The following is a 125,837-nucleotide window of genomic DNA, read 5'->3' as shown; positions in this document are numbered from 1 at the left end:
TTTGCTGCAAGTAAACGCTACTAAACGTAGCGTTTAGTAGCATCAAAAGTAGCAGGATTTCAATTTCAGAGCGAAGCAATGAATGCGAAGGCAAGTGATAACCGATAAATGCGTCACACTTTAAAAATTATTATACATATAACATATTATAACATAGAAGCCCGTATAACAAGCTTTTAAACTTAAAAAATGATCAGGGGCGTAGCCAAGGGGAGGGTAGGGGTTTTCAACCCGCCCCCGAAATTTTTCAATTTTGCTTGCGCATATATACACGCACGCATACAAACACACCCACGAACATACATAAAGTATGGTTGAACCCCCCGCCCCCCCCCCCCCGGAAAAAGATTTCTGGCTACGCCCCTGAAAATGATTAACCTATGTCGGAGTAATATGTTAATGTAACCTTGAAGTGGGGCTTCGCGACATTGCGCAATTTTGTTGGTTAAGTGCTTTCACGGCATAGCACTTGCAGGCTGCAGTGAAACCACCTTCACAGGTGGGTTACATCATAACTTACATGTCGTCCAATATACGCCTATTCGTTCATTATGAATACTTTGAAATTTCGGAACCTTAAATTCGTGTCGAAGCGAATTCGAATACTGTAATATTCCTTCGAACATTCCTAGTGCTCGAATATTCGCACATGCCTACTTCGCGGCAAACAGACGCAGACACTCTGCCAGTATGTCAGGACGGCAGCAAAATATTGTCTACCCTCGTTGCTCGCGAGGGTAACATGCACAAAACAACAAATTTAACCACTCTCGGTTGACCTGAAAAAAAGGTTAAAGATTTAAACCGCTCACATAGAGAACAGTGGTACTTGCACGCCCCCCAGGCCTTCTGTAAACGCATCGTGTCTGAAGAAAAAAGATCACAGTTTCACCGCAAGCGCGAAGCAATGAATGCAAAGGCAACAAATTGTAATGTTATACGAAGGAGGGCTGGCAGCTAACTCTTTTGGGTCCGATCTCGCGTAACTACACAAAACGTTGGTGTAAGAGAATACGGCCCCTCCAGGGAGAGGAGCGCTTTTCGCAGTCTCTTGGCGTTGAGAGCGCGCGTAAAAGAGTATACGAGCCGTTTGCTGATGCCTGCCAGATAGCGAGCACGCAAGCGATCGTGAACGCGCGTTTAGGATCAAAGTTCGCAGTTGCTGCTCAAGCAAACCCCCCCCCCCCTCGCATCCCTCCATGCTCATTCAAGACGGGCGGGGCGTTTCGTTTCTGCTTGAGCACATTGCTTGAGCAGCATTCGACGGCAGGTCTAACACGCGGGGGGGATGTTATCGCATGCGCCCTCCGAGTGACGCAGATAGGCCAGCTCGTTTGATCTCTGCATCAGCCGCGATCGTCGCCGCTGCTCGCGAGCTTTTACTCGCGGGTAGAACCTACGATGCGCGGCGGGATGTTACCAATTTGGACTTTATACCGAACATGACGGCGACGACAAAAACCCGTCGAGAGTGCCGATATAATTGCTATCGCAAGAAAAGTAGCCACGTGACGGTCTTTGGTTGGAAATAACTTAACCGCGCAGTCAACTTTAAGACTTTTCGACTTTAGGACTTTTAGGACTTTCTTTTTCTTTAGGACTCTAGAACTCTCTCCCTAAATAAAAATAAAGCAATATGTCCGTTGGCAGTTACGAACATGTACTCCCTATTTCCATATAATGAGAGCCATCTGTAAGTTCTACGTAGATCTTGTTCGGGATCTCAAGGACAGTTTTTGCAGTACGTGTAGTGCGCCTGCTCGTACCACTCGGCTGTCTATATATCTAGGGCAACTTTTCTGGATAAATCTTAGTGGCGAGTAGCGGTTGTGCTGTGCATGTGTGCTCATTGTCCTATTCGAAGTCGCGCTATCCAGTATAGAAGAATATATATACTACGTACTAGCTAACTGCGTCTAGTGTTGGTAGCACCGATGTTGCTTTTGACATCTTTAAGCAACTGTAAATAACTGGTTATACAACACAAGTTCGACCATTCATATTATATGTATGCCTATATAATTTGCACATTTCTCTAGCGTCTCTCCGTAACATTTCGCTCAATGTGAAAAATTGCGACACAGTCACCTTCCTGCGCATGCTTCGCATAACATCGATTCCTACGGTACGTGCGATCTGCCCATGTACCCACTGGTAATCATTTGCGACATGGTCACCTCGACATAGTTATTGTATGAAGCACTGACCCCGGTTTTTGCGTAATCCACGTGGTCGACGTTGCGGACGACGTGGACGAATGGATGGTAGCCCAGCGTCTTCCAGGGGTGCTCTGTCTTAAGTTCCCTAAGTTTCCTTTCCTCCGCGGCTGTGGTGTAGTGGTTACGGTGCAAGACTGCTGACCCGAAGGTCGCGAGCTCGAACCCGGTCGCGGCCGTCGCATTTCGATGGAGGAGAATTGTTGGAGGCCCGTGTACAGTGCCATGACAGTGCACGTTAAAGAATACCAGATTGTGAAAGTTTCTGGAGCCCTTAACTACGGCGTCTCTAATAATCACATCGTGCTTTTGGGATGTAGAACCCCTATATTTATTATCTTTGTATGATTTGTGTGCTACGTACGGGCTGCCTGAATAGTCGTAAGAGCATAAGTAGGTCAGGTCTCACGGGCTTCGGCTTCTGCTTCTTTGCTGTTGTAAACAAGAGAAATAATTTAATATATTGGTTTACTATTTTATGTCTTCAAAACACAGGGAACGCAGACGTGAGGACAAGCGATAGCAAAAGCAAACTCACGGAAATTTCCTGCTGCGTCAAATCGTACGCACAAGCGGAAATATGTTGGAATGAACTTCCGAATTTTGTTGGAATGAACTTCCGAAAAATAAAGCCACTATTCCGGAATGATGCCCGTTGAAGTGACGTTGAACTTTAAGCAAACGTCCCTAGGGGAAACTTGGAGCATGTACAGTGTTTGGGCATGTACAACCGCGCCAATTCAGCGCTAAGTACATTATGTAATATCGCTCTCGCCGTATTCAGTTAGTGTCCCATGAGCTAAATATTGGCTCGTAGACTTGCATTGCTGGTACATTACCTTCAGTGGCTAGACTCGTGAAGATACGATGGGACTATCTCGAGCTATTGCGTATTCCAATTTCTATAGTTGCGATATCGCGTTTGAATTCGTGAGCGCTCTAGAAGTTTAGATTTCTGGAATATTATTTTCATTCTGGAGAAAAGAATCGTGCAAATTAAAGTACTCGACCGCTTCGTCAGAAACTATAGTAAGCAGTCAACCCTTAACTGTTGCCCACATGATAGCAAAGCTCTCGCAGTTCACGCGGGAGGCGGGGGGAGGAGGTGTGGCCGACCATACGTACCCGTATTAGTCACGATCAGTCATGACCTGCATCAGTCATGATGCACAGCCGGAGCGAAAGTGCGAAGCATGGCCATGCTAAAAAATCCAAAGGTGGTTTTGCAGTCTTATTTGAATAGCCTTTGTGCATTTTTTCTCTAGAGTTTTTTAACATTATATATTTTGATTTACATCACACATGCAAATTTATTTTGTCTTGGAATTTTTCACACTCCAGCATCGTCGTTTTAGTTTTGGGGCTAAGAACGTAAGCTTTTTGGAGAATTATATGGAGAATTATAGTGCCAAATCTGCATAAAGGCTGCTGGCTTGCAGAACAAAACCAAAGTAGTACACAATCAGTGACAAAACCTAGAAGAGATGCGCGGTGCTAGGAAGTTAAAGGGTCATGAACAACCCCTCGGGTTTCATGAAAGAAGACCCTGTAGAAATCATACTCGGCTATGAACAGCTCAGCCCAATTTTATAGTCATGCGCGGCGACGAGTGTTTATAAGCGGCGCGGGAATTTCGCGTATTATCAGGCAAGGCATCTTTCCAGACAAGGCATCGGCTCACTCTCGTCAGAGTTGCCGCCGCCTGCCGTTTGTAGACATGAATCAATAGTGCGTGTTAGTGAGATGCGCTTCTTGCAACAAGGTGACGCCATGGGCCGGCGTCGCGCTACATAGGTTGCTAACACTACACAGCTGCACCTGCGCGTAGAAATCGCAAATCGAATTAGTGATAGCATGTCGTCGGGGGCCCTCAAGATTATGGAGGGCGCTGACGCAAATTTCTTTATTTGGCGGCGCTACACTAAATTCGACACATTAACTGAATGTTCACAGGGCAGTGGCAAAGGCTAGTGGCTCTAATAGCAATATTTCCAAGGAAATCACAAAAAATCACACCATTTTCCGGCTAAAGGGGACCATGAGGCGATGCGAAGCCGGAGCACTTGCACGATCGCGTTCCGTTGGGGTTCGTTGGCATGCTACCGATCTCGCGTCGTGGAACGCGAAGAGGAACGCTACGCGCGTCCTGTCTTCCCTCTAGCCTGGCCGTTAATTTCACAGGGCGAGCGGGGAACGCGGTCAACAGGCGTGCGAGAGGGGGGGCAGCGTAGAGGAGAGAGAGGGGAGGGGACGCGCTGGTGCTCATCGTGGCGTTGCGCAGAGATTTCGGCATGTCTATCCCGCGTTTCAGAGGAAGAGTGAAAGGGGGAGGGGAAAGAGGAGAGATGAAGTGGACAGGAGGGAGGGGAGAGGGAAAGTGGAGAGGGTATGCCATGCGCAGTAAGGGTGGTCACGCCGCACAGAACCACCACCACCACCGGAATGAACTCCGGCATAAGATACTTCGCATCTAAAAACTTGGATCATCTCCCTGAAGGAACCCTGATGGGATGCGAAGCAGCAGCGGTGCGCACGGCGTTGACCCGGTTGAAACGGGCGTCGACGCGACTGCTGCATGAACGGTTTGAAGCGAAACTCGGTGTAGCGTTTACTCGAGTAACGTTTGTTTGAAAGGCAAGGATACGGGAGGTGGGTTGGGTTCCGTGTAAGTTTCATTAAAGCGTTTGGCAAGACTTCGTAGTCGTTGTTTCTTCAGAGTCGAGACACGGGGCTGGACCGGAGAAGGCGCGCGTTTCGCCTTGACTACCACGGGTGAAGCCAGAGGGAAGTGACACGTTCAGAGGTGTTGCGAGTGGGCGGAGCAGCCGGCAGCTGCGGGCGCTACGGCGAGCATGCTGCGGGTGACGTTAGCGCGCACCTGACGGTGCGCGTTCCCTCGCAGGTGCGCGCACCGTCACAGAGTGACGTCAGCACGCACCTGCGAGGGAAGCGTGCGAGGAGAGCGTGACGTGAACGCAAAGCTGTGGTGTGACCTACTTGGCAACGCTCCAACACCTACGGCGAGTGGAACGCGTTGCGGCGCATTCGTACGGATGCACGTAACGTACGGCGTTACACACCGAGTCAAAGAGCTGCTTCGCATCTAAAAAACCTGACCCTGTTTTGCTTCATCTGTACCATACTGCAGTGTGGCTGATAACTGGTCCTATGGAAGACTTCTCATTGGAAGGTAACTTTCCAAAAACGGAATGGTGAGACGGAGCTTGCAGAATCTGAATATCTGTTTTTTCAATAACGCTCGGTGATTGATAAGGAAAACGCGTTAATATCGGAACTTTCACCCTTTTGAACACAAGCTGCTTCACACACTAACGACGGGTTGCACCGAAAGGGATGGTAGTTATCGAATGTGAAATCACATGTCCAAATAAAACTGCAAATAGGAATGGCGTAGTTGGCTACAAACCTTCTGGCTCCTTTTTGAATTCGGGCAAATTTAGGCTACGATTTCTCGGGCCTTTCGCTGCAGTGCGTCGTCCTACCTGGCAACACAGCATGAGCATCTTTTAGATGGACACATCGAGAACAGCTCCCCGAAAGTTGCATCTTTTTCTCATCCCGAATCCTCCGAGTAGTGCCTGACCTCAACGCTGCAGCATGTTCCAGCCCTAAAGCACGAGGACCCAACTCACTGAATAGCATATTCGTGGAGTCTAGGGCCCAGTACATTTTGCATAGGTAAATAAAGAGATATGTAATATATAGAAGTAAATAGAAGTAAAGACAAGGAAAAACGTATAATAACAGAGAGCTGAGCTAGTTAGTAGGTATTCATGTTAAAAAGACACGACGTGCAAACAGAGACAAGAGAAAAATCAAGATAGTGAAGAGTTATCCCTACGCAGACCATCAAGCGCACCTGACTGATAGGTATCGCCTCTTGCCTTAGAATGCGCAGATAAGTATTTTGTCTACCTTATTATGGGCGCTGTAAGATTTTTCAGTTATTAGCGACGCGTGCGGTGTCTTCCACTCCTTGTGTCCGCGTTTGCACGCCCTGCCTTTTCAAAAGGTCCAAAAACAGCCTCTCAAAATACAAAATCGAGCGCCTCATTCTCTCTTGCCGTTTCTCGTCTTTTTGGCGAAATTCGGGACGCCAGAACGGTGATTCTCGTGACATCATTAGAGCGCATACTCTTGATTCTCCATATACGATAAATATCAGTTGGGAATTGTCTCCACCCTGCTTTGCCATGCAGTAGACCACCCGTTCTCACTCGTCTCGTACGACCATCGAGCGTGATCAACTTATTTCGCTCTATTTCGAGCGTTTCCGACCGCGCAAAGGGAGATAACAGCGCGCGGACGACAAGCGCGCAATTTTGATAGGCTCAACGCTTAGTGGTGACATTGTACGCGCGATCTGTGAAGAAATATGCGGTGAGGACATATCGCCTGCAAGAAGGGTAGTGGAGGCGAGAACTAAACCAAAGCAAAAAGCGCCGGATTATTTGATTCTTCCAATGGACGAACTGTTTACTGCGAGAACGATGCAGCACTCCAGTAAAAAGGCGAGCCGCTTTCACGGTTTTTGTTAATTTTATTGCGATAAAATATGATGACTCTCTAGGCAGGTTCTCACCGTTGACGTCATGTTCCGTATCAACACCAAATCGATAACATAGCATCGTATGCAGTAATGGAAGTGCTGCTGCAATTGCTCCAAACTGCTCCAAAAGAGAAATGCTGCTCCATGTTGCTCCAAACCGTAATTATTGTTAGTAACTGCTCCGGACCTGCTCCGAAATGGTGCTGGTAATTGAAAACAATGATCTTTAAGCACATGATCATCCAGCGAGCCTGAACGAAACAGAAAACAAGCTGTCTACTATCATTCTATACTCGCGGACAACTTTTCTTGGCAATGAAGAGGAGGCTGCAGAGCCAAACTACGCGTGTGCTACCACTGAAGAATATAGTCCCACAATTGCGTACATGTTTTCTGCGTGAGAATTAAAAACAACAACATTGCTCTATTTTCTACGGGACACTGTTTGAAAGGAGGTGCAGCGCACACCAAGGAGATATAAAATTTTATTTTGTTTACTTTACGCAGTGTTATTTCATGTTTTTGCACGTGTGAAAACATTGCACCTTTTACCTGCACCTCACAATTAAAATAGGGTCTTTGTCTTCCTGTGACCACTTATCACCCTCTAGCTTTTCCAATGATTCGCCAAAGGAGCTTTTGACAAATTTCACTAAAGAATAACTCTCTGAGCAGACGAAGCAAATGTATGCAATGTTATTATTCAACTATGGCCATTTGAATAATCGAACAGCCGTCACAGGAGATACGGATGGTTCACAAACTGAAACTAAATTCTAAACGCGTGCCAAACCGGACTACTTCGCGGAGCAGCACATGTGCAGTAGTTCCGCTCTCGTAGCCTTTCCTTCATTGCCAAGAAAAGTCTGCGAGTATAGTATGCTAGTATGGAGTTTATGCACTAGCTCCATACTAGCATATCGACAATGCCACAAGTAGTTGCATTGTCACATTATCACTTTGTCAGCTCCGGCCTCATTTTTGCCACAAGAAATGGCACAGCTGTTTTTTCAACCTATCCGCACTTAGTTTTGTGTTTTTTAAAGCTTTAAATGAAGGCTATTTTGGTCAAATATGAAAATAATAGATTGCTTAGCTCTATTACCAATTATAACTGCTGCACGTGATTGTGGTTTCATTATGATTTGGGGCTTAGCTTTATTGGTTTTTAATTTCTGCCACAAGTACCCAAGAATTTAAGCATATAGCTCATATTACTTAGTGTTCAGTGGCCACCCATCTGCTTAATATTTGTTTATTGCAATTTGCAGTGATAACTGTATGTGCAATATGTACAATAATAAGTATTAATCCTTATGAGATGCTTAAATAATGCTTTAAACTCCAGGAGGAGTTTGGAATATTTTGCCATCTGTTCCAAAAGTGCCAATAGCTGCTCCAAAATAGCACTTTTTCTGCTCCAGAATGTGCTCCAAAAGCCAAAATGTTGCTTCCATCATTGCATATGCTGTTGCTGTAAGTAAAAGCTTGCGAGCGCTGGCAAGAAACACGTCTGAAGCAGAAATGAAACAAGCTGGCCATCTGCGTCGCACGAAGGGCGCATACAATATCAGCCCCCGTGCCAGACCTGCCGTCTATTGCTCCTCAACCGTTCCCCGCCCGTATTTCGCTGGGCGAGGGAAGGGACATACAGGGGGCATGCTGCGTGGTGTGAGCAGAAACTGCGAACTTTGACAACTGCACGAAAAACACGTCTCCCGGGAGTGGCCGTATTCGCATACAGCAGCGTTCTGTAGAGGTACGAGAAATCGGATCCAAAAGAGTTAGCTGCTAGCCTTGGTTCGTATACCATTACCCATGTTGCTGTCGCGTGCACGGCTTCGCCCTTTCGATGGAACAAATTTTTGCAAAGTTCAAGAAAAATTTCTCTGCCAACTAGCTCTGTGAAGTCTTTATTGCACTTATAATCAAAGAGATTAGTAAGAGTGCAACCACAATTGACGTTTCCCCGAAATTGCTGCTTTGTAGGGTCCCTTCCGCAGACGTTTCAAGCAATATTGCGGCCCGGTGGAAGGATTCTTGGCTGCCACGTTGAAGGTTGGGTTTGATTCTGCTAGAAGCGTGAATAAGTGCGAGTGAAAACGCTCTCCCTACCGACGAACGTGGCTGAAGCCGATATCAAAAAGGGATGCCATCTAAGTCACACGAAGGGCGAGTGCGATAACGTCGGCCTACTTGTGAGGGTTGTCGAGAAGGGAGAGTGTGAGCTTCGTGTCTCCGAGAGGAATGGCGTGCTCCTACTTAAAGGGCGTGGTCGCTCATGGCCACACGCCGTACACCAATAGAGGCCATAGTACACGCATCGTACCTTTGTAAGTTCTGTACTCTCACCGCTTACTTCTCCATGAAACCGGAGATAGCCAGAAAATAGATTCGCTCGCTGGAGCGGCTGTATTCAGCTACGCCAGCGTTTCCTATAGCTACGCGAAATCGGATCTCAAAGGGGTCAGGTCCAAACCTAACCTCGTATAACGTTCCCGTTTGCTGTTATCGCATTCCTTGCTTTGCCCTTCCGGTGAAACTGCGATTTTAAAAAAAGTATGGTGGTAGCGTATTGAAGTAAAATATGCACTGCTTTCTTTCAGGTGAAACGTGGCACGGACCAGTGTATGGCGGGGGACTGCATTGACGGTTCCTGCATCTTCACTAAAATCGTGAAGTGTGCAACTGCCTAAGACCCAATTAATAAAAATATATTGCGGGAAGGACAGGAAAACTCATTCTACAAAACCTGCCAGATGATGTTTACTCTTGTTTTTCACTCATGTTAACATTACTGACAGATTTCAGCTGTTCGCGTTTGAGAATTTCTGGTTGTGTTGTAAGAGATTACGTCCGCACAATCGCTCAAAACTAATAATCAAAGTTCACTGCCCTAAATTTTGTTTCTACCAAAAAATCTGTAAAAAAAGGTAACTCATTGGTCATTGAACACATAATGTGTCGGCATAAACAGGAAATTTATCGGCAGACTTTCTGTCGGCCGCGCTATGACCTGGCTAAGCGTTACACCATAGTGTCAGCGTGATACGCCTGATGATGTATTGGTGTTTTGTGGCGCAAGGGCTAAATCTGGCGGTTCTTAGCCGCCGGAAGCTTCGACGGCACCGACACCGACTACTACGATGCGGACACCTTGCCGTTTCTCTTCTCAAATGAGGACGCCTTGGAAGAGTGCATGTCGAGTTCGTGTTTATTATGTGCATATTGAAGCCATCTTTGAACGGGATTGCATATGCTGTGTCCAGCTGTATGTTCATTACTACAGCTGCCAGGAACGTTTATCATGTTCATGAGCGTTATTCGCCGGGATTTAGACGCGCCACCAGGCGTCAATGTAGGTGTGTCCGCATCAAGTGGTGCTATAACTGCCAAACACCAATAGACATTCTGCAAGTTCTCCTATATCAATGTATAACAAACATTCAACTACTTCTGCGAGGACACATTTCACCTTTTGTTATACCGTCCTTTATGATGGACGGATGAACCATGCTTTTTGCCAAAAACAGCCAAGTCCACTTTAACTGAAACTGAGAAAAATGCAGTATTTTGCTGCTTACAATTTAGTGAAGCCTGCTTCGACAATTTTTTGGTCAGTGCGCTCATGTCACCAAAATTACTCAAATCTCTACTGTGGCTAAAGTCTGTGTAGCCCACTATAGTCGGCATTCCGGAGTAAAATTTGGATTTGGCTCATATAGATTGGAACATTTCACTTAGACTTGAATTAGCCGCAAAAGCAGCCTAATTCGTTGCGAATGGACGGTGTATGAACATTTTACGATAATTTGAACACTATCTTTGTGCTTCTGTCGGTGCCATCCTTTGTTGCATGGGCGTAATTGTGGTCCTTCCTGGTAAGCGGCGCACCATTCTGGACTGTCGGCAGCATTTTCGTGTGTTGGCATCTATTGAAGGCCTTCCAAAATGTTTCAGCTCTTCTCCTTCTTCTTCTTAGCTCCATTATGGCGCGCCGTCTCGGATATTAAATGCGAAGCATTTCTTAGCAAACTTCTGCGACTTTGAGCGTATCTATCTATCTATCTATCTATCTAGCCGCCTACGACTTTGTGCTCTCCTGGTCGCTTGGTTCATCGAATGTGCACCAAAATTGGTATGGCGTAACATGACTGTATGACGGACATAAATGACAAGTCATAACATGAAAATCATGACACGCATGTCATGTACAGCATGATTTACATGCTGCGCTCATGGTGCGCTGGCGGCCGTTTCGCTAGTTTGATATACACCAAAATTGGTATCTTGCGACGTGACTGTGTGACGAACATAAATAACACGGGTTAACATGAAACTCATGACACGCATGTCATGCACAGCATGACTTACGTGCCACGCTCATGGTGCGCTGGCGGCCGTTTCGCTAGCTTGATCTACCCCGAAGTTGGTATTGCGCGACGTTACTGTGTGACGAACATAAATAACACGAGATAACATGAAAATCATGACACGCATGTCATGTACAGCATGACTTACGTGCCACGCTCATGGAGCGCTGGCGGCAGTTTCGCTAGCTTGATATACACCAAAATTGGTATCTTGTTACGTGACTGTGTAATGAACATAAATAACACGAGTTAACATGAAAATCATGACACGCATGTCATGTACAGCATGACTTACGTGCCACGCTCATGGGGCACTGGCGGCAGTTTCGCTAGCTTGATATACACCAAAATTGGTATCTTGTTACGTGACTGTGTAATGAACATAAATAACACGAGTTAACATGAAAATCATGACACGCATGTCATGTACAGCATGACTTACGTGCCACGCTCATGGAGCGCTGGCGGCAGTTTCGCTAGCTTGATCTACCCTGAAATTGGTACTGCGCGACGTGACTGTGGACGAACATAAAAACTCGAGTTAACATGAAAATCATGACACGCATGTCATGTACAGCATGACTTCCGTGCCACGCTCATGGGGCGCTGGCGGCGGTTTCGCTAGATTTATATACACCAAACTGGTATCTTGTGACGTGACTGTGTAACGAACATAAATAACACGAGTTAAATTGAAAATCATGACACGCATGTCATGTACAGCATGACTTACGTGCCACGCTCATGGGGCACTGGCGGCCGTTTCGCTAGATTTATATACACCAAAATTGGTATCTTGTGACGTGACTGTGTAACGAACATAAATAACACGAGTTAACATGAAAATCATGACACGCATGTCATGTACAGCATGACTTACGCGCCACGCTCATGGGCGCTGGCGGCCGTTTCGCTAGATTTATATACACCAAAATTGGTATCTTGTGACGTGACTGTGTAACGAACGTAAATAACACGGGTTGACATGCGTGTCATGATTTTCATGTTATGTACAGCATGACTTACGTGCCACGCTCATGGGCGCTGGCGGCCGTTTCGCTAGCTTGATCTACCACGAAATTGGTATTGCGCGACGTGACTGTGTGACGAACACAAATAACACGAGTTAACATGAAAATCATGAGACGCATGTCATGTACAGCATGACTTACGTGCCACGCTCATGGGGCGCTGGCGGCGGTTTCGCTAGATTTATATACACCAAAATTGGTATCTTGTGACGTGACTGTGTAACGAACATAAATAACACGAGTTAACATGAAAATCATGACACCCATGTCATGTACAGCATGACTTACGTGCCACGCTCATGGGGCACTGGCGGCGGTTTCGCTAGATTTATATACACCAAAATTGGTATCTTGTGACGTGACTGTGTAACGAACATAAATAACACGAGTTAACATGAAAATCATGACACGCATGTCATGTACAGCATGACTTACGTGCCACGCTCATGGAGCGCTGGCGGCCTTTTCGCTAGCTTCCTCTACCCCGAAATTGGTTTTGTGCGACGTGACTGTGTTACGAACATAAAAACAAGTTAACAAAAAATAATGACAGGCATGATGTACAGCATGACTTACGTGCCACGATCATGGCGCGCTGGCGGCCGTTTCGCTAGCTTGATCTACCCGGGAATTGGTTTTGTGCGACTTGACTGTGTGACGAACATAAAAACACGAGTTAACATGAAAATCATGACACGCATGTCATGTACAGCATGACTTACGTGCCACGCCTCTGGGTGCTGGCGGCCGTTTCGCTAGCTTGATATACACCAAAATTGGTATCTTGCTACGTGACCGTGTGAGGAACATAAATAACACGAGTTAACATGAAAGTCATGACACGTATGTCATGTACAGCATGACTTGCGTGCCACGCTCATGGGGCGCTGGCGGCCGTTTCTCTAGCTTGATCGACCCTGAAGTTGGTATTGCGTGACGTTACTGTGTGACGAAAATAAATAATAGGAGTTAACATGAAAACCATGACACGCATTTTCCTCAATGACATACAAGTCGGTGTATGCAGCTCTATGCTGGCTGCTTCGCATTACATCGATTCCCACAATGCGTGGGATCTGCCGGCTTTTATTTCTTCAAAAGATAGATCGGTGCTCGATGTCTTTATTTCCGTCGTCTTGTATTTCAAATACACCGTCTTTGAGAGAAAGAAGCACATAATATTGTAGTGGAAAGATGGAAAAGAAAACCTAAGAGGCAAAAAAAGGAGGAAAGTCGTGCTCTTACTCTTTACATTTCAGTATTGTCCTACAATATCACTTCTTCCGGTAAGTATCAACTCGCCCCCCACTACCCCCAAAAAATTTGGAACGAAAACACGACAGCAAAGCTACTAGGAGAGAAATGAGACGGATTGCAAGTTGGTTGCTTTGATCACAGTTGTTGACGCAGCGCTGGTTTATTGAATCTGGCTCAATTTGAGTCAAGCAGTTAGAGTATTTGCTCATTTTGTATTCGAAGCTACTCTTTCAGTTTGCGTTTGAATGAGAAATTGTTCCAATTTGATTAGAGTTGTTTTAAAAGTGAAACATATTTAAGTGCACTTCACGCTCCCGTGAAATTTAGCCCAGCTTTGGTTTCTACATTTGGCTTTTTAGAAAGAAACGCCGCATATGAGGTCATAATTACAGAGTTATCAGAGAGATTAGTAACACAGCAACCGCAATTGACGTTGTCCCAAGACTGCTATTGTATGGGGTCCTTTCCGTAGAAGTTTCATGCAGTAGTGTGGCTCGATGGTAAGATTCATGACTGCATTGTAGAATGCCTGGGTTTGGCGACTAAGGATGTGCTTTACAATGTCGTTACTCTCAAAATGAACGTCACAGACCTTGCCTTTCGCAGTAAGCTTTCTATCTTTGCCATGCAAAGCTTGAATGGCGTGGGGTCTTTTGGAGGTCCGAAGAAGTGTCGTGAAGCGGAGTCGTCGTTGCGGTAGCCGTTCTTGCAGCCCGGCGCAAAAGAAGTCGGCATACCGCACCATGAATCTCTTCGTCCTCGTTACGCTCCTTACATCATGCACGTGTCTTCGTACAAGACGCTAAGCCTGGTCAAGAACAGTCGCAAAAATGACGAGCTAACAAAGCGCAGACGACGCTGTAACCCACGTGCGCTCGTACATCGGCGGCGCCGATCACAACAGCGCCAGCCGCGGGAGCTAGACGTGACTGCAGCGCCACTAGTTCTCACGACCGCCACGCAGACCGCCTCTCCGGCGGAGCTTTTAAACTGAGCTTGTTCTAGTAACGTTGGTTTGAACCCCCTCCCCCCCGGTACGTCAGTTCCTGCCTATTACGTGCTGTAAACTACATAGGATAAAATTTGCTTCTCCGCAAAAGAGCAAAACAATATATATGTTCAAGATCTATAGAATATTGTGAATACTTACAAATCGCAGAACATTTCTAATGAGCAATTCGCTTGATTCAATGAGTGATGCGCTTAAAGGAGTAGATTTTATTTTTTCAGTGATAATATTAGCGTAATTACAGTTTGTTTCGCACGGCGTCATTCGGCAGGAAACAGCGTCATCAAATAAACAAAGCACATCTGTCGTGGTAGCATAGCTGGCTAAACACACAGACCAATCCATCATGTGCCAGTCGTCTGAGCAGTTCGGGAGCCTCTGTTATCTGCCAAGCTGCTCTTTTTGTAGCGTACATGTCGATAGGGCATAGGTATAGAACGGATGTCCTTCTAAAGCTGTCTACCAAAACGTCCCCATGACTTTTTTTTTCAGACGCCCGAAAACTCACGCGCGACAGAACATGGGCCTGGAAGAGCTGAAAAATTTCGCGTTCAGTGACGAAACATACCGTAACTTGGTTGCGTCATTCAAAATTTTATCAGTACTTTTATTCGACGATACAATTCTATTAACTACTGCCGCCAAACGAAACGGTGAACACAACGGTGACCAAAACGGGCGAGAGCCAACGAATGATTCATTCGCCCTTCCATACGCCACTAAAAACAAAGTGCGCCTCTCCGGAAACCGGGATTCTTCAACGGAAGTCACGATCGATGTCCACAATAAGCCTTCACGCACGGCTAGAACAGCGGCGTCGGCGTTGGTGCTCCGCTCACAGATCACATGTGGCATGTGCCACGATTCACCGCTTGTACTACGAGCGCACTTGAGCCCACTTTCCAGAGGTGTTCACGGCTTCACGCGGTTGTGTGAAACCACGGATAACAACCGCGTATCTGACATGAGCTCCAGCAGGAAACACGCCAGTTCGAAACGCGCCCAGTTTCTCCTACAGAGGAGGAGACGTGCTCCACCGCAACGCAGGCTGAATGGGATGACGCAAGATAGCGCGTGTACACGTAAAGCCCGTGCCCCATTGGCTAGTCACTCGAGGTATCAGTTTACCGAGTGGATGTGCCCCACACGTCCATTCGGTAAACTAGGTTTACCTAGGTTATCTATCTTCCATCAGGAACTCAGCGCTTCGTAAGGAAGGTCATCCGATGATACTACGCCAAGAAGCTATGCGTTCGCACATTTCCGCCAGCAATGTTCAAGATACAAGATTAAAAAAGAATTATATGCTCTGTAACGTCGCTCGGTTACATGAGTTGAGTTTACGCACATCATTAGTTTTAGATGCGAAGCATCTCTTGCTCGGGGGTATGTCCCGCGGCCTGCTTGTCCGCACTCACACTACGCATGCGCGGCCTGCTTGTCCGCACTCACACTATGGATGCGCAACTCTCTTCCTTCCTCTCTCCAACAGCTGCGCGTTACTCTCTCCATTTCTCTCCCAGCAGCTACTTGCGCTTCTCCTGCGTTCTCGCTTCTGCTCTCGCGGCGCATGCGCTACTCTCCTCCTCTAGTCTCCTCTCCTTCAAGCCGGTAGACTGCTGCGCGCTTTGTCCAGCTCTTGCTTCGGTTGACTCCTCTGAAATGCGGACTCGACATGCCAAAATTCTCTCCTGCGCAGCGCCGCGATGAGCCCAGCGCATGCTCGTCCCCTCACCCTCTCTCTCCTCTCCTACACAGCTTTCCTCTCGCGCGCCTGCGACCGCTTCCCGCTGCCTGTGAGAATTACGGCCAGGACTAGCTTTCTCGCAGACGCGCGTAGTGTTCCTCTTCGCGTTCCACGACGCGAGGTCGGTAGCATGCCCGAGGTCGATAGCATGCCGATCGAACGCCAAGGGAACGCGATCGTGCAGTGCTCCGGCTTCGCATAGCCTCACGGTCCCCTTTAGCGGTAGATGGTGTAATTTTTTAGAGAAAGTCGGGCCAAGCAAGAAGAAAAAATAGGTGCAGAAGCACGGAATACAGAGGTTTGATGTAATAAAGAAGCAAAGCGGGTAATCTGACCAAATACCTTTCATTATTCTGTACAGTGAAACCTCGTTAATGGCTGCCCGCAGAGAACGCACATAGTAGTATGCGCTCTGCAACCGTCCAAGTACAAATTCGCATACCTTGACATACGCTGCGCTAGCAGCAAAGAAATAAAGTGGTACAACAGCAGGCGTTCCCTCAAGCACCCACTTACAAGGCCCCATCAGTATTTCTACCAAAGCATGGGAGGAATTCCGGTTCTCGCACAACGTTGTGGTCGCGCGCGCTGCCGACGCAAAGCTGAATTAGGAACTACGCGGGAGCGCATTTCGAAAGCGGGCAGGCATATCATCGAGATCTTGTTGTAAGGAACTCTAGTTTGAAGCAAAGCACCCACCTTTCAATGACAGACACACAAAAAGCAGGAGCAGGAGGGTGCCGTAGCCGCGCTTTACATGGCAGCCATGCGTAGCCGCGCTTCGACACGAGCGGGAGCCATCTTGTAAATGTAGGGACCCACGAGGACGAACGTAGAAAGGCAGAAAAGTATCTGAATAATAATCAATCGAAATAGCATTGTGCGAGAAACCAGAAAAACATGAAATGTTATTTCATGGACATCTGTAATCTTTGAAGTATTTAAAACTCTGGAGGTTCAATTTTGAGTCGTTTTTTTTTGCTGAAGGTCACGAATAACAGGAAATTTCGGTTCTCTTTTAACAGATTTCCTTCATGGCACATTTACAGAAAGTTTCTCTTGCGCTAGAGAAATTTCATGTATGTAATCTGTAAATTTACAACTATTTTTTAGAGCGCTGCAGCTGTTAAAGGGTTTAAATTGAGAAACCGGCGCTGTTTCTGTCTTGGCTGTGGCCGCACACCACTGATCATTAATTCCTTTAGCGTGCGTATGTTTACGAAGTGCATTGGTTCTGTAAAAGTATGACCCTTAGTTTTATAGCTTTCATACAAACTTAGCGCGACGAGTGTGTCACCTTTCGAAGAAACTGTGACCTTTTTATAAGACGTACCTCCAATTTCCTCAGATATAAGCGTGGCATACCGTACGGTTTCTTCGCTCCGCGGGCTGCATATCCTGCCATTTAGACTTCTCGGGAAAAAAACGATGCTCTGCTTCCTAATATTTTACTTTGCACAAATATTTGTTTTAATGTGTTTCTCGCGTTCAAGCTATTTGACATTCAAGGCACTTCTAGGCATGCCAATAGAGTGAGTAGGTTTTTCTTACGGACTCGCAGGACACGTCAGCTATGCTATAGATAATTCAGCAGGCATTATCGCGAAAAAAGCCGCCTCTGAGCTATGCACAATTCCCATTTTCGCTTAACGTCAGGAAACTTTGCTAGTTCTCTCACAGAGAACGCCAGTACACCGATTATGAATTCCGGCAACGCAGCGAAAGAAAGAAAATTCAAGTAGTATTTTTGAGTTATTATCATTATGCTTAAACATGTCAATTTATTCCCACTTTCCACATACCATTGCCTGTTTGCCGATTTGTAAATTTGCCTTAAGACTTTAGGATGGGTAGTGTCTCGAACCAGCGCGCTATTCGCAGAAATCGCAAGGCGAGATGAAGGCTGTGTGTCATGTCAGTGGTGTAATTCACAGTAGGAGAGGGTAAGCCCCCTTGACTTCTCCATGCGTGACAGATTTTGCCGGTCTGAGCATATGAGGTATTCGCCTTCCTCACGCACGAACCTCTGGCACTTTGGTGTCACGCTCGCTAGTATACTCACTTATTGTGGCCCTCATTAAAGCATATGAGACAGGTTTGCTGTAAAGTTTAACAAGCATCGCCCCCGTATTTCACGAGCCGCTTAAAACAGCGAGATCGCGTAAGATTCCTTTACTTTATGTGTGGCTATCGGTATAGCACAGTACAACATTTCTTCCCTGCTATTTTTAGCAATACTGCTTCAGGAAATGCATTCACTGCACAGCAAACAGAACAGAAATGCACAGAATTACACGAGTCGCGTGTTGTGATGAGCCCAGATGCAATTTTTTCCAAGCCGCACCGAAAACACACCTCCCTTGGACGCAACTGTAAATCATTTAGCATCCATAAGGGTGTTTCGATCAATGAAACAGCCTTCGTACACCGGTTAATTTCTGACAACTTTTTTTTCAAAAGGTGTAAATACGACACAAATTCCCTTTTCACACCTTCATTTAAAATAAGGGTTCATGAAGGGCATATGTTGAAATATAAAACCTAATAAATGGTAGGCGGGGGGTGTTTTCGTGAATGTTACACCTATAAATTTTGTGAATAAGGTTTGGTACCTGGCGCATGTTTTACGCTGTTAAAGGCCAACTCCGGGATTTTTTGGCCCATGTCAAAGTAATGGTGCTTTTATGTTCCTGAGACGCTCCTGTTACGGGCTCGATAGCAGAATTCTCATCGTCATTCATCATTAAGCCTTTTGCCTTCGCTCCATTTCTTTACTGCACAGAAAGAAACGAATAATAAAGAAAGAAAGAAAGAAATACTCCGGCAAATTGGAGAATAATTTTAAATAAGCAAAAAAGCGCAACACCGAAACCGAAACCAACCGAGTGTACTGTAATTCGGGGTCAGGATTATCGGACAAACCCTCCTGGGAGGCTGCCATGCGCAGCATGGAGCTCAACAAACAACTCCTGGCAGTCCAGAGGGCCCGGGACATCGCCGCGAGGCTCCAGCTCGGCACCTTCCTGGTGGAGCCACCTGGCTGAGCTAGCAGGCCCTCCAGTCGCGTTTCAGCTTTCTGCCACTTTTGGACCAAAATAAAGTTCTGACTCACTCACTCTACGTATGACGTAGACGTTGTTACGAACGAACCGGAAGTCGTGCAAAGCATGCCGGTGACGCCGGCGCGGAGTATGAAAAACTGTGAAAGCCGGGACGACCAGCGAAGCCACCGGCCAAACCAACGCTGTCTGTCGCCTTGTACACAGCAGACGCTCGCTGTAGCGGCCGAAGCGCCGAAGTTAGCGGTGCCCTCGGCTGCGTCACTTCCGGCGCCTTACCAATACTGACGTCACAGACTCAATGTTGTCAATAATTGTGGGTAGCCAGGAGGGCGTTTGCAGACAATCTTTAAAATTCATTTGCAAACAATCTGCGCATGTCTCAAGCCTGTAATTTGGCATAAATGACGGAAACGTGCAAAGGAACGTACCCAGCGAATTTCATTGAGATCCATCGACCTCGAAAAATCGCCGGAGTTGACCTTTAGCCTCCGTTACAATTTTACAGCTGCGAGTAGTGACATTCCGTTTTTTTTTCTGTCGATTCTCATCGTTGTGCGCGCACACCTACTGCTACAACATTTTGCGATATAGCATGCAGGCACGAAAGAATCACAGTTGCATCTGGTATTTTCCCGGAGTGAGTGGGGAATGCTGTGGGATTTTGCTTTACAATGCTTCAGAAGGAAGGGCGGAAAGGTGGCGGGGGGACCGCTTATTTATATTGATACCAGACAGCGGAAAGGGACTCGACACTGTGGTCTAGTGGTTATGGTGCTCCACTGCTGATCCGCAGGTCGTGGGATTGAATCCCCGCCGGGGCGGCCGCGTTTTCGACGGAGGCGAAAAACCTCGAGGCTAGTGTACTTCTATTTCGGTGCACGTTCAAAAACCCCAAGTGGTCGAAATTTCCGGAGCCCTCTACTATGGCGTGTCTCATAATGATAGCGTGGTGTTGGGAGGTTAAACCCCAACAATTAATATTATTACGCCGTGTATGTGCCGGCACTAAGAGGACGAAGAAGTGTGTGGTGGTGGAAAAGAAGAAGATCTCTCGGCAGCTTCGTCCTGTGCGGTCTTGCCGTCCAAGCCTTCTGTAAATAAACCCCAAACCCTTACTGTGGACGTAACAGAGTGGTGGAGGTGCGGGGGTAAGATAACCAACGACGGAAACGCTACCCTTCGGACTTCGCCGAAGTCGTCGCCCCGTCGCCACTCCTCGTCACCACATCAGGAAAACTAGACAGCGCGGCCGATGGGGGTGAGGTCGCTGGTGACTTGCTGCAAGAAGAGATACCTCCACCGGTGTTTATGTTTAAGACACAAAGTGCACGTTTTTGTTGAGGTGTAGATACAATGGCCATTGGTGGACACTGGTGCGACCGTGTCGATCATGAGTGCTGCATTCAAAGGTCGGTTGGGACGCAAAGTGATGTTTTTGTGGGAGGAAAGCGACAACATTCTGTGGCGTGGGCTGGCAACTCATTGTGTCCGATTGGTGTTTGTACTGCGGCAGTGTCGCTGAGTGATCAAGTGTTTGCGACAGAATTCACTATTCTTCCACGGAGCACGCACGACATAATTCTGGTCATTGATTTCCTGCGAATGTGTGGAGCCACTGTTGATTGTAGAAACGGCGAGGTGTTCATAAGTGACACTGTTCCTGATGGACTTGTGGAGAATTCGGGCAGGGAACACGGTGCACTCCGAGTCCACGAAGATACCGTTGCCCCGGCATTCTGTGCTGTATGCGTTCCCGTAATTCCTTCGCCTATTTACGACAACGATACCAGCTTCGACGCGATGGTGGAACCTTTCCATTTACGTTGCATTAAGAAGAACGCGTTGGTACCCCATTGCATAGTTTCAGTACGGAAAGGGTGTACGGAACTTTTGGACCATAAATTGTTCAAATGAACCAGTGCTGCTACCAGGAGGACTTAAGCTCGCTTCATTCAAAGAATACTCGCCGACGACAGTAGCTGCCCTCAGTAACGTTCGACGTGATGACCAAGTGAACGCTTGCTCAGGACGATTCGAAATTTCGCCTATGGTCGACAAGTCACTGCCTCCAGACAAGCGCCGTATACTTCTGGCCGTTCTGCTAAAGTACTTGCCGGTTTTCGATTTTTTCACAGAGTGACCATGCGCCTTCGATCCCCGCGTCTCGTACACGCCACAGGATTAAATACAGGAACAGCACAGCCAATCCGGCAAAAACCGTACCGAGTATCGCCGTCCGAGCGCAAGTAATAGACGATCAAGTGCGTGAAATGCTAAGAAGGGCGTCATCCAAGAATCATCGAGTCCTTGGGCAGCTCCAGTGATTCTTGTGAAAAAGAAGGACGGTACCTGGAGATTCTGTGTCGATTATCGCCGTTTGAATACCGTCACCAAGAAAGATGTTTACCCTCTTCCACGAATTGATGACGCCTTGGACTGTCTACATTCAGCGTCCTACTTTTCGTCTATAGATTTACGCTCGGCTACTGGCAGATTCCTATGCATCCAATGGACAAGGAAAAACTGCTTTCATAACCCCGGACGGACTCTATGAATTTAACGTGATGCCGTTTGGGTTATGTAACGCTCCCGCCACATTCGAAAGGTTCATGGATACTATTCTGCGGGGTCTAAAATGGAACATCTGTATGTGTTATCTCGATGACATTGTTATTTTCGGGCGCACATTTCATGAACATAACGAACGAGTGGAGTCGTTCTGGAATGTATTAGAAACGCTGGCCTGGTTCTTAATGCAAAGAAGTGTCGTTTCGGCGAGCGACAAACCTTGGTACTTGGACATCTCGTCAACAAAGATGGATCAGGCCTGACCCAAACAAGACAGCGGCCGTGAAAGCGTTTAAACCAACCTCGCTCAACGAAGGAGCTTCGTAGCTTCTTAGGCCTGTGCTCGTATTTCGCCGATTTATTCCTGCCTTTGCGGACGTTGCCTTCACCCTTGACCAGCCTGCTTCGTCAAGGTGCTAGTTTTGAATGGACACATGACTGCGAGACTTCCTTCAGCCAACTGAAGTTCCTACTCACCGTCGCAGCCTATTTCTCCGACACTTTGATCCGTCTGCGGCGACTGAAGTTCATACTGACGCCAGCGGAATTGGCATAGGTGCAGTTCTAGTACAGCGCTGCAATGAAAAGGAACACGTCATTGCATATGCCAGTAGAACTTTAAGTAAGCCGGAACGCAATTACACAGTGACTGAGCAAGAATGTCTGGCACTCGTCTTCGCTGTACAGCGATTCCGCTCATACCTGTACGGTCGTTCCCTTCCAAGTGGTCACGGATAATCATTCCTTGTGCTGGCTTGTAAGCCTTCGCGATCCATCCGGCCGTCTTGCACGCTGGGCCCTACGCTTGCAAGAGTACGACTTTACGGTATTGTACAAGAGCGGCAGGGAAACACGCTGACGCTGACTGCCTTTCGCGGGATGCCGCTTGATACGACAGTTTGCGATGCCGACAATTTCGATCACCTCATTGCGTCAGTGACACCACTGGTTCCGGACAGGCCCACATTTGAAATTGAGCAGCGGAAGGACGTCAGTTTGGAGCCGTTATTTGCTGACGCACGAGCATCCACTTCGGAAGGCCGCTTTTGCGTTCGTGAAGGACTGCCTTACAAGACGACCTTCTCGGCCACGGGCTCCCGCTTCCTGCTGGTGGTTCCAGCTACGCTACGTTCCTCTATTCTGCACGCCATGCACGACGACGCAACTTCGGGTCATATAGGAATGACCCGAACACTCCATCGTACGCAGGAGCGCTTTTACTGGCCACGCATGCGCCAGTCAAGTTGAGCAGTACGTGGCCGGTTGTACCCAATGCCAGGCGCACAACTCAATCACGACAGCTCCAGCCGGACTCCTACAGCCTGTGACACCTCCCAGTGCTCCATTTGAGCAAGTTGGCATTGACCTCGTGGGCCCTTTTCCTTGCTCAGCGAAAGGCAACAGATGGATTGTAGTGTGCGCCGATTATCTTACCCGCTACTGCGAGACGGCCCGCCCTGCCATCTGCGACTGCTGGGCAAGTCTCCTCCTTCCTTCTGCACTCGATTATACTGCGCCACGGACCTCCTCGCGTCATCATAAGTGACCGCGGACGTCAGTTTACGGCAGACGTTGTCGAGGAACTCCTCCGTATGTGTGGCTCAGAACTTCGACATTCGACGCCTTACCATCCACAGACGAATGGCCTTACCGAACGAACAAACCGGACACTGGTGAATATGTTGTCAATGTACGTGGCGTCCAACCATAAGAACTGGGACGACGTTTTACCGTTCATCACGTATGCCTTCAATACTGCCCAACACGAGATCACCAGCTACAGCCCTTTCTTTCTTCTTTATGTTCGACCCCCTCGTTATACCCTCGATACTATCTTTTCGTTCACTGATAATGACGATCCTTCTTTAGCCGCAACTCTCTGTCTCGCTGAAGAAGCTCGCCGTCTTGCCCGCCTGCGTACCATCTCATCACAAGACCGATCGAAGCTCCGCTACGACAGCAAGCACCGGCTCGTCACTTATGAACCGGGAGACCTCGTGCTCGTATGGAAGCCTTTGCGCAAGCGTGGCTTGTGCCAAAAACTCCTCGCAAACTACGACGGCCCATTCGTTGTCCTTGAGCGCCTCAGTGCAGTGGACTATAGAATAGCCCGACTGACACCTAGTGGGAGACGATCTACAAAGACTGAGGTCACCCATGTGGCTCGCCTCAAACCTTGTAGTCGGCGGGACGATGCCTAAAACGCGCGGTGCGCTTCGTCTGCGAAGGGGGAAATATTACGCCGTGTATGTGCCGGACTAAGAAGACGAAGAAGTGTGTGGTGGTGGAAAAGAAGATCTCTCGGCAGCTTCGTCCTGTGCGGTCTTGCCGTCCAAGCCTTCTGTAAATAAACCCCAAACCCTTACTGTGGACGTAACAATATTATTAAATATTATTGAAAGGGTGTTAGGGTGTATGTTTGCTTAAACACCCCATTCCGCTTTTGCCCTAAGGGTGTAGTTTTCATATTACACCCTTGAAAATTTGCGCATAGAGGGTGTGAGTCCGCGGAGCAGCCCATGAAAGGATGTAATCTTGCTTGTTACGCCCTTTCCGTGGGTGTATGGGTGTGAGTCAGACATCAAAAATTACATGAGCGTAATATGCTTTACACTGAATAATGAAACCGATGATGCATTGTTTCAAGCACTATACGTGAACTATTTATCGCTTTTAAGTGTAGCAAAGCAAATCAAAAGTCGAAACTTTTGACTAAGAAAAAGAAATGACGAAGCTCGCACTGAGTCGCGCAAGGCTTCAAACAGCGAGCTGGACGATTGTGAAGTCTAGCCATGATACTTCTAAGTTCTTGCTAGGCTTTAGCTAGGTGATGCTAGGTTTTTTCTAGGTTACTTCAAGGCTGCTGCTAGGCTTTAGTTAGATGATGCTAGGTTGTTGCTAGGTTTTACCTAGGTGATTGTAAGTTGTTTCTAGGTTGTCTCTACGTTGTTGCCTGCCTTTAGCTAAGTGACGATAGGTTGCTTCTAGGTTGCTTGTACGTTGCTGTTAGAATTTGGCTAGGTCAGGCTAGGTTGTTTCTAAGTTGCTTCTAGGTTGTTTGTAGGCTTTAGCTAGTTGATGCGAGGTTGTATCTTGGGTACTTATAGGTTGTTTCCAGGCTTTAGCTCTGTGATGCTAGGCTGTTTCTACGTAGCTGCTAGGCTTTTAGCTAGGCGAAACTAGGTTGCTTCTAGGTAGCTGCTAGGCTCTTAGCTATGTTGTTTTCCAGGTTGTTCTTCAGGCGTTGCTGGGCTTCAGCTAGTTGTCAGATTGTCTCCAGGTTATGAGTGTTTTGTTAGTCTTCAGAATCGTACAGTTCCCCTGCTTCATTCCTTGAGCTGTTTAGTGCAAGCTTAGCCATTTTTAGGAGCTGGCTCACCAGGTTCTTAAGCTGGAGCAAAGTCCCGCGCCGTAAGCCAACCTTAGTTCCAGAGGAGAACGCTACAGGTGCAGCTCGCGCGAAAGAGAAGTCTTCTTCCTCTTGTTCTTCGGGCGCCTGGATGATGATAGTAACGCAGGCAAAACCACTTATAGCATAGCCAACTGTAGCATGCGCACGCTGGCGCGAAAGAGAAGTCTTCTTCCTCTTGTTCTTCGGGCGCCTGGATGATGATTGTAACACAGGCAAAACCACATATAGCATAACCAACTGTAGCATGCGCACACTCGCGCGAAAGAGAAGCCTTCTTGGAAAAACCAAAAGTTGTTTAATATTTGGAGCAAAAGGAAGAGGGACAATATTGCCTTTATAAGATACCTGCATGTTTTTATTGTAAACCGAACAGAGTCTTGACGTTAGAAGCCATCGAATGGTACCCACGCACAAATTATGCGACAATTTGCGTGCTTTTGGAAGATTTTCTTGCGGATGTATGAAGGCGCTGATAGATTTCGCGGTGGGGCAGGCGACCATACTTATGTTTGCTTCTGATGCGATTTGCATCACGCTTCGTAATCCACGGCCGCAGTGCATACGCGTAGGATGACAAAGTTCAAAGAAAACGCGCACATCATATGGGCAATGGTTGGAAAATATTAACTTGAATGTGCTGCATGCATTTCATTTCTAGAGTTCTGTGGCATTATGTTTTGTTTATTTACATCATGCGCACCTACAATTATGTTCTGTTTGGAAAAAGTATTTCGCAATGCGCAGCAGCGCTATTCCAGCAGCGTTACCTTATTTTTCGTGGTTCTGACGCGTGATGCTCTTTGAAGAATGTTCTTGTTTTATTTTAAGAATACCAGCTTTCTATAAAGGCTGTACCGTCTCATCCACAAAACCGTCAGAGAGAGTATTGCAAGTAAACGATGAGTGACAAAACTGACAAGAGATGTGCGTTTACATTAAATTTACGATAGTGATTTTCATTTAAACCACTCAAAATAACTAACTTTTATGGTATGTGCCAAAAATCTTCCTGAGTGGGCGAGTTCACAGCAGCGCTGGCAGAATGCTGAACCGTTTTCTGCTTTTTACGCAGTGTTTGGCCTGCCTCGCCGATCCTGTCCCCGACTCGTCCGAATTTCTTCGCCCGGAAGGCAATGACAGAATCTACCCTTCTTCGACTGAGTTTCGGCACATGCACAACTCGGGTCTTGGTGGCGTGGACGGCCCTGTCTGCCTCGCTAGAGATAGTTCGGGCCTATTCATTGCCTCGTCAGCTGGTGTTCTACGCGCCGTCATTTACGGTGACGACATCCTCGTTCCTTCAATCGTCGACCAGCCTGGCTCGGTGACATCGTCGGCAAGGCATAAAAGGACATCGTCGACGCCTGCCTTCTTCAGTGGGCGAGTTCACAGCAGCGCTGGCGGAATGCTGAACCGTTTTCTGCTTTTTACGTAGGTATATTACTTTAAGAATGCCAAGTGCATTCGTTCAGATAATCGCTTCCTGCTGCTGTTGTCTCGCCCACATAGATTGACATGTACCTCTGATATTTTGTCATTATGCTCTGACCTTATTGTCCGCGTTAGCAGGCTTCTTTTGTGCGGTGATGTAGAATTGAACCCGGCGCCTCCTAAGTTAAACAAGGCTAACACTCGTTTACGCGGTTCGTCCTTTGCCGATGAGACGGGTGATTTCGATGCTGCGGATGCTGACTTGTCTTCAGTGACTCACATGCTTACCGAATTAATTAAGGGTCAGCAACGTATATCGCAAGATATAGCTGATATGAAGAAGTATCATGAAGTTGTCAATTCTAGGTTTGATGCTTTGGAGACTCGTGTCTCCGCATTAGAATCGCTTCCCGTCACGCCTTCTACAGCAACCGGTAGTAAAGTGAACAATGATATTGTTACGGAGATGAAGTGAAGGAAGACGAAGTGCTGGACAGCCCGACTGGCGCGCGAGTGTGCTGGTCAGCCAGCTTGACTCGTCTACCAATTCTTCTTTGTAAATATACATTGTATATACCAAAACAACCCCGTATCATATTGGTGGAGGTGCTGGGTACTGCAGCAGGCAACGGAGCTCCGCAGCGGACGTCGCATCGCCCTCCCAACCATGGCTAACGCTGAGGCTTCCGCATCAACGTCGCTGTCTCCATCAACGTCGCCGTCCCCACCACTTGTTTTCGTACCACCTAAGGATCCCGGTACGTTCTGTGGGACCGATGGCGTCGACGTTGAAGACTGGTTGGCCATGTTTGAACGCGTGAGTGTACCGAACAGATGGGACCCCACACTTCAGCTGGCCAATGTGTTGTTTTACTTGAGGGGCACCGCAATGGTGTGGTTCGAAAACAACGAAGAAGAACTTACTAGCTGGGACCGATGCAAAGAAAAGTTGCGAGAGGTCTTTGGTAAACCCGCCGGCCGTAAGATCGCCGCCAAAAAGGAATTGGCCTGCCGTGCCCAATCTTCCACGGAATCATACCTCTCCTATATTCAGGACGTGCTGGCTCTCTGCCGAAAGGCCGACAATGACATGACGGAAGGTGAGAAGGTCGGGCATGTGCTGAAGGGGATCGCCGACGACGCATTCAACCTCCTGATGTGCAAGGGCTGCTCTACCGTGGATTCGATCATCAAGGAGTGTCGTCAGTTCGAACAAGCAGAAAGCCGCCGCATTCTCCAACCGTTCGCCAGACTTCCAAACACCGCTGCCACGTCGACGTGTGAAGACCAGTCGACACCGCAACATTCTTCGCCGCCGGAAGACCTTACACGAATTGTTCGTCGTGAACTGGAAGCGATGGCGCCCTCCGCATTCTATTCACGCAGCACCGATGCCCCTGTTACCGTTCCTCTCGTTCAAGCCATCGTTCGTCAGGAGCTGGAAAATATCGGAGTGCATTCCGTGTGTTCTGTTGCCACGCCCAGAGTCAGCGAACGTCCTTCTGCTATGTCCTTCTCAAACCGACGATTCTCTGCACGTTCTCGCAACCCGGCTGAGTGGCGAACTGCAGATGACCGCCCAATATATTTCACCTGCCACCGCGTTGGACATATTGCTCGTTACTGCCGCAACACATGGTCCTCGGTACCTCGTGCAATGACCAATATGACCCGTTTTGACGGTAATGCTCACCATTTTTCTCCCGCTCCCGAGACCAACGCCGCTGACAATGCCGCTAGGAACACTTGGTACAGCCGCTCGCCTTCGCCACGTGGACACCAATCTCGTTCGCTGCATACACGTCGCCCATCGTCCCGTTCGCCACAGCCACGACGTCTATCGTCCCCTGTGGCTTTCGGCCGCACCATGTCGGAAAACTAAGAAGTGCAGCCCCCGGAGGTGGTGCTGCATTGACGACTACGGCAGCAAATCCTCTCTCTGTACCCACTAGACGAAGTGTCATTGACGTTAAAGTTGACGGCGTACCTGTCCAAGCACTTGTCGACACTGGAGCGAACATATCGGTAATGAGTTCAAGCCTACGCAAACGTTTAAAGAAAGTACTCACACCAGCAGCTACGCAGGTGCTCCGTGTGGCCGATGGCGGCACGCCGTTGGTTCTTGGTCTGTGCACTGCCCGCTTAAGTATAGTCGACCAACCTACTTCATTCATCTTCGCCTACGTCTTAACCGCACACTCACGGAGATGCTTTCGATGTACGTCTCTCAAGATCATCGCGACTGGGACGCCACGTTGGCCTATGTGACTTTTGCGTATAATTCCTCTCGACATGACACCACGGGATTTTCCCCTTTTTATCTTTTGTATGGTCGCCACCCCGTATTGCCGTTTGACACCGTCTTGCCTTCCGCGCCATGTACTACAATGTACGCTCACGACGCCATTGACCGGGCTCACATGGCTCGTCAAGTCGCCCGATCTCGTCTCACCACGTCGCAGGATATTCAAAAAGCCCGCTATGACCAACGTCATCGTCATATGAAGTTTGCCCAAGGTGATTGGGTGCTCCTTTGGTCACCATGTCGCCGTGTAGGGCTCTCCGAGAAACTCCTGTCCCGCTACTCAGGACCTTACCAAGTTCTGCGTCAAGTTAGCGACGTGAATTACGAGCTTGCGCCGTTGCACTTCAATTCCTCAAGTCCGCCACCTGTTGACATTGTGCATGTTTCGCGGATGAAGCCCTACTTCTCTCGCACTTCATCACCGGACTTGCGCCGAGACGGCGCTACAACGCCCGGGGGTCCTGTTACGGAGATGAAGTGAAGGAAGACGAAGTGCTGGACAGCCCGACTGGCGCGCGAGTGTGCTGGTCAGCCAGCTTGACTCGTCTACCAATTCTTCTTTGTAAATATACATTGTATATACCAAAACAACCCCGTATCAATATTCAGCAGCTACAAATTAAAATCAATCAACTCGCTATGCGGAATGATGACCTAGAAAACCGATCTCGTCGCAATAACTTGCTGCTGCATGGCCTCGCTGAGACACCGGACGAATCCTCTGACCTTCTTCTGTCTAACCTTTCTGAATGGTTCAAAGGAAATCTGCAAATTGATTGCCCGAATATCGAAAGGTGTCACAGGATTGGACGTAGGCAAGCCGATCGACCGCGTCCCATTATCATAAAGCTGCTCGACTATCCCGAAAAAACAAATGTCCTTAAAAACTGCTACAAACTTAAAGGGTCTAACTTTCGCATTTCCGAAGACTATTCATCGCGCGTACGAACTATCAGAAAGAGGATATGGGAAGCATCAAAACCCTTTCGGGATAATGGCTCCATTGTACGCTTTAGTTTTGATCATGTGTTTATAGATCAAGTTAGGTACAACTGGAACGATGACACTAACGCCCTCATTAAGATTCATTCTCGCCCAGCAAAAGCTTCTTCTAATGTCACCACTAATGCTCCTTGACGCCTCGGGAATGATCCTAACGAGCCACTGCGCATCCTAAATGTTAATGCCAGAAGCCTAGTCAACAAGTTTCCAAACTTTCTTTCACTTATCGCGGCCCATTCACCGCACATAGCTGGCGTAACAGAAACTTGGTTAAGTGAACATATATATGATAGCGAAATAACACCTCCAGGTTTTACAGTCGTCAGAAATGACAGACGTCATGGCAGGGGAGGGGGTGTCGCACTATTTTTAAGGCCTGATCTTAAATTTTCAGTTATCCCCAGTCCACCTGATACCGAATCTGTTTGGTGCAAGGTCTTTTTTGGAAGCATTTCCATAGTCTTTGGCGTAGTCTACCGCTCACTATCATCGAACATAGATCAGCTGCTCGCTTTAACAACTTTCATGCATGAGCGCTTCTTATCTGCTTCCAGTTTGATCTGTTTGGGTGATTTCAACACTCCAGGTATTTTGTGGCCATCTCTATCGCTCACAGGCTATGACGTAGAAATCAGCAAAGTTCTGTTAGATTTTTCGCTCTATTTTTGTCTAAAACAGATTGTTAAAACTAACACACGAGGGGATGCAGTTTTAGATTTTGTTATTGTTCGTCCTCTCCTCTTAGACAATGGTTATGTATGCGAAAACGCTGATGGTATTTCAGACCACAAGGCCGTTCTAGTATCCATTTCTGTTCCTGTGCGTACCAACCATTTTGTCTATTCTACATTCCCCGATTTTTCACGAGCGGATGACGCGTCCGTTCTTGACCTTTTGGCAGATTCTTTTCATCATTTTCGAACGCCTCAGCGAATGTATTGATGTGAATTCCTTGGTGGCTTCTTTTGAAAAGACTGTGGCAACTTGTATTGAGCGCTTCGTCCCGATAAAAACGAAAAAGAAAAACCCCCACCTTCCCTGGATGTCGCGTGACATACCACACCTGTCGCGTCGTGTGGCTAGACTGCGGCGTTTAAAAGAATTGGTAACCCCCTTAAAAACAGGAATTTAACCTCGCCAAAGAAGAACTTCGGATCAAAATTAATTCCTCGAAAGACTTCTATTTGAAAGTTACGTTGCAAGATCTAATGAAAAGCAACCCTAAAAAATTTTGGGCATCTATTTTACCCACCTCAGCAGCCACAAATACAGTTGTTATAAATAATGTCCCATGTAAAGAGCCCTCAACCATTTCCAACGCGTTCAACGAATACTTCCAATCGGTATTCACTACTGACAACTTGCAGACCCCCAGCTTTCAACATGGTTCAAATAAATCAGTCGGTGACATTTCCGTGTCTCTCGACGGTATCATGAACCTAATTTTGCGCTTGGGAAATAAGAAATCTCTTGCTCCTGATGGCATTCCTAATATTTTTCTTCTTAGATATTGTGAGCGGACGAGCCGCTACTTGACCGTAATTTTTCAAAAGTCCTTAAGCACCTCAACTGTTCCTTCAACTTGGAAATTAGCTAAAATTCTTCCTATGCATAAATCTGGCAGCAAGCAGTCTCCATTAAACTATCGCCCGATTTCATTAGCGTCACAATCATGCAAACTTCTAGAACACATAATCTTTAAGCATATCATGGGGTTTCTTGAAAATAATAACATCCTAAGTGATGCCCAGCATGGTTTTCGCCAAGGTTTTAGTACAATAACCCAGCTTGTAGAATTCTCGCACGACATTTCGCACGCTCTAGACTCTGGTTACCTAATTGATGCAATTTTCATCGACTTTTCAAAGGCATTCGACACTGTTACACATTCTAAACTTCTGCATAAACTTCACGCTATTCTTAACAATTATTCCTTAGTTGACTGGATTGCTAGCTTTTTAAACAACCGTTCTCAGTTTGCTTCTTTTAATTCCTCAAAGTCGGCTGTTGTGAATGTATCATCCGGAGTCCCCCAAGGTTCGGTCCTGGGACCACTTTTGTTCTTATTGTACATAAATGATTTGCCCAATTATGAGTCGGCGAAAATCCGCCTTTACGCTGATGACTGTGTACTATATAATGTAATTAATACTAATGATGACCACATTTTACTTAATGATTGTTTTGCACAGTTTCGCAGATGGTGCGCCACATGGCGAATGAACATAAACTTTGTTAAAACAGTCGCTCTTTCCTTCTGTAAACGCAGCTCCGTTTCTTTGTTCAATTACTCTTTCAATGGCTCCTCTCTGTCACATGTGTCCGATTATAAGTACTTAGGCCTCATCTTCACACCCAATATGTCTTGGTCTAAACATATCGAATACACTTGCAATAAAGAAACTGGGCTACCTAAATCGTACATTAAAAGATGCTCCACGCGAAACAAAATTGCTAACGTATAAATCGCTCATTCGTCCCATCCTCGAATAGGCCTGCCCCGTATGGAACCCTCATAAAAAATCGGACATCACCACATTAGAATCCGTTCAGAAGAAAGCCATCCGTTTCATTTTCCGCCGTTACGACTGGAATTTCTCGCACTCCTCACACCTTGCTACGCTAGGCCTACAAACCTTGTCCGAGCGACGCGATCTCGAATGCTTAAAGTTGCTCCATATTCTTGTTAATACCCCACACTACACGTTAACTAACGAATATCTGTCTCCTGATAAACTGAAACCCACAAGGAATAGCCACACACTCAACCTGACACCGTTCCATCCACGTACTAACCTATTTAAATTCAGCTTCTTTCCGCACACTATAGAAAAATGGAATGTATTGCCTGGATCAACTAGATCATTGCCTTTAGAAGATTTCTTGCATGAATGTATTGATTCGTGATTTGTTCATTAAGAGTGTATTCTTGTTTGTTTGTTGTTAGGAGTTGTATTCTTGTGTGTGCTGATGTACAGAAAACCCACTCCTGCGATAGCCCTAATTGGGCTGCAGTATGTAAAAATAAAATCAATAAATAAATAAGCAGTGGCCAAAAAAAAACGCTTCCAGGTGTCATTTCCATCCCTGATAACACGTGTGGCTTGACGTGCTCAAGAAATTATCCTCCACACATGAATAGATCTTTCATGAACCCAACACACCATTTCTTGAACCAGTCGTAAGCTTCAGCTATTTAGCTTGGATTACTACACAACGCAGCTTCTTTTCTCTAAAACACAGAAACTATGACCGGAACGGTGCACTGAGGTACAAGAGTCTTACTTCTATTTCAGGAGATGAAAAATTAACAAGAAATGCTATATCGCTTCCTATTGATAGTTTCAATTTTTCGTACATCAGTAGGACAATCTTGGAAAAGCATCAAAAAAAAGCTGGGGCACCTACGCACTGAGGGTGCACAGAGTTGGTGGAGTTGTCCTCCTTTCTCTCCTCCTCACCTTCACTTTCCTTTCCAACTCCTCGCTATACTGTACTATTCAATTATATGCTATACCATAAGGTCTGCCTTCCTCTTTTCGATCCTCTTCGCCTCACTTCCCTTTCTCACATCTTGTTATACTTTACTATGCTCTATACGGCTGTGGTAAGCACGGCCAAGTATTTTCTAGAATTTTATGAGTCATTCGTCAATTTTTCATTGGCAATCGATTGGTTGTCGCAGCGTATCAGTCCTGCATTTTAAGAAGTGCGGAGCACTTTAGGGACCCGGCCTGTCGTATGCTGTCGTAGCCTGGCGTAACGCAGGCAAAATCGCAAATAGCTTGGCCATATCTGTAGCATATTGAGCGCGCGCTCGCGCCAAGGAGAAGTCTTCTTCCTCTTGTTCTTCGAGTGCCATGATGATGATAAGTGCGGAGCACTTTAGGGCCCTGGGCTGTCATATGCTGTCGTCACTTGGCGTAGCGCAGGCAAAACCACGTATAAAAATAGAAAAAAGGGGAAGCAAGCGAGAAATAGATAGAGAGAGAAAGGGAGAAATAGGAAGAAAAATAGAAAGAGCAAGAAAGAGAAAGAAATAGATAAAGAAAAAGAAAGAAGAAATAAATATAAAGAGAGAAAAAAGACAGAAAAAAAGAAAGAAAAGGCGAAAAAAAGAGAAAACCGAGGGCAAACAAAGAAGGCTGCCCAGCTCCACACTTCCTTCAGGCTTGGCCCCACTAGTGCGAAGATTACTTAATTTTTGTGGGTCAGACTAAGCTCATACAAGCATTTTCTCTAATGTGTTGGTTATTGAGCGATTATGGATTAGGTATCGATTGGCTATTGAATGGTTATTAATAGGTATCGGTCATGCATTTGTGTCAGGCTAAGGTGATCCAAGCATTCTCTAGAATTTATTAGATATTGACAGATTATCGATTAGCTATTGATTGGTTATGAATTAAATATCACTATGCATCGATGGATATGGTAGGAGCCGCTTGGCAAATAACCGCTTTCAGTGGCCCATATCCGCCAAAGCCAGGCCGAGTTTTTCAGAACGCTTCACGGACCAATGACGACCTTAAAAGCCCCGCTGTATAAAGCAGTGTGGGAAGCAGTGACCTTTATTGCGGTAATTATTATTCCAACAAAAAAAATAGCGCACCTCGCAAGAAGACCCGTAAGGCTGGGTCACAGCAGAGCTGGTTCTTGCTTGGCTAGGCTTTTATCCTCTTACCTTCCTGTTACCCAGCCCTTGCTATACTATAGTATACATTGCTATGCTATTCTGTAACCTTTTTCCTCCTCTCTTCTTCGCTATACTATACCATGCATTACTATGCTTTGCTGCGAGCTTTCTTTGCATTCCATTCCTCGGCACATATCAGCTTTCTGTTTCGCATACCAACCCAGTTTGTGCCAATTTTCTTCGCCAAGACTTCCTTTCCGTACCTTTATTTCTCTTTCTTTCTCTCCCTCGTTCTCTCTCTCTCCGTACTAAATTGTCTCGTCCAGTAGAGTTCATCATGCCACGTCGGTAAGATGGGCACACGTGTTCTAGGATGAATCGGAAGACGACAATGAAGAGCACGTGTGCCGGTTCACGATGACGATAATTTTCTATCTGCGACACACGGGCAACCTCGAGCACTACAGCTGTGCTCTAAAAAGTAAAAATTCACTTTGTGCGTTCTCTAATTCGACAGCTCATTTCCCACTCACATGTGTGCTTTAACTGCCCTATACGCCATGCGCACTTGGTCACATTCAGACAAACGAAAATACCACGAAGCTGAAATGCCACCCGCTCCCTCTTGAGATGTCAGTTTTTCAAAACGTGAGAGATGATTTCAATCGAGAAAGGCTAGCCTACAGCAAGGCAAGTAAGGATGCGAAGAAGACCCAGTGAGCAGGCTTTGAAAAATCCAGTCAGCTCCACTTCGCGAACACTGTCAAAACAGCGAGAATCCGTATGCCTGTCAATCATCAGGCTGTATCATACTTCTACGTTTTTGAAGTCTTCTATTCGCTGGCGCTTAGCTTCGGCCTCACTTAAGCGAACATCGCGGTTCGCCCGGCGACGACATGCCCGTTCTCACGTCAGCTCTCGCTGACACGAGAACGGGCATGTCGTCCACCCGACGTGAGCTCTTGATGACGTCGGGTGGCTTCAATATCGGAAGAACGAGAAATGTTCGCCATTCTGAAAGCGCAAGCTCCAGAGCACTGACACGCTATTCTATACTCTACTGCGCTTCACTGTCACCCCATCTTGCATGTTTTGCGAAGGTTCACCCCTCGACACCCTCCGCCCTCGCCTCTCGCAGCACGCTCTCGCCTCTCTCAGCAAACCCACGCCTCTCGCAGCACGGCGCAGCCCTCCCCTTCCTAGCGAGGCTGACTCGACACACTGCAGGGCCACGTGATCACTTGTACGCCAACCCCTGACATGAAAGCCTCGACTAAGAACAGCTTCGCTGTTAAACAGGATGCTTGAGTTCGATACCAAAAGTAACGTAAGACTGCAAAAAAATCACATAACTAACTAAGCCCTGCTTGTACCACAAAAGTATTGTAGGAACGAAAATAAAAGAAGATACTGTTCAAGAGAAAGGTATGTTGCACCGCCTAACAAAACCACAACCAAGGGCTGGACGTAAGTAGGGCGGTAGTTTGATATAGAGGTGTGCGCCGCCGCGCTACCCCGCCGCCGCCGCCGCGCCATAATTGCGGCCCGCCGCCGTTAGCCTTTTCTTTTATTTCGAATGGGGAATCTAGAAATAATATACAGCACGTCGGCGGAAGAGCTCTTTTCGATGTGTCCATGTAAAAACTGTCCATTTCAACGGCCGCTGAATAGCGGGAGCTCGGCGAGAAGCGCGCCCCCTTTTTCCGGTTCCTGTTCTGCAGCGCCATCATGGCATCACGAAGCTTTCAAACACTCTCGACACAAATGATAGGAACGGAATGCGCTTCAATGCAACGACGCAGCCCTCAGAGATCCAATTTTCGGTGCACATGTCTTTTGATCGTGTTGGCCATCGATTTAGGTTTAATGCGGCCGCTCGTCTAACGCAGTTGTAAGGTCGGTACGCATTCTCTACATCGTTCTCAAGCATCTGGGACACATTCATATGCAAATTCAGAGTTTAAAAGTTCCTGTTTCTGTGCATTTCGTCCACTCTGTTCTTACTCTAGGAATGTGCTGACGGGTTCGGTGCGGCGACGTGGTCAAGAGCGAGCTGACATCACTGCTCACCGCTTTTCTGAATCACTGAATGCGCTCTGCCGAAATGGACTGGGGACATTTTTAAATGAACGCATTGAGAATAGCTCCCCAGAAGTTGTAGTATTTTTTTCTTCAGAAATATCACGAGTATTGCCTGACCTTAACACTGCCGCGTCCTCAAGCCTTAAAGGGCGACGACCCAACTAACTGGATAGCATATTCTTGGAGTCTTGGACCTAGTACACTGTGCATAAATAAAAAATATATATATATATATATATATATATATATATATATATATATATATATATATATATATATATATATATATATATATATCGGTGCGTTAGTACACTTTTTCCTTTCATTCTTACTCGAGTGAATCGATAGATAAGTACAGAAGTAAAGAGAATGGCAAACTTGGAATATAGCTGAGATAGTTGGTAGGTATTCCTGTTAAGAAGACATGACGTGGAAACATGGACATAAGAGAAAAGCCGAGAAAGTAAGCAGCTATCTCTCACGCAGACCACTACTCGCACTTGATTGATGGGTATAGCCTCTTACGTGGGAACGCGCAGATAAATATATTTGTCTACCTTCGGTTTCGCCGCTGTGTGATTTTGCAGTTGTTAGCGGCATTTCTGGTGTCTTGACTACTCTGTAGTGTCCGTGTTTGAACGCCCTGTTTTGTAGCGTTAGCTGCACTTGCCTAGCCGAGCCAGTTTCGCGTGGCTCCTCAAGAGCCATGCTGCGCATGCGCGAGGATCAGTGATGTCACACAGCTGGCGCATCGGAGCCGGCACCTCCCGCGCACTCCGCCGTTGCCACGCGCGACTCGCTGCCGCCGGTCTGCGCTTTGCAGAGGAGTGACGTCGTAACCGAAGTAGATGTACTGGCGCCGGTGCGCGCCAGTATATTTTTTTTTAAAAAAAAAAGGGCCCCTGACAGCCTCTGAAAATACAACAAAAACAAAAACAAACGAGCGAGTTATTCTCTCTTAGCGTTTCTTGTCTTTTGGTGCACTTCGTGATGGCAGAACAGTGATTCGCGTGACATCATCAGGGTACATACTCTCGACTGGTCCATATACGAGAAATAACAGTTGTGAATTGTCTCCCATACTGCCTTGCTATGCAGCCGCCCTCCCGCTCTTGCTTCTCTCGCACGACTATCCTGCGCGAATAACTGATTTCGCTCCATTTTGTGCATTTTCGACCGCTCATGCAGAGATAACAGACTGTAGCCGACAAGCGCGAAATCATGATAGGTTCAACGCTTAGTGCTGTCATGGTACGCGTGCTTTATGAAGAAATAAGTGGGAAGAGATGTCCCGTGTAAGACGGCATTGAAGGCGAGCACGAAACCAGTGTAAAAGGCGCTGGATTATATGATCCTTCCAACGGACGCACTCTTTACAGCGAAGACGATGCAGCTTTCCAGGAAAAAGGCGAGCCCGCTTCGACGGTTTTTTGTGCATTTTTTATTGCGCAAAACTCAGGACAGGTTTTCATCATCGCCGCCATGTTCCGTATAAACTCTAAATCGATAACCTCGCTCCGCGCATTGTATGTTCTACCCGCGAGTAAAAGCTCGAAAGCGTTGGCAAGGAACATGGCTAAAGTAGAGGTGAAACAAGCTGGCCATCTCCGTCACACGGAATAACTTAAACCCGCGTGCGAGACCTGCCGTCGATTGCTCCTCGAGCAGAAGAAAACGCCCCGCCCGTCATTTTCTGGGCGAAGGAGCAGGAAGTGATGTCTGGGGAGAGGGACTGCGTAACTCGAGCAGCATCTGTGAACTTTGACTATAAGGGCGCGGTCGAGAGTGCTGGCACGCGCGCTATTTCGGCAGACATCCCCCAGCGAACGGCTCGTATACCTTCTATGCCCTGTGATTTCACTGCTTTGCGCTCGGACCACTGATACGACAAACGGACCGAAAACCGCTTCTCTCCCGGGAGCGGCCGTATTGCCATACACCAGCGTTTTGTAGAGTTAAGTGAGAGTTATCTGCTAGCCCTCCTTCATGTAACATTACGGCGTGTACTTATCGCATTCACTGCTTCGCCCTCCCCCCGCGCCGCGCCACCGCCGGTCCGATGAACCCCGCGGCGTTCACGTGCCGTCGCCGGAGGTGGAAACACCGGCGCGCCGCCGCCGGTGATTTTGGGTCCGGCGCAGATGTCGAGTTTGATATCAAAATATAGTTGCGGGTACCCATTGCCTGGAGCACGGTGTAGGAAGGAGAGGTGACACACCAGGTCGGAGGCGCAGCGAAGCCGCGTCGAAAAGTTGTTCACGTTCGCCTTCTGCCCGCCAGATGGCAATCGGCCCATTGGGGCCGGTAGAACGCTAGTAAAACTGCTGGGCGCCCCTTCACTTCGCTCTGTCCGCGAAGCCACGTTTCATGTCGAAACAACTGCTCGTGCTCCGTGACAGTTTTCTTTCATCCTGTGAACTTTGGTGAGGTGCCTCGGCTCAGGAAGCGATGGGCAAGAAGTGTTTCGCTCCACGTTGCACAACAAGGTACAAGTCGTGTACTGAGAAACTCTCATTGTTTTCCGCACTGAAAGAAGAGCTCATTTGGGTATGAAGGAATGTCGTAACTCTCAAAGCTCGTATGTTGCAGACTATCGACCACCTCTGCGAAAGGCACTTCGAGCCACATCTGGTGACCAAAACCTGGGAGGCTCTCTACATCGATAACGTGTTGGTTCGCACGCCACGGATGCATTCCTTTCTAAAGATGCAGGGCCTACTAAATTTCCAGACAGCCCAAGCTATCGGTCGAAAGAGAGAACAAAAATCACCGCATCTCCACGAAACGAATGGTGATGAGTGGCGCAGCACCTGGGGATCGTTCGGTGTCACCGTAAATCACCCGTGACTCTCGTGTATTTTTCACTGCAGCGTGAATTGTTCTGTCGCATGCTTGATTTATGGGCGCTTAATGTCGGTGTTTTTAGGGTCCATTGCCATTTTATTTTTGTGCTTGTTCACCTTTTGTTACCCTTTTTTCACACCTGTTTTCGGTTTCGATTGTACACGGTGTTGTTGACCTTTTTTCACACATGTATTCGGCTTCGATTGTACATGGTGCTGTCGGTTTCGGTTTCGTGTACCGTGACCGCCGGACGCGGTTAGATGAACAAGCCTCGGCTACAGTGTACTAGAAGGGGGCAGTGGAACGAACGAACCGGCCGCGCCGCATCTCGGGTGATGCTCCGACGGGCGATCGTAGCGGCGGCGCTGTAGTCACTTTGTACTGAAGCTGTGAAGAGCGTCTGCATTTGGCGCGCGCGCGTCGCAGCCTACGAAAGCGTGTAATTGCGCGTTTAGTGCATTACTGAGCTTTAATTGGTGTCTCAACGCCTGCTACGCGCCGTGGTGCACGCATGAATATGCAGGCGTGCCAAAATTGCGCCGAGATATTCCCTGTTTTTGGAGCCTGCCGGCCCCAAAAGAAGGCGACAATCGGATTTCGCACCTAGCTGCTCACTGATTTCTATACGGTTTGCAAGCAACACTTCGAGCCGTGCTACACTATAAGTGACTACGAACACTGACTACGAAGAAATAACACGCCAGCGACGAGAGCCTACCATTCTTATGCCGCCAGTCTCTACGATATCCAGAGCATTGATCCTTATATGAGCTCCAACGCGCTCGACTGTTTCATGAGTATCCTGAGCACAAATAACTCTATCACAACATTTATATTAGTGACGGCTGAGTTCTGCCACTTTTGCTCTGTTTCTTAAATGCCGAAAGGCTATCTTGTTTCAACAGCGTGCTTCCGCGGTTACTATGCATCGGTTATGCGACTTTTCAGTGCTTAAAATGCCAGGAAGCCGAGCCAGGGAGCCGAGCCGAAGGCGCGTGTTCACCTCCGAGGCACAAACTTCGTGCATCAGCGCTTATCTCAAGCATCTTAAAATGCGCAGATGTAAATAAAGCCCGTGGTCGGTTATTCTGCCTAAATTCACTACAACTAGTTCTCCTTTTCAATGGACAGCTTATGCTGCATTTTTGCTGACCTATCGATGCCATTGCAAAAAGTTTTTTTTGACAATGTTTTGTATTAAAATTTCATTGCTTTATCTGTAAAGTGTCAAAAGTGAAGCCATGAGGGGCGGCGCATGGTGCTCTACGTTTTGCGATATTATGTTTTTATATATGTGAGCATATATATTTACACGCACAAATACGGGCAGTAAATAAAGTCTCACCTCCCCACCCGGCGCCAATAACAATATCCATGCAACGCCCCTGAGGACGACCGTTATTTCTACCGGTCGTGTTACCTTTGACTTCCATTACCTTTGAGCCCTCGTAATATCGAAAAAGTCACATTTACACAGCGCATCTGTAAAGATACGCACCGTACACACAGCTCGCCAACGCGCGGTAAATGTTAGGCGTGCTTTCGGCCAGGGGCGTAGCCAAAGGGGGGGGGGAGTTGCGGGGGTTCAACCCTCCCCCCCTCCCGAAATTTTTCAGTTTTGCTTGCTTATATATACACGCACACATACAAACGCACGCACGAACATACATCAAGTATGGTTGAAGCTCCCCGAAAAAAATTTCTGGCTACGCCCCTGCTTTCGGCAGATTATCAGCACAAAGCTTTCTGAGCACAGTTAAATTCCAATAGAGCAGCTCAGTTACTCTGAATAAACTAGACGCCGAATAACCACGAGAGGAAAGCATTAAAACAGAAGAAATCAGAATAAGGCATGCACGCCCTTTCTGTTTCCTCTGTCTTTTTCTTCTGGAGGTCGTTTGGTGTCTAATTAATTGAATCATCATCATCATCATCAGCCTGTCTACGCCCACTGCAGGGCAAAGGCCTCTCCCATGTTCCGCCAATCAACCCGGTCCTGTGCTTTCTGCTGCCACGTTATACCTACAAACTTCTTAATCTCATCTACCCACCTAATTTTCTGTCTCCCCCTCACGCGTTTGCCATCTCTTGGAATCCAGTCAGTTACCCTTAATGATCACCGGTTATCCTGCCGACGTGCTACGTGCCCGGCCCATATCCATTTCTTCTTCTTGATTTCAACTATGATGTCCTTAACCCCGTTTGTTCCCTGATCCACTCTGCTCTCTTCCTGTCTCTTAAGGTTACACCTATCATTTTCCTTTCCATCGCTCGCTGCGTCGTCCTCAATTTAAGTTGAACCCTCTTTGTAAGTCTCCAGGTTTCTGCTCCGTAGGTTGAATTAATTGAATGTAATGTACTAACTAGCCCAGCAACGAGTTCGGCTCAATTACATCGAGACCGTGAATTTTCACGGTTGGTATCAGCCCGTTTTGATCTTTATATTTTGCGTACCTTCCATCAGTCACTTCGGCTACAAGAACTGATTTGCAGTGTCTCTCAAAGGCATGTATGAAGCAAGCATCCATTAAAAGCTTTGAAATTTCGTCCATCAAGGCTTACGACTTACGTCGAGTCCTACGTCGAGTCCTACGCTTAATAATGATAGACATGCAAGGAAAGCCGCATCAGTAATAGTGCCGATTAGCCGGGTGCCGCCGAGTGAGTGAGTCAGAACTTTATTTTGGTCCAAAAGTGGCAGAAGCTGAACGCGACTGGAGGTCCCGCTAGCTCAGCCAGGTGGCTCCACCCAGGAAGGTGCCGGAAGCTGGAGCCTCTCGGCGATGTCTCGGGCCCTCTGGACTGCCAGGAGTTGTTTGTTGAGTTCCATGCTGCGCATGGCAGCCTCCCAGGAGGGTTTGTCCGATAATCCTGACCCCGAATTAAAGGGGCACAGCCAGAGCATGTGTTCGAAATTACAGTGCTCGTGATTACAGTGCTGACAGTGAGGTGAAAAGTCTGGATCGATTCTGTTTAGCATGGCTGGAGTGATGTACGTTTTTGTCTGTAGTTGTCGTAGTGTGACCGCTTGCGCTTTATTCAATTTAGGGTGTGGAGGGGGGAAGAGTCTGCGCCCTAGTTTGTGAGCTGAGGTGATTTCGTGGAACGATATTAATGGATCCTTGAAGTCCATGCATCTCCGTTCCCGTCCCGTCTGAGATGGCCGGTCACCGCCGCGGGTAGCTAGTTCACGCGCTAGCTGGTGAGCCCTCTCGTTAGGGTTGCCGGTTGGGGAGGATGAGATGTCACCCATGTGGGCCGGGAACCATATGATGTGCGTTAGAGGATCTTCCCCTTCGTTAGCCTCAGCAGTCGTCTTATTAACAATGCTTGCGGCTGCGGCGGAGACGAAGCCGGATGAAGATGACCTGATGGGAGTTCGTGAGTCTGAAAAGATGGTGACGTCCCTTCTTCGTTCTTGCAGAGCTACCGCGATAGCCATTTCCTCGGCTTCGTGAGTGAAGCCGGTGACCACCGTGGCCGCGTTAACTAGTGATCCCTTGGCATTGACGACTGTGACGACATACGCGTCCTTCTTCCAGTATTTGGCTGCATCAACAAAGAGGGCGGTAGAGCTGGAATCGATCTTCCTCAGGATGGCCTCGGCTCTTGCTTTTCTTCGCCCTTCATTGTGTACGGGATGGATGTTCCTGGGGACCGGGTCGACGCATATAGCCCCTCTTATCGCCGAGGAGATCTTGTCTTTCTCGGGAGGCATAAACAGGGGTTGCAGCCCTGCCTCCAGGAGGATCCTGGTGCCTGCTTTCGTGAGGGACAATCGGCAAATTTGAGCGGTTCGTTGAGCTTCAAAGAGCTCCGTTGCTGTGTTGTGCAGTCCGAGCTGCAATAGCCGCTCCGTGTTGGTGCTTTTTGGAAGATTAAGAACCCGTTTAACCCCTGTCCTGATAAGGGCATCAATTTTATTGAGCTCCATCTTCTTCAATTTCAAGAAAGGGGCAGTGTAGATAATGTGGCTGATGAGGAACGCATGGAAGGCTTTCATGAGATTGTCCTCTTTAAGCCCTTTCCTCTTGTTGGCAACTCTGGAGATGACCCTGGTGAAGCTGTGAGTACTCTTCTCGATACGTCTGAGTGCCTCAGTGTTGTTATTGCTGTACTTTCCAATTGTCATGCCAAGAACCTTGATTGAGTCGCAGATGGGGATTGTTTTTCCGCTTTTGGACCGCAGGCAAATAGACGCCCCGTCGATCTCCGGCCCCCGTCTCGGGAAACGCTTGTGGAGGAGGAGTTCGGACTTGCTATGTGACAGCTGTAGCCCCGTGCTAGCCAGAAAGTCTTCCGTGACGTCGAGTGCCCGTTGTAGGTTTCCCTCCAGCTTGCCAAGCGGGCCCTCCGCCGACCATATGGTGATGTCGTCCGCGTATATTACGTGGCCGATTCCCGGAACGTCGGCGAGCCGCTTGGATAGGTTGTGCATTGCAATATTAAATAAAAGCGGGGACAACACCGACCCTTGCGGTGTGCCCATGTTACCCAGTGTGTATTCTTTGCTCTTGATTTGGCCAATATGAACTGTAGCCTTTCTATCTGCCAGAAAAGACTTAACAAAGGTGTGAAACTTTTCGCCAAGGCTGAAGTTGGAAATTTCATTCAGAATATGCTCATGCCTGACCGTGTCAAAGGCTTTTGTCAGGTCGAGCGCCAGTATCCCTTTAATGTCCAGAGATGTGCTGTCAATTATGGCACTCTTAATGAGGAGCATGGCGTCTTGTGTGGACAAAGATTTCCGGAAGCCCACCATGTTGTGGCGAAAGAGGCCTTCGTCCTCAATGTGCTCGCTAATTCGGTTATGAATGGCATGTTCAGCTACTTTTCCGAGGCATGACGTGAGCGATATCGGTCGCAAATTCTCTGCTTGAAGGGGCTTTCCCGGTTTGGGTATGAATACGACCTTGGCTGTTCTCCACTCCTCGGGGACTTCGCGCCCAGCAGTTCTTGCGCGCGGCGCCGCGCGCCTTCAGTACCGAGCGACTGCAGCGCCGCTGCTACGATCGACGCGGAAGGAATCAGGCGGCGAGGCGCGTTCACGCCACTCGACAGTTCTATAGTACACACTACCTCGGCTAATAACAGGAAGAAGACTTCTCCTTGGAGCGAGCGGGGCTTAATTATCATCTTCAAGGCGCTCAAAGAAGAAGAGGAAGAAGACTACTCCTTGGTGCGAGCACTGTTGGTTTCGGTTTCGTGTACCGTGACGGTCGGACGCGGATGGACGGACAAACCTCGGCCCTAAGGTGCTTCGCCCCTCAAACAAAATAGGCCAGCGGAGAGGCACGAACACGCCGCGCCTTTCACGAAGCAGTGCAAAAACAGCCTGGAACGAAGTGACGCGGTTTTCGGTGTGGATTCGGCAGGTGTGCTTAGTGGTCGGCGGCCCCCGTTCGCGTAGCTCCACCTACGCGGAAATACGTCAACCCGCACAAAATTTCGCCACGCTCGCTCGCCGCGTTGAGTCACCTCTCCATCCTACACCACGCCCTGCAGTTCGAGCCTGAATGCAATGCTCAAAATCGATTTAGTCGTTTGCTCTGTATCGAGGATCAAACAGCCAATGTAATGATCTGTTTGAACACACAAAATGTTTCCAAGAAACCTCGAACTGTTTGATAGTTAGCCCTTTAGTTTTAATTATCGTATCAGCAGCTCACTTGAACTTTGTATTGTACAGTCTGCTAAAATGCGGACTCTTGAAGAGGCCTCCGGGTCATTGCCTCTTCGTGACAAGTTGAAGTGTGGACAATGAACGTCTCCTTTCTTTTCAATAACTGAATACACTAATAAAAACTAAATTATTAAATAGGAAGGTACCTGGCTACAGCTAGCACGCACGTTGTCGGCAAATTATTATTTCGTTACTAGAAGCCAGGCATCCAAGCGCGCAAAAACGGCGCTGATTACATGATTACTCAACTATATTAGTCCTGCGAGGAAATTCACGTAGCTCTACTGAGGTCGGAAGAACATTGTGTTGTGTCCGCAATTCTCCGTATACACTGAACTTTCACTTTTCAGAATGAAAGCAGTATTTTTAAACTTATGATAATTGTGAAGATACAAGTGTCTGACGCAAGCGGCTTTTCTCAAGAGGTTTGACGTAGCTGATCAACGTCTGATTGCATGTAAGTATGAGGGGCTTTGATTTTGCTTTATTTTATTCCCAAGGGCTGCAAGGCGTGCAGACGCGCCAAAGCGGTGCTAGAGACTTAATCACTAAAATATATTAGCCATAACAATCAATTCCAGGAAAAAATCATTATCTCTTGCAACTAAGCCACTGAGCTTTGCGTGTGCAACGATCTGCAGCAAAGGCCCCTTCAAAGGCTACTTTGTACACAAGAATTTTTAATGCCTCATTTTGTTTTGATCTTTGTAGTTGACCTCCTATCTTTCACATAAAGACTTGCTGCTTTATGAGGTTTCATGTCCCAAAGCTATTCAGGGTATGAGAGCGCCGTAGTTCATGGCTCAGGGTAATTTCGAACACCTGGGGTTCTATAGCGTGGTACATGGACATCTAGCATTTTGCCGCACTCAAAATTCTGACGCCGTGACCGGGATCGAAACCGCGTCGTTCGGGCGAGTAGCCAAGCAGCCTAACTTCAGGGCCGCCGCAGCGGCTTGTCCTAATGATAATCGAGTTTCAGGGAAAAGAGAGCAGGCAAATAAACACAATCGAGGTTAATCCCTGCATGGAGGCTATTTCAAGCAATCAGACGGCAGGCTTGAAAACTCTAAGCATAAACGCTTCTTGAAGTCACGTAAATTATGCGTAGGCACTGCACTCGGTATAAAATGAGATACAAAACCGCGAAGGGATTGTTAAGCGGAGAAGCGCCGTTGCAGCACGGAAATATTCACTGAGGCTACCATGAGACGATGAATTGCGGCGTTCGTCGCCGATGCGACCACATCGGTGGCGTCTAGTATCACCGGCTAGTACTTCCAGCGCAGAGCAACGGTGAGTAAACGCCCCAACAAATAGCGCATCGAGCGAGCCCCAGAACGCGTATCGTACGAGTCGTGTTTGCCGTTACAGTTTTCCGAAATTGAGATTATTTCTGATCTAAAATTGCTCCAAATGGGCTTTTCAATTTGTTCTAGAGAGGGCTTTCAATACACCATCACAATATCTTTCAACAAAGCCTTCATAGAAAGCATTTTCATTTTACATTTGTTTTGTGCCGCCAATGGAACATATTTATACGGTTTAGATTCGTTCAGATTCTGCAAACAGCGATGCTTAGAGGACAGGACACTCTTTTTGACCACGATACCGTAGGCACCCGGGACGTCTGCAATTTCGCTTGCGAATTCTTTTTGTTTAATTCATTTCATTTCTGCTTAGCAATTTATACGGCATCAGAGGATGGTCACCCAGGTCTGCCTCATCGTGTTGGCAAAGAAAATTTTATGTAGGGAAAGATACGCTTACCAGACTACCTAAGTTAGAGTAGAGGCCCACGAAAAATGTGAAGTGCACATAGTAAAAACCGGCCGCCATGCATCGCGTGCGCATTCCAGCGGCAAGCGCAACATTGCCTGCTTCCAGTTGCTCTTCTCTTGCGATCTAACACAGTTCTATCGAACTCGGGTAAAACGAATTATCCTTTAGATCGAACTATTTTCCAACGCGACAATGTTTTAACGTCAATGCTTAGAAAATCGACGGCTACATGTAATAAATATACCCAGAATACTTCGCACATCGAACAACGGGCAGCGCGAAACGCGGCGCGAAATTGGCTTTCGCTCACAATTATTGGCTCTTTCTCGCGAAATAGGGTCTTTCACTGCTGTGTTTCGGAAAGGCCGCGGTGTGACTAGAAGGGTGCCGGCCGGAGCGAGTAGAAACTCCAGCTGTCCGCCATGTGTTTTCTTCCATGACTCGTCGTCGCCCATCGTGCGTGTTCGGGAGCGGTCGCCGTTCGCTTCTCCGCCATTCTACGCTGCCCTTGCTAACGCGATGGCTGGCAAAACGGCAGATTCTACGGTTCACTGAAAAACATCCAATAATGAACTCAATTGCACCTGGAGACAAGGTAGTCGGCACTGCGTACCGCATCTAGAGAGCACGCTGAGTATGATACTCAGGAACAAATAATGCTGACGTCAGGGCGAAGGCGGACAGGAGGCTTCGAGCGCCCGACAAGAGCGCGGCTGTGTATGTAGATGACGGGAAGCTGTTTACCTCAACACCGTTCTTTAGCATATAACCCGTACCTGTATATTACCCCCGTCCCAAATTAATAACCGCAAAAAAATTAAGTTGGAGTGTATTGTATTGCATTGTCGCGAAACAGTGCCGTGAAGCCAACTTGCATACAGAATTCTGAAGGAAAAAATTGTAGCGCAAAGCAACACACGGACAGAGAGAGAGGACGGGACTGGCGCTAACTTCCAACTGTGTTTATTCAAGAAACGTACGTACATATATAAGGAACACAAGAACAGCAAGGGCATGACACTCGCGATAATCAGGCACAAAGCTAAGGGGGGATCATATCTATAAGCATTGTCAGCAGGAAACCACTTTTTTTGGCGAACATAGCATAACAAGAAAGCTCCATGACTTTGGCGGATGCGCGCATGTTCAACAGATTGCAATTCTGAAACCGCTAGATAAAGGAAAAAGGACCAAACCATAAGCAAGAAAACTTGGAGATTGTTCATAAGATTCGTTTTTTACATGGCGATAACAACGGTTCTACATGAACAGCAACTATGAAGCAATGCGTCATACGTAAAAGCGATGCTTCAGTATACATCATAAACGACGAATTGCGGGCGTAACCATTCAGAAAAAAACCAATGAACAAAAAACAAACAAGCAAAACATTTTTTTTCTCTAACGGAAGCGCGTGTGCTTCTGCAAGAAGAATTGTAATGAAAACGACAACAAAACTTAAAGCTCCAATAGGGTGCGTCAAAAAATCAACAAGAAATAACGGCAACAAGACTTAAACGTGCAAAAGGGCGTCAATAAAACAGCAAAAATGAAAGTGAGATAACCCAAATGAGGTGAAAGTTAAACATGCCCTTCCAAGAAGGTCACTTCATTACTCATGTGTGTTATTGAAGGCGTGCTAATGCAGTTGTCACCGGTCTTTAAAATAGAGTAGGCTTCAACTATCTCCCTTTCTGTCCTATCTAGTGCCCTCTTTAGGAAACTTGTGCGCGCAAACTCAGGTGTGCACCCGCATCTTTTGCAATGCTCGGCCAAATGCCCTCCCGATTTGTTCTTAACAGACAGCGCGTGCTCTCTGGCCCTCTCATTGAAACATTGACCTGTTTGTCCTATGTAAACTTTATCGCAGCTGAGGGGGATCTTATATACGACATTGGTATCACATTCGGTGAAAATAGTGTCATGGTTCTTTTCACATTTTTTGCTTTTTCTTTTTGACATCATGGAGCATACCTTCGAGAGCTTGCATGGAGCCGTGAACACGACATTGACACTGTACTTTGAGAGTGCTTTTTCAAGTTGTGCGAGATACGGTGTACGTACGGTATAGCTATCGTGGTTGTCGCTCACGCTCATTAGAGTCATTGTTTCCAGGACCTTTAAGCTTCTTCAGAAGGGAATCGCAAACACTTCAGACTAGCAAAGCAGGGAACTTTGAAGCGTTAAGGCGGACAATTTGCAGTTGAAAACTAGCATACATTTAATGTTGGCAGGATTTTTCTAGAGAAGCCTTCAGGCCAGTCATGGCGATACCTCTCTTAACAAGTTTTGAGTGGGCACTGTCAAAGGGCAACAGACTTTTCTTAGTTCTGGGATTATACATCGAGCAAATGTGCTTGTCCATGAAGGACAGCTTTAAATCAAGGAACTGAATGCTGTTGTCCTCTTCCATTTCCCTAGTGAACCGAAGCCCTTCACCTGCGTTGTCAAATGCCTGCTGTATGTCTGAAACAACTAGATCCCGAACAGCGCTACCTTCGCAATTTAAGATGACCAGGTAGTCATCCACATATCTGTAGGCCTTAGTGACGTTAAATTTTTCTAGTTCTGGAGCCAAGCACGTGTCAACAGCTGATAAGAAGATGTCACATAACACAGGAGCCACGGACGAGCCTATGCAAATGCCCGATTTTTGTACATAGTATCTCTCATTAAAGCTAATGGCCGTTGAGTCTAGGTAGAACTCAAGTAAGGTGATAAAGTTATCACAGCTTACCCCCGTGGCATTCCGGAACATGACTTCGCCATTTTCGTTGATTAAATCCCGCACAGCACGACACAAGCCTCCGTGAGGAATGGAATAAAAAATGCTCTTCGACGTCCATTGAAAACGCATGCGTGCCAGTCACTGTTCCATAAAGTAGGGTCCTTGGCTATTTCTTGAGAGCTTCGCACTAGGAAAGGGTCTGTGATCTTGAGAGAATTTAGGTGCTTCTGTAGATAGCGTCCGATGAGGCCTTGCCAGGATCCTTTCTCTGTACATGGTTCCGAATGGGCAATCAACCTTGTTTTTTTCTCCGGCGAAGAATCTTCTAAGGTGTTGGTAGCTGCTCTTTCGACTTCTTCTTCCGAAGGTATTCCAGGTAAGTCCTTGAGCATTCTGACAACCTTCCTTTTTTGAAGCTTTGGTTTAAAACTGCAAGTTTGAAGTTTTTTTTCCACGGCAGCTAAGGCTTTTTCATTGCACTTTCCATTGTCCATAACGACAAAACCTACCTCTTTGTCGCTTATCCTTCTCTCTCTCTCTTTTACTCCCCTATTCCCCCTCCCCATGTGTAGGGTAGCAAACTGGACGCATTGTCTAGTTAACCTCCCTGCCTTTCCTACATTCCTTCTCTCTCTCTCTCTCTCTCTCTCTTTGTCGGCTTGGAGTATGGCTAGGTTGCGCTGTCTCAGTGTGTCAACCACATACTTGTAGGGAGGTTTCTTCGGTGGCTGAGAGCCTGCTCTTGAGAGAACACAATTTACAGCATCGCTAGTAGCTCGGTCCCGTTTGACAGTGCCCATTCAAAACTTGTTAAGAGAGGTATCGCCATGACTTGCCTGAAGGCTTCTCTAGAAAAATCCTGCCAAGATCAAATGCATGCTAGTTTTCAACTGCAAATTGTGCCGCCTTAACGCTTCAAAGTTCCCTGCTTTGCTAGTCTCAAGTGTTTGCGAGTCCCTTCTGAAGAAGCTTAAAGGTCCTGGAAACAATGACTAATGAGCGTGAGCGACAACCCACGATAGCTATACCTGTACGTACAACCGTATCTCGCACAACTTGAAAAAAGCACTCTCAAAGTACAGTGTCAATGTCGTGTTCACGGCTCCATGCAAGCTCTCGAAGGTATGCTCCATGATGTCAAAAAGAAAAAGCAAGAAATGTGAAACGAACCATGACACTATTTTCACCGAAGTTGGATACCAATGTCGTATATAGGATCCCCCTCAGCTGCAATAAAGTTACATAGGACCAAACAGGTCGATGTTTCAATGAGAGGGCCAGAGAGCACGCGCTGTCTGTTAAGAACAACTCGGGAGGGCATTTGGCCGAGCATTGCAAAGATGCGGGTGCACACCTGAGTTTGCGCGCACAAGTTTCCTAAAGAGGGCACTAGATAGCACAGAAAGGGAGATAGTTGAAGCCTACCATATTTTAAAGACCGGTGACACGCATTAGCACGCCTTCAATAACACTCATGAGTAATGAAGTGACCTTCTTGGAAGGGCATGTTTAACTTTCACCTCATTGGGTTATCTCACTTTCATTTTTGCTGTTTTATTGACGCCCTTTTGCACGTTTAAGTCTTGTTGCCGTTATTTCTTGTTGATTTTTTGACGCACCCTATTGGACCTTTAAGTTTTGTTGTCGTTTTCATTACAATTCTGCTTGCAGAAGCACACGCGCTTCCGTTAGAGAAAAAAAATGTTTTGCTTGTTTGTTTTTTGTTCATTGGTTTTTTTTTCTGAATGGTTACGCCCGCAATTCGTCGTTTGTGATGTATACTGAGCATCGCTTTTACGTATGACGCATTGCTTCATAGTTACTGTTCATGTAGAACCCTTGTTATCGCCATGTAAAAAACGAATCTTATGAACAATCTCCAAGTTTTCTTGCTTATGGTTTGGTCCTTTTTCCTTTATCTATCGGTTTTCAGAATTGCAATCTGTTGAACATGCGCGCATTCCGCCCAAAAGTCATGGAGCTTTCTTGTTATGCTATGTTCGCCAAAAAAGTGGTTTCCTGCTGACAATGCTTATAAATATGATCCCCCCTTAGCTTTGTGCCTGATTATCGCGAGTGTCATGCCCTTGCTGTTCTTGTGTTCCTTATATATGTACGTACGCTTCTTGAATAAACACAGTTGGAAGTTAGCGCCAGTCCCGTCCTCCTCTGTCTGTCCGGTGTGTTGCTTAGGCGCTACAATTTTTTCCTTCAGAAGTCATGAACCAACTAGCCCAACAAAACGTATTGCATACAGAAATTGGCACTGAAAATACAGCAAAATATTTTTAAAATGTAATATCAAGGTGTGCGATATATAGAACTAGTTCTCTTATTTGAGAGTTCAATATATGCGGCTTCGACTGAATAGGGTTCCTGTTTTTCTTAAAGGGACATTAAAGGGAAATATTAAGTCGACGTTGATTGCTGAAATAGCGTTCCAGAAACCTCGTAGTGCTTGTTTCGTTCCAAGGAAATGCTTATTTTGAAAGAAAATAGCGTTTTAGTGGTCCGTACAGCGTTAGCGCACTTCAAATCACCCGCCTAAACGGTCCTTCTGACGTAGCAGTTGTCGTACCCACCGCTGCTCGCTTTACTGCCCGGCCGCCGACGCTACGTCTTGCGCAACAGCAGTCATCAACCTTGCCAAGACGCAGCCACGGGACACTCCAAAACCGTATATAATTCACTGTAAAGGAGCATAGCTTGATCAGCAGTAGAAGTAGAGCATCAAGAGAGCGAAAATAGCGAGAGCCAAGCACACGCAGCAGTTGCGATACAGAAACTACGACCATAGGCGTGCGCAGGGTTCCCCATCCAGGGGGGGGGGGGGGGGGCGAATGTTCATCGCAGCCCCTCCCACTACTAAGTCAATGTACGAGGCAGATTTCGCGCCCCCCTCCTATTAGGTGACTAGGGCCGGTCAATGTATGGATCAGATTTTGCGCCCCCCTTAGGTGATTAGGGGGGGCGGGCCGCCTCCCCTGCCCCCCTTGTGCGCACGTCTATGGCTACGACTGAGGCACGACCGCGTGAGCGAAGCGCAGCGCGGCGAAAACAGAACTTTTGAACCATTCGCGCCGTTTCCCATGGTAACGCCAAGAGGATTTTGGCCATGAATCAAACAGAAACTAACAAGCAGCATTTCATTACGTCTTCTGATGCACGGAAGCTTCTGTTCTAATCGCAACTAGAATGTTTACTAGTGGTTAATTGTACTCGCAACTGTTGACGTCATCGGGATCACTTCCAATATTTCCCACTTGTGGCGCATAGTGTGTCCTTACATTTACCTTAATTTCTCGATTAGTTGAGTATTGAGTTACATAATATTGACGTTTTAGACGTTCTCACACATTGAACTTTCACTCTGACATACATTTTTATTTGCGTTTAGTGTCCCTTTATTAAGCAGATCGCGAATACGTCAAAAGCTGCCAAGATATCTCAAAAATAAATCGTACCCCACTAGCGCCGCCGTCTAACGTATTTCACACATACATTTTTTTTAACACGAAAGTGTTTATATGGCAGGGTCCACCACGGCTCCACTGACGCATTTCCGTCCCGGATATGACGTTGTAAAATATAAAGGCTAACATATGGCGAAGAAAAAACTAGAAGAAAAAATCCCGCAGATCCTACGCACTGTGGGAATCATTGGTGCCATGGCATCTAGTTCACCATATATCGCATGTTTGCCATGCACGCGTGCATGCACAATATGTTTATACTATGCTAATGAAACGTATATTCTGGTATATGCCACTGCATGACCGGTCATTTATGTTCATCACGCACTCCTGTCATGCCATACCAATTTTGGTATATCCGGTTATCTAAACGGATAGAAACCATGGCAGTGTCATAAACCATAGCAGTGTCATGTAAATCATATCGTAAATGACATGCATAATTCCATGTTAGGACCTGTAATTTATTTTCGTCATACAGTCACATCGCACAATACCAATTTTGGTGTACATCAAACCAGCCAAATGGCCGCGAGTCCACCATGAGCGTGGCATGTAAATATTGCCATACATGACAGGCATATCATGGTTTTCATGTTACCAGCTGTCACTTATGTTCGTGATACATTCGTGTCAGGCAATACCAATTTTGGTGTATATCAAGCTAGCGATACTACCGCAATCGGAGAGCGAGCGTGGCATGTAAATCATGCCGTAAATGATATGCATATCATAATTTTCAAGTTACCACCTGTCATATATGTTTGTCATACAGTCACGTTGCGCAATACCAATCTTGGTGTATATCAAGCGAGCGAAACGGCCGCCAGCGCACCATGAGCGTGGCATGTAAATCACGTCGTACATGTCTTGCCTCACGATTTTCATGTTACCACCTCTCATTTACGTTCGTCATACAGGCGCGTCAAGCAATACCAATTTTGGCGTATATCAAGCTAGTGAAACGGCCGCTAATGCATCATAAGCGTGGCATGCAAATCATGACATGCATGTCATGGTTTTCATGTTACCACCTGTTATTCATGTTCTTGATAGTCACATCGCGCAATACCAATTTTGCTGCACATCAATCTAGCGAAACCACCGCGAGCGCACAATGAGCGTGCCATGTAAATCATGTCGTACATGACGCACATGTTATGATTTTCATGTTACCACCTCTAATTTACGTTCTTCATACAGTCGCGTCGCGCAATAATAATTTTGGTGTATATCAAGCCAGCGAAACGGCCGCGAATGCGTGGCATGTAAATCATGACATACATGACATGCATATCATGGTATTCATGTGACCATCTGTTATTCATGTTCTTCATACAGTCACATCGCGCAATACCAATTTTGGTGTATATCAACCTAGCAAAACGGCTGCGAATGCGTTTGAGCATGGCATTTAAATCATGTCGTGCATGACACGCGTGTCATGATTTTCATGTTACCACAAGTCAGTTATGTTCGTTATATCGAAATGTATCGTCATACCAGTTTTGATATATCCATTCATTTAAACGGCCGCGAGCGCCCCGAGATCATTTCAAATAATCGTGCCGCACATGACATGCGTGTCATGATTTGCACGTCAGGACCTGTCCTTACTTTCGCCATGAACTCTTGTCACGTCATACCAGTTTTAGTATATATGAAATTAACTGAATGGCCGCAAGAGCCCCAAGGCCGTGGAATGTAAATCATGCTTTTCATGACATGCATGTCATGATTTTTATGTTATGACCTATCATTTATGTTCGTAATACGGTCATGTTATCCATACCAATTTTGGTATACATCCGATTAACGAAACGGCCAGGAGCGCACAAAGTCGTAGGCGGCTAGATAGATAGAGATGGGTACGCTCAAAGTTCGCTGAGAACTTTGAGCGCAGAAGTTCGCTTATGGCGCGTTCACACTTGGCCTCGATGGGGGCGAAAGCGGCAAAACTCACCGGAAATTCACTCGCTTCGCCGCCTAAGCGGCCGGAAAACCACGCCGCGAGGCGGACGCGAAAAAATCGGTCCGAGACCGATTTTTCCGCCACGCGAAAGCGGATCGCCTTTCCGCTTCACGGGAAGCCGTACTTTGGCTGCGCTAGCTCAAATCACGTGACGTAAACAGACCGCAAATTCAACATGGCGGCCAAGGCGTCGGCGGTGGCTCACATCGGCGCATTTGCAAACTACCCGTCCAGCACGACAAGACTCACAGCCTCGACAAGGACGCGTTCCTCGAGAACCTGGTTTGGATTACGATTGACAAGAACACTGGAAGTAGAAAAAGGTGTAGCAGTAGCGAGTCGGCGTGCCCCAACGTGTCTCGCTTCTTGCAAAGCCGGGTGAATCCGCCGCCGCAGCCACTGCTGCCGTGTCCGCTTATGTAGTTTCTGCTGGTGTATCTCCCGAAACGGCGGTTTGAAAAGGTGAAAGCTATTTATTTTCCGTGTTTTGCATGCTCAATTTGAATTCGGTACGAAATTAAATGCTCAGGAAACGGGGAAAAGAGAATGAATTCTCGAAGTGGCGAAGGCGGCGGCGGCGGCGACAGCATGCTGGAGAGGCAGAACAAATGTGAACATTTCCGACGCGCGCGAAAACGGTTTTCCGGCCGCTCTGGCGCTTTCGCTTTCTCTTCGCTTCTCAAGTGTGAATGCGCCTTAAGAAATGCTTCGCATTTAAATGTTCCGTCACTGGGAGTCGAACTTACGACCCCTCGATCCCCAGCGCGAAACGACTCCGCCACAGACGGCACGTTCATCGTCATGCTAACGGCGTGCTATTTATATACACATTTTGCCTGTGGCGGTACTCAGAGATCGGGGTACATCGACGTGTTTTCGTTATCACTAGCGAGATAGCGCGAAGGGCACGAAAGGCGCGCTTTAAGGGTCGACCCCCCCCCCCCTCGCGTTGAGATGAGCGTGCGCCTCTACAGGGCGTGGTCGCTCGTGCGCGCGCGCTTACCTTGTACGTCTTTAGCTCTCAACGCAAGTTTGTGTTGAAGGTACAGAGAGCACGAAGGTCAGTTCGCTCGCGCAGCGGGCGCTTTTGCGAAAGCAGCGCGCTGCTCACAAACAAATAAGTTACAACTGTGACAGTTCGCGCTCATCCTTTGTATACTGTGCGTTCATTTCGTACGTCCTCCTTTGAATTTGACCAGCGCGTTTTAACTGTCGAGCTGTGACAGTTCTCTGTTCGTGCTCATCCTGTGTATGTTCGTTCCGTGCGTCCTTTCTGCTTGAGCAGCGTGTTGCAAGTTTTGAGCTGTTTGTTGTCTCTGCGCGTGACATTACAACTTGTTGCTATAGCATTCATTCCTTTGCCCTCGAGGCGAAACAATGCACAACAAACGCTCAACAACGTCTGGGAAAGCACGTTTTACTTTCGTGTTATACCGATTCCTATGACAGAGGAATCAGCCATGTTTGTTTCCAACGACCGTTCATATCCGCGGTTTTCATCGGCGAGTCGCGACGCTTGTTCATTACCTTTATTTCTTTGTCACGAGCTAGCTGTGTTGATTTTGCTTATCTCGCTATTTACGCATTCCCCCGTCATCGTGTTCGTATGCACTTTATCTATGGGAAGGCGTCTCTCGATGATTAGAACGGTCCGTACGGGCAAACTGTTTCTTTATTACGAAGCTGGGCTACAAGCGGCTCGTCGACGCCACCTGCGGCGTGCAGGACTTCAGCACACCAGGCCACCGGACCTCCAGCGATGGATATACGGTCCGAACCATAGGTCCCTCCTGGACTTCATGGAGGAAACACGCTGCACCATTTTGTGTAATGTGTATTGATGCCGCAGGGCAAACTAACGCGAATAAAAAAAGCATTTTTTGCGAACCATAGGCACAGTGCTTGTTTCTATCTATCTATCTATCTATCTATCTCTCTATCTATCTATCTATCTATCTATCTATCTATCTATCTATCTATCTATCTATCTATCTATCTATCTATCTATCTATCTATCTATCTATTCTAGATCCGGGCGCTCTTGTCGTCGTCTCCTTGTGTATACGAAAGCAGCGTAGCAAGGTATGCCTGTAGGACGACATGATTAACAGGTCATATGTAAACAACGTGGCATGTCTTTCCCGTACGTCAGGAAACCATTTCGCCCCAGAAAAGCCAACATGGATGTCTGGCGTGCCCGCGACCAGGCCGGCGCGCTGGAGCTGCTGGTCTTGACTTGGGGCTAGCGGGTTGCGCGACGAATTCGTGTCCTCGCCGGGCCTCCAATAAAGTTATTTCGCTCACTGAATCACCCAGTGACGCGGGGCGCCTATTCGCATATCAAGACCTTAAGAACGCGGCTACGCGCTACAAGTGATTCTCAGCGTATAATGATCCCAGGGACGGCAAAATTGGCTACAAGTCCAAAAGAAAAATCCTCTTAGAGCAGTGAATTCCAATTCCTGTTCAAGCCGGAATCGAACCTAGGTCTTCTGCGTGACATTAAAGTATCCTACTACAAAGCCACCCCAGTGTTTCAAACTACTTCGGAAAAAGGCCATATACAGACGTTATTTCAATTGTACTTACAGTGCTGGCTATCCGCTGTTATAAAATGTAATAAACATTGCATGTGTACTGCTATACCGGGCAGCTGTTGTCGAGTGTTGCTTGACCCGGAGGAATTTTTGCAAACCCCGGTACGTATGATTCCTACATCAATCCTACAAAGTGCGAGATTTTGCGCATGTTTTCTGCGTAGCGGCTACTTTGGCACAGAGGCACGCAAAATGCGCGGGAAATTTAATCACTCTAACATGTACAACTCCTATCAACGAATTGTGCGTAATCCTGTTAAGTTTGTAAGAGCGTTAAGCTCTTGTGCCTTCAGCTCTTAACAAAAGGGACGTTCAATTTTGACAGCGAAGGAGGAGCCGTACCCTTCAGAGAAGCGTACAGATACTACATACGGCTGTCGTAAGGGTCCTTTTTTTGTTGAGGGATTTGAGATATCTGGTCAGTATCCGTCTATGTACCGACGCATTTTCACCAACGATACTTCTTTGCAGATTAGTTGGTTCATAGTTGCAAACTCAACTTGCTGCGCAACCAGCAGGAAAGAAGGAGGGAGACAGGAAAGAGTGCCAACTACCAACTGTTTATTGCCAGTTCACGAAGCCAATATATAGACATGACACATTGCACCATCACGATGCGCACAAGACCAAGATTCGTTTACAAACTGTACCGGGGACAGAGCTGTAAAAAAAGCTACTTGATTTGTAGTAAGCGGCATAACTTTTACCACTTAATCTGCTGGTGACGCAGCAAGTACAGTTCACAAGCATTTCTCCTTCTTTCTATATGCGCTTTTATTTGGCAGCATCAAAATGCGCTAAAACAAATAAGTGCCGGTCAACAAAATTGCTTCGAATATACAAAGTGCTCGAAGACACCGCTGTGAGCGATAAAGTAGTTCAGGGGAAAGTTGACGCTTGAAGTTACGTGAGGGCGGTATAACGTAGGATCTCGCTGGAGCCTGAGTTCGAAAATGATCACTTGTCTTCTTCAGAACAAGCGCCTGGCGAAGTTAGTCATCTTGGCGAAACACTGGCTTCAACGACGTGCCCCGTTGAACCCCTTCGCATTAGTGAAACAACGCATTGCTTATAATTGCTGAATCACAGTAGTTTTTCTTGAGGTGACAAAGTGAGGAGCCTGACGTCAGGCAACAAGTGTATAGTTCGTAATAACTAACCGCACATTGTGCTGTTTGCTGAGCTCTACCATTTTAAGATACAGTGAACTCTCAATTGAGTGAACTTCAAGGGACCCAAGGAAATAGTTCACTCAACTGAAAGTTCACTAAACTGAATATTCACTAGAGTATGGAACAGCATTGGCACTGCAGACATTAAAGTCAAAAGTGTGAAATGCAATTTATTTTGAAAAGAAATCTGTAGTTTAATTTGAACTGGTGCCCTTAAAGCGCAAGAAGAGACAAGCTTTCCAGAGAGTACGTTCTGTGCACTGCCTCCGGCACATGAAGATGGCCGCATAATACCGATGATGCCGATCAGACAGACAAAAAAGAAGGGGCGAACTGATGCGCACGTGGTCGTTTTCTTCACCCGGACGGCCGCTTTGCCTCGGCGGCGCTGCATGCACACGCGATGTCGCGCCGCCGCCGATGGATGCTGATTTAGTGACGGCTCGCATCGGCTATGCCAGTGCTGCAGTGCACAAAACTTCGTTGAATTGATTTTAAAAATGAGCCTGGGTCCGCGGATCAAGTTCGTTCAACTGAAAAATTCACTATTCTGAAATTCGTTTAACTGAAAGATTTTTGCATAGAATGCATAAGAAAGCGCCGGGGATTTTCTAAAGTTCGTTATTCTGAAATATTCGTTAAACCGACGTTCGTACAAGTGAGAGTTTATATTGTACTGTCTAGTGAGTTCTTCAATCATCTAATTTATTCTTGATAGGATTCAGAATTTTACTTGCCTTGCAAAAATTGCGAAAATGTGTCATTTTTTTTCCATATATAGCTTTCCTGCCATTTATTGCGTGGCAATATTGCCGAATAATTGAGCTATTCCGCCGAGGCGTGAAACATTGTTTTCCAACAGCTTAATTTTCATTTGTTCATTCTTTTTTAGGTGACCGTACTTAATATTGGTGGGCAAACTCTTCAATAGCTAGGTCAAATCGGTTTGCCAGATAAAGATAACAGCCGATCAGGGGCATCATGGTCTCCTTCTTTATATTACTTCTGCTTCCTGCTATGTGTCATGCGGGTGCCTCAAAAGGTAAGTTTCTGTTTCAAATTAACGGAACTTCTCCTACCTTTGTCGTAGCTGTGGTTGTTTCCAATGAGGTCATGTCGCTGCGTGTACGGGGAGTGCAAGAGTATTCGTTTTACCCCATGATCGAGTATGTAATTCCGTATTTTCGCTTAACACAAATATTGGTGATTCGGGATTTTTAAAACAAAAGGAAAGAAGAAGTACGTGGGTTACCTTAGCGTGTTGCGTTTTTAAAACAGGAAAAGAAAAAAAATGCCTCAAGTGCGTTTGAACTCCTACTTGACGAGCAAACAGGTCAACGCGTTGGATTCGAATGTTTTTTAGGCTGTTATAGGCGCGACATGAACACGCACGGTGATATTTCCTGCAATATGCCTTCCAATATGCACTGGAAGCTATCAGTTACTCCGACAGAGACTATTGTTAAACACGTCGCCAAATCATGTGGGAACTACTTAGGCGAACACTATCTACTGGTAATGGGATAAAACAATTATCGTACACCTAGAGTTTATACTGTTTTGGACTGGATAAAAGTTACTCATGTATGAGGTGATATACATTAATGATATAGCATGCATGAATACATGAATGCATAAATGGCTTGAAACAATTCCGGTGCTTTATCTCACCGTTTAAAGAAAAGATACGATTTGAGCTCGTCTTGAGCGCTTTGAAACGCTTATACTTGTAGTAAAAAGGACGGACTATGGGCACCGCGCATACGTTAGGAGCCGCCACAGTCGCGGCGCTGCCTCCAGCGCCAAAGCGGCCACGGCAGCAGATCTGGCGGGATAAGGGAGCAGACAACGCAGGCCGTGGCAAGCCACTGCGCCGTGTTTTGGTGCTTCGCTTGAGGCGTTTCCTTTCCCGTTTGCTTCCAAAAGACGTCAAATTGTTAGCAGCTGTCCGAGAAACGTAGCGTTAGCGCGGGTGCTTCTTTTCGCCAGACCTCGTGTATCCTCAGGCGAACGCGGCAACATTAACATTGCATGAGCTGGCGGGAAGACAACGGAGGTGACGAGCCCGTTGACGACGAAAGCTGCGCGCTGTATAATCGCGGGGCCGCCTCGCTCACTAAACATTCACAGCTTATCACCCTCGCGCTAACGCGGCAGCGAACTCAGCTTGAAACTGGCGATACCAGCAATTGCACTGTCCAAGGCCACTGCATGAAAAACGCTTTCCATCGAACGGCCATGGCGCTGCATTCACTGCGCCGACTTAACAGTGCAGCCGAGTTTCGTCCGTCGTGGCTCGTGTTTTGTTGCCATGGGCACTGCAAAGAGTGCAAATTATTATACGTTTTGGATTCGAGAGCTACGTGATATAGTTTCCTCCGAGGAGCTAACCTGAAGAAGGGCAGGGGACCTCCTCGAGCGGGGCACGTTCACGGCGTCGTGGAAGAGGTGTTGCTCAGCAGATCAACAATCACGGGCAATGCAATCCCAGAAAAAAAAAACATCTATTTACAAACTCACTTTTGTGCGTCGAACGAGTGCGATCCACCGTTCACCGCCGAGTCCGTTCATATTCTCTAAATGGAAACCGGTAAAAACGCGTGCCCAGAGAATTCCTGTAGGGGTTATTGCACCCAACAACGCAGCAATTATTCCTGATTTCGGCATTCCTACGAACAGCGGAACTGGCACAAAACGAACTGCCCGCGAAAATACCTCGCGCCGTCACAGCGGGAGCGTGGAGCGAGCAGGGGTGCAATCACGGAGCGATGTTGAATGCTATCCCCCGTATTCTTAAACGCACCTTCACTCGAGCCTTCGCCTCGACTTGACCAAGTCAAGGCGAAGCGCCCTCCTCCACCCAAGGAGCCGCTGGGTTTCAAGAACGCTCTTCGGCTCTTTCATTCGCCAAGGGACACTTTGCCAACGATCCCTTGACTCGAGTGACGTCTGATAACGAGAATATTCCTAATGTGGTTAGGAATAGCTGTTTCTGCTCAATATTTATGTGCTTTTCTTAGTTAATCTTCTTTATCAGTCGACGTTACGGCAAAATACACGCCTTTATATCTGTCAGTGTAGCTTCGTAAGCTTGAGCCGATAGAGTAAGCGAGAAACCCCCGCTTGAATCTGGCAACAGTCGCATCCCGGCTGCTGAAAAGAACAGCTGATTCCGATGTGTCTGCTGCTGATCGTTTCACGCGCTTAACTTCTTTTATGCGCCTGCGTCTGTTAATCGCTGTATATGATTACGGCAGTGTCTACTTGTGTATTGTTCGTGACCCAGCGTTCGCCATGGTGACTGACGAAATACTTGAGTGATAGCGAAAAGCAGGGCCCATCGCACGGACGATTGTCGTTTTGTTTAGCTTCCTGCTGCTGAGAGCCTTTGTTCATTGATGCCGCTGCAGAACGGATAATGCGGGTGAGTCATTTTTACTACGATCACATTATACTGATCTGCTTGGTGAATTCGCCACCCCACTGTGTGCAGGAATTACTTATCGTAGGTAAATTTGCTCTCGATGCGGAGTGCTAGCATAGTTCATAATTACAGGAGGCCCTGTGCAATTGCTATTTTCTCATTTCATTTCTTGAGACATTTAACGCGACACTGGTAGTGGTTCCGCTTCGTTTATTTTACAAATGCGGTAGAGACTGCTCGCAGCTGCTACTCATAGTTATCACAGTGTCGCGTTAAGGAGTGCGTATGCTATGCATGTGGTAGAGCGTTCAAATTAGACTGTAACGCAGGTTGAGGAAAGCATTCGCTTGTGTTTTCTCCACTATCGACGGAAGCAGTGTTTTAAAGTCGTTTTTTTTTAATTGGCAGCGTATGTTGTCGGTTAACTTGGACTGATGTGTGTTTGGTTTCTTCTTAACAGCGCTTCTTGACATCAGGTATACTTTATGCAAAGTTTTAATATTCGGATGATGCATAAGTTAGCAGTTCATTACTTCCATAAACGTTTTTCTATTCGCCGTGCATTTGTCGATAAAGTGGTTGCTTGGGCGAGTTGGTACGACATACTTCACATCTGTGTCTGTGTTCTGTCTTCACATCTTCACCGTCTGTGTCCTTCTTTCTCTTGTCCGCCGTTTTTAGCGCTGTTTTTTATGTGAAGCATTGTCGATGTCTAACGGACTAATTCTAATGGCCGCAACGGCCATATTTTAAAATGTTTGTCCTGTCTTTTTATTTGGAAGGCAGGCAGCCTGTAATTAGTGCACGAGTGCCCTGTGTACTGATGTTTGGCAATCATTTGCAGTTTGTGACCCCTGGGAATACTGCTGAGGAGGGCGTCGGCGTCTGTGCTGTATAGGGACGCTTTGGCATTCCAGAGCATATTTTGTATTCTGCACATCACGAGACCTGAAGCCCGTTTCTGCCCTTTACTGCTGTTCTGCCTTAACGACGACCGTGTGGACGCACTGAACCTGGGCGGATGTGTTGCAAAGAAGCAGGAGTAAAACTACTCTACTGATTCAACGAAGACGACAGCACCGAAATGGTGAAGATTCTCAAGGGTCTTGCAGTCATCGCAGCTACTTCTGGTCACAAGAACGTGTAAATATTTGTAAATATACGCTATCAAGTAAAATCAGCTTGCCTACCTTTGGAACCGCGCCACCTCCCTTCCATGGAAGAGAACAGTGCTGCATTCTATAGAACGTGTTGATTGTTTAGAACTGCTTTTTTCTATATAATCAAGCAGATTGAGGTTTTTTGCGATCCTGTCTGACACGAAGCACAGAGAAAACCCTAAATCATTGCAAATGGTAAATATTTTTATTATATGTGCTTGATGAAGAATAACGTAGGTGACAAAATACAAGTGGGTAAAGCTGCAAGGTGTCCATCAATAAAGCATATGCGCCTACATACTGTCATGAATTCGAGCTTGTAGGACATCATAAAGAAGATACAGGTGGTAGCCACACTAGTGTGACTAATCCATGCAGTGCAGCTATTAACGCAGCTTTTCTTCCTTTGTATACAGTCATGCAAGCGCTGCACATACTGCACATTTGTAAAGAGCGGTTGGCGTATCTTCCTAGTCTCAGCAGCCAGGTTCCTGCACAAAAGAAAGGGGTTATAAAATAATGAACCTAGTGGTACATCAAAGCTGCATTTTTCTTTAATTCTCGTTCTCTACACACATTCTTCAGTACTTCTCGCCTTGAAGAACAGGCATGTCTTTTGTTGACCTTAATGAGCTTTCACTATTTTGATACATGTTTGGGCCAGGCACTTGTGCATCTGAACAGACGTATGGCTATCCAACGCCCATTAGCTTCATTATATATGCTCAAACGTCTACAATACACTGCGTGTGGCTATGTTTGTGAAAATTTGCCGTCATTGCTAATTAAAGCGTGTTATTAAGCTTGAAAAATAAACATTCATTCAATTCTCTGCTGTATCTTTTGTGTTTTGATACGTTTCACGCATTTTTGCTAACATGCAGTTTCTACTGCACCACCCCACTGGTTAGTTTCATATAGCTAGGCTGGACGTCCATAGATATTGTGGGCTACATAAGTACGTTAACGAAGCTACGAATTACGTAGTTATAACTTTCAATACTAGCAACTGCACTCTCGTTGTACCCCATTATATGTCTTTTGTTTTCCATAAACCATCCCAAATATGGATCTGATCAAACACAGAGAAAATGTGAAAACAAAATAGAAGAACGCACCTTCACGTTGATACAGAAGATCTCCTTGCAGAGGTATGCTTCTTCGTATTTCGGTTAGGGTAGTGAAGATTTACATGAGCGAAAGCCGCTCAGGTGTGCGGTGAATGCCGGCGCATGAATAGTCAGGTACGCACCCATGAAACTAGCATGAATAATTCACCCATTAATTGGAGAAAAGTTCGCTCTTTCACTTTCCTTTCGCTATCGCGCAGTCTTTCGCACCGGGCTTGAACTGATGCGGCGTAAGGTCTTCAACGAAATACACATGAAAGCACTGGCGACCATAGTATAAGACTTGGAACACTCGCACGATGACTATCCGAAAGCATGCAGGTAATCCATTGGCTCATGCACGGAATGCAACACATCACGGCACAAGAGCGCGGTCCTCTTGACATCATGCCGGCCTCTCTCGGAGCCACAGCAGCCACAGTATACCTGAGCCGTTGCCGAACCACTCGAAGACAGCGCCATAGTAAATGCTCACCTTCACTGTCGAAAGCAAAAAGGCAGCGGCAGGGCGGCAGCTTGATCCATCGGGAAATGCAGAACAAGTGAGCGACGCACCGCATGGATGCCACGCTGACCGTGGCCTCCGAAATGACGAGCGCGCGGCCCGCTAGTCGGAGGCCACGCGCTGACGCCGAAACTTCACTCAAGGAACGATTCAAGGTAGCTCCCGCGCTACCTTGACATTCTCAAGTGAAACACTCGAGATTTCCTCAAGTCGAGGTGCGTTTCGAGTGAAGGGCGATTTGTGAATGGGAAAACGGCCCTCAAGGAGCGTTTCGAGTGAAGGGTCAAGTCGAGGAGCGTTTGTGAATACGGGGGCATATTCTTATCGTCCACCACCTGCGGCTGACTGATCGCGTTGATAACGCGGACGTACCGTCGCTCTCGTCACTAGCCAAGCGCGAGAAGCACGAAAAGTGTAGTCATCGTAAAAGGTATAGTTCCTCGACTTCACCCCATTGCGAGCGCGTCAGAGCATCCCGCCAAATCTGTGCTTCTTGCCGCTAGGGACGCCGAGCGGAGTTTACGTCTGCACGGAGCCTATACGAGACCGCCATGACCCGCACTTTTTATCTTTACTGTAGGCCTGAAGATACTTCGGGCTGCAATGATTTTCAACACTTTTTCTTGATGATACGCACGACTGTTCTTACTGGTATCTGAATCTCAGACGTCGCAAAGGTCTGCGGAAGAGATAACTACAGAGCACTTATTTGTTTTACTGCTGGCGGGTCTCTTTGACAATGGCGTCCCTTCTGGTGTGAGTGGGCACATCGTGTTGTGCTTTCAAATATCGTTACTTTAATAGTTCAACATGGCACCGTTTTTCACTTTGGGCCCTCACTTCGTCCCCGTCCCTTTTTTGCGCCATATTGTTTTTTCTTCACAAGACGATACTCGTGCATTGAACAGAGGAGGAAACACCATTGTTACAGTTGTCAATTTAATGTAGCATACAAATGCTTACACATGTACTTCAATGACTCAACAAGCTATAGTTTAGTTTCGCTCGTCCCTGCAGGAATACGCAAACGAGCACTGCGTACGCTTTCTTTCGATGAAAGGGATGTCTGTGCTGTAACGTGAGTGTCGCCGTTGTGTTAGAGAATGAGTTACCCATTATACGCCAGTGTAGACAACGTGTGAGGTAAGCCTACAATATGTACACTAATAAATTACACTAGGACAATTTTGTTAGAATGCCAGGCATACAGAGAAAGAAAATACTTGCTCCAAAGTAATATATCTTTGACTACCTAAGCACCACTAGATCTAGGAAAAATAATTGTGCTTACGTCTTCTCAGCCATGTCGATTTTAACATTTTATGTTCAGGTTCCTGGAGGACAAAGCTTAGGGATAAAATGTAATGTAACTTACGTTACAACCATTAGGTTGTGACATGCACATACGAAGGTCATAGATTTTCCTTTTTGTTTCTTTTTCTTTTCCTGCCCTCCTCCTTCTAGGCCTGTCTGTCCACTATCTCCTTCCTCTATATAGTAGCATGAAGGCGCCTTTACATACGCCAAGCAGAATTTTTAATTTTTTTCCTAAAGAGCTTTCTCTCTCTCTGTACAGAAGTTCGTCGATCCGCCATGAAAAACTAGGTTCGAATCGCAGCAAATGCGTCTACTCACTGACTGCTTCGCGTGGGATTCATTCCATTATTCGTGGCATCTTGTTACACTCAATGTAGTTGCGCAATCCTGGTATGACATAGCCGCGCCGTATTTCAACTTTCTACGTTCCTGTAATTAAAGCAAAATTAACACTTCTTTCCTTCAAATCAAAAAAGAAGTATTTCATGAGGTGCGTTGTCAAACCTTTGGTCGACTTCGGGCATTGCCACCTTTGTTCCTATTGCATCGCCGCACCCTAGTATACAGCCTACCTTACGCATGCCCATGAAACTTGTCCGGTCTTTAATGTGCATGCTCAGTGCAACGATACATATTTCTAACTGCAGTTTGCATACGTTTCTCAAGCATTCTCAGTGATGTTTCGTGATGCGTTTAAACAACTGTGGTGGCGTGCCGCTACTCTACGGTGTACTATCGAGTCTTCTGATGTTGTAATCAGAATATTGTGTGACGGCGAAACAATGGTGGAAAAAAAATTAGGTAGGATGTTTCATTGTACAATTCAACTTTTCAAGAAAATACAGGCCACTTCTGTCCTCAAACCATGCCTCGTGGAAAATGACATATTTCTGCCATGGGGAGCTGACTCCATAATACGTAGGAACAACACGAAACGATAGAGCCAAGTTTCTTGAATGATGTGATACCATGTTTCTACGGAACGTCCTGCAGCGCACCATCAAATATACTTACCTGAGACGCCCATGCGCATTGGGTAGCTCTCTGTAGGAAGTGGTGATGAGACACCGTCTGTTCTGGTGAACTTGATTGCGCTGCATATCATGTGGACGTGCAGGACAACCATTCAACAACCAGATATGGACAACCGTGTGGCTCGCCAATATTTCAAAAGTAATTTAGATATGAAGATGCGACGGAAGGTGGCTGCGACACGTTTCGCTGAAAAAAAAAAGGTGGTAAAGGACTTCCACATTCGTTAGCTGCTTTGGCGCTTGTTTTACTCACTGAAAATTTTTGCATGTACACATCGGTCCCAATTAGGCTGTTTTTTAATGCGATCAACCGATAATATGGTAAATAGCATTTGACCATTTGTTGCTGACATGTCAAGAAGCAGGTTTATGAAGGCAACTTTATAGCGGTCAAGCAAAACACTGTAGCCTCAGGGGAGCTTCAGCGCTGAGCGATTGCATAGCAGAACTGTTTCAGTCCGCGGACTTGCTTGTAGACGACGCCCATTCGCTGAAGCCACTTGCGCCCAAAACGATGCTGGACCCCTTTGAGGAAGCACGTACAGCGGTAAATTTGTGGCACTGATTGCCGCGCTGAACATGCAGAAAAGAAACACCACATGGCTTCACAGGTTCCCCAGTATAGGTCCTGAGCGTCACGTTAGTCTTGACGGAACTGACTCAGCCATGGTAGATCCGAACCAGCTTATGAACGAGGCCTGTCCCCCGGCGTGCCCATAGAGTTAATATACTGACTCTAGAGGAAAAGCTCCCCATAGGGCCCATGCATTGAAACCTATAACCGCATGGGTTCCGCCATGATGGAACAAAACGATCGTTGCCAGCGTTGCCAGACCCTGAGACGCTCGCTATATTTGACGGTAGTAATCAGTTTTAATCTACCAACCTAAGCCAGCCACGCCATGAGCCACGCGCTGTTCGGAGAACATCAGCTGTGTTTTGATGCGTGAAGCCGTGTGTTAGTGTACGGTTGTCTGTGCAGCTGGTCCCGTTGATAACCGTTAAAATTTCCACCTGTTTGTGCATGGTTTTTACTAGGCACTCCTACCAAAGTTTCTCCATTCGCTGGCAAAGGTCACTCGGCAGATTCGCAGCTCGAAGCAAAGTCCGTAGGCCGTGGTCGCGCGCTGATTCGACTTGCAATGGCGAGACACCTGTATCCACGTTCTTTTTCAGCTCATTGCTGCCGTACTTCAGCGCAGAGAGCCGCAAAGCAGAAAAATGTCGATTGACATGCAGCGGCGAATGTGAGTGAGACATCTCCCGAAAGCTTCAATCGAGACTAAAGTTACACGGCCCACAAAGCTTTATCGCCGTTAAAAAGCATTAAAAAAATCGGTTGCGACTAGTTCGTACATAACCTTCAGGGCTTGTCTCACCTCTTCTTTGCCGTCCGTCCTGGTTTGCACTGATACAGTGAAGTTTCCAGCTCGAAAGGAAAAAGGGCTGTCACATCAAGTCGAGTGGTATGCGGCGACAGCAAACGCACACAGCGGGACACTATGACAACTACAAGATACACGACGCGAACGAAGTTTCGGGGGCTTTAACATGACGCGCAAACCGGCGCAATCGGCCGCAAGCACACACTCGCGTACTCGCGAGTGTTGATATGGTGGTGCCATCTAGTTAACCAGCCTGCAAACGCTCCTTTCCGCGCGCAGTAAATTGCATAAATAGCCGTCGTATCATTTCGTAGAAGTATTCAAAATAAACACAAAACAACATCCGCAAGTTTTTAATTGTGCACATGCTTCTTTAGGATTGATATGTGATGGCAAGAATGACAGCGTTCCAAGATGTCAGCGTTCTTGTGGTTATAGGTCTCGCGGCCCAGCTTTTCGTCTAGAGTCAGTATTAACTCTATGGGCGTGCCGTCGGCGTAACCAGTGCCCCGCGTGCCAAAAAAAAAGAAAAGAACGAAGTGTGGGCACGAGAGGAGAGCTCGCACATGGTGTGCAGAAAGGAAGGTTTGCCTGACATATGGACGTGCGGTGCAGCGCTCGCTCCACTGCGGCGCGCGCCCTAGTTTGAGTGGACACCGCTAGCGGCTCTGTAGTTCAAGACATAAAACCGTTCGGTCTCCTCTCCGCGGCGCGCTCTCTTCTACAGCAGCTGTCATAAAGTGCGCTTCGACGGACGAAGATCGCATCGCGGCGGCGCGGGCTCGCAAAGAGGCCGCAGCGCGGCAGCGACGTCAAGTCGTCCGGAGCGGCGGGCTCGCGAAGCCGAAGCGAAACGGGCGCGTCGTCAAGCCGACCCGGAGTTGAGAGATCGAGAAGCTGCAGCGGCATGGGCGCGTGAACAAGCCGATCTTGGCTTGTCGTACATTGGCATCGCATTCTCAAACTTCAATTTACAACCTTTGCAGCAAGAGCCATTAACTTTATAATTTACGGACCACAGGGCCGTTATACTCAAGGGGAGGACGTTCCTCTGAGCTTAAAGTCATATATGACGAGTAACAACATCAGGGGGACCTCGAATGGAAGGACCATGAACAGTGATCAAAAAAATAAAAGGTTTACAGAATTTTATGTCGAGTCATGTTCCCCTGAGCATAAAGTCATATTTGACAAGCAACAACATCAAGGGAACCTCGAATGGAAGGACCATGAACAGTGATGAAGAAAATAAAAGATTTACAGAACTTTAAGTTGACTCATGGCTGCTTCGCATACTATTCAGGGTTCCCTTTACGGGGAGATGGTGAGATTTTTACCAAGACGGTGGCTCTCGTGTCGAGCTCTATGTGGAAATGAACACCTTCTACCCTTATGCTGAGAATAATGGGCTCACTCTCTCTGCCTCTTTGTCTACGACACTTCACAGGGTAATTCTGGCGGCTGCAACACCCAAACGTGCAGCGCTGTTCGCTTTCCCTTAGGTTGCTGTTTTCCACGCCACCTGCAGGCTTTCTGGGCGTTGAACCTGAAACCGAATACCGGACTTCGAATGAGTAGCTGTAGTGTTAACGAGTGCAGCCTTCAAGGTAGTAGCGCTATCAACAGCTCGTTGTAACGTGAGATGCTTGCGCTCTGATAATGTATTATTCAATGTGGACTCTCACTGAACTGGACACAAACCTGTCTTCTCGCCGAGAAACGCACCAAGCTCGGGTGTTCGCGCCAGCGCCGTAATTCTTCCACGTACTACGGTTGTGTTTCGTGTTCCTTCTGTACTCGTCGAGAAAATTTCCTCATTCGCCTATGAATGACCGTTCACGGGCTAAATGCTTGCCAAACAGCTCGCACAATTCTAAAAAGACAGGGCGTGCAAACAAGGACACAAGAAGGAAGTCAGGACACCACAAACGCCGACTAACAACTCATTTGTGGTGTCCTGACTTCCTTCTTGTGTCTTGTTTGCACGCCCTGTCTTTTTAGAATGAATACTTACCAACTAGCTCAGCTCTCTGTTATTCTAAGCTCGCACAAGCTTTCCAGTGAAACTGAGGACGGCTTTTCTTGGTTTGGTAAGAGACTTGAAATGTGGATAACTCTGTCGGCCCAACATGCTTATGAACGAATCTACCTTCTTTTCATCTGGGACATTGTTGTTTTGAAAGTAAGCCTGCACGCACCCCTCGTATCTAGAGCTACCACTTTCAAGATTCAGTACCGAAGATTAAACTCTGACACATGTTAGCAGCAAGAAATCAATGTAACATGAACAGTAGTTTTTTCTTTTTTGTCCGCTACTCTGGGTTGGAGTCCCGTTCTCCTTCCCCTCCAAAATTTAACTTGGCTCTGCCCTGTTCAATTTTTTTCTCATTGGCATTGCCTGCTATATTATTATGGTGCAGGCCGAGGTTTTATTTTTATTTTATTTTATTTTATTTTTTTATTTTTTTTTCATACCTCACAATAAAGAAAGTCAAATCGCTTGTCGAATTCTCAAATGTTTCTGCATGTCCCAACTGAAGACTCGTGGTCGCCTTCGCCTTGGCCATGTTGTCCCCAAGGGCTGCTTCGCGGCTACGAAATCCGTCAGAGTGTAACGGTTGTTGCTATCAAGCCGGAGCTTGTTATATGCTGGCGGCATCCCATCTCCGTCGCCAGTCTATATCGTGCCTGACGAAATAACAGCTCAACGGGCGAGCGAATGCAGATGGCTTTATTTTTCCATCAACTAAACAGCGACGCGCGACCTGCCCAAGACAATATTACAGCGAAGAACTGGCGCGACAGCTTCAGTGCCAGCGCTTTTTAAGCACGACAAAAAAGAACGTGTGGTAGCAGGAGAGCTATCACGTAGCTGCACTACATGTCAGTTACGCATTAAAAATTTACAGTCTTTACTCCTTTATTTTGCGTTGATTAGCATCTGTAAGCTGCTGGAATAACTTATCTGTCTTTCACTGTGACTTCTGGCTCAAGCGGCTCGATGATAGCTCTCGACGTTTCGAGAACAAATCATGCGAAAGTTACGATGTGGCCTTTTTCTCCTATAACGTTGGATACTACCTGATTCGCCTCGTGGACCGCTTCTCCCTACAACAGCAGTCGCAAAGTGATGACTACTTGATCCTGAAATCCAAAGTTAAGAAGCATATTAAAAGACAGGGCGTGGATTATGCACATATCTTAGCACGAAATAATGAATGCAGTGGATTAAGGAATAGAATTGAGCACCAGGATATAACCCACATAGAATAACAATAAACATACAGCGGGAGAAAACATGAAAAGTAATGATAACAAAACATCGAATATATAGAAAAAAAACTAGAAAAAAGATATTCGTGAAGGCACATAACTCGCTATGGTCGGCGAAGTCCCTGTAATATTAACGAAATCATTTTAGAACGTATTTGAAGACGTCCATGCAACAACCGTTGCTGGTGTTCAGGTAAGCACTCAAATGCTGCGGCAGCGCGATCGTTCAATGCTGCTTCATACTGTTACGATGTATACTGTTATGCAGCCTTTCCACACTAAGAAAATATGCCACATATTCTGCTCTCAAATGTTGCCGACACTTCGCGCGAGAGACGGGTTTGGCGATTTAGGCATTTATTTTACTGTCTTGTGAATCCCGAGGCTATTCATTTTATTCCTAATGCAATCGTAAAATAACACATCTTGTGTTTTACTTACTAAAGCCACGTTATTGTTATGAGGCACGCCTTAGTGAGGGCTCCGCAAATATCGACCATCTGGCTTTCTTTATCCTACACTTACGTCATGGAGTACACGGACCTCTACCATTTCGCCACCACCGAAACGCGACAGCCGCGGCGGCGAACAAACTCACCGCCTCTGCGTCAGCAGCCGAGTACCCTAACCACTGATCCACCGCGGTGGACAATTTCTCTTACCTAATAAACCAATATTGTGACGATAAGGCCACGTTTCATTAGTCTGCCTTAATACCGAATAAGACGAGCTTTCGGAACACCCTGCAATATTTCCTTGGTCTTATACGTTTCCCGTCGTTATGAGAGTGCTCCTTATAGCGCTAAGTAAATATAGGTTGGTGAATACGGCCCTAGAGGGCCGGAGTCCAATTCTTGAGGTGCATGTCTGTAGATGTCTCAAATTAAACGCGTTTGTGTAGTGCAGATGTGTGATGTGCTGTGTGTATGACCTCATTCGCGGATATACGCTTTCAAATCCCACTCGGTCCTGTAGGAGCCGCTGCGAGACCGGTCGGTCGGTCCAAATCACCGAAAGCTGCAGACGAAACGCTTCGTAAATAAAAAAAAGACGAGCCTAACGGTTTGCTTCAGTAGTTCTGTATGATTGCTTCAGATTGCTTCAGTAGTTCTGTATGAAGTTATCTTTTTGCCAACCAAAAGATCTACAGTGCGTCTCGTTAGAAGCTGTGCATTTGACTGGTCAGGCATCGCTCATCGCCTAGCGGCCTCTATCGAACGTTTTGCATTGTCTGATTTTGTACTGCGTCATACAATGGGCAGAATACTGCGAATACCTGCCTTACAGCATCCAACTGGTATCTAGCCATGTGTTTTAAATATGTGTGAGCTCTTTGTAGGCACTGGTAATGCAAGTTTCTGAAATATTTCCATCAGTGGCGGATTTGAATATTACTGATGTTCATCAAAATACTACCCAGGTTGCAAGGATGTGAAAGGTGCGTGGCACCCTGATGGGGCACCTTGTTTGGTACGTCATTATAATTTTGCTTTTTTCACAAGCTAATAATCGGCAATTCCTTTTGTCTGTATCGGGCGCGTGTGTTTTGCGCTATCATTATTACCCGTCTATTGAAAGTTACTAAGATGGTTAACATGGCGAGTTGTGGTCCTCATATTTATTTCAGGAATCACGAAGAAGGATTGATTGTTGGGCGAGTTGGTAATTCATGATGAATGCAAATAGAGCGAAAAAACGTAAGACTAGACGAAGAAGGCTACAGCACAAGCGCATAAATCGAAGGTGAATCACGAAGGTGAATCACAGTGGCGCAAACTGTGAACTGCACTGACCGACTAGGTGAGCGCAAATGAGCCCCGCAGGCTCAGAGGTAATGGCGCTTAGGAGATTTCGCCGGACCCGCCAGTGACCCGTTGACTCATCAAAGCTTGTACGTTGGCGCCAGCGGCCTACTGGTGTTCTCACTTTTCAGAAGTTTTGTTAGCCCGCAGGTTTTTTGTGGCCTCCTTATTAGACATCAAAATGGTGCTCCATTTGTGCGAGAGCTCAATCTGACATTAACGACATTTTCTGAACCTGTCCCTGCACAATACTGCTACACTCGCTTGTTTATTTAGATGTATTCGGGTTTGACCAGCAAGGACGGTTAGCAACGCTCGACACAGATCGCGCCGCAGTGTTTGAGACGCTTCTCGATTGTAGCAGATCATTTCTTAGGATTGCGCGCAGGACGCGAACAGTGCAGATTATTTCATAGCTTGCGGGACCACCAGTGATAAGGCTGGAAAGCTCGATGCGTGATGTATAAACACGGCGCTTCCCGGCGATGATCAATTTTATCGACGGCGGACGCTCTGTTCGCCGCTATCACTGTAGAGTGTATGTTGCTGTAGCTTGACGTTCCGTCTCCCGGCCACAAGTTCGGTCAAATAGAGAGTTTCATCTGGGTCACGTCGACTGCTGCCTTCGTCGACGTCACAACCCCATGACAATGTGATGCCCTCTGCAGGACATAATATGAAGCTCACATGGTGAATTGTACACATCAAGAAGATTGCTCCTTTGGGAAAATTTTATGCAACACATCTGTTGCATCTGTGCAAAATTTTATGCAACACAGCAACCTACAAAAAAACTTTACGCTTACCCATTTCATAGACAACTCGCAAGGAAGATTTTCCGCCAATCAGCCCCTCTGTTCGCCCACCATCACAGAGTGCAATGACAATGAGTTTCTCTTTTAAATGGCGGACACTGGTGAAAACGGTTACGCCCCAAGGGGAGGTGTTGGTCCGCCCCAGTCTATTGTGTGCAAGCAAGGTGGTGGTACCAAGATGGTACAAGAATTACTGTATATGTCACTCTTCGACAACAGAGTTAAGCGTTTGGTGGAACTCCATGCTCAAGAAGCACACTATTCAGATGAAGCCGTTGTTGTGCGGCACGCGAGGGCGGCTGGGATTCAGCAGACAGAAGCGATTAGCGCGTCCTTGAAGAGCAAGCAACAACTAACTTTGTGTCCGTGATCGTACAGCTCTACGGCTCGGTTGCGCACTCTCGCACCACTTCCCTTTCGCGCACACAAGGCGATACGATTTTACCGACACTCAAAGATGGGAAAGGGGGTCTGGCTGCTGCTGTGCGACCGCCACATCACTTCCTCTCCTAGTGAGTTAGCGAACGCTCACACCACGATTTAAATTGTTCACAAGTCCATACGACGGGGCGCCCTGGAGACTTGTCTACTGCGTGTCCTTGCTACATGACGTGCTTGATATGTAGAGCCTTGGAGGGTGGTGTGGCAAATGATGGTGCATGTGAAATGGAGTCTCCATATTCAGTAAGCACTGGCTTCAGCCGATCGAGTGATACCACTTCGTGGCGACCGCACACGTCGATAGTGAACGTCTTCTGTTGCGGCGAGCGCAGATTGAGCTGACGATGGAAACATTCCACCATGCCGTAGCAAAAAACGTTTAATTCTGGAGAAAAGTGATGATTCGAACTGCCTTCTCCGGTCCGTTGTTATTATGGATGGTGCACGGGAACGAGCAACCCAGTAGTGCAAAAAGAGCGGGCAACCATGACAGCAGTGATATCCACTATAGGTAGGGCCTTCGCCCAGCGCACGTGAATCTGGCAATGCATGTCAATGAATACGCATGGTCTTGGCAAAGTGGCAGAGGTACGACAAAGTCGAGGTGTACGTGGTCGAAGCGCGCGTCTTGAGGCGCGAACTTTGCCAACAGGGTCACAGTATGTCAACTAGTTTTAGCACGCTGACCCGGTATGCATCCTCTTGCCCAGAAACGCACGTCTCGCTTCATACTTTTCCAGATGAACCTTGCTGTGAGCAACTTTTGCGTAGCTTTGATTCCAGGATGCAATAGCTTGTGAACAGAAAGAAGAAAAATACACTCCCACTAAAGGGAACAATGTGGGGATGCGAAGCAGCGTATGGGTCGACTTTACACGAACTGAATCTGCCTTTTCTTCCTCTCATAGCAGCTGTGTCGGAGCAGTATGTTCATGTTGGTAACGATACTGTACGCCATTATTAGGCGACCAGCCAACAGTGCCAACAATTGTGGAGTACTACTTCTACTCCAGCGTCCTGGTGCATGAGCAATGAGAGAACTGAGCAGCGCTCCACACTTGACGGGGCGTGGTTTTCTACTAGCTATATTCTGAAAAGGAAGCGCATCCTCTATATATATATGTATATATATATATATATATATATATATATATATAGAGAGAGAGAGAGAGAGAGAGAGAGAACTCTTTAGGGTAAAAAATTACACCTGCGAAATCACTCCCTCTTTCTCTTTTCAGATTGACATATTTAGTAACTGTCTACATTTCTTATTAAGATGTTTCTGAACTGGCGTGACATATCCACCAACTGATTTTTTTTCAGGCAGGGATACTAGAAAATCCAGTTGGCGAATATAAATGTGCCGTTGGGCAATGCTATGATGGTGGCTGTAAAATAGTGAAAATTCATGTGTGCGCAACCAGCTAACCAACTAAGTGTTTATTCAATAAATCTATCTTGCCGAAACACTGAAAAACTGAGCCCATAGCACGCCTCTGCATGTTTATTCTTCTTACTCGCACAATTTTAGCATTTTAAATGCGTACGAACTTCGATGCCGACTCAGCAAAAAAACTGTCTGTCCCTCCATTCCGAAGTTTTTGACGAGAAATCTCTAAAAGTGAATAAATGAGTAACAGAAAAACAATTTTGTTCAGAATATTGGGTATATAACCTACGGCCACACGGCCAAAAGCCTAGTCTCTCACCAAGTAAGCTGTAAACACCTCTTACAACAGAGCTGTTATGCTCGAGGTTTGCCGTGTGTCGTAGATAGAAAGTTATCATCATGAACCGGCGTTATTAAGTTGCTAAGTTGACGCACGCTGTAAATCACGTGTGGCGCATACCCTCTTTCCACGGGCCGTGGTATGCAGGTAGGCACTACACGTAATTTAGGGAAAGTACGCACCTCTATACAGAATTATTCCACCTTGTGACCAGTGTTCCCTCCGTGGTGCTTGAGCCGCCCACGAGTCCACTTAACGGTTCCGGGAGTGCGGAAGAAGTCAGACCTACCGACACATGCTCTGAAACAATTGAGCCTACTCCTTCTGTACAAAAACTACGGTAACAACGTCCACATCTATACGGATGGCTCGACTACGCCATCCAGTTCAGGTGGTGCGGTGGTGATACCATTCCAAGGGATAACTCTGCGTCTTAAAACCTCACATGCGACGACGTCTACGGCGGCAGAACTCGCGGCTCTGCGCAGCGCACTAGAATTTATTGATACTGAAAGACCAAGTAAATGGGCTGTGTTTTCTGACTCAAAACCAGCGTTACAGTGCCTGCGGTCAATTCTCCGACGAGGATGCAACGAACAGTTGACATACGAAACCGTGAAACTTCACCACCACGTAGTTCAAAAAGGCCACGATATTGACTTCCAGTGGTTACCTGGCCACTGTGGCATCAGTGGAAATGATTCCACAGATCACGCTGCTCGCGCATCACATCATGAAGCAAACATCGTCCGAATGCCGCTTTCAAGGACAGACGCTGCAAGGCAAATTCGACAACTGGCCCGCAGTCTCACACTGATGGAGTGGAACGCACCAAGCAAAAGACATACCAGACTACATCAACTGAACCCTTCACTGCAACTCCATGCAACCTCCATCCGGCCTTCATCGACGCGAATCTTCGCTTCTCTATCACTTTTGGTTGGGAGTTGCTTTTACGAAGGCATATACATCGTTAATCGGAACGACTGACAGCGCGGCATGCGATGTTTGCGGCACCGAAGAAAACATCGAACACTTGCTGTGCTACTGCCCTCGTTTTGCCTCGGAAAGACAAGTACTGTCCAACGCACTGCGGCGACTGGATGTTCGGCCAATTTCCCTGCAGGTGCTACTACAGCACCGTCCACATCTCTCGACGGCCCACAAGGCAGTGAAAGCACTCTTGTGTTATTTGAGAACGACGGGCTTGTGCGAACGCCTCTGACTTGTGGTGCAATCCCGCACGCTGTAGTGAATGCAGTGCATCTCTTCTCTCTCTTCCCTCCTCTCTATTTCTCGTCTTTCTATTCCCCTTCCCCTATCCCCCAGTGTAGGGCAGCCAACCGAAAGTGTTTCTGGTTAACCTCCCTGCCTTCTCCTTTTTCTGTTTCCTTCCTTCCTGTGACTTCTACATTCCTTAGTACCTTAACAGACAATATCAAACAAGCCTACACCGCATCAGACTAAATATCGTCTATACTAACTACTTCAAGAGCAAGATTGCACTGTCTGACTCGCCAATATGCATTGAATGCAGCACCCCAAAAGACCTGCAATATGGTCTGTGGGAAAGCAGGCGATAGATTCAGAGAGACACTCTCTGAAGGCGGCATTGCATCTTCAACGGTACTCGAGTTCAGAACTGCGGCATATTCTCGGCCCATGGGAAAGCACCAGCTGTGCCTAACGCGGCACGAAAGCGTTGTTGGCGCTCTTGCGAGCAACGAGCCTTAAAGGGTTGGCGCCACCAAATTTGTGGCTTGCGCGTTGTTTGCTGTAAGCGTTTCCTTTTGCTCCAGAAAGCATGATACACGACTCAAGATTCATGTATTCTCGCTAAATAACTTAATATCGCCTTTTTATGGGGACGACTTTCGGTTTCGGTTTCAGGGCGCCGAGCTTGGGCAGTGACGGAGCAGTGTAGGGGGCTTGGTCACATGACCACACAAGGCCGTGACGCACGTAGCCAGAAAGCGACCGAAACTCGGCGAGTGATGCAGCAACCGATGCTTTGCCCGTACGTACATTTCAGAGGTAGGGGAGGTCCGGAGGTCACTCACGTTACTACAGCCGATCTGGTGTGACGTCGCTACAAGTTTCGTTGCCAATCCTATAGAGCTACATCCGTGTCGGCGCGCAGCGATGGGTCTCGATCGAGAGAATGGACATTTAAGAACACTTTGGAAGTGAATAAAAATATATTCTTAACGTTTGCTATGTCCGCCCTTCGTGTGAAGTGTCCTTGCATACAGAGGAAACCCACAACAGGCTTGTTATAGCTTCGAAATTTGATGGCACCACCCTTTTAAAGGAATTTTGTATATAGTGTAATCCATGTGTGTGTGTGTGTGTGTGTGTGGCTGTTATGTGTTAATTAGTGAATATATCATCATCGCATCCAACATCCTGAGTAGCATGTCAGGCGAACAATCAGGCTAACACTTCCAGCATTTCATTTTCTCCTTTGTCTCTCCGTCACTGCTTCTCTCTGAGGGAAATGGTTTCATGACGAACGCGACAGGCATATCATGTTTTTCATGTCATGACCTGCTAATTGTCGAGTGTCATTATACCAATGTTTGTATATATCAAGTTAAGGAGACCACCACGAGAGCACCCAGACGTAGGCGGCCAGATAGATAGATAGATAGATAGATAGATAGATAGATAGATAGATAGATAGATAGATAGATAGATAGATAGATAGATAGATAGATAGATAGATAGATAGATAGATAGATAGATAGATAGATAGATAGATAGATAGATAGATAGATAGATAGATAGATAGATAGATTCGATGTGCCATTGCTAATCAATTCTTCGCATTTAAATGTATACTCGAGCAGGCCTTGCATATGGCTCGGAATAAAACCCCGCCTTGGAGACATGCCGGAAGCAGCGGTGGCTATTTAGGAAAATGAAGTCATGCGTTGATCTGTCCATTATTTTGTACCAATCATCCAATGTTATAAATATCCAACAAAAAATTTTTATTACGCCGTTTCAGTAACATAAAAGAAGTTTACTCTTAACAATAATTTCTGAGAATTTACGTGGCGAAACCAATATAGAATGGTCGGGAGCCCCGCCGTAGCGGGGTTCTCCGAATAATTACGGAGCACGTGGGGTTAAATAACTTCCAACTAAATCTGATTACACGGGTGCTCTTGCGTGTCGCGCAAAAGTCAGTGCAGCTGTCGTGTACATTTCTGACGGATTGAAACGCAACAGTTTCTACAGTGAATCGGTCTTCGCGGACCTTGTGCCGGTGTCGTTGGCGTTCGCCATCTGAACTCACGCGTACAACCGTGGGGAGGACGTGCGACTGGGAGGCGATTGAATATAGAAAAACTCACAGCGTCCCTAAGGCATTTGCCATGGGGAGGCTCGAAGGCAAAACCGATTTTTTTTATTCTCAGTCGATGTATTGATCCTCCCTCTCCCCCTTCCGAAAGCTCTCTGTGCCTAACTTGATTTTTCACTGCCTCCGTGATCGGCCGCTTTTGACCTAGCGACGATGTCCTGTGATGACGTCCTCATGTGACGCCACGTTATGTGGCGCCATGATGACGACCCAAATTATGGCAATTTGTTAATTCATGGTGATGTCATATGGTGACTTCATCCCATGAAAATATTTTTTTTTTACCCGACGCCGGCTGTCAATGTTTGCATTTCGTGACATCGAAGGTTTTGTAGCGAAAGCTGTTATGAGATCACACCAAGGGCCGTTTTTGGCGCTGTAGTTGTCCGCCGCCACCACAGCCGGTGTCCGTAACCACTATCGCTAGAAATAAGAACAAAAACGAAGAAAAAATTTCCAGGATGGAACGAGGTTCGAACCTGGGCCCTCTGCGTGGGAGCCCAGTATTATACCTCAGAGCAGTGCCTCCTCTATTTTTCAGTGCCTGGGCGAACGCTCTCCTCGCGCCGTCGAGCGCGCGCTCCGCGTCCGCTCGCCGCTGCCGCGTGGTGGCGCTGTGCAAGTAGACTACGGGAAGCTGGCGCTGAACGGCCGCGCGTATCACGAAGCTCACGAATTCGTGTATGCATCCGAGTTTATTTGCATTTGTTCTTCTTGCAGGCTTTCACAGGTACAGGGGGACTGAAAGAAACGCGAGCATAGCGGCGCGCTGTTTTCATCACGCTCTAACCATGGTGGCAATAAAAAGATGCTAGATGTTCTTTTATTGTATCATGGATGACGTCGTGTTCTCATCAATCATCCAGGCTATAACCACTTGAAAATAAATGCGAAACAGCAAAGAATGCAGATGCCGCATGTTCGCGTGTCTCTCCATCCCCGCTGTAAGCATTCCGCAGGCAGACTGTCAGGACGTGCTGCCGGTTCGATACTTGCACTCGAGTTTGATAGTATTCGCGTTTTATTTTTTATTTCAGGCTATTGCAACCGCCCCAATGCCTTAGTACGTCATACTGTTGCCTTCCACTCTGCCAATTGAACTGAAAGAAATCACGATTGTCTTTTTTTTTTATTTCCATTTATTGATAAAGAAAAAAATCTTACATGGTTCCTTATGCATTCATCTAAGACGCCTGAAAGGCGAAAGCCATCTTCTTCTTTTTCTTCTAGTCAATGTATTGAACATTCCATGCCTCCCTCCGATATATTTCTGCGCCAAACGTGGTTTTCTTACAGCCTCAAGGATCGGAGGCAGTGCAAGCTTTCTGCACATCAGCGGAGGCATGCACTGCCTCCGTGATCGGCCCATTTTGACCAAGCGAAGATGTAATATGATGACGTCACGACGATGTCATAAACATTTATGACCTGTGGCGTCATATGATGACGTCATCACGCAATTATTTTTTGCATCACTCGTGCTGACGCTCCCGATGGTCAATTTTCGCGTTTGATGAGGCATCTAAGGCGTTCGCCTTAATGCACTGTTCGGCTGTCGTTCCATGAAATTCCAGCTGCCGCTGGTGTTCGGTAGAGGTGGTTTGCAGCAATTAGGCGGGATAATTGGTCTCCTAATACATCTTCTAACTACACTATAATATGCAGCCGTCGTTTACGACGCGAATATTTCGTAGAATATAAGAAGCGGCGGTTTACGAAGGATGCATTAGCGTCACTCTTTTAAGACTACCCTTCACGTTTGCAGCCCAAGGTAACAACTGAATCAAGCATGGCAAGTTTCATTAAACGTGACCGTGTTGCATACGAACATTCAACGAATGCATGTAGTACCAGTAGCAACGCTGCCTCGCGATCGCCGCTATGTGCATGCAGCGCTGACATTAGGTCTTGAAGCTGAAGAATCGGAGCCCATGGACACTACATGCGCTACCGGCGCAACAACCGACAAACATTATGTACATTGTCACTGGAAGCAGCTTAGTGACATTTCATGCTATTTAGAGCATGAACTCATGGCTAGCGTTAGTGTGCTACACCTGTAGACGGTAGCACGCATCGGGGAACTTTAAGCGCCCAAGCTTTCAGTATTAGCTCTTGGCAAATGCTGGTTTCGAAAATCGATTTCAGACAGTCATTAACCGACTCTCAGCCAAGCGAACGTAACGGTGACAAAGCAATTTTCCGCGCATCACTGGCATGCGCTCTCTGGAAGCGGGCTAGCATACGACGCGCGAGCGTCTCGATCAAATAGCCGCGAAAGACACATGCCTTCGAAATGGGCTGGTTGCCCAGAACAAGTGCTTCATGATTCCATACATAACGTTAAGCGCAATACTGAATCGACGAGGACGGGACAGGGAGTGACACACACACAAGCGCTAACTTTCAACAAGTCGCACCAACAAGGCCAAAGATCCACCCTTGCTAAGTTCATGATTCCAGTTTACAAGTTTTCATTATACTTTAAACAACGCGAATACAGCCGAAAACTGAACCATATAGCAGCTTCGAATACGGCCACGGCATTCATTTCCGCGAGCGACGACGCGACGGCTGGTCTACTACGGTGGCGGCGCCCGGCGGCTAAAAGCCGCACTAACGCCGACGGTCGGTTCCCATTGCGCTCCGCTCATTCGCCCAGGCACAGAAAAATAGAGGAGGCGCTGCTCAGAGTCATGCCGGCGCTTGCAACTGCTTTGCAAAAAGACCCTATACAGGCTTCATGTCGGCAAGGAAGCACATTAACATATGTATTGCAGCGTGGTAGAAGAGTAAAATAACAACCAAGTGTCACACAACGCGAATTCTGTAACCAGGCGTCACACAACGCGAATTGCGCAACGAGTAGGTTGTTGAATGCTTACAACCCATTACAAAGGGCTCTGCCATAATTCGTCATCGTTATTAGCTACAGCATAAACAAAGTGCGCGTAAGGCCTTACAGGTGTTGAGCAGGTACCACGGTTCTTCGCAGAATGACGAAAAATTGCATAGTGCCAAAAAATTATGATTGCACAAAAATTATGATTTATAGCGTAGTGGGTTCCTCGCAAGTGCACTTCTATTGGTTGCCAAGGAAGCCCATAAGGCTCCCATGATCCATTTCATCAGGGTCTCATGAAAGTTAGTTCCCTCTCTCTATCTGTTTCGCACTTTAGCGTATGTTATAAAGAGTGTAAAGAGTGGTGGGAGAGTGAAATAACGAGCGCGCGTCACACAATGCGACTTACGTAACTAGGGGGTAATTTAAAGCTTCCAACTCATTACAAGGTCGTCATCAGCCGTCGCATCAAGAAACTGGAAATCATACCTTACAGATGGTACCTCGCTTCTCCGCAGAAAGACTAGTAATGTCCTGATGGGTGCTTCCCAACTTCACAAAAAATGTGGTTTGTGTCGTAGTGGGTACGTTGCTAGTGTAGTTGTATTAGTAGCCACAAGAGAGTTAATAACGGGCTCCAGAAATACCACCATTCGAGCTTTCGGTGTGACTGTGCTGCGCTTTCCGCGCAGGCCTGGCGTTTTTTCGTCTTAATAAATAAAACAAAATAAACTTGTTTGGGGAGGCGAGTTTGCGACCCGTGACCTCACGGTTTGAAGTGTCATAACCACTGGAGTAAACACCCACGCTCGCACAGTGTGAATATATAGGAAACATATGAATTTAAGAGGGGAGCGGCCACATGAGCCACTCACCCCTCTCCTCTGGCACCGAATCACGCGTGCGTCTGCGCATGCCATTTTCTCTCCAGCGTTATCATGTTCGTTCAGCCATGGCCGCTCAATCAAAACACAGCGTATTAACCAGCCTCTTACACAGGCCTGAACGCGCTATCGCGTGCCAGTGCGTTCACACTAGGGCACAACGCGTTGGTTCATCGCGCGTCTGCAGAATCTCGTTCCCCTACGCCACTACTTGATTGCTGTAAGTGCGTAAGGGGGAGATGCCACAGCGTCTTACCTAGCCCGTTACACAGTCCCGAACGCGCTAGCGCGTGCAACCACACATGGTTCTATGGGGGAGTGGCCCCAGCGTCTTACCCATCTCCTTACACAGGCCCGAACGCGTTAGCGCGCGCCAGCACACGTGATTCCCGAGCGGATGGTCGCCAATGGAAGGACGGACACAGCCCCAAGCAAAAGCTGCTTCGCATCTAAAAACCGCTTTTTTATTCAGTGGCCGTGGTTGAGCGGCCCAGGACGCAAAGCGTTAACGACGAGACGGCGGCGACCACGCTGATGGACGTGTTGTCTGTGCCGATACGAAGTCACAAGGAGGGACATTGAAAGCAGCGAGAAAGAACTCGCCCGAAACACCCAGCGCTAGCGACGATATGACAGCCAGGACGCCGCCGATCGTTTCGCCGGTGCCAACTCATGCTTACGAGAGACGCTTATCACACACAAGTTAGGTGGTATATAAAATACTTAAAACTTTGCCGCACCTAAGGACCGAGGGGAACCGTTGGGCTCAATGAGGTATGCCGACGTGTGCACATTGGCTCCTGCATTTCAATGTTTTCGCAGCAAAATAGACCAAGGATCCACGCGATGCTCGGTCTCCCTGCTACGTCGACGCTGATCGAACGCCAATCGACAATGGAATATCGGAATACCGGGGAGAAAATGGCACCAGATGAAATCGCCGAGGAAATTGGTTGGAGAACAGCAAGCGGCTTACGGCGGAAGCTGAACGCCTCTATGTGGCATCGCTGGATGGGTTTGTGCAGGAACGGGCTGACTCGAGCAGAGATGGAGCTACTCCCAAGACGTAAGAAGTTTAGAATTGGAGAGCCAATACAGTGTGTCACCAAGCTGCGTTGGGTAGGGTGCTCTTGCGCGCAAAGGAAGGCAGAAAACAAGAGAAGGCTACCATACCCTTGGGCAATGGGACTATAAAGATGAGAGAGAGGGAAGGAAAGATCGAAAAGACCAGCAAATGCCCTGAGGCGTATGTGGCGGTAGTAGTCAAAGGCGTTCACAGGCCCGTAGTCTTCAAGAACACAAAAGTGCTTTAACTTCTTTGTGAGCCGACGAGCGATGAGGACGGTGCTCCAGCAGCATCTGCACAGACAGCAGCCAATCGTGCAATAGTCGCAACGCGTCAGAAAGTATTCGTCTCTCAAAGGAAAATCGATGGCGCCGGCATAGCAGATGATCGATGTCTTCTTTTGTGCCGCAGACCTCGCATGCCGCACTGTCTGTCACTCCTATTAGTGTTGAAGGCAACCCCAGCCAAAGACGACAAAGAAGCGAAGCTTCACGTTGACGAAGTGCGGGTCAAGGTCGGAGTTCCAGAGTCGGATTTATTTGGTGGAGTCTCATATGTCTTATGCTTGGCGTGTTCCACTCGACCAGACAAATAATACGTGCCAGGCAACGAAGCTGCCTGGCAGCGTGTCTGTCGTTGAGAGTGGAATGGGAACGTTCTGTTCTTGATGGGATGTGCGAGCCGCGTTGCCTGCGGAATCACTGCCATTGATCCCACATTGACCAGGTAGCCACTGAAAATTGATGTGGTGATGAAGCATGACAATTACGTACGTGAGCTGTTCATGGTCCAAGGACTGACTGCATGTACTGTAAGGCCGGTTACGAGTCGGAAGACAGCCTATTTGCTCGGTCTCTGAGAAGCGATGTACTCTAGGGCACTACGCATAGCCGTAAGTTCTGCTGCTGTATGCGTAGTGATATGCGATAGCTTGTTATTCCTCGAGCTGGTATCGCAATCACACCGCCAGAACTGGACACTGTGGTCGAGCCACCGGTGTACCTGTGCACATGTTTACTGCAGATTTCGTGCAAGAAAAGTAGGCTCAATTGTTTTGGAGCCGGGGTAGGCAAATCTGATTTCTTCTGCAGTCCTGGAAGTGTAAGACGTACCTGTGCAAGGGCCAGCCACCACGGAGTACACACGGGCTTGCTGGCGTAAACGATGCACGGTTTGCACAGACAATTGCACTAAATGTTGTACGGGGCCTTTCAGCAACGAGGCTCGCCAGGTGGTAGGAAGGGTAACTGGCACATTGCCTGAGGTAGGTACGCATCTCTTCAACGGTGATGTTTGTAGAGATCAAGCAGTCCTGAGCAGTGGAAATAGTTTCAGCCGTTGACGCGGAGTGTGGTAAACCAAGGCATATCCTGAGAGCCTGGCATTGAATGATTTGAAGCGTACGCCCGTTAGTTTTGCATGTATTCGATATGTCACAGACAACTGCACTAAATAGGTAGTAGGCTGTACTGAATAGTGGGCTGTACCGCAGGAATCCAATAAACAATACTCTGTACAGCTGTAACATAAACTGTACAGACACTCCCCAATGTCACCTGTTCAGGTTCCTACAAGGAACCCAAACAAGTGACATCTAGCAGTCAGCTGCTTTTTCACGTAGCTTACGTGTAAGGTTCAAGAGAGGTCTCTGTAGATTATGACTCCTAAGAACCTGTTGTTCGAAGGAGCAGCACAGTGAGAGTAGGGCCAAACGCAGGCGGTGTAGGGTCAAACGCACGGGGTGCCGCACGTGGAAAAACTAAAATTATTCGAGGCGCGGGACATACTGCGTCGTGGCCCGCACTGCGTCTGCGTCGTCTCGCTGACGGCCCTAGACGCCTCGCAAATAGACAGGTTACAGAATTCGCGTTGTGGAACGCTTGGTGCTTATTTTGCTCTTCTACCACGCTATATTGCATATGCTAATGTGGTTCCTTCCCGACATGAAACCTGCATAGGACCTTTTTGCAAAGCAGTTTCAAGCACCGGCATGGCTCAGAGGTTGAATACTGGGCTCCCACGCAGAGGGCCCAGGTTCGAAGCTCGTTCCATCCTGGAATTTTTTTCTTATTTCGTTTTTTTTTTTCTTATTTCGAGCGATACTGGTTACGGACACCGGCGGCGGCGGCGGCGGCGGCGGACAACTACGGCGCCAAAAACGGCCGGTGAAATGATCTCATAACAGTTTTCGCTGTAAAACCTACCTTACCGAAAAGCTCAATGTGAACATACAATAGTCGGTGACAAGCTAAGAATAAAAACTAAACTGTACCGCTGTCCATTTGTATTATGCGCGTCCAACTGCGGCCGCTCTTTACCATGACGTAACGGTTAAGACGAACCAATGAAAATAGAACATGGCGCCGTTCGCGACGAGAGGCGAGGTACTGCTGCACCGAGACCGAGATCCGTGTTTGTTTCTTCCAGAAGAAGCTATTTCCTACTCTTATCCGCACGTACCCAGCATCGTCCTCGCCGGTCGTCATCCGATGCAGTAGAAGCTTGTGAATGTACCGCGTTTGAAGTGCACCGAAGCGGCAGCAGCTCGGAGTACAACGTTTTAGCGCGTTACTTCGGTTCGGCAGCGTCAAGTTGCAACACGGTGTGTGTTCCCTCGATCGCTCGGATACACCAAGCATATCGCCTGAGGGTCACCACATCGGCGATTGTCGTCGAGGTCATTCGTGCGCAGTGAGGTGAAAGTGAAGTCGGAATATGCGCGTCTGTGTACGATTTACCGCCCGCAAAAGCCACGACATTAGCGTTGCCACATGTCCGTGTGTGTGTGTGTTACTTGGAGCTCACAATGTCGCAATCTTGGTGATCTATTGTGATATGCGTCGTGCTGTGTGCCTATATGAGTGACGTATGTGCAGACGAAGCGTGAGAGAAAAAGCCGGCAGATCCCACGCATTGTGGGAATCGATGTAATGCGAAGCAGCCAGCAAAGAGCTGCATACATCGTCTTGTATGTCATTGAGGAAAATGCGTGTCATCGTTTTCATGTTAACTCCTATTATTTATGTTCGTCACGCAGTAACGTCGAGCACACGGTGTAAGAAAAATAATTTAGGTGTAGACACTCTCCGCCCGCCGCGAAGGAGAGCGCGTCCAGATAATGTTCGCCTTTAATACATGCGCCGGCCGCAGTTTCGTGGGGGGCGCTGCGACATGGGGGCTTAAGAAACCTATTGCGACGAGGCGAACGCGCCTTTTTCTTCATTTTTTTCACCTCATTGCATTTTTTCACGGCGAGTTTTCATACGGCCACGGTGTAAACGGCGCACCCGACGCACATAGCGTCCCTAACGGCGTTGCGTACGTAGAAGCGCGGCGTCTTGCTTAGAGCGCGTGAGCAGTCTTTCTGCTCGCTGACTTCTCACGTGCGCAACGCCGTTACGGACGCTACGCACGCAGCTCGTCTTCTATAGTACACGCGCCGGCCGCGGTTGCGTGGGAGGCGCTGCGACATGGGGGCCGAGAGGAGGAAAGAGGCGAACATTATGTGGACGCGCCGTCGGGCGGAGTGTCCACACCTAAATTATTTTTCTTACACCGTGGTCGAGCAATACCAACATCGGGGTCGATCAAGCTAGAGAAACGGCCGCCAGCGCCCCATGAGCGTGGCACGTAAGTCATGCTGTACAAGACATGCGTGTCATGATTTTCATGTTAATTCCTGTTAATTATGTTCATCAGACAGTCACGTCGCAAGATACCACTTTTGGTGTATATTAAGCTAGCGAAACGGCCGCCAGCGCACCATGAGCGTGGCACGTAAGTCATGCTGTACATGACATGCGTGTCATGATTTTCATGTTAATTCCTGTTATTTATGTTCATCAGACATTCACGTCGCAAGATACCACTTTTGGTGTATATTAAGCTAGCGAAACGGCCGCCAGCGCACCATGAGCGTGGCACGTAAGTCATGCTGTACAAGACATGCGTGTCATGATTTTCATGTTAATTCCTGTTATTTATGTTCATCAGACAGTCACGTCGCAAGATACCACTTTTGGTGTATATTAAGCTAGCGAAACGGCCGCCAGCGCACCATGAGCGTGGCACGTAAGTCATGCTGTACATGACATGCGTGTATTAATTTTCATGTTAACTCGTGTTTTTATGTTCGTCACACAGTTACGTTGCGCAATACCAATTTCGGGGTAGATCAAGCTAGCGAAACGGCCGCCAGCGCGCCATGAGCGTGGCACGTAAGTCATGCTGTACATAACATGCGTGTCATGATTTTCATGTTAACTCGTGTTATTTATATTCGTTACACAGTCACGTCACAAGATACCAATTTTGGTGTATATAAATCTAGCGAAACGGCCGCCAGCGCACCATGAGCGTGGCACATAAGTCATGCTCAGGGCTGGGCAAAGATACTTTGAAATTGTATCGCGATACGATACAAGATACTCAGGCAAGAAGTATTGGAGATACAGATACAAGATACTACCGCAGTAATTGTATCCGATACGATACTTGCCAATTGTATCTTAAGATACTTCGATACATTCGCAAATTTGTTATTAGAGACCCCCTAATGTAGTAGCGAACGCATATGCACGAAAAGGTTTGCTTGAAAATTTCTTTAATGTGACCAATTTTGTTTAATTTTAATGAAATGTGCGTTAGTATTTCAAAAGTATTGTCCTTCTTGCTCCAAGTGCATTAGTTTACTTCCGACAGAACTTATTGGGGTCTGTTTTGGCTGCTTAACAGGACAGCTCTTCATTGATAGCGGCTCTTGCTTGTCATTTCTGTAATTGATGGGAGTCACTGCTCAGCTTGCCGACCAGCTAGCGGGTTGCGATCTAATCACAAGAACCTCAATACGACGCCTTCGCACGATGGCGCAAATACCGGTGTGGAGTTTTACCTTGTCTGTAAAAGACCGTTCACGCAATACCGAACCACCGGTGTACAGTATAGTAACAACGTTGCTGGCGATATTTTTCGTTACGCACTTGTATGCGTAGAGCTCATAAAACTGCAATGACTTTTCATATTCTACTTATCTGCTGGCGTAAAGGGTTCGTTATCAATATATTCACTAACGTGCAATCTTCTAACTATTTTTCTTCAACGAGAGAATATGTTCACCCCAGAAATGCCTAATACCTATTGTATTGTCACGTGGTGGTAAGGATAAGAAGGCGGCAGTCACTCTGGTAGAGACTAAACTGCTCACTGGACAAACTTGTGCCCAGAAAACTAAGCAACTCACATACAAGCAAAGCACTCTGTACACTGATAGCGGCAATAAATGTCGTTGGCCTTCGGTATTCTGATCACAGACGGAACGCGTGGTCACATCTGCGATCGAACCTTCCAGCGTTACCGATGGTGCTCCCATCGCGTAAGCTCCCGAATGAACTACAGTGCTCGCGTCCTGCGCATAATTTTAATAATAATTGTTGCAGTTTTACATCTCAAAACCACGACATGATTATGATGGACACCGTAGTGGAGGGCTCCAGAAATTTCGACCACCTGGGGTTTTTTAACGGGCTCCTAAATCTAAGTACACGAGCCTCGAGCATTTCGCCTCCATCGAAATGTGGCCGCCGCGGCTGGGATTTGCGCGTAATCTTAACAGAACAATCTGAAACAACTGCGAAGCTTCCGAAACATCGCGACGTGTCTTGAGCTGACCGCTGCTAATAATGTTTTTGCAGTTTAAACCCGTTCCCACCAAATAAAGAAATGAGAGCGCGTGGCAAGCTGCACAAACCGTCGCAGCACAGCGCTGCTATTCACGGTATTGCCACCTATATGTCCGATAACTGGCGTAGTAATAGTAAAAAAATTGGGGAGGCCTAAAAAAGGAAAACAAATCAATATATCTAAATAAAATAGAAAAGTCGTTCTGTATCAAACATTCATCGCGAATAAGTATTGAAACACAATACAGGCGGCGCCCTTAATAGCTATGACAATTAATCGTGAAGCATCTTGAACTTACTTGTTAATGTAATACAGTAAAAACATTCGGTGCCTATCAAAAATTGACTGAAACGGCTCGTTGGGACGCTCATGAGAAAAACGGATCATTTGGTATAGCAATGTTTCTCGAATACCCTTCCTAACAACTTGAAGATGGCTCATAATTATTTCCATAATTATAATGCAAACTCAATTTCGCTCTTTCACTAAGCAGTAAGCAGGATGTTTGGTACTGCATACTCAGTGCGCGCCCACATGATTACATATTGTTTTCAAAATCACCTCGCAGAACAGTAAGCTAAAGCGAAATATAAATGTGCAACAGTAGCAGAAATAAAGCAGACAGTTCAATGTAAGAGTAAAGCAGAGAACTTATTTTGGCAGCACGTTACAAGAGGCGTATTTGTGCGACCAGACCGGAAAAAAAAAGGTTAGAGCCCAGGTAATGTACGGGAGGCCAAAGAAGGACAACTAAGAAAGAACTTGTGCTAACGATCAAATTATGATTTCAAAAGCTCTTTGAATAAAGATAGCAGGAAGATAATAATAATAATTGTTACGGTTTAGCACCCCAAAACCACGATGCGATTATGAGAGACGCCGCAGTGAAGGGCTCCGGAAAGTTTGACCACCTGGAGATCGTTCAGGTGTACCTAAATCGAAGTACACGGGCCTCAAGTATTTTCGCCTCCATCGAAAATGCGACCCGCCGCGGCCGGAATTGGATTGACAGCAGGAAGAAAAAAAAGATACGGTACACGAACATTATTCTGTTAGAAAAGCGCTTCATCTATTAGATCTAGCATCGGGTACTAGTGGTGCTACAGTTAGGATCTTATTTGCACATAAGTCCAATCGCATGTACGTCGAACTTACATCCACAAGATCCTTCATATCGGTGATGTATGAAAGCCACGAGAAGCAAAGCAACCCTATGCTTCAGATTTCGTAAGGAAGCACTGCGCAGGGAGCGGCATCAGAATTTGCGCGATAGTCGCCGCACGCATTGTGGTACGCGGCGCTGGACAGTGGATAAGGGTAAGTATCATGACACTGGCACACGAAAAAAGAAAAAAAAATTCGAGAAAACGAAAGGCACGTGAGCTAAGCTGGACGTTCGCGCGCTTGTTCTGTCGTGACTACGCGAGCGCTGTCAAGTGCTCTGCTCCACCAAAACGGACGCGCACACTTCATTGCCTGCCTTCACTGGTGGACTTTGTCGGAAAAATAAAATTATGTCACTGCGCTGAGTTTTACTAAGGCGCTTTCGTAGCACCAGTACCAGCTTGAGAAGCGGAGTTGAGCCAGCGATTATTGTTTCGTATGCTGGTATTCCTATAGGAGTATCTTGTATCTTAAGATACACGATACATTATTGAATGTATCGGAAATACAGATACAGATACTCGTCTTGCGAGACGTATCGCGATACAGATACAAGATACCCAAAGAGTATTTGAGATAGTATCTAAGATACATGTATCTTCGATACTGCCCAGCACTGGTCATGCTGTACATGACATGCGTGTAATGATTTTCATGTTAACTCGTGTTTTTATGTTCGTCACACAGTCACGTCGCGCAATACCAATTTCGGGGTAGATCAAGCTAGCGAAACGGCCGCCAGCGCGCCATGATCGTGGCACGTAAGTCATGCTGTACAGGCTGTTTCACACTTAGGGGAAATCTCGGAGCGCGTGGCATCGCGATGCGACTAGCGCTGCTAGCGCTGCAATCGCGCGCCGGCAGCAGCTCGCGCGTGCGCAGACGCTTCAAGGGTGTAGAGTTGTACATCTGCGCACGCTCAAGCTGCTGACGGCGCGTGGTTGCAGCGCTGGCCGCATCACGATGCCACGCGCTTCGAGATTTCCCCTAAGTGTGAAACAGCCTGTACATGACATGTGTGTCATCATTTTGATGTTAACTCGTGTTATTTATGTTCGTTACACAGTCACGTCACAAGATACCAATTTTGGTGTATATAAATCTAGCGAAACGGCCGCCAGCGCCCCATGAGCGTGGCATGTAAGTCATGCTGTACATGACATGCGTGTCATGATTTTCATGTTAACGCGTGTTTTTATGTTCGTCACACAGTCACGTCACGCAATACCAATTTCGGGGTAGATTAGGCTAGCGAAACGGCCGCTAGCGCTCCATGAGCGTGGCACGTCAGTCATGCTGTACATGACATGCGTGTCATCATTTTCATGTTAACTCGTGTAATTTATATTCGTTACACAGTCACGTCCCAAGATACCAATTTTGGTGTATATAAATCTAGCGAAACGGCCGCCAGCGCCCCATGAGTGTGGCACGTAAGTCATGCTGTACATGACATGCGTGTCATGATTTTGATGTTAACTCGTGTTTTTATGTTCGTCACACAGTCACGTCGCGCAATACCAATTTCGGGGTAGATCAAGCTAGCGAAACAGCCGCCAGCGTTCCATGAGCGTGACACGTAAGTCATGCTGCACATGACATGCGTGTCACGATTTTCATGTTAACTCGTGTTATTTATGTTCGCTACACAGTCACGTCGCAAGATACCAATTTTGGTGTATATCAAGCTAACGAAACAGCCGCCAGTGCACCATGAGCGTAGCATGTAAATCATGCTGTACATGACATGCGTGTCATGATTTTCATGTTATGACTTGTCATTTATGGTCGTCATACAGTCATGTTACGCCATACTAATTTTGGTGCACATTCGAGTAAAACAAGCGACCAGGAGAGTACAAAGTCGTAGGCGGCTAGATAGATAGATAGATAGATAGATAGATAGATAGATAGATAGATAGATAGATAGATAGATAGATAGATAGATAGATAGATAGATAGATAGAAACAGACAGACAGACAGACAGACACACAGACAGACACACAGACAGACAGACACACAGACAGACAGACACACAGACAGACACACAGACAGACAGACAGATAGATAGACAGACAGACAGACAGACAGACAGACAGACAGACAGACAGATAGATAGATAGATAGATAGATAGATAGATAGATAGATAGATAGATAGATAGATAGATAGATAGATAGATAGATACGCTCAAAGTCGCAGAAGTTCGCTAAGAAATCCTTCGCATTTAAAAAGGCGACCAACATAACTCGTTAGCGCAACACAATGCGAAAGTAAACAAACCATGTGTGAAGAATATGCAGTGGTGTGTGCATTATAGGAAGATAATTATGGTCAGCCGGTGCGCGTCTGGTTATGTGACGTATGCCTATCGGTGCAGTTGCATCGTCCTAACGGAATTCAGTTCCACCAGCCCAGAATGATGTGCTACCTTGAAGTGTCCGTCGCGAAAGTATCGCGCTCGATGCACGAACGCCTTGCAATGAGAAACGCCGTGCGAGGTAATCGTTGACTACAAACCGTGAAATGATGCGCTCGCTGTCACACGTCGATTGCATGGATTGTGATCGTAACTGAAATTACGCCGCTAAAGCTATTATTGAGTGAAAAAAAAAAAGATTTTGTTTTTAATGGCGTTGCATCATACTTCACGATATCATATTTGGAATTGCTGTTTTTGTCTAACGCGCGTTTTTTGGCATATCGCGTGTATAGTGTGCTTGTATTGCGCAGTGATAATTTGTTTATGTTAAACTCGCGAAGCTTATAGTTCATAGACCCCTTTTTTAAGCGCCTATCCCTTCTTGTGAAGACTCAGCCCCTCGCTATGCTTCGCGAACAAATGTGGAGGGGAGGGGGGAGAGGTGGGGCCTGAAAATGTACGAAAGGAATGTACTTACTGATTGTGTCCACCGAGATTATTTATTAGACATCTATATGTTTTCCTTTTTTTTCTTCGATGAAGCACGTGTTTTTTCTATGTCTGAGTGTATACCTGTGGTCCTTTGGCTACTGATTTTTTACAGCGAAAGCTGTTATGAGATCATTTCACCGGCCGTTTTTGGCGCCGTAGTTGTCCGCCGCCGCCGACGCCGCCGCCGCCGCCGCTGCCGCCGCCGCCGCCACCGGTGTCCGTAATTAGTATCGATCGAAATAAGAAAAAAAACGAAATAAGAAAAAAAACTCCAGGATGGAACGAGGTTCGAACCTGGGCCCTCTGCGTGGGAGCCCAGTATTCAACCTCTGAGCCATGCCGGTGCTTCAAACTGCTTTGCAAAAAGGTCCTATACAGGCTTCATGTCGGGAAGGAACCACATTAGCATATGCAATATAGCGTGCTAGAGGAGTAAAATAAGCACCAAGCGTCGCACAACACGAATTCTGTAACGAGGCGTCACACAATGCGAATTGCGCAACGAGTAGGTTGTGAAATGCTTGCAACCCATTACAAAGATCTCTGCCATAATTCTTCGTCGTCATCAAGCACAGCATCAACAAAGTGCGCACAATGCCTTACATGCGTTTAGCAGGTACCACAGATCTCCGTAAAATGAAGAAAAATGGCACAGTGCCTGCTGCCCTACTTCCAAAAAATTAGAATGATTTAGAGCATAGTGGGTTCCTCGCAAGTGCACTTGTATCGGTTGCCAAGGAAGCCTATAAGCGCAGATCCATTTCCTCGGGGTCTCAGTAAAATTACAATGCTTATAGCGTAGTGGGTTCCTCGCAAGTGCACTGGATTGGTTGCCAAGGAAGCCCATGAGCGCATGATCCATTTCCTCGGGGTCTCAGTAAGTTCTTCCCCCCCCGTCTCTCTCCCACGTCAACGTATGTTATACAGCATGACGGGAGAGGGAAATAGCAAGCGGGCGTCACCCAATGCAAATTACATAACTGGTGGGCCGTTTAAAGCTCCCACCCATTACAAAGGGCTGAGCCATAATTCTTCATCGTCATCAGTCGTCGCGTCAAAAAAGTGCACATAATGCCCTACAGACGTGTAGCTGGTGCCTCGCTTCTCCGCAGAATGACGAATAATGGCTTAGTAGGTGCTTCCCAACTTCACAAAAATTGTGATTTATGGCGTAGTGGGTACCTTTCTAGTCTACTTGTATTGTAGCCCCAAGATAGCTTACAACGGGCTCTAGAAACGCCGCGCTCTTCCAGCTTTCGCTGTGACTGTGGCTGCGGTTTCATCGCAGGCCTGGCATTTTTTTTTCATTTCTACATTTTTATTTTTTCTCGCTCTACCTGCACGGAAGACGATGCTATAAAAGCGCATCGAAGCCTCGTAAATTTTGCCTTGATAAAGATCGGTCTCAGATCGCAACGTGGACAAATACACTGTTTTGAGAAGCGTGTATCCTTTGCCTATTTGTCTTACGTCAACCGATGACAAGCCTCTTCACAATCTACGTAAATCAGCTGTATCAGGAAATTTTTTACAGCGAAAGCTGTTATGAGATCATTTCACCGGCCGTTTTTGGCGCCGTAGTTGTCCGCCGCCGCCGCCGCCGCCGCCGCCGCCGCCGCCGCCGCTGCCGCGCCGGTGTCCGTACCTGTATCGCGTCGAAATAGAAAAAAGAAAACGAAGTAATAAAAAAATTCCAGGATGGAACGAGGTTCCGAACCTGGGCCCTCTGCGTGGGAGCCCAGTATTCAACCTCTGAGCCATTCGGTGCTGAAACTGCTTTGCAAAAAGGTCCTATAGAGGCTTCATGTCGGGAAGGAACCACAATTAGCATATGCATATAGCGTGGTAGAAGAGTAAAAGAAGCACCAAGCGTTCCACAACGCGAATTCTGTAACCAGGCGTCACACATGCGAAGTGCAACGAGTAGGTTGTTGAATGCTTCCAACCCATTACAAAGGGTTCTGCCATAATTCTTCGTCGTCATCAGGCACAGAATCAATAAAGTGCGCATAATGCCTTATATGGGTTTAGCAGGTACCAATGCTCTCCGTGGAATGACGAAAAATGGCACAGTGCCTGCTGCCCTACATTTCAAAAATTACAATGATTGATAGCGTAGTGGGGTTCCTCGCAAGTGCAAGTGTATTGGTTGCCAAAGGAAGCCATAAGCGCATGATCACTTCCTCGGGGTCTCAGTAAAATTACAATTGAATCTATAGCGTAGTGGGTTTCTCGCAGTGCACTTGTATTGGTTGCCAAGGAAGCCCATAAGCGCATGATCCATTTCCTCGGGAGTCTCAGTAGTTCTTCGCCCCCACCCCCCCCCCCCGTCTCTCTCCTACGTCAACGTATGTTTATACAGCATGACAGAAAGGGAAATACGACCGGGCGTCACCCAATGCAAATTACATAACTGGTGGCCATTTAAAGATTCCAACCCATTACAAAGGGACTGAGCCATAAAGTTCTGCATACGTCATCAGTCGTCGCTTACCAACAAAGTGGCACAATAAATGCCGCACAGACTGTAGTCTGCTGCCAGCGCTTCTTCCGCAGAATGACGAATAATGAACGTAGTAGGAGCTTCCAACTTCACAAAAATTGTGATATTATATGGCGTAGTGGGACCTTTCATAGGGTACTTGTAACTGTAGCCCCAAGAGAGCTTAACCGGGCCGCTAGTACGCACGCGCTTCAGCTTTCGCTGTGGAACTGTGGCTGCGGTTTCACCGCAGGCCTGGCGTTTTTTTCGGAGGGGGGGGGGGCACTTGCTTAAAGCCTTGACTATTAGAGAAAAACGCGTATTTTTATTATTTATTTTCGGTAAAACACCATGTATCATAAACATTTCGGAAGGGGGGGGGGCTGCCCTCCCCCCCCCCCGGCTACGGGCCTGACGTAAATATATATCACCTTCGCACAGACACACACATATATAGAGGGTAGGGGCCCCTCTTCTCGCAAATGTGGGCCCCCCTGCTGTAATGCCCACTAGGGCGACGCAGGTATGTAATAAATAAATAATAAATTAATTGGAACCTTGAACGTTCAAGGGCTTAAGGGGTAATGGCAGTGCCAGTGCAAGTTGTCGAAGCGAGAAACATTCCCACGTAAAGATTTTAGTCAATGCCAATTCAGCCGCGTACATGACCTTGGCGTGAACGTAACGGCAACGCGTGAAATGGCCCCCACAGTTAAGCGCCATGTGTGCTACACGCTTTTATTTCGTTGAAACAAGACGTCAAATGAAGCCTTGGCGTTTCCCTCAAACGCGATAACAAGCACGGCGACTAAGACGCAATGCGGTATTTACGGCAACCCAAAGATTCGAAATTCACAAAGGCGATCTCAGACCACTTCGCCATACTTCGCTTTGAGCACGGTGTAAGATATCTTACACCGTGGCTTTGAGTCACAGTTGCCATAAATACAGCAAGCAGACAGTGAAGAAAACTGGCGGCGAAAGTTTCGGAAAAAAAAAATTACAAAAGACCTTATTGAATGCCATTAATGTCCGTGTTTTGTTCTGTGAAACCGTAGAATAACGATTCCTTTATTTGGGTTTTATATTAAATCTGTCATTCTTGTTTTAATACCATAATAGCTACTGCTCAGAAACAACACCTTTCAGATGAACATTACTTCTTCGTATAGACTCCGAGATGAACGCGGCCGGGGGTGCGATTGAAACAACACATATATCGCTATGCTGACACTGAACTCCGTGCCTTCACATTTATTTGATAGCTTTGCTTTTTTGTATTCATATCAATGCAGTATTGCAAGATAATGTTTATATGCGTAAAAATTATTGCTATTGTTTAGGAACTCCTTCGTTTGTAGCGCGGAGGCATGAAAAATATGAGCAATGCGGCCTCGTGGGCGGAGCTTATATTTATTCTTAGGCTGTCACCGGCTATAGGTCGTGAGCAACGCAAACAGACGATGCGGCTGTTACGCGATACGACATTTGTGACAGATGCGACTGTAGTCTCAACCCGGCTTAAAGCTGCAACGAAGCAGCAAATCCAGAGATCTAGCGGTATTCAGCCTCTTTGAACAACAAAGGCGCTGCTTGAGTGCTTTGAAACGCACCCCACTACCCACGCCTCGTGAATAACGAAACTGAAACCGTAGAAAAAGATCCGTAGACAGTTCGCTAGCTAACGCTATCCAATCCGAAGCCTGTACTTCCCATCATTCACATGATGGTTGAACGATCGCAGCTCGAGTTTCCTTTTTATGTTATTGTATGAAACACTATGTCTCTAAGTTATGCCGAATGCATCCTCGCCGATTACTTGGCTTTCAACCGATTACTCATCACGAAAGCTGCGACATTTGTACGAACGCGAGAGTAGCGGTGTGCCGCATGAACATCTAGTTAAACCCGGGAGGATAAATGAGCCTAAAGAACGCTGGAACGCGGTATAAAATTAGTTTCGTTGTAAAGGGTGGTGTCTGCACGATACGCAAAGCGCGACAACACGAACGCATGCGAAACGGAGGTACTCTCGCATATCGCTGCGATTCGCAGTAAACATTTAAAGAGAAAATGCACACATTCCGTGTGTGTGTTTTATTATTACTTTCAAGTTTTATTATAAATCTATTCAAGCAACAAATTACACAAACTACAAGTCATGTCAAATAATTATCGCACTGATACGTGCCACTGTTGGCGACGTCAGAGCACAGTCGTTTAGATGACTGAAGTCACAGCACTACCGTCTTCGTAGGGCCATTCCATCGTGTACGTCATGGAGGAATAAAAAAACTGTACGTCATCCCCTCATTCTCTGGGCGCGCGCGCGCGAGAAGGGCAAGCAGCGTTCAGCTTGAAATTTGACCCATTTTTCGCGGCGCGTAGCGTTTCAAATTTTGGCAGACGTGATCGTGAACGCCCAGTGTATGCATTGTGCTCGTCAGCCCAAAATTTTCAAACCTGGTGAGGGGCACTTTAAGAAATTTCACAATATTGATTGACATTCTGCGACTCTCGTCGCAACAGGAAATCCACTGCCGCCCAGCCTTCTTTTGTTGACTTTATCAATCCAGTCGCACTTACGCCTACCTCCACATGTGGATGCTACATATCAGTCCCGTACTCTTTATTTTATTCTTTCTTTTGTCAAAAACAGCACCCTAATGGCATAAACCACGCAACTGCTGCGCTGTTCACATCATTTGGCGCCGGCTGCGATTCTACGATTCTGCCACGCTGCATAACATGCGGTAAGGACACACGTTGCAATACATGACTGCGTCTTTTTCTTTTTTTTTCGTGGTACCCACATGATTCGATTGCTACTGAAAACGAAAAATTTTTACATTTATTTTATATATGTTCATCTCAAATGTCCGCTGGCGGACAACGTCGATTTTTCGCACACAACCAATGACAACGACGTCGACACCGCAGTCTCCGCGAAAACATCTGTTTAACGCTATCGCGGTTAAAAATACGCTCTCCTGTCATGGAGATCTCGCTTTGGGCAGGTGTCAATGAGCCCTAGCCCCGTAGCTTACACTTTTACTGATGAGAAATGCTAGTGGAAGCTTTGCGCGTGCTTTTTCCCGACAATGCCGTGCCGCTTGACATTTAAGTTCGGCGGCTAGGAATCTGAAGATATGCGTGATGGCAGAAAGCCAGAATATTTCACAGGAAGCCTTTTAGAACAAAGGATTTAGTATAAACTGAAGGTTGACGTCACATTTTAATAAACGTGGTCGCCAATGGGGTCGTAGATGTCATCCAACTTAGCGTTCCAAATACGTATGCTATAGGCTTATAAAGCTACGCTTTGTGACGTGGATGCCAAATGACTGAGCTAGATAGGAGAGAAACGACAGTTCCTGAACCTGTCGCTCCATTTTCTCTCGGCTCGCATATGCGCACCAGCTTGGCTTACGAGCGAAAGCTTCTGTCTCGAAGAGGGCACAGAAAACTAGAAAAACATGCGAACTAGCAAGATGCGGAAGTCTTTAGGTGTTTTGATTTCAATACAATAATAGGAAAGTGACGAACACAGCTGACGCTCTCGGAAATAAGCGTCACTTTTATGTGCCCAGTCATGTTTCAACAGAAATATACGTAAACTGCGACATTCCGTTTAGCATGGCAGGCCACCCGCAACGTGTGGACGGCATTTCACCAAAGTACAATTATAAATGTAATTAATCCATGTTGCAATCTGCGCGCACTGTCGCTATGTTGGGCAGACAAGGGATCGCCAGGACCAAGCGGAAAATTGGAGCAGAGAGCACGTCATGCGAATAAAGTCCTTGAAATACACAATTATTTTGCTATGAACGTGAAAACTATGTAATTTTGCATATTTGTACAACTTTATAAAATTGTTAAACCTGAACAATGTAAACTTTGTATAATTTTTGTCCCATGTGTTTTTACTGTTATGTTATTTATATAAGCTGTGCAATGAGCATTGTATTTATTTTCTCTGAACTGGCTCACCCTGCTGTCCGACGTGTAAGTCCGGGGTGAAGGCCTCGTCAGGAGACATACGAGTCTCCTTTTGCCTTGCCTCGTGGACATATTTCATGTTATGTAACTATGTCCGAAATAAAAAAAATTGAAATTGAAATTGACTTAGAATAACAGAGAGCTGAGCTAGTTGGTAAGTATTCATTCTAAAAAGACAAGGGCGTGCAAACAAGGACACAAGAAAGAAGTCAGGACACCACATTTTATGTTTTTCTTCAGTTGTTAGTCGGCGTTTGTGCTGTTCTGACTTCTTTCTTGTGTCCTTGTTTGCACGCCCTGTCTTTTTAGAATGAAGTCGCAGACGTCTTTCCAGAAATAACAAGATATTTGTCATTTTTCTCAGTGATATCAGTGTAGGATTCCACTATTCAGAGCTATTTGTTAGCAAAATACATATGTTTTCCATCTTTCTTTTATTTATTTATTTTTGTAATATTGAAATATTGTCACTGTGCTGACGGTGAAATACAGAGCCAAAATGTTAGTAAAGGAATTCATTTACGGTTGGCAGCACGTCCACATTCCAAGAAAAAAAAAAGTCATTTGACTCCTTTTGAGAGTTTGGGCTTGCCACGCATATGACTCTCTTTAAAACGACACGTCCACGCTCTTTCAAGATCATTTTGCTCTCTTCGGAGCGTCATGTGACCAAGACGAGAGTTAACAAGTCTCTTTAAAGAGAGTCACATACGTGGCGAGTCAGGACTCTCCGAAAGGAGTCACATATACTATTTTATTAGAGTGCACCCAAGTAAATAAGCAACTCTGTAAGAGTGAAGTTTTCTTTCTTAGTCGGTGCGAAAACAAGCACAAAGAGCCTTATCAATTGTGCGTGTGAACTTATTCACTTAGTGATGTTGCCGAAAAAACTTGGTATTAATCAGGCAAGCAGCCCAGAAAAACAACCAAACCTCTGCAACGTTTCCGCAATACACTTCTTACTGTTTTAAATTTAACGTCTGTGTTGCAAGAAAGAAGAGCGAGGTCAGGGAAAGGGTATTTAGGAAATGAATACGGCAACCTACACTGCCTATAGGAACAAGAAATGTAACAAATGCTCCAACAAAAAAAAGGCAGCCTCGCATTAGTGGTGCCTGGCCATTAGTGCGAAGTGCAGAGCTCGGCTGCCTTCTTTGTTTCACTTCATTTTGTGTTTTTCTTCCTCTCTTTCTTTTTTCGTCATTTCTGTTTTTTTTCTGTAGCTTTCTGATCTATATTTATTTCCATTTCTTCTTTCTCTCTTTATGTATTTATTTCTCTTTCTCGTTCTTTACGTTTTCTTGCCTTTCTCTCTCTCTCCTTTCTCTCTTGTCTTTTTCTCTTTCTCTCTGACTGGGCATCGTTTCCTCCTATCTCTTTCTCTCTCTCTCTGTTAATTCTTTCTCTGCCTTTCTTTGATTCTTTCTGTCTTTCGTTCTTTCTTTCTGTTTATGTGTTTCTTTCTATGCTGTGCTTTACTCTCTCCCCTCTTTCTTTCTCTTCTCGTCACTCTCACATCTATCCACCTAACCCTCACTTTGCTTTCCTACTCCCTCGCTATACTCTACTATATAAGGATATGCTATGCTCTGGTGGCGTCCCTGGAAAACAGTGGTTGCAACGCTCGCCTTCGGTTAGCGGTACGCGGGTTCGAATCCCACCTCGCCGGGATTTTTTCCGCCAAGAATTTCTCTCTTTCTCTTTCTTGCTATCTCCTTCTTTCTCTTTTTTTCTTGATCTTTTCCTTTCCATCTTTCTGTATTCGCTCTTTCGCCCATCAGAATCACTGCATCCCACGACGTACAAATCAGGGCATGTATTCTGAGAGAGAAGCAGAGCATGAACCAGACAATGAAAAGGAAGAAGTGGATGAAAGGAGCGCGTGCCGGTTCATCGTGATAGTTTGCTGTCTGCGACCAACGGCATAATGAAAAGCTTAAAAGCTCCAGCGTAAATAGTGAAGCGCTTCGATTGCTTCTGACATGTTTTACATGGATACGTGTCGTTGGTGCCCACCCTCCAAGGCACAGCGCGATAGCGAGCGAGTGGTGGTTCACAATTAGTCCTCGTTGCATATCTTCATGGACACATCTGCGAACAGCTGGCAGATAGCTACAGAGGCAGTGAGGAATATCTCGGTAAATGTACTATTGCAAAATAAACAGTAACGGGAATAAATCAGTGTTTCACCTTGTTGGTGCAGCGAAGGTATTTCACTGACCTCCGCAAATCTCTATCTCGCGAAACGCAGATTGTATCACTCACACGTAAACTTCGGGTTATTGACCTGTTTACCTTGACTGATTTTTTATACACGCCACAGTGGTCTAGTAGTTATGGTGCACGTTAAAGAACCTCGGGCGGTTGAACATTCCGGAGCCCTCCATTACGGCGTACCTAATAATTAGATCATGGTTCCTGGCTGAAAACCCCCACAATTATTATTCCCGCTTGGGAGACTTGACCTGACGTGTGACTGCTTGGTTTGTGCCTCATAAAGTCTGTTTGCCGCGAGAGTGAAATGCTTGACAACATGGGTAAGGGGAAGCGATGTTTTCGGCTGCCTGCCCGCATGGCCCCAGAGACGCGACAATGCAAGCGCTTGGAGCTTCACGTATGCGCAGTACAGCCGCGCAGCGTATCGTGGGGAAGCAGCGTGAGTACTTGGCACTAAATCTCGTTATTATGAGGGTTTGGACAAACATTCCATGCTGAAGTTGTGTGTGTTTTGTTAACCGGTCCGTGTCTTTGTTCGCCGGAACAATGTTTCACAGTTCCATGGATGGAGTCTAGTCAACTTGGTAATTAAAGTTTACGCATAAGCTCTGGCTGCGGAATGACGGAAGGAAGAACATGTCATATATCTCAAACAAAAAATAAATGACTAATTTAAAGTGACAATTGTTGTCCAGACTCCTAAACAGAAGGAGGAGGGAGGAAGCTGCGGAATGACAGAAGGAAGAGCATGTCATAGAGCTCAAACAGGAATTTCGACTTCAAACAGATGAGCTGTTTCAAGCTTGGAGTAAGTCTGCGTAGTGTACGCAAGAACTCGAGCGTGTATTCGCCACGTAAATTGAGCAAGCCCCACTACCGAGTACAGCAGGCACGAGCGAAAGCGAAGACATTTAAAGGGAGAACGCTGAGCCAGGAAGAGTGATAGAGAACAGTTGGGAAGGAGGTTGGAGCCTGGGGTGGGAGAGAGTAAAGCCTAGTAAAACGAGGTGTGCTGAGGCACGGATAAAGTGGAGCGCGCACGAGAAACGACGGACGAGAAGAGAAGAAGCAAACAGGACTAGCGCCGTCCGTCATTTCCCGTGCGCGCTCCACTTTGCGCATGATGAAGATTTACCAACTCGCTCAAGTTCTACATTATTGAGGCATGGAGCCGGGAAGAAGGGAGGCGAGCGTTAAGACAAAACTCTGCTTGGCGAATTGGGGAGGAGGAAGAAAAAGAGGAGGAGGAGGAGAATCGAATAAAACGCAATAAAATATCGCAGGCGGGATTAGAACTCGTGTACCCACGGTCAGAAGGCGAGCGTCATAACCACTCGGCTATCATGGCGCGGTAGCTGAACAAGCATTTATGGAAACCGTACGATTGCGTTGCTATGGGCGAGAGAACGAGAAAAGGCTAGAGAGAAATAAAAAGAAAGAAAGAGAAAAAGAAAGAAAGGGAAACAAAAAGAGAGAAAGAAATAGAGATATACAGAGAAAGAGATAGAACGAAAGCAGATCATATCTATGTATGGTATAGTATACCAAAGGGTTGTGGTGGCCGGGCAGGCTGACTGCGAGAGTGAGCTGACTTTCCACCGAACGCGCGACAAAACTCTGCCCCGCAAGCAGGTTGGCGGGACAACAGGACACCAGCCGCAAACCTGGGACGTGTCCCGTCAATTAGGTTAGGGGACATCTCCCACCATTTAGGCGGGAAATGTCCCGGCCACTTGAAATTACTTCGGTCACTTAAGACTAACTGGCACCAACTTCTTTCTTATCGCAGAAACTAGTATTCTTGGTTGCTCTATGACTTATATGCCCACTGGCTCTCTACACAGCTATATAAACAAATAGATCTAGGGAAGTTAGTGCCATCGCCAATGCTTCGATTGAAACTGGGCTCATTCTAGATTAGGACATTATTATATGTCAATTTCGTGTAACACTGACTTGTGATACAGAATTATGCGTGGCGTATAGGGACAAATAAACGTTTCTTAGTTCAAGAGCCGTATCGTTTTCTTCCTTGTTGCAGGTGGCCACATCAGTCCAGGCAGCCAATGGCCTTTCCTGCAGCCAAAGCGTGATCACCAGTTTCCGCAGGTCTTCCACACACTCAGCCAAAAGAACGGTGTGCCACAATCTCCTCCTACGTATTTGAGTCTTTTACAGCGAAAGCTGTTATGAGATCATTTCACCGGCCGTTTTTGGTGCCGTAGTTGTCCGCCGCCGCCGCCGCCGCCGCCGCCGGTGTCCGTAACCAGTATCGCTCGAAATAAGAAAAAAAACGAAATAAGAAAAAATTCCAGGATGGAACGAGGTTCGAACCTGGGCCCGCTGCGTGGGAGCCCAGTATTCAACCTCTGAGCCATGCCGGTGCTTGAAACTGCTTTGCAAAAAGGTGCTATACAGCCTTCATGTCGGAAAGGAACCACATTAGCATATGCAATATGGCGTGGTAGAAGAGTAAAATAAGCACCAAGCGTCGCACAACGCGATTTCTGTAACCAGGCGTCAAACAATGCGAATTGCGCAACGAGTAGGTTGTTGAATGCTTCTAACCCATTACAAAGAGCTCTGCCATAATTCTTCATCGTCATCAGGCACAGCATCAACAAAGTGCCCATAATGCCTTACATGCGTTTAGCAGGTACCACGGCTCTGTGTAGAATGACGAAAAATGGCACAGTGCCTGGTGCCCTACTTCTAAAAATTACAATGATTTATAGCGTAGTGGGTTCCTCGCAAGTGCACTTGTATTGGTTGCCAAGGAAGCCCATAAGCGCATGATCCATTTCCTCGGGGTCTCAGTAAAATTGCAATGATTTATAGCGTAGTGGGTTCTTCGCAAGTGCACTTGTATTGGTTGCCAAGGAAGCCCATAAGCGCATGATCCATTTCCTCGGGGTCTCAGTAAAGTTCTTCCCCCCCCCCCTTCCGTCTCTCTCCCACGTCAACGTATGTTATACAGCATGACGGGCGAAGGAAATAGCGATCGGGCGTCACCGAATGCAAATTACATAACTGGTGAGCCGTTTAAACCTTCCAACCCATTACACAGGGCTGAGCCATAATTCATCGTCGTCAGTAGTCGCGTCAACAAAGTGCACATAATGCCTTACAGACCTGTAGCTGGTGCCTCGCTTCTCCGCCGGATGACGAATAATGGCTTAGTAGGTGCTTCCCATCTTCACAAAAATTGTGATTTATGGCGTAGTGGGTACCGTTCTAGTGTACTTGTATTGTAGCCCCAAGAGAGCTTACAACGGGCACTAGAAACGCCGCTCTTCCAGCTTTCGCTGTGACTGTGTTGCGGTATCAGCGCAGGCCTGGCGTTTTTTGTCCGGGATGCCGCATTACTTTGTGGCGAAAACCACTAGGTTTCTCGCAGTCACTGCATGCGCGCGCGAATCGCGTATACGGCATGTTCTATTCAATCTTACACCGTTAACGTGAACGCTAGCCTGGAGACGTCTGAACATCAATCTCCTCGACTTTGGATGCACTAGAAAATATTTCTTAGTTCAAGATTAGTGGTGGTCACGTATTGCTCCCTCCTTGCATCGGCGAGGTGGTTTCTCACTCTTACCAGTACCGCTTAACGTTTGCAAAGTATGTGTAGTGGGTAATACGTGGTTGGTTTCTTTCTGGAAACGATGGCTGCCAACCTCGCACCTATCGTCTCGTTCTGCTGTCTTGTATACCCCACTTATCGACAGTAAATATGCTGCTGATATTCGTTCCACACAATCTTACTTCTTTAACAATGACTGAGTGTTGCTTTTGACATCGACTCTCGGTTCAACAGGGTAATATGGCTTACCAAGGCTTTTGTTTACGCCACCCTAAATCGGCTTCGAATGGCGCCGCGTAAAGACGCAAACATTTGCCTCTCGCTCCCACAGTGCCTCCAAGCTCGATACTAAAATAGGATATTTCATTAAGGTTGATGGTTTGGAAAACCGAAGAACCCCGCCTTTGAGGACACGTACAAAAGAAGAGACGTTTTGACGACACACACAAAGCGTGTGTATCGTCAAAGCTTCTCTTCTTGTATACGTGTCCTCAAAGGCTAGGTTCTTCGATTTTCCAAGCTAAGTGTCAACAGACCCGGCACCAGACTCTTCTACGATAGGTTGATGGAAACGTTTAGTATAAAAATCAAGCAGTTTCTGCCTTTTAAAGCGATTGTTCTGAACCTTCAATACTTTTATCGAGCGGTGAAAAACTGGATCCTCCTATTAAAGTTAAACACAAGATACAGCCAATTGGCAGTTGAATAAATAGCATAGACAACAATGGCAGGCTTCAAAGTGCAAAGGCCATTTTCATAGAAATTATCTGGCGACGAAGAAGTCGATCCTCCTCTTAAAGTAGGAACACAAGATGTAGCGAAGTGGCAGTTGAATAAATAGCATAGGCAAGAATGGCGGCCTACTAAGTATAAAGGTCATTTTTCTAGAAATTAGCTGCTATAGTGATGCGTCGACCCTTACTATAGATACCTGAAGTGAGATGAGGAGCACGCTACCTATAGCTTCAATATCACTCCGCTTCGTTTAATATTAATTTCCATTGCCTTGAAAACAGCTCTGTGGGATTCATTTGTGCTCGCTCTTAGAAGGCTCACTGATCCCTTTTAAATGGAGCTTTGATCCAGGGTTGTGTCTTCAGGTAGTGTTATGGGAACAAAAAAAGGAAACAACAGTGAAATGAAAGGAATCCGAATAATTTGATCTCGTACTATATGCGACACTCTAGAGAATGCTTCTTCTGAACATAATGTCACTAATAAATGTTACCGGAGACAACTTGTACTAATTTATTCATGCAATCAGGTCATTTCTACGGCGTAATTTGCAGGTAATCCACTATAATTTCCGATGTGGTAGTATGCGGATAGGATGCGGTAATTTCGAACATTCCCCTTTCGGTATCCTCACGAGCATCACGGCAGTACGTCAGCTTAACAGAATGAATGGCAATAAAAATATATCTCAACGTATCAGCCGTGATTCCAGGGGTTTCAGATAATGAAGACATGAGATATTCTTTTCGAACATATTGTCACCTGGTGTTTTGAGCCAGCATGCCGTGGCCAGCCGAAAGAGGCGAAGAAGACGAAGGCAAGGAGCGCTTGGATCGTGTCTGTCATTCGCGTCTTGTCGTTCCGCTGTTCTTGCCCCTACAGCGCCTATAGCGCTTGACAAACTGGTGGTGATGCGGGGTAATCTATGTACCGCACCCCTCCGAGTAGCAAGATCTCAAGCATGATGCCGGTGGTTACTCCTGTGCACCGAGCCCGCAGAAGGATTCAAGGACAAGCCCCTGGGTTTGGACTGCTCCCAGACAACATGGCGGCTCCGACCATTCCAACCAGCAACATTGGTCTCGGAGCTATCTTGGTGCAAACTCAAGATAGGACCGAAAGAGTTATCGCCTACGCGAGCCGCACTTTGTCACGCGCCGACATCAACTATTCAACGTCAGAGAAGGAGTGCCTCGCGGTGATATGGGCTATTACGAAGTTTAGGCCTTATCTCTACGGGCGCCCATTTAAAGTTGTGACTGATCATCACCCTTTATGCTGGTTAGCTAACCTCCGAGACCCTTCTGGCCGATTAGCAAGATGGAGTCTGCGACTTCAAGAAATCGATGTCACCATCGTATACAAGTCGGGTAGAAAGCATGAAGATGCCGACACGCTATCACGAGCCCCTCTCGAATCTGAAAGTGAAGCCTCAGAAGACGACAGCGCCTTCCTGGGGACTCTCAGCGGGGCGGATCTAATCGCTAAACAACGAACGGACGCTGAGTTAAGGCTCATCATTGATCATTTAGAAGCGGCACCGCGTCAATCCCTCGTCCTATTTCGCGAACGTTGCCGTCATTTTGCTTACGAGAGGGCATATTATACAAAAGAAACACCGGTGTCGGCAGCAGATCTCATCTTCTAGTCGTACCTAAAGAGCTTCGCGATGACATCCTGTTAGCTTGCCACGACGACCCGACACCTGGCTATCTGGGCTACTCGAGGACTCTTGATCGGGTGCGACAACTATATTACTGGCCTAAACTGGCTGCTTGCGTCAAGCGCTACGTGAAAGGATGCCGCGAATGCCAGCGTCGCAAGTCACCACCCTTAAAGCCTGCAGGCCTCCTACAACCCATCGATCCACCGCGTACGCCGTTTGATCAGGTTAGAATGGACCCCCTTGGGCCGTTTCCTTTGTCTTACTCCGGAAACAAGTGGATCATTGTCGCCACTGATTACTTGACGCGTTACGCTGAGACGAGGGCACCACCGCGCGGGACAGGATCCGAAGTCGCCCAGTTTTTCATGCATCACATTGTGCTTCGTCACGGCGCCCCGTCATTCATCATCACTGACCGAGGGACAGGGTTTACGGCAAAGCTCTTGGACGACATCTTCAAGCTGAGTTACACGACCCACCGGAAGACCACTGCATAGCATCCTCAGTCTAACGGTTTGACAGAAAGGCTAAACAAAACGCTGGCGGACATGATCTCTATGTACGTGGACGTGCAGCATAAAACGTGGGACGAAATCCTACCGTATGTAACGTTTGCGTACAACACCGCAACGCAGGAAACGACTCGATTCACACCATTCCGCCTCGTTTATGGTCGAGATGTTCAATCCATGCTAGACGCTATGATTCCTTATGGCGACACCTCCCAGCACGGGCAGCTAGCTCCTGACGTCGACGATTACATTCAGCGCGCAGAGGAAGCGCGTCAACTGGCCCGCGTGCACATAAGAACGCAGCAGTGTGCAGATGCACGAAGGTACAACATCCACCATCGACAAGTTACCTACGAACCTGGTGACCTAGTTTGGGTTTGGACTCCCATTAGACGACGAGGTCTCAGCGAGAAACTCCTGAGCAAGTACTTCGGACCGTACAAAGTAATCAGGCGTGTGAGCGAGGTTAAATATGAAGATATCCCAGACGGAGGCTCAGCATCGTCCCAACGCCGTGTACCGCGCAGAGATGTTGTACATGTCGTCCGCCTAAAACCATATTTTACGCGGTGATACTCCTATTCTTCTTTTTGTCGTGCAGCAAACTTTCTTTTCCCCTTGCTGTTGTCAGTTAGCTCTCCAAAGAACTGTGAACTGCGTTTTCTTCCCTTATTGTGGACCACAGACCACATTTTCTTTCGCTTGCATCTTCGCTATGTGTTATAACGTATTTCTTTGATTTTTTTTCTCTTGTTTAGTTTTTTTTTCCTTATCGGCCCCTTCAGTGTATCTCTTGTGTGTCAGCATCGAGTCGATGCTCCGTTGGGAGGGGGAATAATGCCACCTGGTGTTTTGAGCCAGCATGCCGTGGCCAGCCGAAAGAGGCGAAGAAGACGAAGGCAAGGAGCGCTTGGATCGTGTCTGTCATTCGCACATCTAAGATATGGACTTCGCACATCTAAGATATGGCTGGAATAAACAATGGTGTTTATCTCGCCAATTAGAAGTTTCATACACCAGATTAAGATGTAGGATTCCGCAATTGAATTATTACCTACATAAAGCTGGCCTCAAGGCGTCCTCGTTATGCATGTTTTGCAATGAAATTGAAACAATAGACCATTTCTTTTTATTGTGTCGCCGCTACTGTAATCAGAGAAAAAGATACCTTGTAGCGCCATTTAAGAAGTTAGGATTAGCAATGAATGTTCCAGAAATTTTATCATTTGGCGGCACTTTGTTAGGGTATAGCCACAGGGATGTCTGCTCTGCTGTGTTCGATTACATCAATGAAACAAAAAGATTACCGTGTTAGTCTATTTATCTCTGTCCATAATCTTGATTCGAAATCTGTTATTATTTATCTTAGAAACTACCGAAACGATAGTCTGTTCGCTTGCTCCTTCAATTACATTTTTTTTAACCTAAATTTAAAGATTTGTTTAGTATAATTAGTGATTACTTCAAGCATCCTGCCGCCCGGTTCTTGGCCCATCCCCCTTTGTGGGTGAGCGCCATAAAGACGAGGACATCATCATCATCATCATCATTCGCGTCTTGTCGTTCCGCTGTTCTTGCCCCTACAGCGCCTATAGCGCGTGACAATATACTATAACGAACATATTCGTAATATAGTTAGCTAGTTACAGTTATCTTCTGTCTGAGACAAACGATGGGTAGCCGCACACATTGAATCGATATGTGCCAAGGTTAACGTAGAACACGCTTCATAACGCTTCATGCAAGAATTTTAGAGGCGGAGCATATGTCGTTGCTTTGTACGCATGGGCAAGCTTCTAAGAGCCAGGACGGAGGGAGTGGAAGTGATCATGCGTATGCGCTTTTTTGTGTACGAGTGTTTGTAGGTGTGCCCGCTTCCCGCAGCGTGTTCTCTGTTGTCGTAAATGTGTTTTGTATAATAACGAGTCTTAGTGGGTGCGTACATAGTAAGAACGTTGCATTTCGCGTGCTGCGCATGAGCAAAACTTGTGCGCTTCCTCGTGTACTGCCTTGAAGTGGGACACATTATTGAAGGTGCAATGTGAAGAAATTTTTGCTGCGCTCGAACTCACGCAGCCACACGTGGACGCGTGAATCAGTGAAGTTTATTTAGGATTAGTCCGGCAGTTTCGTTCATGCCAGGTGAGGGCAAGAAGAGATTAACCCATGTACCGTCCCAACCTCCGTCGATGATCAAATTGACCTTATGTACTCGCAAGTACATGCATATACACAATGCTCCAAGCTAAAATATGCATATGTACTTACAGTGCGCGCTGATGTGCACGGTGCTTCCCGTCGTGCACTCCCTTGTGATTCTGCAAAAGAGGGACATTGTACTATTTTTTCAGTGTGCTCCCACAAAGAGAACGCCATAGGCTGCAGCTACACCCACAGAACGTGCTCAAGCGCAATATATTCCTTCCCTCCTCCTGCATCTTTAGAGCTTGAATTTCACACATGCAGCCTTAAACATTGTTTGGCACCTTATCTACCTTTATTTCAATCTACACAAAACAAGGATGGATTTCAGCTCTTAAGAGAGGTTAAAATACTTAGGATTGAAGACTAGCATCTCTTGTTAATATCGACCCTCCGCGGTGGTCTAGTAGCTCTGGTGCTCGACTGTTTACGCGAAGATCGCGGGATCGAATCGCAGCCGTGGCAGCCGCATTTCGATGTAAACGAATTGCGAGAGGCCCGTGCCGTTAGATTTAGGTACACGGTAAAGACCACCATGTGGTCGAATTTCCGGAACCATTCACTATAGCTTTCTTCATAATAACTTCGCGGTCTTGGGGCGTGAAACCGCAACATTTATCATTAGATCGTCTGATTGGAAATTTTCCCAATGAAGCTTGAGCAGGGCACAGTTTTTGCATGTGCACATTTCTTGCTTCACATTGTTTGTTAACCATGCGCCAGAGTTTCTCAAGGGAACAGCGCTTAGATTGTGCTGTTTTGAAGGAAGCAAGCGCAAAATTCTACACTGAGCAAAGATGGATACTGCGCACACGTTTTCTTTAGCTTCCTTTTAGAGCGCATCACTGTGTTTTATATCCACGACAGGAAGATATTCAGCGAAGAATCGGATCATCATTGTGATAGTCTACAAAGCATTCCACGTAGCTTCTGCGCAGAACACATGAAACTTTTGTTTCCGGCGGTACATGAGTACGTAATCAACAATGTGACAGATTAGCCGCGCTGCCTGGAGCCTATATTTCGACGGTGGTTGTGCAAGATAAATTAGGTACTATTGTTTAAGGAGCACCTTATTTTATCCTAATGTTAAGTAGCACTTATATTTAAGTAGCACCGTATTTTATCGTAAAACGAAATTGATCACATCTAATATTTAGACAATGATCATGCACCAATTTCGGATTCCTAATACAACGAGGTGATGGCAGATTTACTATATCATACGTCATGAATCCGGACACTACGCTCAGCTTCCGTAATCAGATGTGTCCTCTGTCGCACACAATTCAGTTGTCTCTCGACTAGCGAAGCGAAGAGTAAGTTCTTCAAGCGGACTTCGTTTCCTCTTCTCTGTCTATTTTCAATCTCGCGCTTATAAAGCGGCAAAGACAACAGGAATACCTCTTCAGGGCGCTGTTTTCTGAAGTTTTTGTAAATCTGTCAATATTTCTGAGGCAATACAGGAACGTCTTCAGTAGGGCGTTTGACATAGCTGCTCAGTTTGCATATTAGTACCGATGCCTTTATCTTTCCTTCTTTTATTCCTACAAGCTACCTCACACCCGGACGCTCAACCATGGCGTCGATGACTAAACCACTGAGATGAATGAGTCTTGTCACTTGAATTGTAAAAAACCATACTGCCTTTGTTCTATCTAAACCGCTGAGCTTCGCTTCTAGAACGCGCTATAGCGAAAGTCTCTAAAAATAATACCTTTTACAAACTAATTTTGTATGCCTAATTTTAGCAAAACTTTTCAATTATCTTTTCTGCCTTTAGCAATAACCTCACGCCAAGGTATAAAAGAAGAAAATGCATGCAAAACCTCCTTTGGTAGTTGTCTAAATGATGCCTAAGCGTGGAAGACTCGTAAGTGTAAAAAATATATTGTCTGCGTCGTGGCTATTGCCTATGGAGTTGTCTAAGTGATGCACAAGCGTAGAAAACTCGTAAGCCTATGAGGCTACTGTACAGCCTTCCCTAGAATTTTGCTCTCGGTGGCAGTGGCACGGCATCTTTCTTTTTGTTTCCAGCGCTCGTCCGCGTCTCGCATGGTTGAACAAAAGGCACATCCCGCGATCATCCAAACGCAAGCTCGGCACTGAGTTTTCGCAAAGCCGGAACATTCCTTACATACATAATACTCAATGTCGTCGTTACATCTTGTGCTAAATGGGGCGTTTTGTGCACCATCATTAAAAACGTTTGCTACATCACTTCATGAACTGTTCTCTTTTTCCGTTTTTTTTTTTGCGTCGCCGGTAGAATGCCTTCATATTGTTCAGACCTATTCACACTCAGTAAGAGTGGATGTGCAGCCACACAGGTGAGATACTTGCATATGAATATAGGGCTATAGGTGCGAAATCTAGTGACGCCAAAAATTTTATTTTGTTTCATACATTTGTTCTCAAATAACGATTCGTGTTGCATGATAAAGTAAATCATGGACGGATTGACACGCAGTTTTATGTCGAGTAGGCATTGAAATGCTTCAGGATCCAAACATAAGCGCACTCGCGGCTGGTAGCGGCACGGATGCAATTCTTTTGAAAAACTAGATAGCACGCTTCCAAATTCAGCGCATAAGTGCTTTGGGAGCTATCTAAATTATGCGTGATAAGACAGCGTGATAAATCTATGAAACGGAGAAACCAGGCTGCAGTATGGATGTAAGTATGACCATTGTGAAACGACGAAGAAGACGCAAATATTGCGGCCTTTTGTTTCCGATTGAATTGAGCATTTCACGCTCGGCGGCGTGAGCACGCGTATATCAGCGATGGTGCTCTTTGATATTACTATGTGCCGCTTACATTGAAACTAAGGAAATGACGATGTGGTTTCTCGTTCACCACCTTTGTTGTTGTGGCCGCGGCCACTTTTGTGTTGTAAATACGCCTCCCCGTAAGAACGTCTTTGGTGAAGGTGCGGGGTATATCCGATGCACGCTTGGAAATTTTGCAGTGGACCTCTTGCTGTCCATTGGATCATGTCGACGCACAGGCCACCAGATTCAGCCTCGGCTACGCCAACTCAACCCAGCAAAGTTGTAGCGACCCATATCCGAAACTCTGGTAGTGACTGCGGAAAAGATAACGTGGACGTCGAAGATTGGCTGCCTGACTACAAGCACAACAAGCAAGGGCAATCGGAAGCATCCAAATTTTATGCTAGCGAACACTACTGACTACCTCAGTGGAACGACCCGTGCGTGCTGTCATACACATAAGGAATGCAAAAAGGCAATTCTTAAAGCTCATTTCCTTGTTTGACATAACCTCAGTAAAAATCAGCTGCTGGCTTTCATTAAGGTTGTGTCATGCACATGAGGAGGAATTAATATCTGGGACACCAGAAAACACAAAATTGCTGTACAAGCGTTATGTACAGAGCCTGTACATAACGTTATGTACAAGAGCCTGTACAAGCGTTATGTCAGGACAACGCGAAATGCGGTTGCAGAGTTGGCCACACATAGTATATGATGCACAGCGTTCGATCTTAACGCTCAGTTAGCAATTTCATTCTCGACATCATTGACGCTATTCAATATATTACACTGTGGTAAAAATGTGCTCTTCATCTTAAGAAAATAGCTTTGGTTGGCATTTTTTCATACAAAAATTTCTCAATTCATGAAATATGGGGTCAAAGAATACTGATTTCTGAAGACGTTATTTTCACTTCATCATTCTGTTCTAGGTGACTACCTTATAGTGTAAACAGCAACTCCTTAATAGTTAGGCAAATCTTCTAAGGTGTATCAGCCGCTTGTTGAGATTATGTTGTCAGTGCTGATACTATTCATGCTTCCTGCCGTGTGTCTTGCGGGGGCCCCGTCACGTAAGTGGATTTTTCAAATTACCGGAATCTGTCATATTTGTGCTGTAACTGTCGTTCCTTCAAATATTGTCATATTGGTGCGTGTACAGGAGCTAGAAGCTTTTTGTTTGGCTCATAATTGCACACGCATTTCAGTGTTTTCGTGCCAACCGCATACCGACTTCTTTCAGCTTAACTGAAGCATGCGTGAAGCTTGTACTGTAAATATGCCGTCAACTATAGAGAAGCTCTTCAACAGCTTTACCATGGCAGATCAAATCGCTATCATCAAATTTTTATTGCGATAGCAATTATATTGACACTCTCGCCATGTTTCTGCCGTCACCGTTGCCGTCATCGTCAAGGCCCGGATATGTATATGTATGTATATATATAAATAAAAGCCGCAAAGAAAAATAAATCAGAAATATCCACGTGGTGAGTGATGATGAGTGGGGCGAAGCTCCGGAGAGAATCATCGGTAAACCGTGAATTTTCTGTGTAACGCCCCATCAATCATAATATGAAGATTGAGAAACACTTCATTATCACGGCTTTATGATCCGTGTAATCAAGGGACAGCGGTTCTTGTACGGTTTGCAACTGGAAATTAGAAAATACCAGGTCTATACACGTCCCTCGGATGGTCGTTGGTTTCATATGATCAAAGGACGTGCACGTGAGAGCATATTTGGCTGCCATATGTGGTATGAACCACTCATTGTTCTTTTCGGTAATATCGACATTCAGGTCACCAACTAACACAAATGGTCTATTCTTGTACTTGTCATAATTACACAATGCCGTGTAACACGACATTGTGTAATTGTGTGGTAGTGCACGGCGCGACAAGCCGCTGCCGTGCAGCTTGTCGAGCAGCTTCGCCTTCGCAGGCTCGAACGGCGGAATCTGCTTCGCGGCTTCGACGTGCAGCTTCGGCCTCACGGGCTCTCACCTCAGGATTCTGTATGCGAGCGCGCGCTGCCGCCGCCTTCCGTGCCCTCCGTTCCGCAGCCTTGTCTTCCATCTGGCGACTCCGAGCTAAAGAGAAAGCGTGCCAAGAGGGAGCCTCATGGCGCGTTACTTCTGAAATGTTGTCTTCGGGTGTCGTTGAAAACACGAGACGTAGTAAAGAAGAAAGAACGCCACACAGGCGAACACGCACGAGGGTGTCACTCGTCAACGTCCTCGCGAACACGCACGAGAGTCTAACTCGTCAACGTCGTCTTCTTCTTCTACTTCATACCAGAACGCGGCTTCTCACGAAATAGTGGTGCCTACTACAAACAAACAAACCTACAAACGGAGGATGGACGGACCCACGGCATGAGGAGGTTCGCCCCTAAAAAGTTTCCGAAGCGTTCCGCCGGGATTCGAACCTTCCACCCCTCACTCCTCAGCGCGCTGCTTTAAACAACTTGGCCACTAGCCACCATCTGTTTAGCATAACAAAGGCGAGCTATTTATAGACACCATTTAATACTAACGGCACGCCGAGCTCGGAGTTGATTCAGTGTGTGTAGTATCACCTGTGAGATTGCCCGAAGGGCGCGCTTTAAAGCAACGCTCCTACATTTTCCTTCAGTTTGAAAGCTGCCCCTGAGACGCGCACTAAATGGTGGCGCATTTCTGTACCCACTGACGATGTGGTACGCCGAGTAAAGAATGCGTCGAACGCCATCGCTCGGCACCGCACGCGTAGGGGTCACGCCACGCGCCGCAGTTTTAAAGAAAAAGAAGTCGAAGCGCGTTGGGTTGTAGCACGCTACTGAAAAACACGATGAATCAACAACCGTAAGAGTTAGTTCGCGCTCGTCCTGCGTGAACCTGTGTGCTCTATTCGAGTGTCCTGCCTTGTGTTTGAGCAGCGCGCTGCAAGTGTCGAGCTGCGAGCGTTGCTAGTTCGCGGTCGTCCTGTGTGTGTTCTTTTTTTCAGTCCTTTGCGCTCGAGCGGCGCATTGCATGTATGGAGCTTCTTGCCTTTCTTCGTGTGACATTCTAATTTGTTACTATCGCATTTATTGCTTCAACGTAAATGAGAAAGTGTGACTTTTTCCTTGATAAAAAATTTGCATCACGTTCTGCTTCTATAGGTAAAATATAAATGCAAGAGGCACATAGAAGACATCCTGACAACATAATACTAATAATACACAAGGTTTCTTAGGTAGGCTAGTTGGTTCACAGAGAGCGTAAACGGGAGAGGGAACCGCGCTTTGTCCTGTGTGCTCACTGTCCCAATTTTTGCGCTGTTCTGGCACAATATTAGTAATAATTTGGCTTTTACTTCTGAAAACCACAATAATGTCACGGGTATGGAAAGGTCACTCTGGCACGGGCGCCGCATTGATACCGGATGGATGAAGGAGACGACGACGTTGCTGCTGTGGGGAGAGTCTGGAGCTGCCTTTGACCTGCGTTCCTGTGCACTGTGTGCAGTGTTAGCTCGACCAGTGCTTGCCGAATAAATAATCCCCGTAACAATATGATTATGAGACGCCATAGCGGAGGGCTCCGGGAATTTCAACCACTGGGGGGGGGGGTCTTTAACGCCCTACCAAACTGAAGTAAATGGTCCCCTAGCATCTCGCTTCCAACGAAATGCAACAGCCGCTGCGGGATTTTTCTCCCCCGACCTTCGGCCTATCAGTGAGAACCCACGAGACCACGGCGAGAAGGTAATATTTGACAACATAGCCAGTTATCTAGGAACGGGACTGACAACATGCCAGTCCCGTTCTTTTTTCCCTTCCTGCGGGTTTCGGTATTTTCGTCCGGTACACATATTTGTGGCGAAGGCTGCCTGAGTCCTTCATGCGCACTCGAACCTTGTAGGATATCTTGAATTCAGTTTTGCACGGTCAATTTTTCTGGAGACGTGTAAATATTACCGTATCATTTATTCCTAACTTTCGATTCACTTGAGCATATTCCCTCCATCAAGCTTGATGGAAGTCACGTTTTGCTCCATCCTTGCGACGATGACGCGGCTTTCTGCCCCATCTGAGGACCTCTGTGAGGACGTTTGCAAATGAAGTTAGGTGGGTGAAACGCGGGTGCCCTCTGCAAGCGATAGCCGCCTACTTCGCACCAATAATTTCGCTATGCTGTCTTGTACACTTCACTCACTTTCAGTGAATACTTTGTGTCTTTGTTTGTTTCCACCAATGTTACTTATTTTACAATACCTGACCATTGTCATCGATATCGACTCTCTCTTGAGTTGAATCCTATGCCTCACGAAAGGTCCTGCGTATGCTGCACTAAAAATGTTTTTAATGGCGTTGCGCGCCAACGCAAGCCTTTAACTCTAGCTGGTTATAATGGCTTTAGGCTGTGTTTTGAATTAGGGCGTGCTTTTAATGTTGATGGAGGCACTTGGCATGACAGTTAAGCAGCTTGCGCGTTTTATATCTTTTGTTATGAATCATTCATTACTTTCATCTTGCAATAGAGAGAGGGAGCGACAGAGCCGATGCTTATTAATTAAAAAGTGGTTCATTGCAGCTGGGGCCTTTCTTCAAAGCTCCACCGGCTATAGCGGGTCGTCGGGCCTGGCCCAGGGTCAGCCAGACTGGATCCTCCTATGAAACTGGATCCTCCTATGAACTGGATCCTCCTATGAACGACTGGATGCTCCTATGAACGACGAAACACAAGATATATCGTGACGTGGTTCGGACGGTGAAGCAAGGAGAACTCCAGCAAATAAGGTTGAAGCACTTTATTAGGCGAACTTGTGCCCAGAAAGAAAAGAAGTGACAGACGCAGTACAACGACGGTCTCAAGTAGAATCGCCGGTCGTCGGTAATCTGCTTAGTGCTAAGGCGCGTCGGCATTTACAGATGTGGCATCGAAGATTCCTGCGTTATCGTTAGTAGCAATGTTAGTTCCAGAGTGAACTCTACTCTTCGCGTTGCGCGCTCAGCTTAGCAGAACGATGTAAAACAGTCTGGAATGTTCAATATGCTGGCGCGGCGCGCTCAACGCAGTGCTTCAAGCGTAACAGGTCGGTTTCATGAATATAAAAAATAGGCGGGCGTGGAAACATAATGGCGTCGCAAATGAATAAACGTCATAGATTAGGATGGCCGCGTACTAGATACAACGGTCACTTTGTTCAAATCAGGTGCTATATATATGCGTTAACTTGCATTATAGCCATCTGAAGTGAGTTGACGAGCACACTATCTATAGCTTAAATATCACTTCGTTCATTGTTAATTTTCCTAGCCATGAAAGTAGCTACGCGAGCTTCATTCGTGCTTGTGGTTTGCCAGACTAATTAATTACTTTTAGGTGGAGGTTTGATCCAGGATTGCTTCTTTTTTTTTTTTTCGAAAGTCTGCCCTTAGGCATAATATTTATTCAGAAATACACATATAAATTTGCTTCGTGTATGAAGTCCAGTAACGAGCGGTGGTGAGGTCCACTAATCCAGCGGTCAAGGTCGGGTGGTCGGCGAGGCCTGAGGCCTGTTGCACGTAGGTGACGACGACGGCTTAATTGTAGACCCGTGCATGTCCATAATAGGTGTGTGACAGTTACATCGCTGATTGGAGCGTCGCAAAATGGGCACGATGTACCATACGGGCCGCGGTACTCTTGCGCCCAAAGGGTGGTCACGGATGGGGTAAGTGCAACCCCAACACGAAGCCTCCGCAACGTAACCTCCTCTCGGCGGGTTAAACCACCAGGGAGGTCTGACCCACACGGAGATATAAGAGCTCGTGTGGTACTTCTTACATTATTGTTGAGAGAAGAAACAAATACTACATAAATGAAACAAATCTAACAATTAGGTGCTATGATGTATTCCGCATTCAACGGAACGCCTTTCCAGAGCATATTGTCACAACGCAAGCGTCGACAGTTTAGTGAATACCGGCAACCGTTTGGACTAATGTAGCCTCGCCCGACGCTGTTGTATAGTGGTTACGGTGCCCGCATGCTAGCCAGAAAGGAGCGGAATCGATACCGGCCGGGGCGTTCGCGTAATAAACGACCCCAGACGCAAGAGGCCCGTGTACTATACGATGTTAGTACACGTTAAAGAACACCAGATAGTGAAAATTTCCGCAGCGCTCCACTGAGGCCTCCCCAGTATTCATAGCATGGTTTTAGCGAGTACAACCGTACCAATCCTTGTTCCGAGGTTAGTTTTTTAATCAGATTATTTCGCCCGCAAAAGTGGCATGATGGCACATAGTACAGTAGAATTTGCAAATGGGATAGTGAGCTATTTACCACTGTGCCATACTTCCTTAATCAGATTACATAAATCTCATGGCTTGCTTGAAGTGTCAGAAATAAATTACAATAGGTGCAAAGACACCTGAATGCACAGCAGAGCGTGTATTCGTGCAAGAGCCCTTGTAAAAACTATCGAATACACTCAGAGTCGACGTCGATAATTTATTGACGTTGTGGTCATCACTGGGCGAGGAAAACGGCACATAAATCTCGAATTAAATGGAAAGACATTTGTAGACGGCACTTCTGCTCCTTAACTCTTCTTCCACTATCACAACTTGCGCGTATTGTTTAGTCTTGGCATATAAAATGAAATAAGCAGATCCATAGAAGGTCGATTCCACGAAAGATCGAAAAAGGGTGTATATTTGATGTTTCCGATTTTCCTGATAATTTTGTATGTTGTGCACATATGATTGCACAGCACGAAATCGCAGTTCGTTTTCAAATAAAATTTTTTTTCAACACAGCAAAATTCGACAAGTGTCGCCGGTTGACGACGACCATTTTACGAAGAATGCGTTTTCGTAACTTCGGAACCATGCTGGCAGCTACTCAAGCTATATATTACAAATATCTTTCTTTTTGGCGGAAGTAGAAGTAAAGAGGAAATAGCTCTTATCATTTCACGGAATTCTGAGTAAATTATGTATTTTTAAAAATTCACGAAAAACGCTGCGTTTTTGAAAATCAGTCAAATTTGGGACGCTATGGCTACTTCTGTGAACATCTTAGCTTGTTCATATTTGCAGTATGAATAGGCCTTTATGTGAATAATGAACCTCTGCATTTGTATTTCTCTAATAATTTTCAAAGTAGTAAATTTTCATGCTCGAAACACCAAAAAGAGAAAAGTGCTCCTCCATTCAGAAATCTATAATAAAAAAAACCCAATCTCAATTTTGTTCAAAGTCCCCCAAAATGTTCTCAAAGGACTGCAGAATGATATTATGAAAAAACATGTTGCATCATTTTTATTACAACAAAAGCAGAAAATGTCAAACATTGTGTTTCCAGAGCGTGGTGGCCACTGCGTAAAGGACATCTCTAGTAACAAGAAAATACAGTAACACGTCTTTTTTCTTCTCTGAGCTTCGCTAAACAGCAGTATGATCTATTGTTGGAAAGTGGGAACTGTTTTGTAAAGAAAAAAAGATCGTTCCAATTAAATGCATTTGCGACACCACTTACATTCCTCGTCGACGGGCAGCACGGACATTTTCATTCCTCTGGATAATTTTTTTTTAGTAAATGCGCTTATATAAAAGTAACGAAGCTAAACGCGAAATATGTGTAGCTGAGTCGATCATGCATTGTAAGAATGTGAGAAATCGCAAATGGCGGCAGTGGTGAACGGCGAGTACCGCAGTGCAACCTAAGCACAGCAGCCACACATTGTTTGCCAGGCTTTGTCGCTATGCACGAGAAAAAGCTGGGGTGTCGATTGCGTTGGTTACACGATACATTTTTCACCGCTCGTCGCTCTCCCGCCCGGTCTCTGGATCCGCACCGTGCGGATCGTGTGGCCCGCGCTACAAGCACTCGTGTAAACGGAGTAGCATGCGTTAGGCGGACAGGTGTAAAGGGCGGCGCGATGGACGCCCGCCTGAGCAGACGACAGCAACGAGTACGGCTGTGCCAGTCAGCCAAACACCACCTGAGATAGAAGTTAAGCATCCAAATTGTGCTTCACTTTGATGCGATCACTATCCTACGCTCTGAAGGTGGCTATGGGTAGGCGTTATAGCCATGGCCGAGATTTTGTACGGACTGCCTCATGGTGCACAAAAAGAAAATTCCGCTGCAGCAGAATTTTCGTTACGTAGAAGATATCGGATCGAGACTCTTTTGCGGAGGGTCATGAAGCAGGATGCGCTCTCAATTCAAGAGGGAAACCAGATCTGCCAGCACTCCTTCAAGAGAAAGAAGGATATGCAAAACAAAGCAGATGCAATGCAAACAAAACGTGTTTTGTCCGTGGCCAGAACTGCTGCCACCAATCTTCACGTAATCGATTCTTTTTAAACACTGCATTGATCACATAAGGTTTGACAACGTACACATTTGGGCCAACAAAAACCACACCTCTTGGCGACCGCTCTCCAGAAATTCATTTCCATTCATGAAGAGACCTTGGCTTTTATACCAATCTCTCAATTCTGGCACAGCACATCATCATAAGAGACGCATGGAGGGAATGCGTTCTTTAGCACTCAAGATATGAATTATACTCAACTGAAAGAGATGAAAGAAAAGGAGGCTACAACTGAAAGTGCATACTGTGGACTGAGGGATGTCTAACACTGGCGTGAAGTCGCAAACTACGCGAATGCATTTAATTGGAACGGTCTTTACCTTTACAAAACAGTTCCCAATTTCCGACCATAGATCATTACTGTTGTTTAGGGAAGCTCAGAAAGAAAAAGACGTGTTACTGTATTTTCTTGTTACTAGAGATGTCCTTTGCGCAGTAGCCACCACGCTCTGGAAACACAATGTTTGACATTTTCTGCTTTTGTTGTAATAAAAATGATGCAACATGTTTTTACATAATATCATTCTGCAGTCCTTTGAGAACATTTTGGGGGACTTTGAACAAAATTGAGATTGGGTTTTTTTATTATAGATTTTTGAATGGAGGAGCACTTTTCTCTTTTTGGTGTTTCGAGCATGAAAATTTACTACTTTGAAAATTATTACAGAAATACAAATGCAGAGGTTCATTATTCACATAAAGGCCTATTCATACTGCAAATATGAACAAGCTAAGATGTTCACAGAAGTAGCCATAGCGTCCCAAATTTGACTGATTTTCAAAAACGCAGCGTTTTTCGTGAATTTTTAAAAATACATAATTTACTCAGAATTCCATGAAATCATACCAGCTATTTCCTCTTTACTTCTACTTCCGCCAAAAAGAAAGATATTTGTAATATATAGCTTGAGTAGCTGCCAGCATGGTTCCGAAGTTACGAAAACGCATTCTTCGTAAAATGGTCGTCGTCAACCGGCGACACTTGTCGAATTTTGCTGTGTTGAAAAAAATTTTTATTTGAAAACGAACTGCGATTTCGTGCTGCGCAATCATATGTGCACAACATACAAAATTATCAGGAAAATCGGAAATATCAAATATACACCCTTTTTCGATCTTTCGTGGAATCGACCAGAAGTGATCAATAAATGACACAAACAAGTGTTACTTTCCTTGGATATAAATTACAGCGAGGCTGTATAGGCTAAGGTTCTTTGTGTTTTCGTGTGCTGTTGTCACGAACAAAAACGTTGAGCGCAGGCCTATTCGAGAGCAGGTGACGTAACGTCCCGGAAAACGGTGGTGGTGGAGCAGGTTAGAAGCACTACGCCTCCAGTAAATAAATAAATGGATAAATAAATAAATAATGTACGAGATGATGAATGATTTTCTATGCGTGCTAAAATAGATTGTTTTAAAGTTCCACGACCATCGACGTCACACAGGCGCTCAACAACAGCCGTGTTTATATTCAGCTCTTGCCAAAAATTTGTATAGTTTTCTGAACCAACAATTTAGTGCATCACATTAATCACAAGGGAATAGGTACTAACAGCACCAACGGATGAAAATGAGTACATATGCTCTTGTGTAAACCATGTCAGTTGCTGCCTTGACGAATGCAAGTCTGCTTGTCGAAACGTTGGCCCCTGCGACAACCCCTGTTCAACCATTTTGCATCTCCTCAAGCTTCCGTCTGACTCTGAACTGCGGCCTTGTTTAACCCTTTGAGAAATGCTGCAGCTAAGCTGTTCATTCGCCTTTAAAGAGGAGAATGGCCCTGGAAATTTCCTGTTTACATTGTTGTTCAGCACGTATTTCTGTGAGACTGCCCCGGAAGGCAAGTCGCCTATCGGAATCGCTACTTGACCTTAGCAAAGTAGACCTATTGGTAAATGATATTAATATTTTATGCACTTCCCGGGCCTTATTTGATCATGCATAGAAGAAAGAATAGATTGAGAGCTGAACATTAGTAGCAACAACGACGAAGTCAAAATTTACTATATTTACTTTCGTGAGAATGTTCCAACATAAGCTTGTCGTTCAAGTTGCTCGTGCTTGCGGCCGTTGTCAATGTGTTCTGTCATGCAATTCCTCTTTTGAACGACTAACTAATGGGGGCAGTGTACGTGATTTTTTATGCGAGTATGACATACCGCTTGATTTTGGGAAGTTTTGGCCGTGAATTCTAAGTTTTTGGAGAGAGCTAAACGTGATCGAGTCCTGCAAGACTTCTGAGAAGCAGCAGTTTCGCCTAGCAGGGACCTGGTAATTATAGTTTAGTCAATGCTGCCATGAATGGGATTGAGAATGTGATCCTGTTTACTCAATAAGTGCGCTACACAGATATGCTATGAGACTGATAGGCCATGCTTGGCACAAGTGATCTGTTCATGTCGCACAAGAAACGTCTGTTACGCATGGCAGCGACGCCGGT

General features: G+C 46.5%; 1 long non-coding RNA gene across 3 annotated transcripts; it reads left to right on the top strand.

Annotated features, from left to right (window-relative positions):
- The first annotated feature begins 37,130 nt into the window (after positions 1 to 37,130).
- LOC119388856 (uncharacterized) lies at positions 37,131 to 76,645 on the top strand. 3 transcript variants are annotated; one of them, XR_005182867.2, is made up of 5 exons: positions 37,131 to 37,164; positions 45,579 to 45,685; positions 59,845 to 59,994; positions 73,601 to 73,650; positions 76,562 to 76,645. It is a non-coding gene; the product is annotated as an uncharacterized LOC119388856 (long non-coding RNA). The 3 variants fall into 3 exon arrangements; XR_005182866.2 differs by lacking the exon at positions 37,131 to 37,164 and adding an exon at positions 45,408 to 45,517; XR_005182865.2 differs by lacking the exon at positions 37,131 to 37,164 and having other exon boundaries at positions 45,405 to 45,685.
- The last annotated feature ends 49,192 nt before the right edge of the window (positions 76,646 to 125,837 follow it).

The sequence above is a fragment of the Rhipicephalus sanguineus genome, chromosome 4, assembly GCF_013339695.2.
Source record: "Rhipicephalus sanguineus isolate Rsan-2018 chromosome 4, BIME_Rsan_1.4, whole genome shotgun sequence".
Taxonomy (NCBI): domain Eukaryota; kingdom Metazoa; phylum Arthropoda; class Arachnida; order Ixodida; family Ixodidae; genus Rhipicephalus; species Rhipicephalus sanguineus.
This window is presented reverse-complemented; position numbering and strand designations above follow the sequence as displayed.